The 115801-nt window shown below is 41.9% G+C and overlaps 4 protein-coding genes across 11 annotated transcripts; 1 reads left to right on the forward strand and 3 right to left on the reverse strand.

The window, feature by feature from the left end:
- Positions 1 to 32582: 32582 nt before the first annotated feature.
- Positions 32583 to 38251, forward strand: EXOSC9 (exosome component 9). 3 transcript variants are annotated; one of them, XM_075709859.1, is made up of 12 exons: positions 32583 to 32648; positions 32799 to 32893; positions 33707 to 33826; positions 33939 to 34041; positions 34493 to 34630; positions 35126 to 35208; positions 35537 to 35669; positions 36128 to 36216; positions 36414 to 36560; positions 36935 to 37125; positions 37453 to 37522; positions 38020 to 38251. In XM_075709859.1, exons 1-12 carry the CDS (start codon positions 32583 to 32585, stop codon positions 38099 to 38101), a joined length of 1317 nt encoding a protein of 438 aa, XP_075565974.1. In that variant the 3' UTR covers positions 38102 to 38251. The 3 variants fall into 3 exon arrangements, with proteins under 3 accessions (XP_075565974.1, XP_075565973.1, XP_075565975.1); XM_075709858.1 differs by having other exon boundaries at positions 36935 to 37101; positions 37390 to 37522; XM_075709860.1 differs by lacking the exons at positions 32583 to 32648; positions 32799 to 32893 and adding an exon at positions 33155 to 33175.
- A 3560-nt stretch (positions 38252 to 41811) lies between these two features.
- On the reverse strand, positions 41812 to 46942 carry CCNA2 (cyclin A2). Its single transcript, XM_075709547.1, is given in 9 exon segments — positions 41812 to 41863; positions 42297 to 42430; positions 42947 to 43060; positions 43904 to 44108; positions 44672 to 44895; positions 45254 to 45369; positions 46415 to 46689; positions 46691 to 46816; positions 46818 to 46942. Coding segments are annotated over 9 exon segments (1371 nt in total).
- Positions 46943 to 47827: 885 nt separating this feature from the next.
- On the reverse strand, positions 47828 to 67393 carry BBS7 (Bardet-Biedl syndrome 7). Its single transcript, XM_075709857.1, has 19 exons — positions 67358 to 67393; positions 66942 to 67007; positions 65589 to 65651; positions 64562 to 64737; positions 63747 to 63933; positions 62980 to 63052; positions 61943 to 62059; positions 60411 to 60541; positions 59580 to 59664; positions 58343 to 58445; positions 57576 to 57768; positions 55976 to 56050; positions 54860 to 54925; positions 53281 to 53420; positions 52109 to 52273; positions 50931 to 51040; positions 50721 to 50824; positions 49022 to 49145; positions 47828 to 47979 (listed from the first exon to the last, which is right to left on the reverse strand). The coding sequence occupies exons 1-19, from the start codon at positions 67391 to 67393 to the stop codon at positions 47843 to 47845; spliced, it is 2151 nt and encodes a 716-aa protein (XP_075565972.1). The 3' UTR covers positions 47828 to 47842.
- A 640-nt stretch (positions 67394 to 68033) lies between these two features.
- TRPC3 (transient receptor potential cation channel subfamily C member 3) lies at positions 68034 to 114946 on the reverse strand. 6 transcript variants are annotated; one of them, XM_075709854.1, is made up of 13 exons: positions 113803 to 114032; positions 104105 to 104876; positions 92727 to 92912; positions 85358 to 85522; positions 82391 to 82607; positions 80405 to 80638; positions 78789 to 79053; positions 76570 to 76765; positions 74547 to 74756; positions 72532 to 72615; positions 71402 to 71477; positions 69237 to 69272; positions 68775 to 69149 (listed from the first exon to the last, which is right to left on the reverse strand). In XM_075709854.1, the coding sequence occupies exons 1-12, from the start codon at positions 114030 to 114032 to the stop codon at positions 69262 to 69264; spliced, it is 2646 nt and encodes an 881-aa protein (XP_075565969.1). In that variant the 3' UTR covers positions 68775 to 69149; positions 69237 to 69261. The 6 variants fall into 6 exon arrangements, 5 of the variants coding, with proteins under 5 accessions (XP_075565971.1, XP_075565966.1, XP_075565969.1 ...); XR_012831026.1 differs by having other exon boundaries at positions 68787 to 68817; positions 68964 to 69272; XM_075709855.1 differs by having other exon boundaries at positions 68792 to 68817.
- Between the last annotated feature and the right edge of the window lie 855 nt (positions 114947 to 115801).

Genomic DNA, 115801 nt, shown 5'->3' on the forward strand with positions numbered 1-115801 from the left:
TATAATAGCACATTAAGAGGCAGGGGAGAAAAGCTTGTTTTCTCCCCACCTTCTGACTTAAGAGGATGGATTTTTCTGGATTATAGCATTTCTGGTTCCTATGCCTTATTTAGTATCCTTACTAATTTATAAGAAACTCTGAAATTTAAGGAAATTATCAAGCAGATGTCTTTAATCCCATTTTTCCCTTTAAACCGTGTATTGGAGTTTGCGGTTTTGGAATCAAATTAACGCGTGCCTTTTGTTCTGCAGTAAGTGTCTCTATGTACACTCTGCTTCTCATTTCTAGCGGAGAAAATCTACCTTCTTTCCTTTCAAGGTATTTGAAATGGTTTTCCACTCATCTACCTTTGAGCAGCTTACACACAATAGCTTGTTATTCTAATCCATGTGCACAGTCTTACCCTCAGCCAAACATGAGGTAATGTCCAGTCAATCGAAAGTAACCTCTGGATTTCTAATCGGTGAAGGACAGGGAAAAGAATCTTAGATGTGAGAACACAGAACATTTTCCTGCTCTGGAGGGGTTCCTAAATACATGATCCAAGATAAACTGCAACGGTAGGAAAAAGGTTAAACAGAGAAGACGACAATGATCTTCTTCCCAACAGATGAAGTTAGGAGTAAAATCTACTCTAGTCAATCTAAAATGTCATCAATATTTGTTTAAGCAAGCAAATATTTGCATAACTTCATGAAGCAAGGAGGCCTCGGGGAGTGGGGGGAAATGTTAGAGTAAAACCGTGTGAAATATTTACCAGTCCATTTGGCAAGAGCAGATGTTGGGGGGGGGAGGGGGGGGTGGAATCTGATCGTCGCAGAATTTCAGTCTTTGCATCGACTTGAATGCAAAGGGAAGAGGTGGAAGTAGTCATACCAGCCCATCCAGAATGAACCTGAAGACATCAACATATAACTGGAAGGACATGCATATTGCACTGACTGCCTGAAGTGGAAACAATTTAAGTTGGGCTAAAACAGTTACAGGTGGTGACTCACAAGCATCAGATGCAAGACCTTCATGGTCACCACAGGCAAGCATTTAACCTGACAGCAGCTCTAGCATTCAATAGTGTTCACCCACGAGCCACAAATAAGCCTTCCAGATTTAGTACAATTCTTTTCTTTCGATCTTTTTTTTCTTTTCTTTTTTTTTTTTTTTTAAATGAAGTGAAATTTTCACACAAGGGAAAAAGCCATATTAGGTGAAAGAAGTCTTTCCCCCTTCCAAGCCCTTCCCTGCTCTTTGCATCTTCAAACACTAGCAGAATCATACCAGGATGTAACAGTCTGCTTCCCAGCGCTGCTGCTGGCACAGTGCACTTTCAATCCTTCCTTAACGCAGAGCTGCAAACACCTGGAACAATAAAAAGCAATAAAATATGATGAGAAACAGGGCGGCAGTGCCTTAATGATGTATTTAGCTCCAGCACACATTGCAACTTTGCAAGCAGGGCCCTGCCACTTCCCAGTCCGCTTCAAGGCATAGGTCTTGTCCATCCAGAGTGGAATTCTGGGGTTGGTCTCACAGTCACGCTTTCAAAGGGAAATGGAATGCTGAAATATCACACTGAGGCGTCATTAAGCAACCAGAAAGTGTTCAGCAGCCAGAAAGCCAAAGTAACCTCAGAAGCATGGATCACATTTCCTCAGGAGGCAAAGATGGGACCGCATCCATTTGGGGATACAGTCTGGGGTCAGGTTTTTTGCGCTGGAGATACATTGGCTAGTGCTGCTGTGTTGGAGCTTACCAGTTCCCTGATCTAAGCTCTTGAAAAGGAATTTTAAAAGCAACACATGAATCCAAAACTGCACGATAACAAAAGAATTAGATGATTAATCCACATGAGGGCTTGCTCTCTGTATGTGTTTGTTTCTCCCGATGAGGTGAGGACCTGGGAGACACGTGGCTAGCCGGAAACCCTACTTCAGAGCACTTCACAGCATCTTCCTGCAGAGGAGGTGACAGGGGAGAAGAAAGGAAGCCTATCATGGGACCATCTTTATTCATCAAGCACTTCTCTACTTTTAGGAGAACTGAGGTTTTTGTTGCCTTCCCAAACAAGTGCTCCAAAAGCCACCTTTTGTTCTTCAAAGTTATTGCTCTGTATATTGTTTTCCCTTTTTAAAAAAAAAATTCAACACTTCAGTATCACCTACACCTCTTTGCCTAGGTTCAAGAGGCTGTAGGCATGATTGGACATTACACAGGACAAAACTCATATGCACACACTACCCAAGGAAGCGTTATCTCAGTAAACCTTCTCACTTCTGTATGAAATTCAAATATGCAAGTATGTCTAGGCATATTTATTTAAAAAAAAAAAGCAAGCAAATTTTCCTTGAGCACTGACCACAGTATAAAGTCCAAAATTGCCACCACACTGCAGTTACACAACAGAGTCATTACAGTTGTAGAAGGGAGGCAAAGATTGCATACAAGAATCATCAGATATGTGAAATACTTAACTTGATACAGGGTTTCTAGTAAGGGGCTGGAAGATGTTTTCCAAGTCTGGCTGTAGCACTAAAATGCATCTGCATGTTTTTCCAGAAACAACGTAGAAGTCTTAGAGGATGAAAAGTTAGCACAAAAGCAGTTCTTTTCAAAAGCGTGCCCGCTTGCAGTTGCTGTCCAGAGCAGGCTGCTAGATCACAGAAAGACCAATAACTTCAATATTTTTTTAAAATAAATAAATAGAAAGATGGATGGTTTGCTGTATCAAGACAGTCTTCCAGTGGGTGTCCTCATCTCCTGCCTAAAAGCACCATACATCATTTTGCTACCGATAGTATTCCTGAGCTATTACATGACTCTACATAGCTACCTTTAAGTGCATCACAGAAGAGGAAAAAAAGAGCAAGGCCCATATTAAAGGAAAGTTTGCTTCTGCTATGTATCTGATGGCTGCTGAAAAGGGAAAGGTCCTTCACTTTATCTAATAGAGTTGGAGGACAGTAATCACATTAGAGCCATTTTCACATGATATAGAAAGGCCAAAGACAGTTAGTCTCCTAGTTAAAATATTTTCTCTTAAAAAAAAAATCCCATTGCAAAATATTTTAAAAGCCTATTGTAGAGGCATTGAAGTAGAATAGGCTTACCAAGCAGGACTTTCAGGCTTGGGAAATTTCATGGAGCAGTCTCCTTATGAAATTATAACTGAGGATCAATCTTAAATGCTTTTCCACACTTTAATGTCTCTTTGGAAGTGAAACAGTCAAAACTGCTTGATGAACCACAACTCAGAAGCACATGTGAGGGAAGAAGGAAAAAAAAAAAAAAAACAAGAGCGATTTCAAGTTCATGCTTTGCTTAATACTGACAGAGAAGAAATGGCTTCTGTTCAGACTGGGTGCCAGTGGATGGCGATTTCTCAGCACCTCGTTTCCCTCGGCTCTTACACAAGGACAGCAGACAGTTCCACTGTTAGCACAAATGAAGAGAGCTTAGTGCTGCACTCCAGCACCCCGGGCGGAAGGCACAAGGCAAACACTAAGCACTAACGCTACTGAAATAAGGCAGAAGCGGGGAGGGTGATCCTGGTTTACAGGCAGGGTAAAAAGTTCAGATTTTAATACTGACAGAAAGCTTATGAAATTGTTTCCACACTGCATGTGCTGACATCAGGGGGCTGCTGAAGGACAGGCTAAGAGTACAAAGTAAAGATTTTTTTTTTTTTTTTCTTAAAAGCAGTTTGAGACTTGCCTTGGAGACTAAATATTGGTTTATATTCCAGCCAAGACAACTTCCTGTAAGCGATTCTTTACTTCTAATCCACAACCCATTACACAGCAGTGCTCTGTCAGAGTCTTGATTTCTCTTGGGACAGCAGTACAATGTGAAAAGGTTAATAGGAGCTACGAGCATTCATACCAGCTACAGCATCAGGCAGCTGAATTCATCTTACTGGAAAAAAATATTCATTTTCCTTTAATCAGAGGAGGTGCAGGTTTCTTTTAAACTGTCTTTAGAGAAAGACACATCACCAGAATGTCATCAATGCAATAATCTCAATTCAAGCAAAGATAAATCACTTGAGCCAGATTCCAGTACTTGTCTCAGGCCCTGGATGCTAATCTTGATTACTAGGACAGCTCTGCAGCACTACGCTAAGGCAGGACTTGATCTCCAGGGAACCTAATTCTTCCTGAGAAACAGAATTTCCATCCCTGATGACCAGTGATACGGATTCCTCCTCTGGGGCAAGGGGAGAGAAAAGGAGCCAGCTGCTAAGGTTATATTTCTGTATTTCCAGCTGTTCTGCACTACAATTTATCTTGAGTGGATCACTTAGGCTTTGTGCTCTACACACATCCACACAGTGATGGTGTGTGAGGGGACAGCCCATCAATAATAGCAGAACACTTTGTTTGTCCCCCATCCAGGAACTCGAAGTGTTGTGCTAAGAATTTAATAGCCATCGCAACAGCCATTGACCTAGCACTGAGTAACTATCAAGAGTAACCAATGCAAGTTCAGTAAGATATTTCCCTTAACCAGTTAGGCCATTAGTTCTAATTAGGAAAGAGGACCAGAGAGAAAAATAATTCCATTCTGTTAGCTTAATAGAAATTTGAAAAATCTGAGGGAAGAAAAAACCACCCATGAGTGGTTGTCTCCCTCTGCGGGGAAGAGAAATAAGAATCAATTTAGCTGAAATGAACTGGCATAACACCACTAAAGAAGTTTGGCCTTTGCATTTATTATTCTCAAACACTTCTAACTGAGGCCCTGTAACAAGACCTCTCTCTCATCAAGGGACCTACCACTAGCATCCCCACAAGAGTCTTGAGATACAGAAACACTATTATCTTCATTTTCAAAGGGAGAATAAAGGTAAGCTGAGGCTCAGTGGTTTCCCCAAGGTCACAGCTGGTGGCCGGTAACTGAACCCAGGTTTCAAGTCACAAGCTACCGACTTTGCACTGCTCTGTTCTTTCTCTCCTTACTTTGCCAAAGGGCCTCAGCATCACTGAAAACTGCCTCCTTGGTTTACGTATTCGCTGATGAAGAAGAAAAGAATCCATAAATTATTCTAAAGGTGCTGGGATAAGAAGTACCCTCCCACCTCTGCATGGCTGTTCTCACCTGAAACAGCACAAGCCTTGACTCCCATAAGTAAGAACAGAATCAAGCCCGCAAAATTTTAGTTTGATTATGAGGAAATAAGTCTGGAGGTAAAACCAAAAAAAAAGCCTAAATCAACTTGTTTTCTCTTCAGCCTTTCATTAAGTTTCTAAAACATTTTGATCTCATTCTTCCAAGCCACTATTCATCAAACCCCTGAACTACAGAGTGCTTTGATTGCAGACTGCATGCAGCCCACACCACCACCTAGATAAGCCAACAGTTTTATCAGGAGGCATGACATCTACTTGGATTTCTGTAAAGCGTTCGACACAGTCCCCCACAACATCCTTCTCTCTAAATTGGAGAGATATGGGTTTGACGGGTGGACTGTTCGATGGATAAGGAATTGGCTGGATGGTCGCATCCAGAGGGTCGTGGTCAATGGCTCGATGTCCACATGGAGACCGGTGACAAGTGGGGTCCCTCAGGGGTCCGTACTGGGACCGGTGCTATTTAACATCTTCATCAATGACATAGTGGGATCGAGTGCACCCTCAGCAAGTTTGCAGATGACACCAAGCTGAGTGGTGCCGTTGACACACCAGGAGGACAAGATGTCATCCAGAGGGACCTGGACAAGCTGGAGAGGTGGGCCTCTGTGAACCTCATGAGGTTCAACAAGGCCAAGTGCAAGGTCCTGCACCTGGGACGGGGCAACCCCTGATATCAGTACAGGTTGGGGGATGAAGAGATTGAGAGCAGCCCTGCGGAGAAGGGCTTGGGGGTACTGGTAGATGAAAAGCTGGACATGAGACAGCAATGTGCACTTGCAGCCCAGAAAGCCAACCATGTCCTGGGCCACATCAAAAGCAGCGTGGCCAGCAGGTCAAGTGAGGGGATTCTGCCCCTCTGCTCTGCTCTGGTGAGACCTCATCTGGAGCCCTGCGTCCAGCTCTGGGGCCCTCAGCACAAGAAGGACATGGACCTGCTGGAGCGGGTCCAGAAGAGGGACACCAAAATGATCCGAGGGCTGGAGCACCTCTCCTATGGGGCCAGGCTGAGGGAGTTGGGATTGTTCAGCCTAGAGAAGAGAAGGCTGCGAGGAGACCTTATTGCGACCTTCCAATACTTAAAGGTGGCCTACAGGAAAGATGGGGAGAATCTTTTTAACAAGGCCTGTTGTGACAGGACAAGGAATAATGGATTTAAACTAAAGAAGAATAGATTTAGACTAGACATAAGAAAGAAATTTTTTTACAATGAGGGTGGTGAAGCACTGGCACAGGTTGCCCAGAGAGGCAGTGGAGGCCCCATCCCTGGCAACATTCCAGGCCAGGTTGGATGGGGCTGTGAGCACCCTGGTCTGGTTAAAGCTGTCCCTGCTCACTGCAGGGGGTTGGGCTAGATGACCTCTAAAGGTCCCTTCCAACCCAAAGCATTCTATGATTCTATGACTGTCTTCGAAATCTTTAATAATTTGTCCGGAACTTAACTTACTTCCATTCTTTCTTTCCATAACTTTTCATATATTGCACTAACATTGGATGTGTAGCGCTCCTGCAAACACAAGAAACATTTCTAGCACTTTGCTCAAGACATCTAAAGCCCCTTTCCTGGTTTCTATAATATTTTTTGACACCTGAACTAGGACAAATCTACCTAAACTGCCAGCACGTAAGTGAAGTCTGTTTTAATTGCTCTTGATAAGTCATTGGCACTCCAGACCCAGACACAGACACTCTAGATTAAAAATGCGCCTTTTTTTTTTTTTTTTTTTTACTTCATTTTGAAACTTTAACAGGTGAGCAAGTCACTCAAAGGCTTATGCATGGACAGAGCCATGCAAACACAAGACCTTGGGTGTAGTCCTGTATAGGACAAAATTCCATAAACCTCTCGCTTGCTCTCATGTAAGGTTGAAGGATCTGCCATAGTCTAAACCCCAACCCTTACATCAAGAAAAAATTCAAAGACACTTTTAAATAGCATTTCTTAGCATTCTCCTGTTCCCACCTTGATCATTGCTAGGCACAAGGTTTTTTTTCCCTCCATGGATCGCTGACCCTACTGTTAAAAAAATAGGACTGGGTTTCAAGTAGCATGATATGCATTTCTTTCATAATTCTCTGGATCATATTGTCAATCCCTTTCTCTATAGCTACAAATGCTGGGTATTTGGGGGTTTTTTGTTTGTTTTGCTTTAATGAAAGGGGAGATTTCCAGGTGATAGTATGATTCAAGGAGTCCACGTTTCAGCAAAGCAAGGCAGCAAATATCATGGACTTCTGATAAATTTGTATGTGTAGTCCACTTTGCCAGTAGTTTAAACTTCTCACCCCCATCATGCTTTTAAGAACTGGCTGTATGACAGAATATTTCTGTTCTTCCTAAACTAGCTCTTTGTCTGAAAATAAACTATTAGTTAGAGAGAAATGCCTGTGGTAACTTTCCTCTAAAAAGCCTCAGTGCCTCTGCAGCTCAGAGACTTCTGGTGGAGTTTTTGTTACCTTAATTTGCATTTTCAAGCATAAAATGATTAATACAGCACACTAACAACTTCCAGTAGCAATAATCACAGCAGAGCTTTAGGTAAACTAGAGACAGGTTAGGGTCCAGGAACACAGCAACAAATTACATCCTGATGCAAACTGCAGTTTTGTTTACTTAAAGGATTTTCACCCCCCTTGCAAGAACATATATTTTAGCTATTATTCAGGTAGAGTATTCTTAAGGGCAAAGCTGGTTTTCTTGATCATATTGACAGCTTTTTGTAATGCTAATTTTTCCAGAGTAGAAGGATGATTTGAAAGTCAGGGGCTGTCAGTCCTTTTCAAGATCCACTATTAGGCTACTATGAAACCCCAAGTCTCTTTTTCCAGGAGTGATATGGTTAAATAACATTTATTCTTCATAAAAGCACCTTGATGAAAATCTCCACACAAGAACCAATAACAAGCACTAAATGCTAACCTATAGATTAGCACTGGTTTCGCAGCGTGCATGTAGGTACTGCCACGTATCCTGATCCGTTACTGGAGCAAAAACCAGGCTGGTTTTTGGCTTTCAGATGCAACACAATAAGCACATGTGCAAGGGGAACCACACACTGCCTTATGTTAAATGCCATTGCCTGCCTCTTCCTCGTATATCTCGAGCTCCTCATTTTGTTGCATCTATTTCCAATCAGTAGTTTGAATGGCTTCTCATGGGTTGCCTGCAACACCGCTTGCTTGCCCATGTAACAGGTAATCAAAACCCTACAAATAAAATTGCTGTTACATTTCAGGTCTGGATGTCATTGCTTAAAAAAGGAAACACCCAGATACATGCGTGGAGCTAAGGAGGAATGAGATGCCGTGACTGAGCCAGCCAAATCATCTTCCCAGAATGAGAAAAGAGAAATACCCAGACATCGTGATCCCCTTGCATATTTGCCTGCACTTCTAGCAGCAGGTCAGTGAAACCAAGGTTAGAGAGCACTGAAGTTTGGACACATAGCTTTTCTAAACATGGCAAATCTTGCTCCTATGTAACTGTACACCTCCCAGCTCTGGACTGGTGAGACTGAGGAAAAGGGGAGAAATTCCTGCCCTGTTCCCTCCAACGCTCTTTTAAAATCCTCTGGCCTTGTAGTCACACTGGCAGAGGCAGGATCTGCAGCAGCAGGCTGTGAGCTGTGGAAAAAGGTGGTGCATTTATATCTGTGCAATGGCACTAGGCAAATCAGCACCTTTAAACTTTGCATCCAAACTACCAAACACGAGCAGATGCATTTTATTCTTTCAATACCTAACTTATTTGCTTCCTGGTGTTACATTATTTGCCGAAGATAGCTGCAGACATAAATTACCTTTTTTCCTTCAGCCAAAGTAAATAAATATTTACGCCTAATTAGGACTTCCCTTTCTCTGTTTGAGCATTCACCTGGCCGAACTGCTGCAATAAGAGGCAACGCAGCGAGGCTGAGCCGAGCAAGGCGAGCAGCCGTACGTCCCAAAAACGGGTAGCAGCCGCTGGGCCTCTAACCACAGGAAGAAACCAGTAAACACATAAACTTCACAGCAACACCCGCCTCCATCTGCACTGTCCTTAAGGGCAAGCGACACCCCTCCTGCCCCACATTGTGGCTCTGTGGGTCAGAGCTGCAGAGACAGCTTCAGCACTCACTGTGAGGGGTCTCGGGACAAACTTCCAGGGGCTCATGGCAAGAGGATCAAGGAACAGTCCTTTGGGATCTAGAAGCCAGAAACCCATATTGGTTGTGCCTGCCTAGTTTTGGAGCCCTAGTGTACATAATCTGCATGAAGGCAGCAGTGAACGTCACCATCTGAATGTGCACGGGTGGTAATTCACAGCATAATGCATATACTGCCGCTCAGAGGTGCAAACCCGCTGCTCAGACCTGCACAGAGATGAGAAACACAGCACAATTCATGCATAGCTTTGCCTCAAAATTATTTTTAAATGAAAGAAACCCACAAAAAATTACTTTATGCCAAATACCTCCCACTGTTAGTAGCTACAGAGCCAAGAATTTGAACATCTGCACATGAGCCAGCAGTGTGCCCAGGTGGCCAAGGCGGCCAACAGCATCCTGGCTTGTATCAGGAATAGCGTGGCCAGCAGGAGCGGGGAGGTGATTGTGCCCCTGTACTCGGCGCTGGTGAGGCCGCACCTGGAATGCTGTGTCCAGTTTTGGGCCCCTCAATACAAGAAGGACATTGAGGTGCTGGAGCATGTCCAGAGAAGGGCAACGAAGCTGGTGAAGGGTCTGGAGCACAGGCCTTATGAGGAGCGGCTGAGGGAGCTGGGGTTGTTTAACCTGGAGAAGAGGAGGCTGAGGGGAGACCTTATCGCTCTCTACAACTACCTGAAAGGAGGTTGTAGTGAGGTGGGTGTTGGTCTCTTCTCCCAAGTAGCTAGCAATAGGACAAGAAGAAATGGGCTCAAGCTGCGCCAGGGGAGGTTTAGATTGGATATTAGAAAAGATTTCTTCACCGAAAGGGTAGTCAAGCATTGGAACAGGCTGCCCAGAGAGGTGGTAGAGTCACCATCCCTGGAGGTGTTCAAAAAAAGCATGCAGACGTAGCACTTTGGGACATGGTTTAGCAGGCATGGAGGTATTGGGTTGACGGTTGGACTGATGATCTTAGAGATCCCTTCCAACCTCAATGATTCTACTCTAGTTTTCCTTTCATAAAAAATAATCCAGCCACCAAGCCAGGAAACATGACATTAACTATTACTCTACCCTTAATTAGTTTAGTGGTGGGCTTGGTAGTGTTAGGTTAATGGTTGGACTTGATGATCTTAAAGGTCTTTTCCAACCTAAACGAGTCTATGATTCTATGATTTCATTAAGATGTATATCCCACTATAGCAGCACTGCTGTACAGTAAATCAAAACGAAGCTATCACAAGTTATTCTGCTGAATACAGTGACAGAGAAGGACGCCTGTACTTTGTCAGACCCACATTCCCAGTCTCAGCCACTGTAGGAATTTTAGTTAAACCACATTAAAGCACTCTTAGTGGCAAATGTTTCAAAAATAGCTACGGTAATATTCAAAGAGGAAGTGAAAACATGAATAATGTAAATGCCGACTTGCTGAAATCCCTTCCTGTATTACAAACACAAAATATACCAGGGAGTTTGAAAGCAGCACAAACCTTATAGAAAACGGGCATCTAGTGGCACTGCACAGGAATTGCAGCACGGAGGAGAGACGGTGTCTCCTCAAACCCTCTTCCATGAAGACTGTGACAAAGTAGCAGACTAACAGTGACAGCACCTAAGTCCTCCAAAATCCTGACACGTGGCAAAATTTTATGCCAGGACTTCAGGCAGCAATTTCCTTTTCTAAATAACTCAAAAAAATGCCACCAGATATTTGTGAGTCCTTTTCAAGATCAATTATTAGGCTACCAAGAAACCCCAAGTCTCTTTTTCCAGGAGAGATATGATTAAATAACATTTATTCTTCATAAAAGCACCTTGATGAAAATCTCCACACAAGAACCAATAACAAGCACTAAATGCTAACCTATAGATTAGCACTGGTTTCGCAGCGTGCATGTAGGTACTGCCACGTATCCTGATCCGTTACTGGAGCAAAAACCAGGCTGGTTTTTGGCTTTCAGATGCAACACACTAAGCACATTTGCAAGGGGAACCACAGACTGCCTTATGTTAAATTGGAATAATAAATATTGGAATACCACCAGGCAGGTATTCCACTTGATGGGCTCTTCTTTTATCACACACCTGCATTTTGCTTCTCCTTCTCCCCCAAAAACAGTCAAAAGGTTTACCTGACGCCATCCCACTGCATCCAAATTATGGAGTCACACTTCAAAATACCGTGGTTTTGCCATTATTTATAATAAGTTAAAGTAGAGAGCTCTGGTTTTGGGGAAGAAAAGACTTTTTTTACCTACACTATCCCTACACATCCTAGTATTTGATCACAGAATACTTTTGTTTATTCAGCATTCCCAGCTGCTGTAGGCAGATCCCCCACTAGCTCTGCTCTTTTTGGTATGAAACCGTGAGCAGGTTTCTGTAAGTAAAATGCTCCATGCTGATAGATAATCTCAAGCCAAGTTTGTCTTTAACATAGGAAAGCTAATTTCTGAGCTGGAAATGGGCCCAATACAGATACAGTAGGGTTAACGGAGAAAAAAATAAAAGGTCCTGAGGTTTTTCAATTTTTTTTGTCATCAGTCCTTAATAAGACTTTGCATTTAAGTTTGGATTATATGTTACACATTGAGGAAATGTATTTCATGCCTGAGAAACTGCACACTAGCAAGTCCCACGGTAGTGACGAACAAATAAGGAGAAAATAGTAAAGCCTACAGATCAGTCACGTTACTTCAGCACAGACTGCAACCAAAACCATCAAAATTCATAAAAGCATTTCATTTCTCCCTCTGCACTAGTACTGAATAGAGTTTCAGTACTTTCTAGCATTCAAATAACTTCCTTCAAAGGAAAGCTGAAAGGGGAAGGGTTTTCACAAGTAAGCTGTCTGTACAGTCAAGTCACATTTCAGTCAAGCAAACCTTTTTTTAATTTGATATTTGTAAAAGACATCAAGCTAAACAGCCTTCAGATGGTGAATGAGAAATCCAGTCAGGCATTGGCTATGCTCAAAGGACTGGACTAAACTGGAGATGCCAGATTTAAAAAAAAAAAGACTATTTTTAATTTAATTTCTCTTTAAATTAACATTGCACAGTTCCAGGATTATGTATTTACTTTCAAAGTTGAAGCATTTCTACAGAAGCTCCCAGGTAATATTTCATTTCTCGGAGCTGCAGGCTGAGACAAGCAAACAGATCAGTTTGTTACACATCCTCTCACATCAAACAGCTCTGCTCTGTTGATGCTTGAGGTCTTTTACTTTCTACAACGTTGTCACCTTTGGGTTTTCCACAGAGCCTGCCTGCTGTTACTTACGGTGCTGGCAGCAGAAAGGGGAGGTCGAAAAGGAAATTTATTTGGGGGCTTAGTGCTACCAGTGAAAGCCACCAACTTGCTGTCAAAGGCCGGGGGGGGCTTTTGTGGGTTCATGAAGCAAGTTTCCTCAGTGCATCCTCCAGTAACCAGCCACCCACGTGGCACAACAAGCCCGCGTCACGGTAAACACTCCTTTCCCCCTAAGCAGTTTCACCTGCCCCTCACACAGCAACAGAACAAGGGGAAAAAATGCTGCCTTTTCCCTGAACTGAAGGCCAAATTGAGAACTTTGTTTACCTGGCCTTATAACACACTTCCTGGCACTCTTTTAGGTTTCTGACCAGCATTTAAGAGGCAGATAACAGTGGATGCAGGCATAGCTCTGAGCCCATTCAGATTCAGCTCTAGTGACCCAAAATTTTGGCTTCAGCCACCAAGGGGCTCAAGGCAGGTGGGTCACCTCAGCCCACACTCAGGTTTTGGGAGGCACATGAGCTCCCCACTGGTGATCCTCACCAGAGACTCACATTGTATCCCTGCGGGTAACTGACTTTCTGCATGCTCAGAGCCAGTTTATGCCTCAGTTTCCCCATCTGAGGAATTAGGGTGGCAGGGTTTTGCCAAACACAGCAGCCAGGAGAGGATGAGCAGTGCACACACAGACCAGGTGCAGCACTTTTCCTGCCCAGATGTTTTAGCTGTGTACAAGGTGATGGAACTCAGCTGAGTTTGAATAAGTTACATGAATACAGGGCTGGTGTAGAGCAGTGATGAATCATCTTTTCCTCCATGCTTATTCTTTGCACAATAATGTATTGCAGACCTCTAATTCCTCTGCTAAACATCCATAATCTTCTGACAGCTGAAGAGTCTCCAAGGATTTCATATTTGAATCAGGGAAACAGACACAAACAGGTCAGTCAAAGCAGACTTCAGTAAATCAGAGTTACAAAATTTAAGGACTTCTATTTTAACTAAACTGTGCATTTTAACATGGAAGTGGTTTACATCACTTCAACTACTGACAAATTACTGTAAGTCGCTCCTAACAAGACTGTTTCTGTAGGGGCTTATGAAAAAAACATAAATATATACTCTCTTTTTTCCCCAGCTTTAAAGTAAAAGAGGGCACCTCACCCCAAGGCGAGACGCACCTCCCTCTAGCAGGAGGGTGCTAGCCTGTGCTCACAGACAGGCAGAAAAGCCTCTGCGCAGACAGCGCAACCTCTATAGAAGTGCTGGGGAGTGTGTTAACAGGCCCCTCCATATCTCCCCATGTGCTGGCTTGGGGTGTCCCTACTAGATACAGGGTGTCAAGGGCCTCCCTTCCCATTCCTGGCATGAGGTAGCTGATTTTGAGGGTCCAGAGGTGAAGATGAAGGCAGCAAGTCTCCTGCGCAGCCCCAAGGTCTGTCTCATGCCCAGCTTTGACAAAGCATGAGAGGTCTCATTATCTAACACTTTGTAAAATCTCACTGTTTTCCTGGAAATTATTTGGCTGAAGAAGACAAAAAACCACCCACAAACACATTTCCCTTCCCTCCATAGAGGTACTTCCCTCTATAGTACCTCTGCTCTTTCCTACACATCAGAAACTAAGTATAGCAAAATACATATATATGCCATCTGCTTTTCCTGGCTCTCCTCTGCCCCAGGCCCCGCCATCTCCCTGCACCCTTACCTGCTTCTCTTGACAGACACCCACCAAGGCACTCCAGAGGTCATCGCTATGGCCCAGGTCAGCAGGCAAGCCCTGGGACACCCCTCACCTCTCTCCAGGAAACCCACCCAGGTGCCTGTCCCACTCCTCTTAACCTCCCTGTTTCCACCCTCCCCTGTGAGTAAACAAGCCAGCTCCCCTCTTGACTGGCAACACCTGTATTTTGTCCTGCTCCCCTCCACCTCCTGCCCACCCCTCACTCCCCACATGGCTGCCTCTGGCTGGCAGCATCCCGCAGGGCTCACAGGAGCAGCCCTGGGCTATCCCAAAGAGTCAGCAAGCCAGCAACACTGTCTTAATATGAAGATCTGAGCTGGGTTTTTGGGAGGCTTTTATCAGTTTCAGCATGGGAATATCAAGTATTCATCACATGTCTGATGTTATGGAGCACTCACGTCATGTAGAAAGGACTGGTTTGAGTACATCAATCACCCCAAAGAAAGATAAAACAAAAGAGGAAAAGTATACGCCAGCGAACCTTTCTCATCAAGCAGAGTATCTCAACTTGTCTTCAGCAATCAATCAAGGCTCTAGCAAAACCTGTTCTACCAAAGATAGACGATCTTTTGTGAAAGAACATATACCTCTGAAAACTTCATTACCATTCGTTAAGACAAGGAGTTGCCTCTTGATAGTCGCCTTAATGCAGCATAAATTTTAACAAGGCGTGCACAAACAACCAGCTACGGTGCAGCTCACAGACTCTGCTGAGCTTTAGGAAAACAATTCTCTACAGCTCCTTTTCACCTCCTGTCCTGCTATTGCTGAAAATCTCTCCTGCTAATCACATGCGGGAGAAACAGCAGCATGCGTGTACAGGCTCTGGATTTGGTTTTAAGTTTACATCCATCATGCTCTTTCTAATAATCACTTGTCTCACATCAGCTGCTACAAAGTCACTTAGTCAATCCAAATTGCTTTTTTGAATCATTAACTGGGTACTCAAAACACTATTAAAAGGGGATAGTATTAAAGTCAGAAGCAATGGATAATTTTTTTCTACAGGTACTTGGTAAGATAAGGAGATAAGGAAAAAAACTCTAGGTCATTCTGTGCTTCTTAGGTCAATACACAGATATTGCAGCCAAGCCATAGACTTAATCTTTAGCATTATATTTGTCTTTTTTTTTTTTAATCTTGATGTATTCTGTGTTATGGAACAATTTGTGCAAAAGTTTTGATATAGCTGACATACTTTTAAATTTTCCGCAAATATTAGTACTATGCCAATTGTAAAATTAGGACTTGTACTATATTATCAGGCACACTGATTATTAAATTCCAATATCTTGATAACACTGATAAAGAAACTGCTCACGGTAACATTAAACTGTATGAAGGATACCCAGGCATGTGAAGGCTCGCTTCATTTGGAAGGAGAGCACAACAAAACCTACGTTCAAAATGAAAAATAGATATGTAAGGGTAGGAGTAAAAGAAACGTCTCACCTTCGTGCTAGATCTTCCCTTGGATTCGGCCTCCACCACTGCCTTACACTAGCACAGGTCCTGTTTAACAAACCAAAATAAGGTTCATTGCTTTCAGTCACCGCGGCTTGGAGGGCTGCCTGCACCCTGGGAAGGCCATTAAGCAGCCTCTGCGTGACCGCCGAGGTACTAGGAGAAAGCGGCCTCCCAGCACAGCGGGTACGGCTCACGCGGCACGCATCTCACCCCAGTTCAGCAGTTCATGCCATTTCAGCATATACAGGGCTCCAGTCTGAACAGGGGGGACTCGTGTCCCAGGTCAGACACAGCCTGGGGTCACGAAAAGCTAAAGATGAGAGAAAGACCCTTGGATGAGACCAGTCCAAAGCACCAAGCAGGTGGTGGGAGACAGGCAGTGAAAGAAGTCCTCGTGTTTGCTGTTACCATCTTTTAACAACCTTTCCAGTTCTTATTCTGTCTCCTGCCTGCGCTATTGAAAATGAAATCAAAGGCAGGCAACTGAGTGCTTTTTACTCTACATCCATTTATCTTAAACAGTGTCCCTCGCTGGCACGGGAACACACCAAGCTTGTGATCACCCCATTGCAGCACTCTGGAGAGAGAGGTTGTGTTAGGAGGTATTTCACTAACTGCTCTCGAAAACAGAAGCACAAGGAAAATAATATTTACAGCAAGGAAAGCGAGATTTAGTGTTCAGCAGGAGATGCATGCTAGCACACACCAATTCCCAGGTGTTAAATAGATGTGAGAAGGCCTTGGTGATCACAGGAGACTTGCAGTTAATTCAGCATTTAAACGTATTGAAAACATTATATTGAATCTTCTTAGAAGAGCAGAAGTGCCATTTACTAACATAGAGATTAAGTAAAGCCTTGTGTACAATGACCGGAATGAAAAGTAATTTGTTTTTCTGTATCATCCGATATCTTCAGCAAGCAAGGACTCAGTCTTTTAACCCTTTTTGCAGAGTGCTGTTTCTGTCAAGACAGGTTCAGAAAAAGAGTATAAAATTTAATTTCTAAAAAACACCCATAAAGACAGAAATAATAAACTAAGCAGACGGAGGACATACATTTTATCCTCGATTATTAAAAAAAATGAACCAGAAAAAGCAGAATATCATGTTAAGACCATTGCTGTTGACATGCTCTGTTCTGAAGAACTTTATTTTCCTGAAATAAAAAATAAAGTGCATGCATTTTCAGAGAGAAGTCACCTGAAGCATACGCTGCTGAATTTCACTAAAAGTCACACTGAACACATGTAACATTCAGATTTGTGAGGCTTTCCTTAAACAATTCCTCCAATAATTATCTAGGTGTCTCATAGAACTGAATCATACTTCAATGTTTGTGACTACATCAAGTAACATACTCCCCATTTTCTAAAACTTTCAGTCATTACCACGAGGGAAGCTAAAATATCAATCTAACAACAACAACAACAACAAAATTCTTCTGTAAGCCCAAATCAGACAGACCATCATATTCTGTACTGAAAGCTTTGTGCATTCAGGGGCCTTTCCAGCTATCTGAAAAAAGGATCAGGTCCTTTCTGCACAAGGAGTAAGATGCAAGCGCAAGACCTTGACTGACGACCTTCTTCCCTTTCAAAATTCTTCCTTGCATCATGCAATCTAGAGAGCTTTCTGAAAATGGAAACAGATTTGTATCCACCCACCCAAGTCCAGGAGCCGGGACTCTCAAACCAGCACCGAGTCTTCTGAGCGTGACACAAGCCGCAGGAGTGGGTGGCTCAGCTCAGATGTGCCAGCACGCCTGAACTGAAAACCTATTTTGCTGAAGTCCCACCAAGGCCCCTCAAAACAGGTCTTAAATGACTGTCGGAGTTTTGATAGCCCTCCGCAGAGGTGGATTTTCAAAGTCAGATTTGAGAGATGCAACAACATTTGAAGGGCAGCAAAAGAACAAAAAGTTTATTGGGAGTGCCGAGAAATTAAAGCTACTGAGCAGCTCTTGCACAGCTGTGGCTGTGAGTAGAGCTACGCCACGTCACTGTGAAAATACTCATACCAGATTAACCATCTCAAAAACAAATAGGTTGTTGTATTTGTTTTAGAGTATTTGCAAATGCCCAGAGTAGGACATTTCTGCCATAATTCTTCAGGCCTCACCAGAAACAATTTTGGTCCAGTGAGCCTTTGTGTCTTTTAATCTAGAAATGGGAAAAGAGGTGATCACATAGTCAGCACCTCTTCATAAAAGCACAGCTTTATTCCCTCTTGTGCACTGTCTAGTTTTCAACATACAAACATTGAGCTTTGTGTGTTTTCCTTGGGAGATTATTTCTTGACTTAACACACCTGATGGTCAAGTACTTTCTCCCGCTATTGGTTTTACTAGTCCCTATCTGTACTCTGCGTCCTTATGCCTAGTTATGGATTATGCTAAATAATTATGCTAAAGTCATCTTCTTCCTCAGTGGTTACATCTTTCAAGTATTTGCAGATGATCGCGTTCGCCAACAGCTGCCAGCTAACAAAATCATACATATTCAACTACTTTATTCTTTCTTTCTAAATTCCCCAAAGGCTTTTCATTGCTCTTACCTGAATTCCCTCTGGTTGTCAACAACGGTCTAGTAATGAGGTGTCCTGACAGCGCCTGGCACGTTAGGGCTGAACAGAAAGGAGACCTTACCCTCTCCTAGGACAGGATACCTACGCCTATGCAGTTCAGCAACACACAGGACACTTTTGTTGCTTTGCAAACTCAGGATTAATGTACTGCTAATGATCCCATCTTGTATTTCTCTCGCCCTGCAGTTTATTTGTTTACGTCCTCCCGAGATGATTCATCTGCCTAATCTTTTAGAGCCTTCAGCTTACTTCTGACTCTCATCCCTGATTAAACAAAACAATGCACATCTTCCATTGTGAAGTTGGACACTGGGAATTTAGAAACTTCCCAGAAGAGCTCTGGATGGTGGGAACGGGCACTCTTTGCGCAAGGGGTGGCCTGTTGTCCTCTCTGAGCAAAAGGACAAGGGGCTATCGGCAGCATCAACCTTCTTTCGGAAAAATAATCAGATACAACATTAGCAGAGAAGAGCTTGTCCTCCATTTATCTTTCTGCCCTGTGACCGTACCACCAGAGGGGAAGGTGTTGCCTCCACAGCTGTGCCCTAAAATCCGTGTCAAGAAATGGAAATTTGTTCGAATGGTGCGGATGTTTGATGCCCCTTGTGTGCGTGATGTCAAACAACTCCCCAGGTTGTCCTTCCAAATTACGCTGTGGGTGACAGCATTGAACTATGGAGATTACTTTCAAGGAGCGCTCATCTTACTTGCATTGGAAGTTTGGGGTATTTATTCCTATGCTGCAGATATTTGTGAAATTGTGCCATTTGAGATGCAGTACTAGTACCAAAACAAGACAACCCAAAGAACTGATAATCCTCCAACTTCCAAATGTTTAACTGAGCAACCCCCCCAAACTTTTCTATAGCACTGTGTTGGTGTAAAATGCATATATGTCAGAGGAAAATCATCTATTAGTTTCCATTTTCCAATAAAGGTAACTCAGCCTGTGCCCTGTCAGTCGCACTTGTGAGGAGTCATTACAAAAATCGGATTTTCTCTGTTTCATGCAATACAGTAAGTACGACGTGCTTCTGCAAATCAAGTTATTAAAAGTGCCCCAACCATTTGCATCATTTGAAATACTTCAGGGCTACTTATTTTGTGCTCACGCAGAATATGCTTTACACTTTTATGGCTACTTGTATTAATTGAGCAAAACCATTAGCCGCTCTTCTTTCTAATCACTGACATGAGGCCAAAGTCATCCCTACCATCTTCACAGAGGAAGAACAAGAAAACCATGTAGATACAAGGTTGACTGGTCACAGGCAGGAAAACCTATGCAGTACTGTTTGCTTATCATTTTCCCATGACTTTGAAAAAGTCCACCCAAGAGTGCAGAAGGGCAACTGGGGCACCGGGCCCTAGCAGGAGGCATGGCAGGACTAGAGAGAATTGAGGCTCTGGCCCTCGCCCGGGCAGCTGCTCTGCGGGAATTCAACGGATACCGTTTCCTTCAACCGAGCCGAATTTGTCCTTGTCACCCTGTGCACTTAAATCCTCCCGGCGCAGGAGCATGCTGGGCATGGGGGAGCGCTGCCGTCCCTGCCTGTGTGGCCCGGTTACGGCCCCAGGGTCCAAGAACCACAGAAGGGCCGCCACGGGCAGTGGAAGCCACGGTCCTGCCTTTACCAGCTCCTACCAGCTGGCTACAGGCAGCAAATCCTGAGGTGTGTGAGGCAGGATGGCATCAGCTCCAAGCCTCTCATACGAGTAGCCCAAATAAAATGTCCTATGACTTGCAGAGTCCCCGGCAAGCAGGACTGCGTGCTGGGACTGTCTGTATAGGAGATGATGAGGTCCATAATGATGCAAATAAGAGACTGACATAAAGCACAGAGTGTGCAATAATTTCCAAAGCTTGCAATGAAAAGCCAGAGCCAGCCAGATGGAAGAACAGCCAGAGCAATGCCAACACCCTCTGAAGGAGGGCTTCTCCCATTTGCTTTTAATGTTACCCCTGCGCTCTCAACAGGTTCTTCCCCCCATGCCAAGTTACTCAGGAGTGAGCAGAAGAAGAGGGCTCAGATTCACTGCAGCAAGGGCTGGGCAGATGGAATATCGTACGGGCACTGCGGCCTCTAACGGTGGCCTCATCCTCGCAGCACGCTGCCTTGCCAACAGGGAGATGCATGGCAGGCGTGAAGAAGGCAGACCGTGTACCGCGAGGCACTTGTTTGAATTCGCAGCGTTCGGCCCTGCAAAATACACCCCACGGCAACGCTGGAGACCCGGCTGCCTGCTCTTCCACCCCCAACACCTGCCCTCTAATGTGGCCTGAAGAAGAACCCCCAAGCCCCACGCATTTAAACAAGAACACCAGCTCTATAGTACCTCTAAAATATAACCTCGAGCCTAATGCAGTGCATTACTGAGCAGTTTCCCTTTGCCTCACGGACCCAGCAGGTATCTACTTGCCATTCCAGCCATCAAAAATCATTCCCAAATCCTCCCCTCATAGATTTTTGTACTGATAAACGCGGGAACGGCGAGAGGCTCTCGTAAATAAATGACTGGATCAAAACTTGCGTCAGGGCACAGGTCGTACACAACCACAGAACTCACACTTGCTTGAGCTCTCTCTCTGAAAGCCACTATGGTACAAGCCAGCTACCAAAAACGACGCTGTGAGAGGGCAACCAAAGGTCTGCCTCGAGCACGGGTTTCCTAAAGGCCCAGCGGCTGAGTTGCTTCCTCCGTGCCCGCCGATGCCCAGCACAGGGCACGTGCCCCAGGGCTCCCCAGCCGCACCACGTGCACACCGGCCCCAGCAGCGCCCGGGGAGCAGCAGCTGCTGAGCTGGGACCAACGCGGTCCCTGGGGACATCAGGGATGGGGAGAGGTCAGCCATGGATATCGCCAGGTCTGTCCCTACCTACAGGGAGTGAAGCCTACTTAGCATTTTAGTTATAGGAGGGAGTAACTCCTGTGGAGTAAAGGGGGGAAAACTGGGTTAGATGTGGTTAAAGGAAAAAAAAAAGTCATTTAAAAGGTGAGTGTCGTCTTCTGCGTTGGAAAACGCGACATTTAAAAATGCTGTAATCGGGTCAATTCAGATCCCCGTCTGCCAAAGTAAAGCCAGTGTGGTTGGCTTTACTTAATGGTTGGACTTGATGATCTTAAAGGTCTTTTCCACCCTAAACGATTCCACGACTCTGCGATCTCTTCTGCAAAGAGGGCCCGCGGGGAGTTTTATAAGACTTTGTTACAGAGTAAAAGCTGCAGGGCGAGCTCACCTCCAAATTTCCCCTGAATTTTGCCTTGCAAACGCAGCCACCCCGGAGCGGCCGGGGGACCAGAGGGCGGGCGGCGGCGGGGGATGCGGGCAGCGCCGGCGCTCCCGGCCGGTGCCTTCCCGGGGGAGGCGGTGAAGCGGCGGCGGCCCCCGGGGCGGCCCCCCCGGTGCCTCCCTGCCTCTCGCCGGCCGGAGAAGCGGCGGACTCACCTGCGGGGCGGCCCGAGGCGGCGGCGACGGGCGGCTCAGAGCTGCCGGCAGGCAGCCCAGGGCTGCCGCGGCGGCGGGCGGCGGCGCGGAGGGGCGGCGGGGCCGCTGCCCGCCGAGCCCCGCAGCTGCCGGAGGAGCAGGCAGAGCAGCAGCAGCAGCAGCAGCAGCAGCAGCAGGAAGAGAGCCAGGTAGAGGAGCAGGTTGAGCTCCCACTCCATGCCGCCCGCAGCACGGCTCGGCTCCCCGCAGACCGCCCGGTGCCGGTGCCGGTGCCGGTGCCGGTGCCGGTGCCGGTGCCGGCCGAGCAGCCGCTGCTCTCGCCGCCCCGGAGCCTCCTCCCCTGCGGCAGGGCAGGGCAGGGCAGGGCAGGGCGGAGAGGGGCACCGGGCAGAGGGGCTGAGGCCGGCCGCCCGCGGAGCCAGCCCTGCCTGCAGCCCCCGCCTCTGCGGCACCTCCCTGCCCGGCCAGCACCGGGCAGCACCGGGGCCGTGGGTGCGGAGGGCACCGTGGCCGCCCCACGCCCGCCTGAGCGGCTGCGGCGTCTGGGCCCGTGGCCCAAAGTGGGGCGCGTTGGCTGTGCTCCTCGGGCACTGGTCCCCCGTTACGGCCAGGGTGCTCCGAGAGCACCCGTCACCGCCAAGAGAAGCTCGCTGCGGTGACTGGCTTCGAAACCCAGCTTCCCATCCACGTGAGATGCCCACAGAGCGGTACCCGCAGGCAGCATCCGTCCTCCCTGCCTCCCCAACCCCGCATTTCGCACAGCACAAGCACAGGCCGACCAGCTCTGAACTTTGTCGGTATCCAAAAATGTCTCTCTCCTTGAAGACGTTTGAGAACTGTCCCCTTGGCCAGGAGCGAAAACATTTGCCACTTATTGCCATGGGAATAGAAAAGTTACTCAGATTTTTGGCTGCTTGACTCAGATTTTGGTGAACGAAATAATTGTGATGGACCTGCTGTGACTTTTGCTTTGAAGGCAATGAAAAAACATACTTTAAAAATACTAGATGCCCTTTGTCATAGAACCACAGAATCATAGAATCATAGAATCACAGAATTGTTTAGGTTGGAAAGACCTTTAAGATCATCCAGTCCAACCATTAACCTAGCACTACCAACTCCACTGCTAAACTAATTAAGGGTGGAGTAATAATTTCATGTTTCCTGGCTTGGTGGCTGGATTATTTTTTAATGAAAGCAAAAACTAGGAATCATTAAGGTTGGAAAGGATCTCTAAGATCATCAGTCCAACCATCAACCCAACACCATCGTGCCCACTACCGTATCGCTACTGTACTGTATCGTACTGTATCACTAACATCTGGCTGGCTGTCAGGTAACAGAACCACCGCTCTTAGAGCCGAGGGACACACCCGGGTTCGATCTGGCATGACCCGGTGGCTCTTGCACCCGCTTTTGGAAACGCTCTGCTCAGTGCACGAGCCTCCAGACTCAAAAGACAGGTTACTGAGGAGCACAATCGCAGCCATGGCTCTCTGGCCCCCTTGGGACAGCGGCACCAATCAGAAAAAAAATCAGACATCTTTCACACTCCCAAATTATTGCATCTAACCTCCCTCTACTTCTCCCTGCTCCCCAAAGACCACCAGTGCACTGAGGCTGCAGGAGAGCAGATGAGGCGAAGGGGGTGGAGGGATGTCAGCTTGCTGCTATCCTCAGGGAAAACCCCACTTTTTGGGTACCACTGTCTGCTTGTCCATGTGATTCATCTCAGCTCAAGTCACACCCCCAGTGCCTCCACGGATTATAAGCATTGGAACTGAAATTTCACAGGGTGAACATAAGCACTGCTGCATATATTGCAAATTTTGTCAGGGCCGTAGAAAGCGTGTTACTTTCTGAAGAAATAAGTCCACAAATGCATAAATTCTACTTCATAAAGCCTCCCAAATTCTTAATATAAGTACAGCATGACAGCAAGTTTGAGCTAAGAGATACCTACGCATTGGGTTACCATTTTACACTGAATCTGGTATAGTTATTGGACCTCTAGAATAATACTTCATAATAATGCTCAATAAACAGTTTGAAGCAATTTGGGAAAATTATCGTTCATCTTTTCTTGAAGCAGCAAAAGTTCATTCTGACATTTTCATCCATACTGTAGAAAACGTTATCTGGCGGAAGAAGGAAAGGCCAGCATCCATCATTCTCCAGCGCTCACGCATCCCGGCTCTCTCTTCTCTCAGGCACAATAATTAGCACTTTCCCATTTCGCCTGTATTATTAGTGAGGAATTGAACTACTCAAAACACAGTTTTCTTATCCGCATTGATTCATGAGGAATTGAGGATTAGGATCTTTGGGAAATACAGCAAGATTAACACTTGCACTTGATACTTGATCAGAAGCTCCACGACAGACCGTCTGCTCTCGTGCAAGAGACGCTGGTGATACTATGCCTTGTGAGTGGCTGTTGTACACGATAGCAGGTACTTCGAAACCATGCTTTTAAGCTTTAACGATGACTGTGTTTTAAGATACAGTTGTAAATGTGAAATTGTATTTAAAATCAGCAGAATCAACAAATGTATACATTGTTTGGGGGGTTGTTTGGGGGTTTCATGACCAAAACAACTCTGAAATTTCTTAAAGCTGTACAGAAAAGAAATAGTTCATCTTCTTTTACTATTGAAATGTCTTATAATCCTATAACTAAATAAAGCAGGCTGTTTCTTATAGTCTGTAAAGGAAAGTATAACACGCAACCTAAATAAGCAGGAATGCTAGAATTCCTCCCCAATCCTTACTCCTCATATAAAGAAGCAGTACGGCTCTACAGAACAACGGCAACAGAATGACTCAGAAGAGGCATATGCATAAATTTTCTAAAAGGTATCTCTGGATTTAAAAGAAACATTTTAGTATCAAGATTTGTTAGTCTCAAAAGAGGTCATCCATACAGAACAACAAAAACATTTGCTTGGAAAAGATTATGACTTTCAGCATTTCAAGTAGCCAGGTGGTCAAGATTAATTTCTGGTTTGTAATAGATACTTGGAAGCTGAATAAGCAGGAGGAATAATTGAAAAGAGACATTCTGATTTAATGGTTTAAGTCGATCATTTATTATTCATCCCGCTTACCCTGGGGCTGATACCACCTTTCCTGTAATTGCATCAAGACACACTGTTCTAACATGGTTACAGCTGGCGATGCTGCGCGCGCACAGTCGGATTTTCCTCGCACGTTTGTAACTAAACATGCGTATTCATTCAGTTATCGCTCTGAGTCACGATGGCGTTTCAGAGAATCTGGGAACGGGGATGATACTGGTTCGTTAGAGCTGCAAAGCTGGGCAGAGTCCATTCACAGGCAGCAGAAATCCAGATCACGTTATCCGAGCGCTCTCTAGATACTTCTTCCACACCAGTACACTGGCAGCAGCGTGATCTGGCATCCGAGACTATGAGAACTGTGGACTGTGAGAAGGGGGGCACACCACTGAACTGAATTATTCAAAATAATCCAGGTTTCAAAAGAGAAATTTATCCCCCAATTTTATTAAATGTGCTACCATCTCTTAAGGATCAAATGTGACCTATAAGCTTTTCAGCACTCTGGATTTCCTCTGCATTGTAGGAGTAGCAATACGTGGGATGAGATCACACGTATGTAGTATCAATAAACATTTTCTGTCTTCTTTTCCAATAGAAATAAGTTTCCAAATCAATATTCACCTCAGTTACACAATCCTGAGTTCTTGTATCAGGCCAGTATTCAACCTGCCTGCCAAGTAACATTTAAAAGACCAGGATATGAGAAAGTGCTTTTTTTTAACAACATTTTTTATTCATTTTTGCCTACTCTACATGAAAGCAAACTATAGTTTCTGCTTTAACATGAACATTTGTTACTTTGTAAGAGAATTTGAAGATGCTTCTAAAAGGTTTGAAAATCTTAATCCAGACATTGTGTTTGTATGTTCAGAGCCTTCAACTCTAGCTGTAACAATTTTGGCTTAACGTGACGCTCAGCAACAGTTTTCACTTGAATCAATACAAACCTTGAACGCAGTTGGTCTGGAGACAGAGAAATTGCAGGATGTGGAGACAGCAGACCTCTTGGTATTTAGCTATTGTGCTGAGACTCAAAGCTGCAGGTTAATTAATTGCACTCACGCTGGCAGGACAGCACTTCGGCCATTTCAGTAGCTCTTTGGAAGACTACAGAGCGAAACAGGCAGCAGCAACTAAAACAGAAGGGGTGTCATTTCCTTTCCCCCAACTTTGTTGCTTGTCTAGAATCCAGCCTTGCAAACACTTCCCACTTTCCCAAGAGGATTGCTGAGAGCTGGGAAGCGCTGAATGCAGCACTGTCTACAGGATCAGAACTTACGGCGGGACTCTTTGGTGCACAAAACTTCTTTCATGAGACTAATAAAACCTAGTAGATTATGTGAAGGCTAAGTATGGGTGGAAACAGCAAGAATATTAGTCAGAAATCTAGCCCATGAAAGATGATCAAACAAAAATCCAGTGAGTAGATGAAGCAGATGTTGTTACCAACTTGCTTTAAGCTGTTATTTGGATGATTGCTGACAGGTCCAGGTCCCTTTTATGGAATAAAATTACTTTAGCATATATATTAGGCAATTCCATTCCTAAATTTTAGCCATGCAAGCTGTGACACCTTCCTTCTAATAAGCCAGGGACAAATGGGCTTCCTGCTGTGCTTCAGATAAAGAGCTTGCTTAAGTGCTTCTCTGGATCAGGGCCAGCGTACCCCGCACCTCACCGCATCAAGCTGGTACGCAAGCTGTACCGTTCACGCTTTATTTCTGCAGCTGCACTGCTTGCAGTGATTACCTATCCTCCCACCTGCGTGGAATTGTATCTGTTTCAAAGCCTCAGAGGCTCTCATAAAAACAAATTATAAATGATACTATTACATCTGTGCGGAGCCTTTCTTCCCAAATAATCTTATAAACTGAAATACTGTATGCATCATGTTGTGCATACATGCGTACATGTGTATACTGGAGGCACTGGAGAGCAGGACTTGCAGCTAGCCATCAAAGGCACATTACAGTTAAGGCTACCATGAAAAGAGAAGATCATTTTTTTATTTATTTTCATCAGGCCATAAAACGTGGTTGCTGGAAGCTTGCCGTCAAGATGCTGAGATTCTGGTGCACTTTGGTTTTTTTTCTTCAGTCCTCAAATGTGATTTTCCCTCATGGCTCGGTTCGATAAGATAATCCAGTTCAAGCATTCAGCCTACAGAGCATTCATCTCAAACGAAGAAACGCTTCTGTGTAGGCACAATAGATCATTAGGCTCTTCTTTCTGACAATTCCTGCTTTAGCCTAAGTGCCTGTGATTTATTCACTCATTTATTCACTCTGCAGTATAAAACACTCATTCCTTTTCTTTCTGGCTTTGAACACCCAGAGTATTTCTATTACTTGATTACAGTTGTAACTCTGCCTTTCACCGTACAGAAATGTAGTAATCGCTCAACTTCTATTTCATTAACCTATCATGTTGACCTTATTTTCCACATAGCCTGCTTCAGATTTCCAGTGCTGTGATTTTATGCCTCCTTTAATTTGTGCATGAAATTCTTCACCCTTCCTAGCACATGTGCATGCACAAAATCTGCAAAGTAGACTTTCTGCAAAGAAGACGGCATGAATCTAAGGAGATAGCCGATTTCCAGCCCCCGCACACGACTTGATTCCCCTGGAATCACATCCAGCTCCTCCTGAAGTTCACCATCAACCTCCCTGCGTACTAATCCTGAACAGGACCGGCATCAGAAGCAAAAACCCACCACACCTGCCTCCCCAGCAATAAAACACTTTTGGAAATGTTTCTGACAGAACGTGTATTAGTGCAAGCAAACCTAACGCAAATGACTGACAACACTGCTGAGTGTTCTGGTTTAGTGTCAAACAATGCGACTCCTTTGAAAATACTATTTCATCAAAGATATTATAAAACTTCTTCCGCAAAAAAGTTATTGCCGTGACTTGCTAAACAACAAGACTGCAACTCCTCACCAGCCCAAATACTCAGTCGCTCACTTCTGTCAAGAGAAGTGATGCCAAAGGGCACGCTGCCACCAGCCTGACAGATCGAGGCACATGACGCTTCACCGGGAGAGGATTTTTTTCCCAGTCTAGACCCAAGCACAAATCTCAGCATATGCCCAAGTTGACATTTTTGTAATTGATGGAGAGTAACATCGTTTAGAAGGCTCCTACAAATGATACAAACCCTTCCAAGGTTGTTGATAGTAACTGAGGAGTTTCAGGAAAAATTGTTTCATTTTGAAATGAAAATGACTGCCATGTTTCACACAACTAGTTTTCATTTTGACTGCTCTATTGAGCAACCACTTACAGTAAAAATTCCACTGTCTATATAGTTTGCAAGATTAGTACATTTTAACCTATATGAATGATTTGTTGAGTAATAAGTCTATTTCCAGATAATTCTCTTTCTCAAGAGGTAGGCAATACAAACATTTTTTGAAGAGTATCAAAGTGATTTTAAGTATTACCTTTCTCTTGCAAACCCCGCAAATGAAAAACATAGCAAAGCCAGGCTAGTGAATGAGAACCAAGCAAAATGGATTAATTTATCCTTACCAAGCTAAGCAAAATGCTGACTAAAGAACACAGGGAAAGCTAAGCTACTCAAGGAAGCCCTTTTCTGATCAGAACCTGAACTGCTCTATTACTCGGGTGCAGAATGCCCCGTTAAGTGTTAAATTCAACCCCATCACCTCTTCTGTAGAAGCTATCAGAATCAAGGTAAGCTGAAAAATGCTTAAATTCAATCGCTTGCCCACTATGACGGAACTGAATACAAAAAACTAATGTTCCAGTTTTCTCACTTGGAGCACAAATACCTGTGATTCTAAACAGAGCTGATTGTAAGCAATTAGGCTAAGAGCCTACACTCCTTTAAAGCAATGCAAATAAGAAGAAACTATCCTGAAATTCTTGCGAATCCAAGATGTGAAAACAAAGGTCAGGTCTTCAGAGTTCATTTCTTCTAAAAAAAGTAGATGGTCTCACTCACCTTTTAAGATAATTGCTAATTTATTCATAATAGTGATGGCCAATGTTACACTTATCTGCTTATCCAGTGAGCTGTACCTTTTCCCCCAAAAGAAAACCAGAGGAAAAGGTGGAAATAAATAGTAAGGTAAGTTGGATTTAATGTGGGTCACTGCAACAGAGGTGGAGACTATTCATTGAAGAGAAGTGCTTCTAGCAATGTCCCCAGCACTGTAATCAAGCAAGATCCAACTTCTGAGAAAGGCTTCCATGGCTGCAAATTAGGCCTTACCGTGACTGTACGGTCTTTGCCTGCTATTCAATAAACGTTTGGTTTTTCAATGCAACAAAAGACGTTAAAGTTTTCCGTGTGCATCACGCCTTACTGTAAGCTGACAAAACGGCATAGTAAGGCACTGCATCCCACCACCTTTCATATGAAATGTTCCACGTTTTCTCCTGCTTGTAAGCTGTCAGCTTTCCAAACCGAATCAAGATTCTGCAATTCGAATGGGGATCTCTCCATCTTGCATATCATCACCGCTAACAATCTGGCTGCCTGCCAGATCAGGTGGCTAGTGAAACCCAGGCAACCTCACTGATTTTGTGGGCTTATTGGATGGCCCTTTAATCTGAATTTAGAAACAAGGAGCAGCAAGGAAATACTCTGTTCAGCCACTTGAGGTGTGCGTGCTGGATAAAATACTTAATACTGCTCCTACCACTAACATCAGTGCCTTTGAACACACACAGGACTCAGATTCTGAGGAATGAGATATCTCATTTAAAGAAAGCGCAGCAACTTCGCAGCATTGAACTAACAGCTTAAGTTCCTCACGGGGGACTTTAACCATCCCAATATCTGCTGAAAAGGCAACATAGCAGGACTCTGTTTACCAAGCAAATTCTCACTGAGATGTAAAAAGATTGCAGATCTCTTTTTGCGTTATAAAATGACAGAAATATTTCACAATCCTGCTTCCCGCAGATATTATGACTCGCAACATGGGTGGGTGAAAAGAGGATCCTAATAAGCATACGGACAAATAAAAAATGACAGCACACAAAAGACTTAAGAAAAAGTATTCAAAGTGGAAATTTGGCTTTAGCTTGGGTTTACTTGAATATGCAAACAACTGTAATACTTCAATGCAACTGAAGTGTCTGAAATTTGTAGTGAGTTTCTCTGAAAGCAACATAAATACTTCGTACAACAAATGAAATGTATCAGTGTGATAGGAAAGGATTTACGGGAACATGCTGGGAAAAAAGTTTACACTAGCCATTCAAAATGCAAAGCTGATGGTTACATCCCACTTCTTTCAGAAGTCTGCCTTTTTTGTTATTCAACTTATGTATTTGCCAAAATATTTCCACAAGCGTTTCCCAAGTTTTGTTTTGCATGTTATATCTGTCTGTTAAGAACATATGCAACAACTCAAAATCTACTCATTTTCTGTGATTTAGAAACACCATTTAACGGTTTACCCAACTGCACATAACGCACACATTAGCTCTGCGATTAAAATTAGCTCTTAGAAACTAATTTCCTTCTTATCAAATCTTAAGCTATTGCAAGTCATTAGTACCTCACCTTTACTTTTTGTGTAAAAAGCTGCACCGACCAAAGCACAGCAGGACTTAGGGCTACTAATACGGGGCAAACTTGGCCCCAATGGAAGCATTTTTTCAGCGATTGCAAAGCAGCCAGAATTTAACCCCAAGCCTTCACTAATGAATATCATCACTGAATTTAAACAATAAAAAAAGCAAAACCAGACGGAATTTCTACCTAAAGACTGCCAGTTAAACCCCAAGGAAAATACCCGATCAACCACGTAGCTGCGATGAGAGAGAACCTTATGCCAAATGTTACCATATTCGTGGCTAGAGAAAAAGTTGCAAGTGTTACATCATTTTGTTCCTTATTGTTGCTTCACGTGTAATGCCATTTGAGAAAACTATTAGCTTAGTTTTGTCCCTACAGAAAGAAGGTCTTTTTGTAATCTCACCAATATTCTTTTGCACTGAATATTTGTGATGATATTAATTTATCCTAATCTGAAAATAGAAAACCAGCATGGAAAAATCAGACAGCGCTTGTCCTCACTCGCAGAAACTTGAAGTTTCTGAAAGGTGACTCACTTCTTAGTTTGCACTAGACCTTCAGTGTGTTAACAAGGTTTAAAAAGACAGTATAACTGAGGTATTTCAACAATTTTGTGTGAGAAAAGTCAGAGTGTCTGGGGTTTAACATTGGTGGGATGATGCAGTAATCGATTTTGTCGTTTCAACTCAAACTAAGCATAAAAGCCACTTGTAAAGGCCTTGAGTTTTTACTTACGGGCAACACTTCAGGACAACAGGAAAGGCTGTTCCTCTGACAAATTTGAAGTTTTTTCTGCATTTCTGTCTACAGCACTGACTGCCTTGTTCGTGCCACCAGCTCGGCCATTTTCTAGGGGCTGCAGGAGCATGCACATCTTGAAGACTGGACGCTACACCAGCATTAACCACTCGAAATGTCTGTTTTCTGAATTCCAGATGGTTTCCCCGACGACTGGCACTTTGGCCTCTGTCCCTTCGGCTGCCGAAGACGTGTGGAGAGCCGCGATGGGGCGGCTGCTGCAACAGCCCCGTGCCAGGCCCCGCTGCGGGCAGGGGACCTCCGAGCCGCGGCTAAAGCTGCGCCTGCGGTGAAGCGGCCCAGTGCCCATCGCTGAGTGGGCTGTACCGGAGGATGACCTTCGGTCACAACAACCCCACGTGACGCTACAGGCTTGGGGAAGAGTGGCTGGGAAGCTGCCTGGTGGAAAAGGACCTGGGGGTGTTGGTCGACAGCTGGCTGAACATGAGCCAGCAGTGTGCCCAGGTGGCCAAGGCGGCCAACAGCATCCTGGCTTGTATCAGGAATAGTGTGGCCAGCAGGAGCAGGGAGGTGATTGTGCCCCTGCACTCGGCGCTGGTGAGGCCGCACCTGGAATACTGTGTCCAGTTTTGGGCCCCTCAATACAAGAAAGACATTGAGGTGCTGGAACGTGTCCAGAGAAGGGCAACGAAGCTGGTGAAGGGTCTGGAGCACAGGCCTTATGAGGAGCGGCTGAGGGAACTGGGGTTGTTTAGTCTGGAGAAGAGGAGGCTGAGGGGAGACCTTATCGCTCTCTACAACTGCCTGAAAGGAGGTTGTAGTGAGGTGGGTGTTGGTCTCTTCTCCCAAGTAGTTAGCGATAGGACGAGAGGAAATGGGCTCAAGCTGCGCCAGGGGAGGTTTAGATTGGATATTGGGAAAAATTTCTTCACGGAAAAGGTGGTCAAGCATTGGAACAGGCTGCCCAGAGAGGTGGTGCAGTCACCATCCCCAGAAGTGTTCAACAAACGGGCAGACGTGGCACTCTGGGACATGGTTTAGTGGGCACGGGGGTGTGGGGTTGATGATCTTGGAGGTCCTTGCCAACCTTAACGACTCCTAGTTCTCCTTTCATAAAAAATAATCCAGCCACCAAGCCACGAAAGATGAAATTAATTCTTGCTCTACCCTTGACTGGTTTAGTGGTGGGCTCGGTGGTGTGAGGCTAATGGTGGGACTCGATGATCTTACAGGCCTTTTCCAACCCGAGGCAGCCCGGGGCCCCGTGACGGACGGCGGCGGGCAGCAGCCGCTCCTTACGGCCGGGCGGGCGGCGGGGGGGCGGCCCTGAGGCGAAGGGCGCGGGGGCGGGGCCGGCGGCGGCCGCTCTGCGCCTGCGCACTGGGCCCACCCCGTCGCCGCTGCCGCCGCTGCCGCCCGCGCTGGGCCCGCCATGAAGGCGACGCCGCTCTCCAACTGCGAGCGCCGCTTCCTCCTGCGCGCCATCGAGGAGAGGAAGGTGCGGCGCCGGCTTCCCCTTCCCCGACCCCATCCCCGTCGCCGGCCCGGGGCGGGGGGGGGAGCCTAGCGCGGCTCTGTAGGCCGGAGCCGGCCCCCCCAGCCCGCCGCGGGACGGCGCGTTAACCTGTGTGTGTCTCTGGGCCCGCAGCGCCTGGACGGGCGGCAGTGCTATGACTACCGGAACGTGCGCATCTCCTTCGGCGCCGACTACGGCTGCTGCATCGTGGAGCTGGGGAAGACCAGGTGGCTGCGGGGGGAGCGGGGGCTCGGCCGGCGCCGCGGGCTCTGGGCTGCGGGCAGGCCGCGCTGCGCTCCGCGGCCTCAGGGCGGGCGGGCAGGCAGGCAGGCAGATAGACAGACAGACAGACAGACAGACACACACACAGGCAGGCAGGCAGGCAGGCAGGCAGGCAGCGTTTCGGGAGCCGCTGCCGCTCCCGCCTTACAGCGTTACGGTTCTAAACCGGCGGGAGCAAACGGAGGGCACAGCAGTCGCCAGGCGCCTGAAAGCCCGCGGAGATCACAGTAAATGGATCTTCAGGACTGAAGCCTAAAAGTCGTAGTAATTCAGGGATAGGACAGCAGAGGAGCAGTTGGAAGCAAAGGAAGGAAGCGCGAAGGGATGGGCTTTCCCTGTTGATTGTCGATTACAAACAATTCATAAAATACAAACCGATTATAATTTGTCATCCCCTTTTTCACCGATCTCGCGTTACGTTTTGCGTTCTTCCACAAACCAAACGGCCCTTTTTTTTCTATGTGGGAAAGTGGAATATATGCACGTACATAAACGCTTAGGTTTAGATTCTCACGTGTTTGAGTCTTATTTTTAATCCTAAAAAGTCAGGAGAACGTTCTGATTTCTGCATTCGATTCTCCCAATTGTTGACCAGAGTTTAAATACGTGTGACAGGCATCGAATGAGAAATTGTCAGGGGTGAGAAATACAAACTAAAAGCCTAAATGCGTGCTTTTTTAAAGTACATATTTTGTTGCTGGTAGTAGGAGCTTTTTCCTGCTAAATTCCATAACTTAGTGGTTTCTTTACCTTTGCAGGGTTCTTGCACAAGTCTCGTGTGAACTTGTTCCCCCCAAGCCAAATCGGCCTACAGAAGGTATACTTTTCTTTAATCTTGAGCTCTCACCTATGGCTGCACCTGGTTTTGAGCCTGGCAGGTATGTAGCTTTCTTAAAAAGACTAAACAAGGATGACATAAGAGCCAGTGTTTTGATACATGTAAGTATATAGTGTAATCATATTCAAATTGGGTTAATTTTGTTTTAACAGGCAATCTGAGTTACTGGTGAAACTGAACAGACTAATAGAACGATGCCTGAGAAATTCCAAATGTATAGATACTGAATCTCTCTGTGTTGTTGCTGGTGAAAAGGTATGAAAAACTACCAATTCCGAGTGGTTTTAAACTAAAGGGCACATATCGTCTGTTTTTAAAATGGTCTCTGGCTTGCTTTGGAAACTAGAAGTTCTGATTTGAGGTTAATGTAAGGATCCACACATTTGAATTTACAGGTATTTTTAACTTACATATCTACATAGGCTTTCTGAAGTAGCTGGGACCCTGCACACTCGAATATTTCTTTGCAGAATAAAGTTTAAATTGTACTTAAATGTCACGTGTTTTGTCATAATTAACCAGGGCGTAAATCTAGCGCACGGGGCATCTTGGTATATATCGAGATCTCTCATCTTCTTAAGCAAAGACCTGAAGAACATATGCTGGTTCTTTTTATGGTTCAAAAAATGAAATTATTTTGAAAAACAGCGAGCTTCTGTAGCATCACGTCACAAATTACTGAGCAGTTTTGTATGCTTTTTCTCAGGTTTGGCAAATCCGTCTGGACCTACACCTGTTAAATCACGATGGTAACATTATTGATGCTGCTAGCATAGCAGGAATTGTAGCTCTGTGTCATTTTCGCAGACCAGATGTGTCTGTGCAAGGAGAGGAAGTAACTGTGGTAAGTTAGAGTAAATCATAGTTACAGTAAATCAGATCATAGTAAATGTTGTGGCATCACAGGTAGCTGTTTCTTTCTCTCTAAAAGGGAGGATTAAATGTTTGTGTAAGCAGATAAACTCCAAGATACTTAAGTTTTAGGATAGGCGTGTTGCTATTCAAAAATGTGAAAGGATAGCAAGGAAGCCTGCTGAATACAGAATTTTATCAACCTCAGTTTATGGGAATATTAATTGTAAAAGATAAGTATTTTACAGTAGTTCAACCACATCAAGCATAAGGCTGATGATTGTGCTATATTTACCTATGTAGGTAGTAAACAGTAAAAATTACACAAGAAGAGTAAAAATATATTTTTTTAGTATTTAGATGACTAATCATTTATTAGCCTTTTTTCCTTTGTTTTTTATTTCTTTAAATATCTTTGTACAGTACATAATTTTAAAATTAAATGCATTTTGTAAATAATTGTCTTCTGGGCCAATTCTTTTCAAAGTACACTCCTGAGGAACGTGATCCTGTCCCCTTGAGTATCCACCACATGCCTATTTGTGTCAGTTTTGCCTTCTTCCAGCAAGGGTAAGATTTTTAAGTCTTCTGACAGAAACAGCTTATTGTCAATTCTGCAGAATTGATTTTTAAACATAGAAGAGTCCTAAAAATGTTTATATTGACAAGCCGATTTCTTAAAACGTTTTATCTGAAGTGAGATGCCATGGGGAGGTATTTGTGTTCTGCACAGTGTAGCTAATGAGCAGCTTTCCACAGATGATGTAGGAAAACTTTTGGGGGGAAACATACCCACAACTACTAATACGTAAACCAGTTCCTGTGCTTAATTGTTTTAAGGGTCGTAACTCGCCTCAAACTTGTACAGTTTCCCTTATATTTAAAAACTTGATTCTAGGACCTATTTATTGGTGGATCCAAGTGAACGTGAGGAATGTGTAATGGATGGCCTCCTTGTAATTGCCATGAATAAACATCGTGAAATTTGTACCATCCAGTCCAGCGGAGGGATTATGCTAGTAACGGATCAGGTAAACCTTTGCCTTGACCAGTCTTTCTCCGGAATATAACCTAGTGCCTGAGCTGTAATCTCGATCCTGAAACGTCCTTGACATTTGGAAACTAAGAAATTAATTACCTGTCTGATGTAATTGGAAAAGATACGTATTTTTAGTCCTAGTGGAAGAGCTTAGTACTGTGTACCATGCTGAAGAAGAGACGTAGAAAAGGTTTGTTTGGTCAGATGTGCATCTGTTTTTTTATTCCCTGTGATTTGGCTGGGGGAGTCTGTAAATACACTGAGACTGCACTCCTGTGAGTAGCAAGAGGCTGTTGTATTAACCTTTTGCATCAACTTGTAGTGTATCTTGTCCCTCATACTGAGATATCATATTTTAAGTGTTTGTGATTCCTGTGATGTCCTACAGTTTTAATTTAAAAACATCTCGCTTTCACAGTTGTAAACTGTTGTTGTATGTATAACAAACAGGTTCTGAGATGCAGTAAAATAACAGCCGTTAAGGTTGCAGAAATAACAGAACTAATTCAAAAAGCCTTGGAGAACGACCAGAAAGTTAGGTGAGTGTTTTGGGAAGGAAGGGAAATGGGTGTTTTTAAGAAACATATGAAAAAGTAATGTTAACCTGTAGTTGACAGCAAATTGTTTGCACTTGTATTTGTTTTAAATAGCAAGTATTTGTATATTTGAACTTGAAAAGAGAAAGCATTTTTAAGCGTGAAACAGCCTGAAATAATGTCTGTCACTGAATGACTAGGAAAGAAGGTGGGAAGTTCGGCTTTGCAGAATCTATACCGAATCAAAAGATCACTGCCTTCAAAATGGAAAGCGCTGCTGTTGATACTAACAATGTGGAAGAACAAGCAGAAGAAATCATCACGAAAGCTGACCCTCCTTCAGAAGTGTATCTTTTCTGTTGTGTTATTCAGGGGAAAAAAACAGGCTTCCCATCCCCTGCATTAGCCCTGCTAGAAGCTGAACACATGGCCAAGATTCCTCACAGCTTAGGTAGCGTTGTAGCCTTCAGAGGAAACAACATCATCACACTGGTTTTGGTTCTGACTGCTTTTAGGTAACTTAATTCCTAGCATAAAGTGCAAAACTGAGGTGTGAAGTGACCAATTGTTACAGTAACTGGAGAAGCACTCGCTCTCAACTCCCCTTTAAGGATGTTCTCCCCTGGGAGTGGGGGAGGATATGGCTTAAAAACCAACTGGTTGGTTCTCAGCATATAAACAGTTCACCAAAAAACACCAAGATTTTTCTTAACTACTTCAGTTTTGCCAAACCAATATTGCACACTCCCGGGACAGCCCAAATTGGGGAAGGAATAGAGAACTCCTGGGGGGACCTGGAAGAATCTGAGAGGGAAGAAGCAGTGGAAGAGGAAGGTGAAAGTGAGGCTACTGCTTTTGAATGTCAGAAAATGGAAACTGAGGATACAAGTACAATTGGGGAAACTAAGAAGGGTAAGTATTTATTTATTTTGATATCAGATATGCTGCTTATATCACTTTATTAACAGTCTAGAGTTAAAATGTGAAAGAGGCCCTTAAAAAGAAAGGAGAACCATCATAGCCACTTTCTTTCCACTTGAGAGTTACGCCCATTTGCTACTTTCACTTCACCTGGTCACTTCTGTTTTCTTCAAAAGAAAACTTTATTTCTGTGGAGGGGTCCAAACTAAGCACTAGCCACTTTGCACCTTTCTTTAAAAAAGCCATGGTTATTAGTTACAGAAGTTGTTTGTACAAAACTGATCACTGGTTTGTGGTTGGTTGGTTTGGTTTTTTTAGATGAACCTATTGTACTGTCCGACAGCGAAGAGGAAGAAGTTGTCATTCTGGAACCACCAAAGAAAACAAGGTAACCATCACATGAAATTAAGAGGGGAAAGGAGTTTGTAAGGAGTATTTCCAGGAAGCACGGGACTTTAGCAAGGTGGAGAAAGGTCTCAGTTGATCAAGGGGACTATGTAGACAACAGAGAGCAAGGAAGTTTAAATCCAGGCTAGTTTGCTCCTGTCCTAGGAGACCTGCAGCTGTCTGAAACGATTGTAGGTATTTGGCTAATCTTAATTGCTGCAAGGGGAGTGAGAGCATAAAAGTGGATTTGAATCGGCTGCTCCTTAGAGATGCTGCAGAGATTCTACATGCTACACTACAGCTACTCTTAACTTTTATCTCCAAGAAGTGAGATTTATCACTGTATCCCTGCACTAGCCATGGAAACCCTCGTTGTGCGTAGTACGCTTTCTAGAAACTTAAGCTTGAACTTTGCCCTGTTACAGACAATCTGCCCATGTTCTTTTGAGAGAAAACTATTCAGTCCATTTGTTTGATACAAATGTTGTTTGCTCACAGAACACAGACCAACTTGAAACAAGAAAATACAAGTAAGAAAGCATTTAACAAAAGGAGAAAAAAGAAGAGAGCTGCTCATTAAAGCCATCATCCCTCCTTCAGAAACACTGTATAATACTTAAATTTGGTCTATCATTTTGAACTTATTTTTGTAGATAATTTTATTTCCTCCCACCCCATATCTGGTCCTGCTTTCATGTGTATTTTATAAAACTACTGTACACAGCTTTAAATAAAAAATTTTTGCATGTAAGTGCAATTCTATGGTTAGCCTCCAGCTGCAGCAGCAAACTCGCTAGTCCAATCTGAACTGGCTCAAGTTACACAACTTGAAGGGCAGAGGCCCGATGCCCGGTTTTCTCAAGAGACCAGCCTGTGCCATTACTGAGGTGAGCCGTGTAGAGGCAGAGTTCAGGTGGTAAAAGGAATTATTAATTTAATGCCAGGAAAAACTGCCTTTAATGAAGGTAGCTATTACCACACCGTGGAGGTGTTTCATACCTTGGAATGTTCTTCACAGGGGGCAGTGCTGTGCCGTGACTTCAGACCTTCTTGCCCATGTCACACCGCATCTTACCTTTCACTGAAACGGCTTTGTATAAAAATAAACAGAAATGCCTGTACTTAATAAAATAGCATAGAACTGGTGCAAAGCTTTCACAGAGAAGCAACTCATACTTTAGCAATGAGGTGTCTTAAAAAGTTTAATTAAATATTACATGCAACAGACAGGAATGCTTCTTGAACTACATTCAAAGAATTACACTCCAAATTTAGAATCGGGCAAAGCAAAGAGATGACGAGGTTTCCAAAATACCTGACCTAGCCGCTTTGTTCGAAAACCAAGTCAAATTGGAAACATGCACATATTTACAAGAGCAGAGTAGGACTATTTTACATGTGACCTCAGTATTTCATGAAATATGAACAGGAGAGAAGTTCCTGTTGCAGATACTACATTCCCTAAATAAAGTTTAAAATTTAATGTAAAAAAAAAAAAAAAAAAAATTGCTCCCAGCCAAGCAAAGCTTTAATCAAGTTCTTCTCTTTCAGAAAGGGACAAACCTAGAAAGCCCCATTCCTCCAGGAGCTAAACCAGCGCATTTTCTTAGCGTCAGTTCTTCCAACCCAAAATCACCGTCAGGAGTACAGGAATGAGTGAAGATTCAGTTTCTTCTTTACTTCCACAGTATCGCGTGACCTTAACCTTCTTCAGGAAAGAGAACAGTGTTCTTTGTGCTGCTCTTTCTCTCTTCTTCACACATAATGTCTTACACCCTACGTTCCTCAGATGCTTTATTTTGGAAGGACTAGAAGTTAAACTGGCTAGGCAAAACAGTAGTACAGTGCAACCTGGGATGTTTTGTTCAAAGCTTAGTAACAAGAGCTGGAATCATCCTGTATTAACTTTGGAAAATGAGGAGATGGAAAAAGATGGTACTTAACTGCAGCAGCAAGAGCTGTCAGTGAGGAAGGAGGAACATAGTCATGCTGGGCGGCAGTGCCAGCCCGTGACTGAAGCACGTTTTTTTTAGGCTGTAGAGGAAGTCATATCGCTATGTTGAAAGTAAAGCTCAGGGAGCAAGGCAGAATTTCTTTCTCTGCTATGGAAACAGTAACAGAACAACTTCCCGTAAAAACAGACCAAGGAGACATTTCATTAAGCAGCAAATTAATACTACAAGCCACTGTAGTCCTTTCACTTAAGTACTGCTACTTGCTCTTTCTGGGGAAAACAATTCATGAGCTTCCTTTACTCCTCTTCCAATGTTCATATTTCTCAGCAGTCTCAGAAAGTTTCCAGCATACGCCACAAAAAAAAGAAGGGGAAGGCAGAACCCAGTTTCTGAGGAAGAGCGCTGTGCTCTGATGCCTTCAAAGACTACTAATTGCCAGTCAGCATTTTGAGTTGTCCTTCCAAGGTCACAAACTGACGTCGCAACTGGGGCAAATGTGTTCCTGTATACGCAAACTCCCTCTCCCGCAAGGTCAGGGCATTTCCGACACTAAGCACCCGCCATGATACGCTGCGCAGGTTTTTCCCAACTAGTTTTAGCTCTTCGGTGGCAACCTACTGAAATTAAGCTAAATAAGGGCTATTGGAGAACATGGTAGACCAATGAAATACGGTTCTTCATTAAACATTAGAACATGTATAAAAGTCAAAGTGCATCCTAAAAAGCTCAGACTGGCTGAAAAAGGCAGCCTCTGCTGCATGCTTTTGTCTTGACTCGATCAGTTTTGTAACCGAGTTGGTTCGTGGAGGGCTCAGGCTGCAGAGCAGAGGTGGGAGCAGAAGAGCAAGCTTGTAGTTAGAGTCAGGACATGCGAGCTGTCTCACTATAATGCGTGCTTGGCAGCTTGACAGAGGGCTGATGATTTTTTTAAAAATATATTTTAAATGGCCCACGCCATAACAGCTATTCAACATCTGTGAAGATATTCTACTGCTACCTGCTGAGCGTCTGGATAACCGGACAGACAGCGTTGAATCAACTTCAAGTTGAAGTGGCACGGGTTTCACAGGGCAGCCCTTGCCAAAAAGCTTTAGAAACGAATGCCAGTTTAAGATGGTAGTACTAGCCCTCAGTGGCTTTAAGGTATTGGCAAGACCACTAATATCAGCTGTAAGAACGCGTTTATTAGCCAACCTGGAAATGGCTTAAACCCACTTCCATGCACTCACGGCTTTACATGCAAAGAACAGCAGGTACAGGGCAGCATCACTCCGTTTACAGAGGTTGAAGGTAAACGTTCACTTGATCTAATGCTGCTTACGTGCTCGTTTGCTCGTGTAACAGTTCTAGAACTAAGGAAAAATAAGCCCAGTTGGTCTGCATTTTTGCTGCATGCCGCAGCGGAACCCTTTCCAAGCAAGAGGGACGTACGGAATTCATACCATTCCGCACATAGCCCAGAAAACATTCCCTCCTCTCGAGGGCACAGAGCAGTAGTTCACCCTCCTGCAGTTTAATCCCTCCACCGCCCCTAAAGAGGTACTAGGTTAAGCAGACAGAAAACTCTAATTTTTTTAGTACATATCAATGGGCTTTCCAGACAGCTAACACATCGGTGGGAACTCTCTGGGTTTAAATTATTACCAGTTTTACACTTTGACTAGAAAATACCTATAGCGAGACCATTTTCTCTGTACTAGAAGAGAGGAGTGTGAACCGGTACACTAGTTTTAGCTGTGCAGTCCCTGCAGCAGAGCGTTCAACCTTGAACCTGACGGAGATCTGGCAATACATTTCATCACAATCAATGACGGTTTCCAGTAACTGGCACATCCTGAAGAGCCTCACAAGAGTCAATTCCAGCAAGGTGTTCTCCTCATAGCTACATAGTTTCTCCCAGTACTATAGCCACTAAGCCACATTTTGGATCTATACTAACTCTCAGTTTAAACTAGACGGTATAAAAATGCTACAAATACTGTTGTGGAGTCCAGGTCATTCTTACTCGGAAGGAGGAAAAGCCCTACTATAATAATGCACTGCTAAGATTAATGTTTAGCCTATAATTAGATAAGCCGTCTCAGACTTCACTTGGGCTCCATGGTTAATTCTGTGCTCGAAGGGAACATTTTCATAAAAACCCAGCTAAATATTTTAACAAGATTGCATGTACAAAAGATTTACATTAAAACCACATAAAACTAACTTCATCATTAAGCTCATCAAAACCTGTATTCATATTCAGAGTGATCACATTTAGAATTTGAACCATGCTTAAAACTGTACATCATTTTCTTGTAATATACACCTTTTTAAAAGATCAGTCTCTTGATTATTACAATAAGTTTAGTGTCTCTGGTGGGTCAATAAGCGATACTCCATGGTACCTAGAGAGGGGAAAGAAAAGACGCAGGATGTCATCTTGCTGAAGTGCTCTCTGCCGTAAAGAATAGCGTACATACTGCAGCGAAGCACAAGGCAGAAACCATTTTGGGGCTTGTCAGCTGCCATGCCGACACAGATTTTTAGGAGCATTAGGCACCATCTCTTGCCTACCAGCTGTAGGAACGTCAAGAAAATTCTTCCAGTTTCTACATGACAGTTCAGGTAGCAATAGGCCTGGTGGTGAACACCAACTATTGCTCAACAAAACACTGTGCAAAAACCCAGGGAGTCTTGTCACCGTTTCACTTACACGGTAGATTTGGTTAGTCGAGTCTGGTTGAAGACTCAAGATACATCCCACCCCCTCAAGCAGTTACGTGCTAGGACAACTTGGGCAGCACGTACTGGCTGTTACACGCCTCTACGGGTACTCACTTTGTACTCTTGTACTTTTCCCTTATGGACTGTTGCGTGTGCTGTGCTGCTCTGAGGTAGGTCTTGTGTAGGTCCATGAGGCAAGGCTTGATGTCTTCAAGGGTGTAGCCTGTTACTTTGCACAGGGATTCAGGCTGAGGGAAAAAGGAAAGGAAAGGGACATTTGAATGTTTCTGTGTGCTTATGCTGATGACCGCTAGTGGAGTTTTTAGCTTCCTGTTGAAACTCGCTTGTTCTAATAGGTTGGTAGAGCGTCATTTTCTCAAGCATAAAGTAGTTTAATACTCTCTGCTCAGATTTTAGTAGCCCATGTAGATGTACAGTAATCCTGAAAACTATCGTATTCTAAACAAGTATTACCTGCCTCAAGCACTTAGGCTTTCTTACCGCCCACTTCCTCATCACAAGGAAGCTGCTTAGAGCTTTGAGGCGGATCACCAGAACAGAGCGCATCAGCAGATGCCTCTTCCTTCCAAGAAAAGGTGTGTCCCCGCCATTTTTCAAATACCATAGGGAGCAATCCCTAGGTGACAGCCTAGGAGCATGGAGGGGCTGCGATTCCTGCAGCCCAGGCCCCGGCATTCAGAGCCGCGTAAAAATACACTAAATAAATAAATGCGCGCGACGGCTGAAGTTTTAGTGCTACGTACCCAAGTTTGTCCAGTGATCGTATAGCCTGCTAGGTGAAATGCTGCAGCAGCAATAATTGATGGCAAGTATTTCAGGTAAGGATCAGCATCGATTAGACTCAGCTCCCCAAGGTACTGCAAGGGAAATGAGAGAAAGGGAATCAAGAGGAAGTAGAAGAGCATTTAACAGTTGCACTAGAACCCTAATTTAAGCTTCCAATCCTGCCACCAGTTGGCGGAACAGCCTTTAATAGTTTCCACTTCCTTTTTCTTTTAGCATCTACTGTTAGCTACTGTCAAACAGTGTTCCCAACACGTGCTTTTTCAACATCACATGTTTTATTTAAAGGTATGTAAGATCTAGAGGGAAGAGTGTAGTTGGATCTGACCTTTGCACAATGGGACAAAGGTTTCTACTTAGCAGCTCTGGTACCTGCCATACAGTTAGGATTTAACGTAACTGTAGCTGAAACGTTATCCGTGCTCGGCTTTAGAAATCAGCCTCCGGATTTTGAGCTCGCTGCTTTGTTGAGGGGAAAACCAAAACAAAAGGCCTTTTTAGGCAAAGCGGGTGGGTAGGTGTGGCAGTTTTAGGTAAGAAAGAGGGTAACATCTAGCAGCGAAACAAACCCCAAATTAAAGTTCTCTGCCTGCTCTGAGTAAGCGTGCATGCTTGGGCCCGGCCAAGTGCCAGCCTGCGACAGGAATGGAGTATCGCAAACGGTAAGCGGCAACGGGAGCGTTAAGTGTCCAGTGGTGTGGCATCGCTTCTGGAAGAGCGCCTGGCATAACGTATACACTCTCCAGAACTCTCCCAGAGAGACTACGCATTTAAAAATAGGAGGGGGCAGGGAAGCCTGGACTGAAGAATCCTTTAGCATTTCTCTTCTACTGGGACTTGGAAACAGAGCTCATAAAGTGCATTAATAGTAACAGAACTCTCTAGTTACACAGGCCAAGCTAGTAATTCTTACTTACCATTGACAGGCTCTCCACTTTAGCATTTGTCTGCTGATGTAGGAAATACTGAGTGAGGAACTGGTTGATTGTTGGAGCTGCCAAGTCAAATGACAAAACCTTCAAAATTAAGTGCTCCATCCTTAGAACCTGCTTCTTGGTATAGGTGTCATCTGTGATGTAGACAAACTCTGCTACTTCAGGAGGGTAGATTTCTTCAAACTTTCTGCCAGGAGGAATAGTTATGAACAAATAATTGAGTACCAGAAAACCAGATAACCAGCAACATTTAAATAAAAGCCAGCATGCTAATTTAAATTCTGACTTGTGAAGTAGCTAGGCACTATTACCGCACAAGGTTGCTGCACTTGGTTCAGTAGCTCTTGAATCAGCAGAATCTGCAATTACAGAGCTACAATAGCCCGGTATTTTAGCACTAAGCAATTTGGGACTCAGTTACTGAAATTCCAGCAGATCCCACTAAACTAATAACTTCTTTTCATATGCCTTGTGCATATTCCCTCAAATACTTTTCAGAAGACTTCTGCTGCTGCAGCTAGAAATAAGGAATCCTCACATTTGGGGAAATTTACAAAGATAGCCTAGAACCTTGCTTGCAGAGTTTCTTACAAACTGCCAAGCTTTTAGGTGGGTAAGTCCTGGTTTTTCTTCTACTGTGAAGCCTTCCCGAGTCAAGTCTGGCCACAGGCAACAGAAATGTGATGGCCACAAGATTTCCATCTGTACAAGACCAGCAGGTGGAATTTTAAATTAAGCAATTTCACTTACGATGCAAGCAGCATAGCTGCAGTACCCACAAGCTGAAGTTTTCCTCTCAAAACAGACATTGAAGAAAGGAACCTATCAATGTAATTTACAGCTAAGTGCAGGGTTTCATTCTGTAATTTGTATTCTTCTCCAACTTCCACCAGCCAGTCCACAAGAATAGCCCGCATGTTGTTTGTGATATCAGGTTGCTTCTTCATGTAACCCATTTTAGGCTTGCATTTCACCTGTAGGTTTAGACGACAGATAAGATTGAGTTTGGACTAAGTGCCGGTAGGGAAGCAAGTGTTTAAGCTCCGTTTACCACAGTTTAAATGGATCAGAAGTAAACAATGGTAAGTCTAGGATCAGTAAGTCGTATTTCCGTAATCTTATTTTCCAGCTTCTGTTCAGTGCATGGCACAATCGACTTTATCACAAGAAAGGGTCTTGTGTTCGCAGCAGTGGGCACAGCATCTTATTTCTCTGTTTCTAGCAAGCTTTAATTTAGTCACTGTAGCAGTAACTAATGTTTAGATGCATTTCTCAACCCCGAATTTCTCCCCTCTAAGCTGTATGCAAACAAGAAAAGAGACAGCAGCTCACCTCCATTTCCCTAAGGTACGTATGGATATCGCCGATATAGTCTGGCACGTTGTTAACATTTGGTTTTTTCTCTTCTGCTTCTGAGGTTATTGAAATATCCATAATACTTGGAGAATCTAAGTAGAAGATAATAGCCACGTTAAAATGGGCACCGTCAGCCCACTCCCTCGCAGCACAGGGAACCGCCCTATCCCGTAGTGTGTCCATGGTGCCTTTCCAGGACTGCTGGGTCTCTTGCCGCCTCGGCGGGCAGAGAGGGCAGACTATCGCTCAACTAGACTGGGAGCTGAGGAGGCTCTAGGGAAGCCAAAATGTTATTGCAACAGGGAAGCTTCCCATTCCCCTTTCTCTTCTTTCCCCTAGGAGTAAAGGGATGGAAAACTCCTTTGCAATTATGTAGTGCTGTGTTACCTTGTTACATAGATGTGAATCCTGTAAGCTTAGCTATTGCGGCTTAAAACGGCGCTGGAGTACCAGAGCTTTTTGTAGAGTGCAGAAGTGGACCGTGATGAAATCAGCCCTCAGATATTTGTGCATGTGTTACAAAAGATGGATCTGACAGCTCCCATTTCTTACATACTGGGAAGAGCTCAAAACACTTGCACCAGTGCAGGGTATCACCTGGGAGAAAAGTCTAATAACCCTCAGGATCTGCCTGAGTAAAGCCCTCTCCTAACTCTAGAGTGCTAGTGAAGGGTGAGGGCTTAAGGGCTGCTCTTGCCTGTAAGCTGGTTTCTCTCGTGAGGTACCGATAGTTAAGGTGAAAAGCATAAAACTGCCTCCAAAGAGCAGGGGATAGAAGCATGGAGGCTCAAGTGATTGAAAAGCTGTTGTGTTGTAACGGCAGGCTCAAAGGAACCAAATCTGTTTCAGTAACTGGAAAGCCATCTTCCGAGTCGAACCAAACCAGCCTACATCCCAAACAGCTTCAGGAGCTCCAGTCCTCCTCCAGTTTGCTCTGGAAACCATTCCCTAGGTGGCACCTCGGCACAGCCCTGCTCGCCCCCGCGCTTCCCGGGGGAAGTGCCCCGCAGGCTCAGGGCGCAGCCGAGGGAGCGGGCGGGATGGGGCCCACAGAGCGCGCCGGGAGCGGCACCCCAGCCCGGCGCCGGGCGGCGGGCAGCCGGGGGGTACCGAGCAGCGGGCCGGGGTGTCACGTACCGAAGCTCAGCTCCATGGCGTTGCCCAGAGGCGCCAAGGGCCGCCGCTCCCCCAGGGTGCAGACGGCCGCACGCAGCCCCAGCGCCGCCGCCGTCGTCGCCTCCTGCTTCTGGGTCGCCGGGCCGCCCCGCCGCCGCTGCTGCTCCCCGTCCGGCTCGTCCACATGGATGGTGAAGGCCTGCTGCCCGCCGACCGGCCGCCCCGCCGCCGCGCCATGGCCCTCGCCGCCGCTCCGCGCCGCCTGTGAGGAGAGCGGCCCGTCAGCGCCGCCGAGAGCCCGGCCCCGCCGCTGACAGCCGCCGCTGACAGCTCCCGCCGCCCCAAGATGGCGGCCCCCTCCCCCCCGCCGCCCCACACCTCCTCCCGCGCCGCCCCGGGCCCGCCGCCCCCCCACCCTCTCTCTCCCCTCACCTGCTGGGCGCCCCGCAGCAGCCCCAGCGCCACGCGGGTGCCGCCGGCGGTGGCGGCGGGCGGCGCCGCTTTGCCGCCCGGGGGGACGTTCTCCTGGTTCTCCTGGCCCGCCAACATGGTGGCGGTGGCGGCCGCGGCGGCGGACGGGGACGGCCGGGGGTGGGGCGGGGGATGGGCGCCACTGGTGCCGGCGGCCGCCGAGTCCCGCGCCGCGGCGCCGCTCTCGCCGTTCAAGTAGCCCGCGACTATTGAATCGGCCAATGGGAGGGCGCGGCGCCGCGGCGCGTCACGCGGCCTACGGGCGGCGGCAGGGGCCAAACCGGACGGGGGGGTGGCTGAGCCGGGGGCGTGGCTGAGCCGGGGGCGTGGCTGAGCCGGGGGCGGGGCCCGAGCCTGGGGGCGTGCCCTGAGCCCGGGGGCGGGGCCTGGGCCCGGGGGGCGGGGCCAGCAGGCGAGTCCTTCGCCCCGGCTGGGGCCGCTCCCCTCATTCACCACAAGCGAGCGCCAAGGGCGGCGGCGTTCCGAAATGAGCAACGCGGGCACGGGGCAAGGACGGAGGAAGTTTAATGCCGGCCGCTCTTTAAACAAGAGCTACCGGTGTAGCTTCACACGTAGCCGTCTTTAGCCTAAAATTACATTGCTTCTAAATCTGGTTAAGTTTCTGAAACCAGTTTCTTCATACATTCGTACAACCGGAGAACGGACGACAGCATGTGGTCTTTACCAGTACTGAAAATATTTCTGTAAAAAGGGTGTTCGGTATTTACATCTCCTTCCAGGTTTTCTTTAGCTATGAAGAACGTTGCGTACGCAGAACCTCTGCGCGCATTTAACGTACACAACACTTCATAGGAACTGAAGATGACTACCGCATTCAGTAGCATAGTAAATATGAATAAAACCTAAGAGCTGACAGTCTAACAAAAAACAGTTTTTCTTGAAAAGTGTTTTGGACTTGATATTGAACTGCCTTGATTTAAAAAAAAAAAAAAAAAAAATTACTCTGCTTTTTCCTTGTCAGGCTGCAGCCTCAAAAAAAGCAATTAGTCCATCTTGATCGCAGCCATCCAGAATTTCCAGAAGAAGAGGAACTTTGGTTTTCACATTGGTGCCTTTAAATTTAAATTTGTCTATGAAGAGATCTGTGATCATACCTGCAAAGGTAAAACCCCAGGAATTATTATTTGCCTTGTTTTCGTTGTGATGTAGCTCTGCTTTTAACTCGTTCTTATATACCAACTATTCTAGTCAATTCTGGGTTTAGAGACAAGACTCCTGTTAAACTGCACGCTTTAAACAATGATGTACTTTTAAACAAACCCCAAACACAATGAGAACAGCCCAGATTCCAGCTCCATTCCAAAGTGCGTATTTCTGCCTTAGAATTACCCACATCTGAAACACTAAAGAGAAAGGAACTATCACAGGACGGGCAACGAGGGCTCTGCGTGCGCTGTGTATATGTAGGCTTATAAAAGCTGGTGTCTGGCAGAGATTCTCTGAGCTGAAAGCTGTATGGGGAACACCAGAGGAGGTTACAGAATTCCCTTCACTAAATTAAATCATCTTCTACGAGTCTCCCTTCCCACTCCATGTGCATTTTTCTTCTTTTCTGATCTTTTGCAAAACTTAACCGCTCAGAACTTAATCACTCATTTAACTTGCATACATTCTTAAATGTCATCCTGAATTTGAATACGATCCTTAATCGTGCTTAATCGTGTCCATTAAAGACAAGGATCATCCAAATCGAAGAAGCTGTTTACTAAACAAAAAGTAGAAAAGTCACTTGCAAATAATCCTGGTATTTTCATTCTTTCTCAGTGATACGCTTGTGATGCCAAATCAATTTTAGAAGCTCTCAGGTGAACAATTCTTGAGAACCTTTAGAGAGTTACTCAAAGTCTGTAGTAGCATACAAGCCATTTTCAGTATGCGCTAGGTTTTACTGCCTCACCTTTAACTTCAGATTTTTATGATCAAGAACACTGCGTAAATATGCAGCCTTGGCTGTATGACCAGACAGACATATATAGTTACGTACCTATTGTCGACCTGAAGCTACCCAAGGGTACTCACTTACCAAATTATTTCAATTCTGCTAATACTGACTTCATAACTATTTCAGTCATGTCCAGCGTGCTCTCTGGACATTAAGTTGCACTTAAAAAAATTAAGTTGACTTGATCAACAAACCATAAAGTCTCTCGAGATGTGCAGGTTGTCTCTTGTATTCCTCAAGCAGCTGATCTGCCTCTTCCAAAATGCTGCGGTATTTTGGTAGCAGGAAGTCTACATTTCCTTCATGAACTTGTAATTCCTCAAAGACATTTTAAATCATAAGAATTAACAGCAGTTAAGTATCGTAAGAGCATAAAAATAAGAAGAAATTAAGCTTGGGACTGACAGGAGGAAGTACTTCAGAGAGAAGACAAACCCCTTCTAAACTAGCAAGAGTTATTTTCAGAGTGCCTCGTTTTCTAGTCTTCTCATGATATCCTAGATGTTACTTGTCACTTCATAGACTAGCTTCTCAAAATCCTGTGTATTACAGCTTCCAGCTCTGAGTGCTGCCGGAACAGGATCACACCACAGCCCAGCCCCTACAGAATCAAGCCTAATGAAGGCTCAAAGCCTTCAGCATGTCTTCATTTTTAGAATAAGTAAAATCCTAGAAAGTGTGGCACATGCTGCAGTCTGAAGGTGAAAGTAAACTCTGAAAGTATCACTCAATTCATAACAGCAAAAAGTTTTATAGGCCTCTTCTAAAATGCCCCAGTCTACCATCAGACCAATTTAAGATGGTCGATGGTATAGACCTTTTCTTCCCCACAGAAAGACTGTTCTTTTCTGGACGAACGGTAATTATGCTGTGTATCGTGAGTCTGCTGGAATAACAGCTTTCATCAATCATCAGATTATTGTACTGCCTATGAATAAGTTATTATCAAAAAAAATGGGTAACAAAAAAAAATTGTCAAAAAAGATTTGTCAGAGAAGACTTGCTGCCTAAAAAAAGCCTAAACCAAGCAAGATATGCAACATCATTATTATTGCACAAACATAATATGCATTAAGAATAAATTCTCTATTATTCTCTACCTCCCCCATTTGCCCAATCAAGCCCAAGTAAAATACTTTTAGTGGCAATAAAGATACACGCTACCCTCATTGGTAGTCAGTTTTTCTACTAACTAAAGAGTTCTGACAACTAGTATTTGATTCCCACAAAGGACAAGAGAGAACTGGCTGGCCATTTTCATCTCCACCTGCGCCCTTCCCTTCCCCGCCCCCCCCCCCCCCCCAAAAAAACCCAAACCAAAACCACAAACAAACCCAAAAGAGAGGTGGCAAGTTTTTGATGGTAAAATCCCGGTTGTTGGAAGAAGTCCAAGAACTGAGACAAAGTGCCTAACTGGTACCTCCCAAAGACTAACCGTTGAGGAGGGTATTAAGCAAAAGATTAATAAGCAGATAATTCAGAAATTATGACACGCTGGGATGAAGTTCCAAGGCAAGGAAGTCGCATCTGGCCTGGATGATCATCTCCAGATCTAAAAAAACTTTTAAAGGTTTGTGGAAAGAGACAAAGAAGGAACTGGAAAATAACAGCAGGCAAAAAGAGAATGTTAGATGATAAAGCTGGCTGCCTTCTACTGTCCGATTTAGGCATCCACAACATCAGTCAGTAATCCCACATGTTATTCACTAATTCTATAGTACAAATGGGAATTTTACTTGAAGAAGCCTGCCTCCTAGATAATTTAAATACATGTCCTGGGAACAGAAATGGAACAGATACCAGTGTGACACACATCTGACTTGAGCCCTACAGCTTGGTATCTGACAACATAATCCCCCCTAAAAATCCTTCCACGGGAGTTCAGATACTTACTCTCAAGGCATCGATTAAGTGAACCTTCTTGGCCAACAGCTGCTGATACTCTAATTTAGGGTGGATAAGCTTTAATGTGTGCCTCACAGATTCTTCATTTATGTCTAGTAAGGAGTCAAAAAATCCCAACAAGCAAGTGAATAATACATATTCCATTTATAAGAATATAAAATGAAGTCAAGGACAACAAAATAGAGAAGAAAGTTTTACCATATGATATGCTGAGATTAATCTTCCTTTTAGTAGCCTCTTTGGAAAGCACATCTTTTAGGATGGATATTGTAGAAATGTTGTCAGACTTAAAACATCCCTCACCTTTTCTATAAAGGAAGAAAAACTTTAAATGAACAGACTTACACACAGATGCATGCATTACATTTGTCCCTACGTTAAAATAGAAAGCCTATAAATTAATGCCCGAATCAAGGAAAGCAACTTCTATAAAGGCCATAATGATTCTCCATAGATCAGGTGGCTGTATATACACCTATGCTATTCCCTCCTTCCCAGTGTCATCTTGACAGAGAACAGTTTGTTCCAGTAAATAAGACGAAGCAGTATACACGACTCTCAGGTATACACAAAGAAGTTATCTTTATCGTATGGCACTAAGGTTATACAAGTAAGATTTCCAACTGTATTCATTGGTCCTAAGTTTTATCATTGCAAAACCTTGACACCAAAGAGCAAGCGTCAATACCAGAAGGGAGAAAAAACCACTCTCCCCTTCCCCCCAAAAAACCACCACCCAACAACTTTCTACATTATGAGTAGACAACACATACGGTAGGCTGGGAGCAGGCTCGAATCTGTATAATTACAACAATTAATTTTTCCCCACTTTACAGTTCCCTTTTCAGGTGGACGTATATTATTTGTTGAAGGAAGATATAACTAATTAATTTGAGAACAGTGTATTAATCTTAAACAAAGAAATAATATTTGCCTCATATAAGTTGCAGAAAAAGAAGATTTTCAGCTTAATGCTTATCAAATTTTTGTTTGCATGACTATAAAATGCCTTTTAAGTTATTTCTGTTCCTCAATAAAAAAAAAAAGGAAGTTATAAACCAATAGGCATTACACAATAATTTCACTGTATTAGTTAGCTATGTTCTTTAAATTCTAAAAGCTGGACCAACTTCCAGAAAAACCCCATTCAAGTTACAGATTGCATCACTACTGGATAGTGCTCACCCCTGGTAATGTCTGACAATCCTTTTTAAGAAAGATTCCTGTTTTCTTTAATGGGAATTTTGAAGGGAGGGTGGAGAGGGGAACAGTAGTATGTGCGTGAAATGGTACGCATTTCAAATGCAGACTGGTCAAGAATGAGAAAGACAAAAGCCCCAGCGCAGTCACATTGTGCTTTAGTAGTCATATTTTACCTGTAAGTACTTTCAAGCTGTGTACCCAGGAAGGTGTTCTGAAAATAAAAGGTGATGCTCTCGCCAGCAGGAGTCTTTTCAGGCACCTCAGGCAAGCAAAACACAACCCACGAGTGAATTTCAGCGAAACTGAACTGACCTTTGAGCGTCAGCGTATTCATGGGCCTATGACATTATGAAATTAAAAAAAAAAAAAAAGTTAATAGATATGAAGGAGGGGCACTGTCACTGCCCTGGTTATCCATATGAAAAAAGTTTGGTACCACACAGTGGTTTCCTTTTAATCAACACGCTGTTAACAGTCAGGTACGTTGCTAAGTAGTTACGTATTGCAGATTACAGCTACTTTTCTGTATTTCAAGACAAAAAACTATGCGCACATTCAAGTTTCACCTGCTAGTAGGCATGTCAGAACTGGATAAGAAACTAGTTGGAAGTTTTTGACGTACCCTGTTTCAAGCTGTTAAACCTGAAACTTATGACAAAGGTAAATAACTGACAACACAGCAAATATAACTGAGCCTCAACAGTCTCCCATGCTGCAAACCACAGACATAGCATTTATATCAACAACAAGGCATAATGGAGCTCGTTTGCACACTGACATATTTGCATATAAAAAGCATTTGATATCACTCCTTCAATCTTTCAGTTTTGTTTTGAAGCAAGCAATACCTTGGTGGCAATACAAAATGTTAACTGAGGGTGGGGAAAAATCAAGAGGAAATTGCATAAAATAGTAGGTTCCTAACAGAGAGATAAGGGGGAAAAAAGTCTTGGCTCAGCTTTGGAGCCAAATTAGCTATGAGAAAGAATTACATTTAAAAGGGCGGAGGAGAGAATGAGGCTGAAACTGAAAAGACTGCGGTTACTAACACAGGAGAGTTTCCTTTCTACCACACCCTCAGCTCTACTAACATGTGGAGCTGCACTATAACCCAGGTCAGCAAAATGAAAAATAACCTGAAAACAAAGATAAAGAATGGCAAGGAAAGCAGGACCCCATTAAATCCTCATTTTCTGTCTGAAAACCTGTAAAATGGAACTACAGGCTCAAAACTGTAGGTTAGGGGTGAGAAATGACATACTTAAGTTTACAGAGTAAACATTGTTTCAAGAGGATCGTGTCAGTTTTTCAAGAGAAAAAAGCATTGATTTTTCTGTGCGAATACCTGTCTTGGTCAATAGAATGAGTTCTCTGATGAAGCGAAAGCGGTTTAATTTGATATTGATGAACTTGGCAGGTTTTTGGTTGAATTCTTGGAGTTACATATGCTTGAAGTGTCCCGTACTGTCCTTCAATCGATCGAACCTGCAGAAATAAAAGCAGAACCCACAAAAAGGAACAAAAGGGAAAAAGATTAATTTACCACTATTTGGAAAATTGGTGGGTATTCAAAATATGTTAAAGACAGACCGTAGTACTTCAAGAATATTTAGAGTACTATATTTACTTGGTAGTGCCATTGTCAATAAAGCAGATCAAGAATGTTTTAAAACTAGATGAAGTAGTGTCCATATTGTCTGCATGTGCATAGACAAAACACAGAAAGAGAATGTGCTCCACGTCGCAGGCGTAAATCACTGGAGATGCTCAATGTATTGCAGCGAGGTGGCAGTAGAAGCTGTGCAGATCGAATCCATCACAGCAGGATCCAAACGCAAGAGTGATAGCACAGTGCTTTGATGACACGCAGCACTATGATGACACACAACAGCAAGTTTATAAATGTTTTTAGTGGGAGAGTAAGAAAAACGTTGTGTATCATGAATGCATTTGATTAATTTTTCTTGTGTTATATACTCTTTAGCTAGTATTTTCAATATTCAAGGCAACCAGGGTCATACCCCTGAATTAAAATAAGAGAATTGAGACACAGGGAGATGAAGTGACCCGCTCAGAACCGATGAGCACACTAACACCATTTCTGAAGGAGGGCACCTGGGAAACAAGAGTCTTAATCCTGCACACCAGGTCCATTATTGCAACCTCACCAAAAAGCAGATGACCACCCCCAACTTCCCCACATTTGACGCATCTTATGCAGGCTTAAATTTCTAATGAGAATCTTTTGACTGAGAGTTTTACATAAGTAAACAAATATCAGATTAGGAGGTTGCAGTGTTAGGCGACTACATAAAGAGAAAACCTAGAGCCTGTGTGCATGTTGAGGATTTTCCTAATCATGATTTTCTTTATTATTTCCCCTGGTGGACGCCACAAAACGTGTGAATTTGGTGGATTGTTAAAAATAAACCCCAAAACATCCACATGCCTTTAGTATAATAAGCACGGAATGACCGGATTTGCTTCCTCTCCAAAATACAAATCCAGTCTAGATTCCCAGGTTACTTCCCAGCGTAACTTCCTCCAAACACTTCCAAGGACAAACAGTGCCAGAGCTTTCTTTCCCACGCCTCTCTCCACTTTAAGTCCCACACACTGTCTCCAGAATCAAGTATTTTCCACAATCTCCGACTTCCCCCCTGCTTTCATCTTAGGGACACTCAAGAAGGACCCCAGGCTCTCCTCTGAAGTAACACATTTTTGAAGCCTTTAGAAACCTTACAGACAAATATAAAGGAACAAAAGCCCCAGATTAGAAGGTTCTCAGGAAACAACCAGCAGCAGAAATTGGCCTGATCGTTCGCTCAGGCTAAGCAGTCAGTCCAGGTAGAGATCTCTCCATTCCTAAGCAGACATCTACATAACTATTAGTTTATTATGGAAAATATTTTGGAGCGTTTTACCTTAAGCTCAAGTCTCATAGTATTTGCTTGGCATCTGTAAGTCGCAAGAAGAAAGTTGCTATTTGGCTGTAAACAGCAAAAAACCAGAAAAATAATACAAAACAGGTCTGTGGATTCACAAAAGTTATACGGGTCTATTTTAACTGTAGACATGTACAGTAAAGTTTTTGCTATTTATGTACAGCTATTTTACAAAAGTTAAATACAAAAAAGTAATCTTTGGTTCCCTTGAATACTCTAATTAATTTTAATTACAGTAGAATTTTAAAAATTTCTCTATGTAAGGAGAAATCAACTGAACCCTCTTATGCTCTTTAATACCACCATAAAAATTACATAGATATCTACTTTTCATCTGAAGAACACGTCAGCCTGCCCCACTCATCTGCAACATTAGTCCAACATCCAAAAACTAACGTAAGATCAGTAAGAAAACACACCAAAAAACCCTAAATTAATCACCAGAAATGACAAGAAACTTAAAATAAAAAGTTGGTTTCTAAAAGCTCCAGGGTAGACCAATGGTGTGCAAATTTCATTCTTAAAACTAAAACACTTAGAGGACCGTTACAAAGAAAGAGACTTCACAGATTTTCATAATGCTAAGGTAGTTTCTGGATTTTTCCCCCTGGCCCTAAGCATCATTAGTAATTCTATAAGTATTTAAGTTTATAAAAATGCACTTAAACATATGACTCCCCACACAGCAGAATTTTCACGTTCTAAAGTGTTTTAAGAGACGAACTAAGTAAGAAATAGTGTTCTTCACCTAAATTACTTTGAAATAAATATAGGTGATCCTGGCAAATCCAGAGAAGAGAGCAATACTGAACGTGTCTTTCACATGCCTGATCAGGCAGGAAAAAAAGCAAGAGAGCAGTTGCTCCTGGATCCTTTTGCACATATTTAGCTTTGCCTTATGTCAGGACCTGCCACTAACTCCTAGTTCTGCAGTATCTCTAATGAAGCTGAGCTCTCCAAACGTACCAAACGAGTTGTTTAATTCAATATATTTAAAATTATAAACACATAAATCCAAATTCTATTATTAATGTACAGTATTAAGAGCTTTCATCATGCGATCCCTATAAATATCATCTCTTTTGTTTCACTTACCTCAGAATCACAGCTGCTAAAACTAACAACAGCAGAATTTTTATCCACATCCAGCAAGTCTATTGGGACATCACTCTGCAGAACATATGAGGAAGGAAAAATAAAGAGCTGAAGTTCCTGAGTAGCTTCTAGTGCATTTATCCTCTAGCTGTCATCAGTTATTTTAATAAGGGAGAGGCAATAATTGCTTCATTCAAGAGGTAAAAGCCTAACAAACACACAGCTTACTACTTAATCCCAGAGTAACATGATGATCTTTCTCTTACTTTCTTACGGAGTCCTGAACTCTTGCGTGGCTGGTTTACAACAACTTCAGTGTAAGATGTGCAACTGTCTTTCAGACACGAAAGTATATTCACATCTTTCAGACATGAAAGTATAGTTCATTCATAGGCATGAAGTATATTCATGATTGAAGCGTTTCCCTATTTTAATGGGGGCATTACAATATTCATTCAGGGAACCAAGGATCATATTACGTAATTATTAATGATCCTTTTACTTATAATAACACTTCTGACACAGACCACTTCTTATCTAGATGTATTTTCACTGGAATTAAAATTAAATCTATCAATGTTTTAAAAATGAGATTAAAGGGTATTAGAATGATTAATTACTCGATTTGGTACTGCTTTATAACTTCACAAAAGCATCAGGAAACATTGATAAATATGCAACATACTTCCTAAAAAATATTTTAAAAACAGTTTTACTGTCTTCTCACAGCAGAGAAATACCAGATAGTGCTTTATGCTTCTTTAGAGAAAAAGGCATAAGTTCTAAACGCTACATTAAGTTCAGGGCTAGATTAAACAATTTCATTATTCCTCACTTAGCTATGGAAACAGCAGATACTATAGAGCTGCATATTAGCTGTAGCTTAGCATTGCTCTAATAGCATCCTTAATAAAAATGAGATTTTTATTAAGAAGTGAAAAATAAAATCCTACAGTAGTTCTCTCCCATTTGTTATGGCAAATTCAACTCACAAATTCCTCCTTGTAAAATTTTTCTCCCCGTGCATATCCCAAAAGAACGTGATTCAGTACCACTGCTCTTTCTGACTACCAAAGATAACATTAATTTCAGCTGATGCAGTAGGAGAAATAACTAATTAAGGTTGCTGTACTTGGCAGGAGTATTTATCACCAGTTGCACACAAATCAGACGCTGTGCCACACTGAAAGTGCACAGGTGGCCCGTACCATTCTAAAATTAATTTTCCACTACAGAGGGTACTTGACTGGTGAGTGAGAATCTGCACCTCATTTAAGATTTACCGAGTTAATTGCTGCTTAAATAAGGAGGCACATGCAAAAGCAAACACAAAAGTTAGGTAGAAACCTGCTAGTACAGCAGGCGTTTTGGTCTGTTTTGGTAGTGTAATGTTGCTCTGCTCAATAAAGGTTTAAGCTGTATTTGTTCCCTAACAAGTGTTTACAACAATTACTTCAACATTGCAAGGCTATACACTTCAATTCCCTCTTATAACAATTCAGATATTTAAAACCCCCTACACCCAGCTTTTTAAACTAGAAAGTCTCTGAATGTTTTATTTAGGTATCAAGACTGCCAACAAGAACAAAACCACACTCACCTGTACCAGGACATTATCTATAGCTGTCTGCACCTCCAAGATGAGGCTGTAGCTAGCATCATCCTTATTTAACATAAATTTATCGTTCACACTAAATGCAGGTACTGATGACACAGCAGTACTGGATTGAGAAGACTGCTGGTATTTTTCACGTTCCTGAAGTACTTTCATCTGTAAGTGTTCCAATTCGTTCCTAGAAAAGGGAAAAACCACATGTAATGTCTTAGAAAAACAACTATAAAAGCTACCCTAGAAATTAAGTAGATTAAGCTTGCAGGGCAATCCTGTTTATCTTCTGCCCACAATTTTCCAACCAGAAGTGACTGGTGACTCCCCTTCCACATACATAACAAAGATAAAATATAAACCACATCACATGAAAATGTAGATTCTACGGTACTTTGCCAAAAGAGATTTCAATGAGTCATAGGAAAGGACAACTTTTTTCCTTCAAGAGTACAATGCATTTTGAATTACATGCTAGTGACTCCTTTCCTCCCATCACTTAGAAGCTATAAGCAGCATGAAAGAAGGGAATCTTATCTTGCTGATGTTGAGGAAGAAGGCATTAAGACATCATCATGTTAAGGCAATATAGACAGAGACTGTGAAATGAAGGCTGCTATTCATTTCTACTTTGAAAAGGCTTGATTCTACTTCCAGAGACATTAACGATACAGAAAATTCAGTGAGATAGGAAGGGAAGATGACGTTTCAGCTTTTAACATTTCAATTCTTCCATTTAAATTTCTTCCTAATGCAATTACCTTAGGGATGAAATCTTGCTCTGCATTTCTTGACTTAATTTTAGTTCTTCACCTGATCCATCTTCTCTATGGACAGGTTCTGTAGTCAGTCCTGTCAGCCAGCCTAAACCAACATATGAAGTTTATATTCCTTATAAGCTATAAAGAAAAGTCTACACTCAGCTTTTGTATGAGTGGAGTGATGTTTGTTCCAGATACTGGGTAGAGAGAATCGAGAATTTAATTTAATCCTTTCTTTGGAGGATTAATCTAGACACTGAGCATGATTTTTTTTATGGGTTTCATTCTTAACTTACAGATTGGAAAACATTACTTATTCTTTTTCATTAAGTACTTTGAGTAATAAATCCCTCTGCGGCAGTTTTTAATCGAGCGGTCAAATTTTTTCCCACCTGTTTCTCTGACAAAACCTTGAATAATTTGCAGTACTATAGCTGACAACAAAAGTTGTGCAATGTGTTTATAGCAAACGATACGTTGCAGAGCGTGCTTTGAGATTGAATGCTGCCAGTTGAAGTGAAAAACACTATTGAATGGTATTACTTCTCAATAACTGACTGAGAACTGTATCTTGCCAAAATATGTGATTTTGAATACGAGAGGTTTCAGTAGGTTAATTTTTTAGCACTGAATATAAACGAATATAAAGAATTAGCAATATTTTAGCTTGCAGCAGTTAACATACGCCGCACGTTTATCATGGCCTCTGTGACAGTCAGGCCAATAGCTCGAATCCTACAGAGGGGCTGCTGAGATGCCTCACATGGGGAAGCTTTATTTTCTACTGAAGCAAAATCAACCCCATTTAAAGCACTATGGAGCTGAACAGGAAGGAAGTTACATAAAAGACAGGAAAACAAACAAACAAAAAACAAGAGAGGCATGTCTATCAATATTTTTAATTTTAAAAAAATCATAAATAATTCCTTTGGACATAACATATTCATTATTTCATTACAGTTAGGCAGCAGTCTACACCAGAGAATAACCAGCCGCTGTCTTACACAGCGGAACACATTATGAATATCTTAAAATATAAAAACATAGTTGAAGTGTAGGGAACATTTTTTTGAAGGGTAAATATTAAATCAGAAGAGGTCTTTTCAACAAAACATTATCCTGGTTCCAATCAGAACAAAAATTTTAAGAGACATGAGCTGCAGTAACACCACAGCCTGCTTCATTTTTATCACATCACCATATGCGACATTTATTGAGTAAATGGTATGAAGCTTACCTGAATATGTGGATGCTAAAATTTCATCATAGCCATCTTTTCCTACACAGCCACCCTGGATTGATGTAATGCTCTCTGATAAAGCCTTCAAATAAATACATTCAAACAAAGGGAAATATCACTGCACTCATTTTAGAAGTCTGGGGGTTTTGTGGGGATTTTAAGGGTTGTGCTCCTCCTGCATCACAAAATACCTACACAGACACACAATATCTAGGCCTACAAAAGAGTAAGCTAGCTGATGACTGTCACAGCTAAATTGGGGTGTTTTAACAATTGCATTCTGATTCTGCTCTGCATAACAAAGACGTTAAAAGAGCAGTTTAAAGCAAAACACCGATGGACATATCTTTCCAGCAGGAATTAGCAATCTGACTGAAGGCTGAAATAATCACTATGGATCAAATCTACTATTTTAAACAATTCGTAATCAAAGTAATTATGCTCAGTAAATTTCTGAGAGCTTATGTTTATTATTTTACATGTAAAACACCGACTATACACAACATGGGGTTGTTTTTTCACTGAGAGAGAAGCACTGTATTAGGTTTCACCCAGGAGAGACTTCAGTAGTCAACAGAGCCAGAACTTTAACATGCCCTCTACACTATTTTGATTTTTGCTCAAATCAGGACTATTTCACTTTCTGGTTCTTAAATATTAGGATACTGCTTTGAAGGTCATATTGTCAACATTACAGAGCTCATCAAATTAAAAACAAACCACATTTTAGTAGTAATGATCTTGTAAATACTTTTAAGTTTTGAAATACAGATTTTTTTTTTTTTAAATTCATTTTTCCAGCAAAGAGTGTGATGAATGTGGGCTTACATGATCATATCGAAGGACAGGATCATCTGCAGTCTCAAAGTTATAGATTTCTAGCATTCCATCATCTCGTCCAACGAGTAATTCTTTAACTCCATCTCCCAGAATGTCAAAACTATCAATACATAAGATGCCTAATGAAAAAGAAAACAAAACCGTTTACTTCATCTTTATTCATTTGTGACACAGTAATACACAGGCCACATTCAGTTACCTAGAAAGAGATTCTTGGTGGGCTCTTAAGGCTTTATTAACGCTATTTCTGGGTCAGTCCACTAAAGGGCTGAAGCCTCTCACCTGTGCCTGGGGTTCAAGACTCCACAGTGGGTTTTACAGCAACCAACTCCAAGCCAAAACCACTACAGTTCCCCTGGTGAAAAGCACTGATGGTGAACGTCCGAGACGCCTTCTGATATTCAAATAGCTTACTTTTGAGGGGTTTAACCCTCCCTCATCAAACATTTCGCCAGATGAACTATGTGTCTGTCCACACTACTGTAACTTTGCCAGTTGAAGAAGCAAGCATTCTTTGTTTCCTATAATTGACTTAAAGCTATCGGTAAATGGAGTACTATGAATTCTGGCTAAGGTGACAGAAAGAAGGTTCTGACTTGTGCCAGACCTGGACTAGGTACTGCTACTTGACACATTAGGGGACAAGCCCACTACTAGCACATGTGCAACCAGCCTGTGACAACTACTCACGTTTGGACAGGAAAGAGAGTTAGGGTCTGGAAGGAGAAAGCAGTGAGAGAGTTTGTACAAGAATTAATACGAAAAACGAGACTGAATTTAACTTTTATGACTCCTTCATATTTCATAGGAAGAGTAAGGACATACTAGGAAGCACTTCAAGAAAATAATTTAGCGATAGCTTTTATGAGATAATTACATTAAAAAAAAAAATTCTATTCCTGGTCTCCTCCTTTGCAAAGGAGTATGGGCTAATAGATGCTGCTTCTGTGGCATCTACCGAGGCTAAAACAGGGGAAGTGTCGTACTATGCTCTGATCAGTTAAGTCTCACTGTGGAGCTTTAATAAAAGCCTTATTCCATCTTCAGACAAAAACCCTTATAATGGCTTTTTTTTTAAAAAAAAAAAGAAGAAAAAAGAAGTCTTGCAGGGAAGATGCTAACCTTTCCTCTGAAGAGACTTCAAGACCACTGAACGTCTGAAAAATCTGGCAGCTCTATTTTCACTTAGAAATGGTCACCAAAATGACAAAAAACCTCAAGTAATCATATGTGAATCAACACTGTTTTGCAAATGCCACTTTAAAAATACTGTAAAAACAAAAGTATACTGAAGTACTGGAAGTAATATGAACAGAAGACCCAAAGCAAGACAAACTGATTAGAATTATTTATAAGAAAATCAGAAGAATGAAAGAGAGCTTACTCATATTAATATCACATACTGACATAATTACAATATGCCTCTAAAGTATCTATGAATAAGATTTCCTGATTATCGTACTTGTAGTAAAGCTTCAGATATGCTGGAAAGCTAAACAGTGAGAGATTGAGACACATACCTCCTCTCTTTTTTTCATTTCCAATTTCCCACTTAGGTATAGGCTTGGAACCAGTAACCTGGATAAGACCCAGTTTACCATCAGAAGTTCCATACACAACTTCTTCTCCAGAATCACCTGAACACATAAACTGAATTTAGAATTGATAAAATCAAGTACACCAATTAAAAAAATGTGAAAGTATTGTGTAGTTGCACTCTAAAGGCCGAGGGAAAAAGAAAATACTAGGATTAGTGTTGTGTAACAGAACTGTGAGGCTTTAAAAACAAGAATAAATACATGAAGACTACACCTGTTCTGATAATTTCTTCACAGCTATCACTCTTCTGTGTATGAATGCCCCCTGCACTGGCGTTCTGCCTAAAAACAATTCATAATCCAATACTTCAAATTTCAGCAAAGGTAGGCCATTAAATTGCCTTTACAGAAGAAAAGCAAAGAGATTCATTCTGAACGCACACGCAATAGTGAATGTTGTGCCAAGACTTAAGCAAGTAAGCTGAACGTCATTGTCACACAACCTAACTGAAACTAAATTAAGCACCAGATTAACACACTAAAGTGATTTCTATTAGGTCAGAACAGATTAGCAAGAAGGATGATCAAACTATTTTAAACTTAATCCTTCCACATTCTTAGTTTACATGAGCTCTACTCGATATTCTCATCCATCCATGGACAGATGCAACTGATTCTAGTTATGGAAATCCATGTGTAAGAGAAAGCCAAACCCAGAACTTTGACAAGGCCCCCAAAAGTCCAGTTCATATTTACACAACGAGACCACCCCGTATCTCACTGCTCTTGTAAGCGGCTTTCAATTAAATGCAAATATAATCTAGAACTGTCTAAAACAGTCATATGTGTGTGTATATATTTATTTGTAAGAAATTACTTCACATAGTCAGCTTTCTGCCGCATTTTTAACATCAGCTTAAAAATAAAGGAAAAATGTAATTAACGAATGCAAGCAATAAAATCTAAAAAAATATAGTAAAATAACATTATTTACTTATGTGTATATTCAAAATCATTACCCCCATTTCCACTGTTTAGAGCAAGAACAGTAGGTGGTCCAGGAACTTCTACTTCATACAGTAAATCAGATCCCTAAAGACAAAGAGAACTATCTTGAATGAGTTTTGTTAAAAAACAAACAAACAAACAAACAAAAAACCCCAAACCACCAAACAAAACCACACCAACCAAATCCCCAAAAAACCCAAACCACTAACCACAAACCAAACCAAAAACTCACAACCATAAGGACAAAATTATGCTGGATAATAGTAACAAAAATGCTTCACTTACTCAGACTCCCAATACCCAACCAAAACAGGGTGAAATTTATATAAATAAAACATAGGACTCTTGAAATGTGTTATTATTAAAAAAAATCTGTGAATTTGTCTGGCAAATAAATTTGCTAAACCACTTAATATCACCCAGACTTGTTGCAACAGTAATTTGTGAGAGCAAGAATTTCCAGACTGATAAAGATTTACACATTTAATTCCCTCATGTGAGCACTTTTAGTTAGAAGGGACCAGTTTGTTATCTAATTCCACCTATGAATTCCAAAGCCTATTTATAGTGGTTTTATTAGTCCTCATCTTGCACGTTTATAATACTGATTTTCCTTTTTAAAGAAAAGTACCAGCATTACAGACAGCAACACTGCCAAGTAAGATACAGTATGCTTATCCTTACAATGTTTAAGCCATGCTGATATGCTGATTCCCTTCAGAATTAGTCCAATTCTATGGCACCAATACATAAAACATAAACAAGCAAGTATTTTAACCTGTAAAACTCTGAGGACTCTATCCTGACATGCAAGTACCGGTGTAATGCAATTCACTTTATCTACAGGAAGGCAGAGAACATCATTGATTTTATCTCCTGATAGGTAGTAGTGCTGGTCTTTGCAGTCGCAATAATGGTTATAGATATAGCTCGCACACAGAAAGAGATCTGCTCCTGAAATATGCCTGAGAAAAAGAAAACAATTCCTGTAGCATTTTCCTGGTATAGTTGCAGTGACAGTCTTTTAGCCCTACCATAGGCGTGCGCTACCGCTTGCAGATTCAAGGCATCAGTGGGCCCCCGCAAGCTGTGCTGGCTATTAAAAAAGGTTTCTTATGGATGCTAAAACCACATGACTTCCATAGCTCTCAAATGTCCTATTTTGCCTTCACGTAAAATCCTAAGAATATCTTTATAGAAATTCCATTAATATATTTTGCTGATATTCATTCTTCTCGGGCCAGTTTATATATGGCAGCATCTTACAATCCAAACAGAAAAATAAAAAATTTGTTCCTGTTCTGCTACAGGAAGAATATATGGACACGATACGCTATGGCAGTAACCCCAGCTCTGCTCACCTGCATTTGCACTGATGTGAGCACCTCCACACCCCTCCCAAGCCCCCGCACACTTTCTAAACTTCACCACTATTCTCTAAGTTCCTTCCTACACGTCATGGCACAAGCTAGAGCTGGACTGGCACTCAGTGTTACCTACAAGCACACAATACCGTAAAATATTACTTCATAAAATCATAAACTAAGAATCTGCAATGGCTATGAAAAAAAAAATGCCCAATACCATACATACATAGCTTTGATACTTTCAGTGAGGTTAGTTTCAAATGAAAGAAACTGCTTCCCTCTTTTTGTGAAACCTCTGACTTCTGATCCTGTAGCCACAAAAATTTTCTCTTGTGGTGTATTAAGAGCTCCTCCCAGCTCCAATCTTGCAATTTTTTGGCCTGGCAGTGTCTTGAACACTGGCTGTAAATAGAAAAGCAGTTTTCATCATCACAATATTGTATTTATGGTAACCTTTTAACATAAAGGATAATAAATTTGCTTTACAATTTTTGGCAAAACTAAAGACACTATGGATTATATGGCGACAAGAATAATCTGTACATTTCTCTTCAGAATCACAAAGCAGTCAAGCATTTTCTAAGTCAATAAATATAAAAAGCTGTAAAATATAATAAATTAAGACTTTATTATTGCAGTGTTATTCATCCATAGGAAAATTTCAGCACTGCTAGTAGCTGTAAGTTTATTTGTGGGTTTTTTTTTTTTAGAAGAACAAACCACACACACACACTCTCTCCCTCTTACACGTTGCAATCTTATTCCAGAAGACTACACAGATTTCTTTGTATTGCTATAGAGTCTTTATGAGCTGGCTATGAACTTCCTCAAGGGGGAAAAAAACCAAAATAAAATGATCAATTTTTTCTTAAGCTGGGCATAAGTCTAGGCTCATAAAAAGCAATCAGTTTGTCAAAATCCCCTGAGGTGACTGACTTAGTGAATCACTGCAGGTTTTTGTCCGATCACAGTAACTGAGTATGTGTACAGGCTTAAGCCCAACTGAACTGCAAAGCAAAAGTGTTAAACTGACTTTTTTTGTGATGATGTACACGAGTGTCTGACCCTACAACTGCGGAGGACCATGTGCTTGTCCAGGCATGAAATCAGCATGTCCTCATCACAGCTAGGAATCAGTCCACAGCTCTACCTAGACACCTTCCACAGGTATCTTATTTCCCATGTCAATAAAAACAGTTCATTAGGAAGAATATTTAGAAAAATAAAATTTTAAATGGAACATTTCCACTTACCACAGCTTCCCCCTTTTTTATGCCAAAACATGTAATGACCCCATCCTGATCTCCAACAACCACCTTCAAAAGTATAATGCATGGTTATTTTTTATTACTTGCATAAATATTTTAAATAATGCTTTTTCTATATTAATCATATTTTCCTGTATTTAAGTACTTTAAATTCTACAGTACTTAATTTACACAGCTGTATGTAAAAAAAAGCTAGAGAAACCACTATACATAGGACCCCAAAGCCTAAGAATAATAATTTAAGTGATAGCATTTACAATCCTTTTTCTGCTTCTAGTTGTAAACACCAGCAACCATCAGATGGACCACTCCACAAAGGCGTATTTGGGAATAGCTGCATTTTCATATTGACATTTTATTATTAGAACAAAAAACACACTGTTATTTCCATTGAGTTTTCCTAACTGAGCTTCCTTTGCTTGAACCTGTACCGCAGCAACCTTGGTTACCCCTGCACTTGGCACTGAGGCCGCACCTGGAATACTGTGTCCAGTTTTGGGCCCCTCAATACAAGAAGGACATTGAGGTGCTGGAGTGTGTCCAGAGAAGGGCAATGAAGCTGGTGAAGGGTCTGGAGCACAGGCCTTATGAGGAGCGGCTGAGGGAGCTGGGGTTGTTTAGCCTGGAGAAGAGGAGGCTGAGGGGAGACCTTATCGCTCTCTACAACTGCCTGAAAGGAGGTTGTAGTGAGGTGGCTGTTGGTCTCTTCTCCCAAGTAGCTAGCAATAGGACGAGAAGAAATGGGCTCAAGCTGTGCCAGGGGAGGTTTAGGTTGGATATTAGGAAAAATGTCTTCACGGAAAGAGCAGTCAAGCATTGGAACAGGCTGCCCAGAGAGGTGGTGGAGTCACCATCCCTGGAAGTGTTCAAAAAATGGGTAGATGTGGCACTTTGGGACATGGTTTAGTGGGCATGGGGGTGTGGGGTTGATGGTTGGACTGATGATCTTAGAGGTCCTTTCCAATCTTAATAATTCTATTCTATTCGAATCTATTCTATTAATTAAGAAAAATTAAAAAAGAAATATTTCATCTATATTAAGTGTTAGCAAAACAGAGAAATATGCAAGAGCTTCCTCATGGTTTCAGCAATGCGTTAAGTTTTGAAAATTATTGGTTCTGGAAGTTTTCCAGAAACAAATTCAGACTCTTTTCCTCCATTTTTTTCAAAAGTTTTCCACAAAGTTCCAAGACTTGGGTTCCAAAGTTTCTCCCCGTGCCATGCCAACCGAAGACACCAGAAGATGGTTACACCACCGCGCTCAGGGCACCCTCCACGGCCAGAAAACACCTGTAGCGAGAGCCGCCAGGACCGGCCCTGCGGGGCGCCAGCCGCTACCTTCTGCGTCGCCTTTCGCCCCGAGGCGGGAAGAAGCCTCATCGTCTTCTGCGCCGTCACCCCCACCTGCGGGAAGACACATCCTCGAACCGGGGGCCGGGGCCGTGGCCGGGGCCGGGGCCGTGCCGCGGCGCGGTGCTGCGGGGCCCTCGCTGGGCCCAGGGAGGGCCGCCCCGCCCCGCCCCGCTCAGGCAGCTCCGCAGCCCCGGCACCCGCCGGCCGCAGCAAGAGGCCCGCCCGGCCCGGCCCCGCCGCCGGGAGCACCGGGAGCCTCCTCCGGGCTTCTCACAGGCCCCGCCGCCCTCTCAGGGGGCCGCCGGACGGCCCCCCCCGCCCCCGGCGCTGGCCGCCGCCGCCGCCGCTCGCCCAGGCCGCTGGCCGCCGGTCCGGGCCGCTCCCCCGGGGCAAGGGCCCACCTGCAGGTAGTCCGCGCGGGCCAGGCTCAGCTCCATAGCGGCGGCGGGGCGCGGATCCCGCCCGCGGCCGCGGCCCCAGCGCTCCCACCGCTCCCGTTACCGCGGCAACCGCAGCCTGCGGCCCGCATCGCCCCGAGCCGGCTTCCCATTGGCTAGGCCTGAGAGAGGGCGTGGCCTCGGCCACGCGCGTCGCGATTGGACAATGTGCCGGAGGCGGCGGGCCCCGGCGAGGTGGCCCCGCCCACGGCGACCGGTCCGGCTCCCGGTGGCTCCCCCGGCCCCACCCGCGGCGTCGGGCGGGAGCCGCCCCGGCGCGGCCCGGCCCGGCCCGGCGCAGGCAGGCGGAGAGCGGCTGGCGGTGCACGGCTCTGCCCGAAAAAGGCAGGCGGCTGGGCTGGGCCGGGCCTAGCGGTGGCCGGGCGGCCTGGCGGGTACCGGGGCCCGCGGGGGGATCGGGACCGTGGTGCCAAACTGGCGGGAGGACACGGAGCGTCAGTTAAGTAGGAATATTTTATTTAACAATCAAGCATCGGAGGCGTTATTTAGAACAGTGTAACAAAATACCAGCCCTGCATGGAGTCTGAGTTTTTAAAAAAATCATTTCTACGGCATAAAGAGTAGCTTTGGACTGAGTTCACATTACCTTCCAAAGTTGTTTGTTTTTTTTTTTTTAAAAAAAAAAACCCAAAGTCTAGTCCTTCCTCTTGAAAGTGAATATGCTGAATTAAGAAAGGGTAGTTGTGGGTACGTGTATGTACACACATTAAACCGTGCCGCCACAATTACATTCACGCTTGCCTGATTTTCATTAATTCCTTGTCATCGTACTGTGAGTTCTCCGCTTACACACATTACTAAGCATCACTGATAAAGAACAAAGATTTCAAGTAATCCTCCACTGATCTCTGGTTGATTTATGGTGTTATGAAAAACCCTATTCGTACCCAGTTGCTGCAAGGAACGGAGTACTATGCTGTACCTGTTATTTTAATTTTTTTCTTGCAAATTTAGTGCAAAGAATTCTCAATATGTATTCATAAACCTGTTAAAATACCAGCAATTCATACCATTATACCTTTTTTAATGCATAAATGCAAAAAAAAATTATGATAGTTCTGGCTTTTAGACAATTAAAATGAAGAGCACGATCTTTTTGTGGTGAGTTAATAAAATTTCCTAAGACTAAATTCCAGAGAAGCTGTACATAAAGTTATTTAGTGCTAAAAATCTACAATACATTTTTCAAGTATAAGATACTGAAATATTATTGCCAATAAATAGTTGTGCTGTAGTCAAAGCCATGGTTCCTTTGTTGACTCATTCACATCTCAACATATTAGGATTTAGTTTCTCACTGAGTTTATGTATTAAAATTGCTAACTCTTCCGTTGCTTGGGACTTATCCTCCAAAAGTTCGTAGCGAAGACTGGAGATATCCTGTTTGATTTCCTTTAATTCACCTGTATTAATCATTGAAAGAAATATTTGTTAGCGAAGGTTAACATTCACTCAGTACTGTTCTGTGAAGTCACATCAGTGCGTATTTCAGATTATCATCTCAAAATGTTCATGAGAGCAGGTACAGGGGTGGGGCAGGAGGCTTTACCTTCTCAAGGAGATGTGAGTGTGTCTCCACCCCTAAATAGTACCAAAGGTATTTTAATAGTCCACTGGACGCTAATGTTGTGCTCCACGTGTATACAGAACTTCAAAGATTCAAAAAGCGCTTTACATAGGTTAATGAATTAATCACGGCAACACTGCTGCACAGCTGGTAAATATTAGTATCCCCCTTTTAGAGAGAAAAGGCAAAGAGATTTTTTTCTGATGTGCCAAGATCACACAGGAAAAGTGTGGCAGAGCTGGCAATAAAACTCACAGCTTGAGAGTCTCTCTCCTCTTCCTTACCAACATCCTTTGAATTAGAAAAAGTCAACCAACTTAAAATTATGTTACAATTTCACACAAGTACAAAAAATGCATTTAAAAGAAAACAATCGTCAAGGCCAGGCTTATAACAAGCAACAGCATATCTTCCATTATAGGATATTCAATTTAAGGCTAGAAGTTTTTAAAAATACTCCAATACTATTCTTCCAGCAAGTGTGAGGTATGTGAATTCTTACATGGTATCCACCGCAGGAAATGATTTGTCACGTACGAAATAAAAGACTACAAAAGAATACCTAAATTCTCTAGTGATGCAAACCAAGGAAAAATCCCTAGGCTTATGTTTAAAATAGCTGCAGTACCTAAGAATGCAGAAGTTTTCTATTTAGAATAGAGCAGACTTCAAAAATGGTATCTTCAAAGGCTGGATCTATACTTGGGTACCAAGAGATGGGCACGACACGGAGAGCACCACCTTCGCTATGCAGCTGAAGACTGTTAGGTTCAGGGGTTAGCAGAGTTGCCCAAAAGTGGACTTCCCGCTACGAAAATTTGTCATAAAGCAAGAACCATCATGTCCACGAACCATGATTCTTCTGCACTGTCTTGCTTATCTAAACAGATACACGCCAACACCAAACAGGCATCGGGGAACTGGAAAGGCTTGTACGCCCCTGGCGCTGTCTTTTCATCAGTCGCTAGGTAGATGATTTCCCCGCTCACAGAGCGGGAACAGGAGGAAAGCAATGGGAATTCAGGAGAGGGGCACAAGGGGCACACCGAGAGGAAGACACTTTCAGGAGCTTCTCTGCTTTTGTCACTCATGAGCTCAGCTCTGTACAGCCGCATAGGATGGGGAAGAGTCAGGCTAACAGTCGATGCACAATGCTGCCTTTTGAAGGCACAGAGTGGGATTTCATTTATATCCTCTTTTCTGCTCCCTGCTTCTCGTTGCAGAGAGTTACAGGTAAGCAGAGAGTAACTAACAAGCAAAATAAAAGCTGCTCTGCCTTAGCTGAGAGGGCAGCCCGTTCAAGCGCCTGCCATCACATATGCACGCCGCCTGATGCTTCCATGCCAGCAAAAGCTGTTCTGATCCCAAGTTGTTGATCCCTGCACACCAGCTGGAGAGAACAAGGCTGCCAGCAGAGTGGCTCGGGTAAGCGTTCCCGGTGCCCCAAAACCAATTAAACTATCCCAGACCAGAACTACTTATGCTAAGCAGCTATGTTTTTCTGGTGGCGGTCACGCAGATTTTTTTACTGGCTGAACCATGATGGTTATAACCTCCAGCCTATAGGGGACAAAACCATGGCTGTGGTGTTACGTCTCCAAGAGCAGAGCCAGCCCTGGAAGGGACATTATTCTATTGCCTGATAATCTTTTAGCTAGAGTGCAGAGTACATGTGCCCCATGTTGCACACACCCCTATTATTTTGTCTGGGGCCTGCCTGGAGCTCGAGATTTTCTTTTTGGCCTGTAGGCCTGTGTTTCATTCCTGGCAGGCTGGAGGAAGGAGGACAGCATCCGTCTCGGTCTCATCCCAGCGGGGAGTCGGGGTGCGCGCCTGGAGCATGCGCCCCTCACCGGGAAGTTCCGCACTGCCAACAGACACCGAGCTCTGAGCCATCGTTTCTCAAAAGATCTCCAGTCGCACGCTAAAATAGTGGCTACCGTTGTCATTTTTCTCACCATGCAGCTAACTCTGTGCAGCTTTGTTTAATGATGTGCAACTTCACAGATATTCCACGCAGCTTTATGAAGAAAGGTAATACAAGTAGTTCACAGTGTAAAGCGGTAAATTGTGTGTTCAAATGAATGAAGCAGAGAAAGATGTCCTGCAGCTCTAACTAGGACTCTGGAAGTGTGAATACAGTTTGTGGCTTCCTCACAAATTTCCTCTGTAACTGTGCATCATGTCTGTGCTCTCATTTTCCACCTGTAAGATGATGCCCCTAATATTTTTCAGTTCTACTTCTTTGGTCCTACTTGTCCATTTTAGTAGTGCAAGTATGCCTGTGACAACAATCTATCCGAGTTCAGTACATTTGAAGTAGAAATAAACCCTCTTTTTCCCCGAAACCTCCATGCACCACTGTAATACTGATTCCTAATACTTGTCTCTGAATATTGCAGATACAGTCTCTTTCTTACCTTCATTTACTTCATCATTTTCTTTGTCCACTTGTGCTTTCAGGACATAACGTTTTATCAGTCTTTTCATTATTTGCTGCCAGATTAAAACAGTTATATAATCAGGTGAGCATATATAATTAAACACTACTCACTTTTCTTTCTTAACTATCTCCCTCACATCTGTGTAAGTGAAAGAATGAACAGCCCCAGATCAAGCAGTTGCCTCATGGACTTTTTTGGTGGCATGCCGAGATTCATCATTACAATAAAGCACATTGTTCATCCAATTACCTCTTATTTACAGAGCACCACAACTTTTTGTTGGGAACAGAACAACAGGAAAATACATCTAAACACATCTAATTTAGGCTTTAAGTAGCTTCAGAATAGGTCTACTCTTTGTTAAACTCAGTTCACATGTGAAAGGATGTGTAATAGTGAGAGATATTTACCTTTTAAAAAGAAAGTTGGGATTTTACAGTATGACAGTGCAATGTCAGCTGTAAAGGATTCATTAAGATTATATCTGTATTTTTATATGGTAACTGCCAGGGTTCCTTTTATGCACTAATATTCTTGTACTGTGTTACCATACCTAATCTCATGTAGCTCGCCTAACAGAATTCACACAGGTGGATTACACACCTTCAACATTTTCACTAGGGGAACAAGAGCTCTTATTTACTCTTTTATTTCTGAGCTGGAAAGACGACAGGAAGGTAATACCTGACAGACTCCTCTTACCAGAAAGGAGCATTCCCATCTGCAGGAATGTCGAATGCCACATCTCAGATCATGAGAAGAAAGGAAGGGGAAGTAATGCTAACATGTAATGCTAACCTAGTCAGCTCAATGCTTTCATATCCCTTCCCCAGGAATCCGTTTCAGACGTTTGCTTCTCACACTTTCCAAACTGGGACATCAAAGGGGGGGGGGTGGAATTCTAAGTTTTGTATGGGCTAGTTTTTTAAACGCTTCAAATAATGGGGCTTGAACAATATCTGTCTTTTTTCCAGTAGCATCCTGGAGTTCGACTTCTACAGGAGGTTTTCTGTATCCAGTGAAGGCAAAATGTACTTGAAACAAAATTCTGCTAGTACCTTCACACAGTTCTATTACTCAAAACAGTGACCACCATACATACTTACCTGATAGCGTGTTGGCTGATTGAGAATGCTGTTAAAACTGTGTGATTCAAAAACTCTGGAGTTCGACTGAGTGAAAAGGTTTAACTAGGAAGAAATAAGGCAAAATTAAAATATATTATGGAATTCACAGTTCAAATTCAGCTCCATTTTTTTTTCTTGGAGACATCTTGGGGATGACTCCATAGTCACTATATCAGAATATTATTTCCAAAAAAACCGAGATTGCCTTGACTTTTTTGTTGGGGGGGGATTTTTGGTTTTTATATTTTTTTTTTTAAACACTGATAATTTTAGCCATCCTGTTCACAGCACAGCTTCAAAGCAAATGTGCTTGCACAGCTGAGGAAATAATGAACTATGACCTGGAGGCAGGGATGAGTGGCCAGAGCAGGAGAGACTCTCTAAACTGGCTTTAACAAAGAGCTGTTGTGGATCTGCACTCTTAAGCATACTTTTAACTACAAATACATGCTCAAAACCAGTTCTGCTTAGTTGGAAGTGTTTTTCCAAAGCACAATTTTCAGGAATAATAATACATTTAGAAAAATGGTCATTGTTCAATTATTCGAGGATCGCAAAGCCATCAGATGCCAAATAATTCAAGATTTTTGTAGCAATGGGCTAGAAACAGAAGGGAAAAAAGCCACCTTGGACGAGATGGCTTTCTGACCAATGCAGAAGGTTTATTACTACCAAATCAGGGACCTGACTCTTCTCTCAGATAGACCTTTTTTACTTCACCCTCACCAGTGTATCCATAGAAGAAGGTTCAACCCCCTAATCTGCATCTGTCATTAATTTTCTGTCTGGCCAATTAAAAGTCACTGAATCAATGACAGCTGTGACTCAGACAGGATTTTAGTTCTTCAGTGACTTACTGTCAGAATGTAAGTACTGCTGTATGATACGTAAGCACTGATGTATGTTTTGTAATAAAAGTGTATCTTAGGGTGTTGAGGTTTCTTTGTTTTGTGTTTTTAAACGCATCTTCTGTACAGTGACTGGAGAGAACTAATGAAGCTCAGGCACTCGGAGCACTGGAGAGCAAAAGATGAGCAGTTAGTACCAAAAAACTGCTTCTAGCTAAACTGATTTAAATGGACATTTTTATAAGCATGTATCTACTTTCACTGCTGACAGAAAACTGGAGAAAACATTTTCTTTACTGAAGATTCAGTACCACCAACAGCTCAGAAGTCCTAGGCTCCAGAGAGATCTTTCAGAAAAGATGGCTAGACTTGACATTTCTGATAATTTACAGTAAAACAAATAAAAATTATTTTCAAGGTACTGCTTTGAGTCTTTGTAACACACAGGGCCTTGAGGCTAACTTATTAAAAAAAGCCACATGTATCCTCTTTAACCCATCTGTGCCCCAGTTTGCCGTCAGTAAAACAAGGGGAATTGTTATCTAATTCTCACAAGGGCATTGTGACACTGCATTCCATTAATATTTGTAAAGAACAGTTAGATACCCAAATTCAGAATGTCATGGAAGTGCTGAAGATTATTATTACCAACCCCCGCCCTCTTTCCTGTTGTCTTCTGTTGAGAACATAGCTTTTGACAGTAGGAAGTGAATATCATACTGACCACGCTTTATCCTTTTCCTGTCCTAGTGAAAGGAAAAGTTTTCTCTCCTTATCCTCCCCCCGCCTTGTTTTTTTTCTTTTTTTTTAAACCCTGAACTAAAATGGAGGCTGAAAGCATCTTTATTCAATATTTAGGTCTTTCCTTCTGGGAATTATCTGCATCTTTAAATACTGTTATTTTTGTTTTAATTGTGTTTTTCCAGTCATTGGACCTTGCTGTCCTAAGCAAATTTACAGCTATGTTCTGGTTTTATGCAGTATGTTTAGGCAGTCTGAAATACAGATCTATGAATATAAATGCTTGACTAATTACCGTTCTATCATCAGAAGCACAGATTATACCCTAAAACTTAAAGAAAAGCAGAATGCTGGAATGGACACACAATTAATTCTTCATTGCCATGAAAAGATTTCAGTACCTACCCTAGATTTGGAATTGCCCATTCCCATTTCAATGTCCTTCTGCAGTCGTCTCCTCCTGCACTTAGAAAAATTAATGATCCTCATGATGAAATAGAAAAAAGATTTGGGGCTTGGTACAAGACTGAATGGTGGAGGTAATGTTTTTCCATCATCAAAATACGATAACCAAAGTTTAGAACGAGCAAACTTCCACTCTACATCACTGTCATCCTGTGTTAAGATATAAAAACAGGTATGTGCTTTGTTTTTATGAAATGCAAAACTTCTTCCAAATGAAAATTCTTTTAAATATCGACCTTTTCTGCTTTTACATAAAATGTTTTTGCTAGCTAGTAAGACTCACAGTAGTTCTGCAAAAATGGAACCACTTTATCAAGTCTATTTTAACTAAATTTCAGCTGTCTCTTTATGGCAACACCTCATTGACAATACTTCGTTAGAGCATGCGAACCATTTAAACCAGTGTTATTTTTGCACTGACTGAAAGCCAACATATAAACTCCTTGCTATTTAAAGTGGAACGTTTTTGGTTTTTTCAAGTCCTGTTTTTCTCATTAAAGTGGTCACATGAATTTGGTACTTGCACAAGTGACGAATTATTAGCTTCAGTGCAGACATGGCTTAAAATGGTAGTACTCACAGCTTTTTACATAACCCTGAGAAATAACTCTGATTTATAATGCAGTACAGAAAATACAAACACTGTCGTCACAAAGAACTCGTGTTAAAAACTGACAAACTGATTTTGTCCTAATACATTCTTACTGAAGTATTCCAAAGGTGAAAAGTTTGTTTGTTTACTCCAAAGGTGAAAAGTTTGTTTATTATAACTAGTTTTCTCCTGCTGAATTCCCTGACATTTCCCAGAAGTCACTGAAAATACTGGAAACTACATATCCATTTGTACACTTTGTCTTAGATAATGTTTTTTTTCCTGCTAGTGTGGGTGTGTACCTGTGTCTATGTGAATGTAGTACTCTCTGAATAATATCCGCATGATCTGGAAAACTGGCACTATAAATATACTTTTACTTTCATTTCAGCAACTTACGATTTATTTTTAAAACCCAAGTATCTTCTCTATTTTAAATTTTCTCAATTTTTTATTGGAGTTGGATGCTACATGCTCTAATTAATTATCTTTAAAAATGGAGATACTTTGTCATCATAATGACATTCAAATAAAGTATCTCTCTTTTAATAAGAAATGCAGCCAATAACTTTGTGTGAAATTCAAGTATTCATTCAACTGAGACATTTGGCAGATTTTGAGAAATACTGCCACTGTGTTTTCAGGGCATATGGCAAAGCTCAGTAAACCTAGAATCAAGTTTTAATATTGTACCTAAAGTGGAAAAAAGCACGTATTACAAACAAAGCATGTAAGCATTGCGAAGCGTGACTCAGTCACCACAATCTTGAGGATAAGCACCTGTATCATACTCCGCATACAGAGGCATATAAATGTAATAAACTATGTCCACTTATCACTGCTGTGCATAAGTGTCTAGCTCCTGCACATTTAGCTAAAAAGTTTGAGGATTGGAACTAAAAACCAGATTGCTATTAAACAACACATCAAAAACCATTTAATCCATATCCTAACAATGTCAAAGATTGAAGTGCACTACATTAAGGAAACATGCAATAAGCATCCTAAGGGAACTGGGAATGAACCACCCATGTCTAAAATGTTATGCCTAGTAACTTTGTTTTCTACTTTACAGCAGTTTTCATGTGAATTTTACTTTAGATTTTAAGATTTCTGAATGAATGACATCTTCTTAGATGCATATATGTGGCACAAGATGAACTACTTGTTCAGATCCTGTAAGGTTCTGCAGCTTGTCTGGATTGTTAGATAAAGTCAGTCCTAGAAACAAGGTATTTCTTGTGATCTCCTTTACCGAGGTAATCTCTTCACTGTACTTTTGCATATCAAGATGCGCTCATTGAAATAATTTCTAGTAATTCTGCCCTTTTTCAACATAACAAAAGAGAACAACTTGAGAACAGAACCCACCTCAATTTCTTGATATGAACTGTTGATCATAGCAATCAGCATGTTGAGCAGAACTACCACCATCGTTACATTGTATATGCCATAAAGAACATAACCGATGTTCTCTATGAACTTATGATCATATTTGAGGACAACAGAGGTTACTTCAGACAAGCCAAATATTGACCAAAATAAGGTCTTGAAACTTTCTTCCACTCTGTAGGAAAAAAAAGAGGAAGGCATTATTACTAACTACACAAATAAATATATAAGTTGTGTTCACAGTAAGTGATAAACAGTCTCAAGTAATTTGTCTGTGAACCAGGTTTGTAGAGCACTGATCAAAACAACAAACGTGCAAGAAAATATTTTTCACAGTATGTTCCATTTCTCCACTGTGCTCCACCTATTCATCACAGATGATATAGTTGTAATAACACAGGCAAACAGTCCAGGAATTAGAGAGGTATTGTATTTCCAGGGTTTGAGATGAAGCATATTCTCATCTCATTATTTTCCAGCCTAACTCTGCAGGGGGCAGACCTTCCCTGTCCTAATAAAGCTAAAAAAGGGGCCGATGGGAAGGAAACTGCTGCACTCCTTCCAGAGCTTCTGATTAAACCTTCCATTAGGAAGGGTGCACTCAGAAGTGGGTAGCAGCAGGTTCAGCAGCTTCAGACAAACCAAACAGATTCCATGGGATTTGTTGAAGACGTGCTGAAACCAGTAGGAGCCAGGCACTTCACTGGGAGGCAGGCACCTAGATACCCTTAGGGCTCTGGGTCCAGAACCCACTGCCTCTATGCTCTAGTCTCCAGCCCATGGTCAGGGCAATTCCCGAGGAACTGAGCTGCCAAGGGCTCGCGCGCAGCCGCCAGACAGCTCTTCAAGCCTTCAGGGCCTTTGAGAGTGGATCCTCTTCAAGCACTCCTCCTCATGCTGCCATTCCTCTTTCCACTCAGGAAGCATTGCTACTGGTTGACTTGCCATGCAGGCAGGACGCAGCGCACTGCAAAGCTCTATCCTGCCTCACTGAGAGGTGGGCTAATGAATTTGAGCTGAGAGATCTTGATATTCAACAAAAATTTTGATGTGCCTTCCATTGTACCCTACAGAATTTACTGGAAATTACTTCTTCCTCCATGTTGCCAAAAAGTGAACCAACAGGCAGCTGTATTTTAATAAGCATAACTAAAATATGCCAGTAAACATATCTTGAATTACCTGTTTTAACACTGATAAATGATTTTTAAATGCAAATAAGTGAATGGATGTATAGTCTAGTAAAATAACACCGCTGTTTAAGAAATAAATATTAAGAAGCATTCAAATAGTATGCATACCTGATATCAAATACTGTAACAATAGCATTATTATATTTCATTATTTATCTAAAGAAAAGACAATGAGTAAGAATAAGTGCAAAAATCAGGCTCAAATTAAGGAGACGTCATGGAATCAGCTACATGAAAATATAGCAGTTTTTACAGAAGTCACGTCTTCTGCAGAAAGATGGGAGAAGAGGAAAATTTCTGAATTTCACCATCCTGTGGAATTACTTCTGGTTTGGAACATCCTAAATATTTATCACTTCCAGCATCACCTTGTTTCAGGAAATAAAAAAAAACCCAAGCAAACAAAAGACTTTGGAGATCATAGCAAGCAATCTCATTGCATGAAGAGAGACTTATAACTACTGTTCTTCTGTACTCATGTGACTAACAATAATAAGCAGTTATCATGTAGATTGTAAACCTGGATCTAAAAGAGTCCAGTGCAGTTTATAGATTTGTTTCAGTACTGGTCTAAGAGAGAAACATGCTATCTGCAGAAACATTATCTCCGTTTCTCAAGAAATTAAAATTAGGAGGCCTATTATTGACATCTAGGCTAAATCTCTCTGTATATCACTTTCCACGTTGCTTTTGGAAAATGTCATTCAGAAGAAATCAGTAATATTTTCTTGCAATTGATTTTTCACAAGTCTGCATGATTAACATAATATAGAGGTTAAATTACTTTAGACTGCAATAAAAGCTTCCGTTATACAAGCAGGAAAGAATTGGTCTTTTGTATTCAGCTTTCTCAGGTTCCGAGATACCCGATTTCCCACCAACTTCAACTGTCTTCAGGTTAATGCTAGGAGACAGCATACAATACCTTGCAGATTTTTGTTACCTTAGTGAAAAACTAGAAAAGTTTCATACTGGCTTTTTAATTATACATAACTTCATACTTACGTTGTAAAGGCTGGGTTTAGTTTAGCTCCAAGGTAGTAGGAATACAGTATGAACATTCCAATCATAAATGCAAGAAATACCATAATAAAAAGGACCATAAACTTGAAGATGTCCTTAACAGTCCTTCCAAGTGAAATCTGCAAGGGCCCAAAACTCTCATTTGCAGGCAGGATATATGCAATCCGAGAAAAGCTAAGAACAACAGCAATTGCATAAAGGCCTTCAGATATTATCTGAGGATCAGATGGGAGCCATTTATCTCTAGCTGGAAGATATGAAATATAGGGGTAAATATAAGGAGTTACTCATTTATCACAATGTTTAAAAATAAATCTTGATAGAATTTTCCATGAACATGTCTGAATTTGGTTGAGAGAAATATTTGGAGAGTCTAGTAGTTGCTACTCTATTCCTATTTCCTTTAAATCACAAACCACGAATATAAGTTACATTACCTTTTGCTAGAAGAAAAACTGTAGTTGAAGAAACATGACATTTTCTTCTACAGTTTGCATTTTAACCTAAACTACGTAACAATAAATAATTCCTTATTGCTTTTCTTAACACGACTGTACTATTAACTACCTTAATAAGCACTATGCTAGAGCCAGGAATTTATTCATATTTTGTGTTTTATTGATGGAAAGTTAATAGTGTTGGTTGATGAACAATTTCATTTGTTAATCACACCAAGCTTTTGCCATTGTTACAAGTTCAGGATATAACCTAATTCCTATTGAAATCATGAAGATTTTTGCCATTTACCTCAACAGAAGTAGGATTGTGGTTTTTACACACAGTATGCACAGAAACAATTGAGTTATATATAAATTCATAAATTGTTTATTACGTGAATTAAGGCACCATCTTAGCCAAATACCACTGAGTTAAAGTGTGTTTCATATCAAAATATCACGTGTTTCTAAGTGTGTATTTACATATGTAAAAATTCACATTGATATAGCCATTAATGTAAATAACAAAACCAAGTCTGCTATTATAATATGCTGAAGTGCATAAAGTATATGCTAAAATACACCATCAGCAAATACAGCCTTTGCTGGTGTTGCAAATAGAGATTCAACACAACTTTAATTACAATTTCTGCACTGCAATAACTGTTTAGTACTTTTATTCTGTTTGAACAGATCTTTACTGGGTCCAGCATCCTTCCTTTATCATGAAATGCTGACAGATCTTTATGAGTATGAATGACTGTATCAAACAACTGAACCAAACCAAAAAAAATTCACATCAAAATTTTCTCTCTTGTGCATGAAGCCAAGAATAAAATATAGCTTGCAAATATTTAAAATCAAGAGGGTCAAATTTAGCTCTAGGATAAACATAACAAATCCATGGACAGCTGCATTTGAACTGATTTTGTCCGTATGCCTATTGTTTAGTTTTAATATATTAGCAAACTTATTTGTCAAATTAGCATCATAACAGCTATTGTTTATATAGTATAGGAACAAAAATACTGAGGCAGAAATGGTTAGACAATGCTATGAACACAAACACATGCAAATATTCGTTTTAAGGCTTTGAAATGCTAGTGCATCCTACCAGTGTTTTCTATGTTCAGTTCTGTGTTGCAGAAAAGTTAAACTCACCATAAGTAAAATACTCTATTTCTGGAGGAAGCGTGACCTCGGAGAGGTCATTCTCCTCAATGTAGTTGTCCACATATTGTTGTGCTTTTGTGGCCTGCAGGAATGCCAGAAGCCTCGCTGTGAAAGCGGCAATGAAAATGGACAGCATCCCAAAATCCAAAACGTTCCATAACTGCAAAATATATTCCCTGGGTCCTTCCAGCCACAGCTCTTTGCATTCTGACCACATCATACCTGCAACAAGAAATTACAAAAACATAGCAACATTGGCCAAATTCTTTTCCTTTAAATTCTCTGCATTCTCCCATTTCATGAAACCAGGTGGTACCAGTGGAGAAAAAATTCACTTATTTGCAGTGTCACAGCATCAACATACACCTTGAGTAAGGCTCTCTTGGGCTTCAACAGGGTTGATCAAATGGCAAGGTATTAATTGGTATGTTAGGATAAAGCTCAGACATCTCCACATAGGGTAGTGTAGAGCCATGACTTTGCAGTGGAGGTATTATGGCCTAACAACCTAACAGTATGCTGTACTTCTAAAGAAGGAAAAATGTTAAGTGTGGAAAAAGAACTCCCCTAATTTCCTTACCATTTATGTAAAACACTTCTAAAGCAGAAGGATTAATTTTTACAGAGGACCACAACTACCCAACTACACAGATGACAAATATAAAGGGCACAATTATACTACTGGTTCTCCACTTTACAGAATAAGATGCTTTTCAGCATAGAAAGCGGAACTTGGCTATGTGTACTTCAGTTTTCTTACTCAAGCTTCTCCTCAGAAATTCATTTAAGTGGAATTAATCCAGATCACAGCCTCATCATAACCCAGAGATGTAGTTGTTAGGAATCAAGACTTTTTCTTCCTTCAAAAAAGTTTCTTGTGGGGAATAAAAACAAAAAACAAAACAACAAAACCACAACCCCACAACTTTTTTTCTTGTTTCCCTGGCTGGGTAATTCAGAGGGGGTGCTGCTACCATCCCAACCATACGCACAGCAGCCACGCACTGGATTAGCTTGAGGCTGGCTGTCTCTGAGTGCCCAAGAAATTTCTCACAGTGACTGAATCCTAGAGGCCACCAAAATCTCAGTCCTTGCCTTCTGTCAAATCAAGAGTCTGCTCCCCACAAGTACATGCTGGGACTACCAAAAGGCAGCATACAAGGGATATGCATCTCCCTACCCTAACATAGTTTAAGATAAAGCAGCGCTTAAACCAGGAGATACAGGCGATTCAAAAGGCAGAGCGAGGCACGTTCACGTAGCAGCCACAGTAACACCTCCTTTCTCTTCCACAGCCTGTAAAAGCTGAGAGTGCCACATTATCATGTGGCTAACTGACGTTTTGCTACGTAAAGCACCTGACTTTGATGCAATGCTAGAAAATGGCATTTTCTGCCATAAAGAGTTTCAAACAGGCTGACAGCTGATCAGGTTTTGTGGAGGGAAGGGGGCAGAGAAAAAAAAAAAACAACCAACCAAACAAAAAAAAGGTAATGAGAACTGACTCATTAGCCCCTTGACACTGGTAGAAACCATGGTTTCCCCAAATGCTACCTAGGCAGCAATGCCATGTAAGCACTGATGTGCTAGCACGTTAACACTGAGCAGTAGGAACTCCTCAGTGTCTGGCACGTACAGCAGCATAGGCTTCCTGGTACTATTTAAGAAAACCGCTTCAGTAAAGTGTAACTTCTGTGGTCATCTCTTCAGCAAACCTGTGTTCCTGTTACAAATGCCAGAATTACCAAACAGTGCTGTAATCAGCAAACATAATTTTACCCCATGCCACAAGAGGGGGCAGCACAGAGATGCTTTGATGCTTTCACCCGTTCTAATGCACTGTTACCTACAAGGTTTATTCTAACTGCATAGCAGCTGGAGCAAAGGTTTGGGACCTGGGCTTCTCTCCTTTCTTTTAGGATTTATAGCTGCAGGAAAAGAGTTGACATAAAGATGAAGGGGCAATATACCTACCAAGTACCCATACCATGATCAACATTTCTGTCCAGGTGAACTGGGTAGTCTTCACCCTGAAGATCTGCTTAGGGTAATCAGTAACAGTGACATTCGGTAGCGTTGTTATACCTTCAAATCTGTCTGAAGCATTAAACACCAGCAGGCCTAGGAAAATAATGAAGGATGCTGCATGTGCCACAAATTTCATAAATGGGCTTCGAAGAATTCTTCCAAGCTGCAAAGGCAGAATGAAAGCAGTCACTCAGTTTTCTCAGAGAAACAAACTCTTTCATCAGGCATTCCAGAAGCATAAATGGGCACTCAGAGCTCAGGACAGTCTGAAACCTCATTTTTAAAGGATACTCTTCCAAGTGCACTGAACTGTGATGCTTTACCATTTCTGACAAAAGTCTCCCAAAGGCAGCCTCATGGAGTATGTTGTCCTGCTAGTGAGTGTTAATGCTATTCCATAAACTCTAGATGGCAGTGTTTGAGGGGAAACTCTCCAAGGAATTACAAACATACAATGGCTGTGACCAGAAAGAGTTTGATCTAATACCCACAGATACCAATGCGGGGGCGGGGTGGGGGGGAGGGCAGAAGCAAGCCTTTGGAAAATAAATAAATAAATAAATAAATAAATACCATCTCCAAGCAGCAAGATGCTTTCCCTACCAACAAGACCGTACTATTAGCTTGTCTACGACTGTAGCTCTAGGAAAAATTACAGATTCATCTTCTCATCTCTGGCTACTGTACTCCATCCACAGAATACACGTTCAGAGCTGTAAGTGCGTGCCAAATAAATAACCTGTGTCTACTAAAAATAATGACTGTTCCATTACAATGGACTAGGAAGGACAAGATCAGAAATATTACTATTTTCAAATAAATTCAGACGACTTCATTCACATCTGCACCTGGAAGAAGGTGCAGCAACAGCAGAGGCAGTCCGTCTGTACCAGAAGGGAGGACCGGCTGCCTCCAGAAGACCACACTGGAAAGAGCAATGGGCCTGTTGCTGTTATTCACTGTATAAAAAAGAAGAGTCTGTGATCCCATCAGTACTCAAAAAATGCAGGTATCGGTGAGGCTGCACCACAGACAGCAACTTGTGCATTGGCTCAAGCACAGAGATGGCACTGAGATTCCCTAATGATGCTCTTTGGAGACCTCTTGGGAGGAATGCACATGTAGGTTTACTTGTCCTTCCCGGCCTACTTCCCTTTGGAAGGAGTAGTACCTTTGGAATACACCTCCTTTCTGTGGCCTGAGCGGGACTACGCTTGTCCCATCTCTGCCCAAGGTGTGACAAGGTAGATGCTAGACAGGCTTCATCTTAGCTGCTGCACACCTCTTAAGGCCAAAGGTCTCCCGTCTCCTTCAGTACAAGAAAACAATATACTGCTCCGCACGTAATGCCCGACCTTTATTAATGTTAATATACAGTTCTAATGTGATAAACTATCACATACATCACCACTATTAAGCAATATTCCAAAATCTCCTGTGAAGAGCTGCTTTATCAGCAGTATCATATAAGAAGAGAAAAACAAGTTCAGCAGATGCGAAACTGGAAGTAGCTTTCTTATTTCAAGGAATGATTTTCCTGAAACTGGGGTCAGCTAGTATGAACTAAGTGGACCAGCACACACTGAACAGCATTTACTACCTGTGCAAACAATCTCAGGTTCCCTTCCTGCTCCTGACCTTTAGAAAGCATTTTGAAATTACAGTATCAAACAACTGATCTGAATGTACAGTACTTTTATTTGACATGAGCACTAGGAAAAATGTCAGGTGTTTCTGGTACTGGGAATTAAAACTCAAGGACAAATGTCACTTTTCCATATTAGACACCAGCTGAAAATATATTAATATGTTTCTGTGATATGGAGCTGTGAGTGAGGAGTATCTTTACTACAGATATTCATGGAAAATGACATTTCAGAGAATAATGAGAGTAACAATTATACTATTTTCATAGAGGTTTATCTTTAAAGTAAATATTTAACCCAGAGAAAACATCAGGTTCCCTCAAAATATGCAGGAGATGAGCCAAATCTTATCCTTTTTGAGGTGAACTACAAGAGCAAAATATAAATGAGTGAAACTCACATCTCTTTGCTGTACACTTGTTAAGGAAATAAAATTGAAAGACCACATTCATCATGGAAGTGAATTTACTTAAATTTTTTTTAAAAAGTTAACGTAACAGAGAAATCTGCCGTCTTCTGATTTACCAAAGTTCTATCAATATGCTTCATTTGCAGACAATTCACATGCTACAGACTATAAGGATTTCAAATAAACTGCTGTTATTTTCATTGTGAAATCATCAGGAAAGCTGGAAGCACCCATGTATTTTCATATAATTTTAAAGTGGTAAGAGTTTACAGTTGCACTCTTTTACAAATATACCCTACCACAAGGTTGGAATACTGCGTTTAATTTAGTTTCTGCTCTATGGTTCACCTGGTAAACAGACCTCCTAGGGCAGGAATAACAAATATTTTACTTAAGATTAAGTTCTGCATCAGTAAAGTCAACCGATGTTCTGCTAATGGTTTATATGGGAACAACCTCAGATCTTAAGATGCCATCAGAGGAGACCTAATACAGATTCTGAGTGGTGACTTTCAAAAAATCCATGTTACTAATACAAATACAATTACACAGCAGAGATTGTGAGGTAAGCACGATCTACGGAAATTTAAAAAAGAAAAAAAGCTCTCCGAGAAGGTGGTTTTTTCTTTCTTTAAACAACAATTTTTTTTTATGCTTCATCACTGTGATCCCCTCTTTAGAGTGCAAATAAAACAAATAGCATCCTTTGGCTCAAGACTAGAGATTACTAAAAATATCATTAATTAGTTAAAATTTGGAAGCAGCAGAATTAGAGGTACAATATTGCATTTGGAATGCCACAAATTGAAAACCAGCTCCCAGAATAGTACAAGATACGTAATTTATAAAATTCAGTACCCTGCTACATGGTGCAATCCAATAACCAATGGCTAGAAATGGAAGGCCCAATGCCACAACCAGCACAACCAGACACTTGATAGCTATGGTCTGCTCCCGTAATCCTGAGAGATTTTCATACCAGATAGTCAGTAGCTGTTGCTGACAGTTTGGATGGGCCACAAACTGCAAAGAAAAAGAAAGAAAACCAAGACATATTATAATTTATAAGAAGAGTTATATAACTGCTACATACATGATTGTGATCACCTTAAATATCTGGTGTTCATTTAGACCTTAAGAACCGTGTTTTTTCTCCTTTTCTTTAAAATAAAGGTTAATAAATAAAGAAGAAACTGCTGAATTGATCTAAAGCAGCACTTTGGGGACCAGGTTGCACATGTGGACAGACATCGCTGATAGAAGCCTTTTATGCATTACTAGAACAGCTTCGCGTACCCGACTGGATCCTGTCAGAGTTGAACCTCAGTTATCACTTGCAACAATTTCTCAGCAAATCAAGCTGATCCAAGGTACATGCAGAATTTCTGTGGAGACTGAAAATTCTGGTCTGACCATAGTCCACCATTAGCCTCTCACCTTCCTGTACATGCTCTTCACAGATCTCCATCATTGCCATTTGATTCGGTTCTTTGACAAAGGTTCCAAATACCTCCTTAACCATTTATACATTTTCAGTTTAAAACTTACTGAGGCAAAAAATAAATTAAGCAAAAGTACAGCACAGAATTTTAAACCGCACCAGAACACACACAGATGAATATTAAAAGGGTTTCTTCTCTCTTACTACCATCAATGGTACTAGCTATCACCTCTACTTAGATGTACTTGGGATTTGAAAAATAATCAGAAGCCACTTACTACAAGTACATTTTTATGTTTTGTGGAAAACAAAACTTAGCATTCAGTAATACAAGGAAATTCCATTTTGTGAACCAGATGAAAAAACAATCTTAGGGTTTTGATGATGCTCTAAGGACTCTGTAATAGGTTGTATTTTGCTGTACAGTTTTGTATTTTCTCTAAGCTCATGCCTTTCATACTATCTCAACTGAAAAATGTTAAATGCTCAAATTTGACCGTTTTCAAAAATAACTTTTCTTTTTTCACTATTTTAAGAATTTAAAGGATATTGAATGTATAGATTGCTATCACTATAGTCTTACACTATTCTTTGTGCTTTAATGAGTTAACAGCTTAACAATGCACTGCAGAAGGCTCAAATAAAATGTACTTTCACTAAAAATATAAACATTTTAGTGATGTCTGAGCAACATAATTTTATTTTTAATTAATTCTTTGATGAGATGTTCCTTTTATCTTTGCTGATTATTTTATGTTATTATTTATCAATATTAAGTATTTGCTCATTTATTTATACAGCAGAAGGACTAAAAGGTATCAAACATAATAGAGGAAACCACAAGAGTAGATGTGTACAAGTATCTGCATAAAAATAGTCCCTGATAAAATGACCAAAAGTTTACATATTCAGGCATTTAAACAAGAAAGTCCTGATTCTCAGTAGTCTAAGCATACACAGCTACTACTGAATTTCAATTCAGTGAATGCTGCGCCATTTTTGGAATGTTCAACCCTACATCCAAATTTTGGTACTTAGTTTTCTTGCACCCAGACATGGACATGTGAAAGATGAATTTCAAATATACTTACTCTCTTTTGACCTAACTCTGATGCCTGCTGAAGTCAACGGTAAAATTTCAACTGACCTTCACTAAGCATAGGCCAGACATCATCAAGGACTTTTGTAACCAACTGCTTTAAAATGGGGGGGGAGACAGACAAACATCAAGACAAAGAAACAGGGCATCAAGTGAATTTATTGGGATCTAGTCACGAAGAGACAATCAGACAAGTGGAAAAATAGGCTTAGAATTAATGCTCAGCTTCTCCTCAGACAGTTATTATGACACAAACTTGCTCTCCCGAGCCTTTTGTATAAGTTTCATTTGTCCCTAGCTTCCACAAATTCTTCCTTAAGTTTCCCAAAATTGAAAGGGAGCACAGACCGAAATGTTAAGATAACTAAACTGGCACAAACTAAGGATCTAGTACCCACTTTAAAAAAAAAAAGTCAACTTCCATCTTTCTCCTATGCAGCAAATACATGCAAATGTTATTTTCCTAGCTTCAGTAAGATTTCAGCATGTTCACAAGGAAAGGAAACGATTCCCAAATTAATTATGGAACAATAAACCAAGCTGCTGCCAACAGCTGCATTTGTTTAGATACGCTTTAAGTTTTATTTTACTAAAATCACTTTTGGTTGAGTTTGTTGAAGGGTGAGCATGTATTGCTCTGTTTTTAAAGCACTGTTGTATTTCTTCAGGATGAAGCATTGCGGACAATGGAGACTGTGCAGCCACTCCATCAGAATCATGTCATATAACCAGGAGTGTGTAGCCCATATTGGGTGCTGCTACTGAAGAATCAGAAGAGGGAGAGGGAAGAAGAATTCTATAGCTCCCTGTGTTCTTTGCCCATTATATTTACATTTCTGGTTAAGTCAATTTCTAAAGTGTTATCGTATTTATCATTATCACTATTACTATTATACCATGAGTAAGACTCATGAGTGAGACTGCCACATCACAAGAACATGTGGGACATCAGTTAAGCACAAGGGTAAACAGCCTAGTTATTACAGCAATTCGGAGAAATCTGGCAATATACTTGTCATATGGGTTGACAATAACTAGTAAATCAGAGTAAAGAATGCTAGGCAGTTTCACAAAAAGGATTTGAAAATAATTCTGATAACTCTGATAATCCTTGTTGGATTAAGAGTGAGATTTGATCCGAGTTGCTTATACTTTAAAAAAAAATACTGTAAACCCTGGCTATCCATTTTATTATGCTTTGTACTCTGTTGAGATCATAATGTACTATATACACACTGTTGTTTGCCAGGTCTTGCCTGCAAAACTCCATTTATATTCCAAATCTCATTAAAAAGTGCATACAGTAGTACAATGGGGCAGACTTCTTAAAAAAAAAATCAAATTTAATCATTGGCAATGAAAACGGGGAACCTTAAAACTCTTAAGAGGAGGAATCTGAAGCTGTTGCATGAACTTCAAAAAAGGAAGCAATCTTCTTATTTTAATTTACTTTGCTCTAAAACAAAAGTCCCAAAGTATTTTGGCATGGGATTCATTAACCAGTTAGATCACATATTAATGCAGTTTGTACCTATAGTGGAATGGCCAACAGAAATAAATAAAAAGATTTTAAAAGTCTTTTAAGAAATTAATGTCAGCTTGAACTATATTTGTATTCTTTTTATGAGGCTGTCACCTTTGAAGCTTATGCACTCTAAAAAACTGCCTGCCTGACCCATTTGAAAAAAAAAGCCTGGTTTTTGGTGTGTTTGTGCATTCTGACATATGCCCCTGGTCCCTTCTTTTGCTAAGATAAATTTCATTCTCAACTCAGGACATCAAGGGATGAATCCCACAGCAGATTAACTGTGGCCAAAGACAGGAAAGTAAATAATTATTTCAAATTACAAAGACATTTTTATAAAGCAGGCTTAAAACTGTAGGGAAGAGGAGAGAGAAGAGACACCCACATCATTCCTCCTGTTACCAGAGGGAATGGGAAGAAACAGCAAAGGAGCTTTAAGGGAGCTCGCCTAGGGCTATGAATCAGCCCACGGGCCCTCCTGCATCTCATCCAGAGCTGTGTGCTGGTTTATTCCTCCTGGTCTATCAACATTTTGATCTGATGCTAACAGGAGATTGGCCTGTGCTATAATTTTCCCCAGAAAAGGGAGAAGTTAGAGAATAAGATGCCAACGGTTATGGCAAGTTCTTCTCTGGCAGTAAGTCTAAGTGCTCTCGAGAAGATCTTAGCAACTTATTTAACTGCTGGCAACTGCACAATATGCACCACTTCCAAGCCCTCAGAGCAACTCATGTCACTTCTCCCATCCATAAAAGCTCTGAAATTCATCCTTCTCTCCAGCTCTGCTGAAATATTTGAATTTATGATTTTGGTTTTTTTATTTTCAGCAACTGCAACCTCTCCTATGGTTTTTCCCCCCCTTTATGTCTCCCCCACAGCTTCATCTCCTCCGAGGACAGCAGATTCACATAATATTTTACCTACCAATCATACCATCTTACAACCTTGTTCCTTCTGCATTTCTCTTCTCTCATCCTACTTTCCATGCAGTTTCTTACTTTTCATTACATGCTGATCTTATGATCACATTTATCTAATATTTTAGGATCCAATCCAAACCCAATGAACAACCAAGATGCATAAGGACAGTATCTGGTCACTAAAAAAAAAAAATCCCAATTTTAATTCAGCTGCTTTGCTGCGCATAATTGACTGTAATGCTCCAGATGCATTCAGTTTCATGACCATGAACCAGGTCATCAGTACGTAAGTATTTTTCTGTATGACTAAGAGCAATTATAATGTTATTTATTCCTAACATCCCAATGACTGAGTTTAGACATAGCAGGAACAGATCCTGGCACACTCTGATACACAAATACACAACATATAAAGAGAATTTTGAATCTTCTTTCTTATCTATCAATTCAAAACTTCAGTGTTTGAAAATTAAATCCTGTGATTTTACTCAAACTCCGACTGATTTCACTTGGAACTTCCACTCTGATTTTTATCTCATCAAGAACTGCAGAACTTGGCCCAGTGTTAGCAACTTCTCTGAAATTTTGTTGGCAATCTACAGACAGAGTGAAGATACAATACTAAAAGCACTCCAGCAGCAATTCAGCATACAGAGCAAGACTACCTGTTCTAGCTAGTTTTTCTTGGTTTTTTTTTCAATTCCCTTAGTCCTTCGCTATTGGGGCTGCAGTTTCAGTCTGAACCTTAGCTTCAAAATCATATCCTGTTTACAAGATGGGCTACACTTTAATGCAGTACCTAGGGTATTAAAGTGCAAGAGTTTCATTACTATAGAATTAAAAACTCCATTTCCCTCACAATGAACTTCTGAGTACATTTGCTCACTTGTCATATGCTTTTTCCTGTCTCTGCTCCCTCTGAAAAGGGCATATGGCTCATTAACCATTTCATGGACCTGCCGTTCTGTTTGGCTGTACTATCTGTTTTGCAACAGTGAACTGACCTTAATGTAGCTGATCCAGAAGCACAGCTAGAAATACTGAAAGCTAAGAAACATAAGCCACATCCTTGTCTTCTTCCTACAGTTATAGGCATCCCGTGTGGAGTTCCCACATCTGAATCTGTTCTATCACTATAACCTGCCACAGTTGTAATGGAGCCAATCCCAGCATCAAAGCACTGCCACGGCCGATAGGTTTCCAGGCTCAATCCCTGTCATGCCCTCTGCAATGGCCATTTACAGGGAACAGCACATGTATGAATACGGTAGCAACTCTGCACCATCTATTTATTTCCCTCCACCAAGATCATTAGTCTTGTAGGTTCTGAACTGTATTTGTCACAAATTGGAGTCAAAACCTTGAGTTTATCTACAAATAATTAATGTCTTGCAACAGAAGAGAACAAGTTTGCTATGTGGAATTGTCTTTTTTTGCACTATGTAGGTTTTTGTTATTCTTAACAGACCTGTGTGGCCCTTTGCTCAGCAATGAATTTAATCAGTGACAACAACCTCTTAGAAGAAAACCACAGTCTTCAGTAAGAAAGCAGAGACACAACTCTCAGCAAAGGTTTGGTATCAGTAATATGCAACAGCATAAAGAATTCATAGGTTATTTAGATATGACAACATGCCTATGTACTTTGATTCTTTCCCTGTTCCATTCTTTTTAATTAATTTAATATACAGAATCATAGAATCGTTTATGTTGGAAAAGACCTTTAAGATCATCCAGTCCAACCATTAACCTAACACTACCAAGTCCACCACTAAACCAGTTAAGGGAAGAATAACAATTTCATGTTTCCTGGTATATATTTACCTTGAATTTTGGTAATTAATATGCATTTATCTGCTGTAGACCAATTCTATACTGGAAACAATGATTTGCTGTTTGGGATCTGCATTGTACAATTTTTGTTAACCATCTTTTGGGGACGTAATAAACACCAACATTTCCCAGTTGTTCTGGCAGGTTGCTTACAATTAATTTATGTGGCAGATTGGCTCAACAGGTGGCCACAGAATACAGTGTTATTTATTCTGAAAGACACAAGACTTCTTGCAGAGATAATGAAACTATAATGGCTGTTAAGAGTGGAAATGATGCTAACCATGTAAACAGGTAGCTGTAAATAATACATAGGCATTGCTGTATTTCTTGAGTCCTCTCACAGTAGGACACAGTGTTAACTCTTTTCTATGCTAGGGTAGTGGGATCTTGGAAAGAACACCATAGCTATACATTGAAAACTGCTACAATAAATGGATATGCATTATGTCGAATGTGTGATACACAGCTTCATTCTTCAACACATAACATTCATTCACAAAATAACTGTGCATCAAAAATTACTTAGAGAGAGGCATCGACTGAAAACACGTTGCACTTTACAAAACACTGATAAATACAGGTGCAAAGATGAAGAACTGAAATTAATTGATTAACTAGCCACAAGTATATTCCAATATTCCATACATTTTCAGGACTGAATTTAAAAATTTTTTTTAAAGGAACACACACAGTAAATCATGTAGAATTTCTCACTACGACGCACACAGTTGCAGATGAGCTGTTTGATTTACTATCATATTTTAAAATAAATTAAAAAAATAATATACTTAATGAAAACTTAGATGTTCTCTTTTCCTTTTTCAAAGTAGTAAAAGGAAGACCTTTTTTTCAAAAACAAAAAAGACCTATGTGTTGATAGGAACACTGGTAGAAAGCTGCAAGACTTACTTCCCAGAATTTACTTGCCCAATGAAGTTACTTAAGGCAGAAAGCAAAGATAATAAAAAGAAATAATAAACAAACCAGTTCTTTTCATTGGTTGAAAGCAACACTTTCACAAAGACAGCCTTCTCTTTGGATTAGATATTATCTCACAGACTGGCAGGAAAATGCATCCTTACTTCCACTGAGTGAAAATCTGGCTCCACTGAAATCTCTTCTTTTGGCTTAATCAGGAGAAAGATCTGACCAACTGTGTATAACCTTGCTAGCACAGCTGAGTTATGTCATTAAAATCTCCTGCCAATTCTAAGCTGTGGAAAGTAGATTAAACTAAACTCCTTCACTGTAGTCCCCTTCTGCTAGCTTCTGCCTTGTGAGAACCTTGATAATACACACTATGTCTCAGTAATGCATCTGACCACCGGTTCATAACACCTGTGGAATAAGATGATGACACTGCATTCCTATTACACCGTTTGAAAGCACTGGCTATGAGGCGTTACCTTTTTGACTTCATACTTAATGGCCAGCTTCACACGGCTCAGGGATGCTCTGTGTCTCTGCGCTTCAACTGGCTCAGAATTCAAATCCCCGTTCAGAATGGCCTCCACTTCTTCCGAGTCTCGGCAGAGATCAAGAACACCAACCACAAAATCCTTGCACTGCATAGACAGCTTGCGATAGTCATTCTGAAACAGAAGGGTTAGAGAAAATGGCCCATGACGAACATGCTTAAGAGTCAATGGCAAGGAAAAATAACCTGTACAAGCTGCTAAAAATTAATAGTGTGTGACTTTTACACAGTATGTCAAGTTAGGAGTGTATCAGACATTACAGAGCTCTTGTATAGCAGAATCATTTCTTCTCCGACACAAGGTAGCCGCTTGAACAGAAGATGATGGCAGCAGTTTAACAGAGCATGGGAACATTACATAATAGCATGATGAAAATAACCCAGATGGGCAGCAAGGGGAAGTTGAATGGACAAAGAAGAATTGCACAAACAAACCAGGACCAGAACTCTTGAAATACTAACCTCACCCTTGCAAAAACTTCGCAGACAATTAATGAAGTAATTCTTACACGGTTGCCTCCCGGGCTATGAATATATTTCTGCTCTTTCTACACTGCTAAAATAGCTGCTTATTCTTTACTCTGATGTATACCGTATTCATTTCCCCACATTTTTCCCCCCTCTGCTTCCCACTTATCCTTGGAACTGCTTCACACCCAACAATGCATACAGTGGGTTACAAAGTAACTGCATAAAATAACTGTGGCATGAACTTGGACACCAGTGTGTGGGCAAAATACCCCAAATTTCCTGTATAGGCAACACAGAAACCAGCTTCTTCAAAGGACAGTTCAAAGATACTAGGCTCCTGAGTCACTCTCTAAGAGACAACCTTTCCAGTGACAACACAGCTGAACTAGAGAGACATTTTTGTAAACCTCAACCCTTTTATTTAATTCTGTCCACCTTTCCCTTCCTCTCCCTCTCTCCTTCACTTCCCTGTCTATACCTGTCTCAAACCATTCCTCTTCCCAAAATCACCTATTAACTTCAATCTCCCTCTTCTTTGCTCTCGCTCCATCAGCTTTCCCTTCCATTACTGCTGGAGTCAACAGCTGTGCCTGTGTTACCTGCTGAAAGTACATAAAGCAAACATTTGTTTTCTCAGTTATTAAAAAACAACTCCCCCCTCCTCCTACTCAGATTCTTTTCAGAACCTAATCTTTTAGTAAAGCGTTTCTTCTTTTCCCCCTCACTACTTCCATTTTGCATGGTATTGTTGGCCATTTCCAGACTTGTAGCTTGTTGACTATAGCTGTGAAGTCTTACCATGTCACGCAGAAGAAACAGCTACTTTTTGCTGGTCCTCACTCTTTCTATCTTTCCTCAGCCTCCTTCACCCTTCAACACTTTGAGACCGTGTCCTCAGTTATGCCCATGTGCTGTGATCCTTTCTGTGCAGCTATTAAAGTACTGCATCTAGGGTGCAGTCATACTGCTTTTTGTTATGTTCATACCTTACGTCTGGCATGCTGCTCACAAGTTTCACGCTCTTCATCCTTACTCTTTTTGCTGCCTCCCTATAAGCAAGCTTATGTCTATCTTTGAGGTGCTACCTTTAAACTTCTCAGCTGCTCGTATATGTTGACATCGCAAAGATTTCCATCTATCTCATCTCCTCTCTCTTGTGACAAAACATTTTTGGCTACATTTCAAAATTTTAAGATAACTCTGTAAAGCATGAACATGTGAATCTTTGCTTGTGCTTTGTTTATGCTTGTATATGTCTTGCACCACCTCTGTGACATTACCTACAAGCTCTTATCTGATATCTACTTCAGTAGACACCTTGGTCTTCATTTATGTGTCCATGTCCTCTCAGCTGGACGTCTAGGACTTCTTTATCTGAGATGCAGCCGCTGATTTCCTCACATAAGGCTATAGTTGGAGGAGGAAACTTGACTGAGCCTGCCAATTTTACCTTGTTGTATCAAGTATTTTAGTGCTCAACTGAAAATAGTATAGCCTTCTTTTTCAATTACTCCACAGCTTTTCTTCATTCCCCCCCCCCCCCCCCCCACTAGGCCATCAAAAACTGTAGTCTGAGTCCTCTGTCTCTCTATTTTTGTGTGTTTACTGTTCATTTTCAGACACTGCCTTTTTTAAATCACTTTGGGGGTGGGCATAGATTTTTCCTTTGTGATTCCTGCCTTCTCAAAAATGCTTCCTTACTGCTTCTGTCCTCATAATTTTCTCATTTAATCTCAATTTTTTTTTCTCGAAACCCTCACTATTTCCCCCTTGTCTGTCTAACTTTTTCCTCCTTGTACTGCTAGTTTTGTTACATTTTTAACTTAGCATCTATAAAATGGGATAGAGAAACTAACATTCTCTCAGTAGTTTCAAATTATTTGGGGAAAAGATGGGAAAAGAAGCTGCATAGGATAATTGCAGGAATCAGCTATCAATCCCATAGGTCAGATTCGGGTATGAATTAAAATGAAACATTACTGGAGACAAACAAATACTACTAGGAATTGTGTTATTACGGAAGACTAGCATCCCAGACACAGACTTGGAAACAATCAGTCCTAATCAGAGACCTAAACAGGACCCAGTTATTTCCTTTGGTCATAGATGACAAATTAATTCAGTTGTCAGTGAACCAACAGGATGTAAGGCTATTTTAGATTTGTTTTTTGTAACCAAGGAGAATAGTACAGAAGAGCCAATTATAAAAATAATACTGGGATGCGTGATTAAATTCAGTGAAAGGATAAGCAAGCACACGCGTGACTAAGATTTAGGACCTTAAAAAGGCAAAGTCTAGTAAGAAAGCTCTCCAAGGGAGTGAAACATACTTATAAGCATGGAGGTCTGAATGTAGACAAGGCTTTTAAGTAAAAGATGTGAAAGGGATTAGACGTCGGATCCTACCAAGATAAAAACCTTGCAGAGGAAGACTCCAGAGAGGCGGCTAGAATAGCAGTCTTAAAAAAGACAAAGGGGAACCGTCTGTCTTGACAGTCTAGTCAAAAAAGAAAGTTTCATCACAGAGGCCAAGAACTGCAAGTATAAACTGCTAGAAGTCGGGCTTGTAAAGCAAAGCACAAAGAGGTAAGACGATGTAAAAAGATGGGGATTTTCTTCAGTGAAGACAAAGTAGAGACTAAAGACAACCCTAGTAAAGCCAGAAACAATACCCTGCCTTCAGTTTACTGAAGTCCTATGTTCTTAACACTGTTTATATTAAGTTGCTTTCACAACAGAATTATTATGTATCTGTAGGAACTTGAACACCCTCCCTTAAATTTCCAGTTTCAAGCAAGAGTTGCTTACACATTTCACTACAGCTAAAGAAAGGCATTTACTGAGATGACTGAGCGAAAAACACAATAATCATCAGATAGAGCGTAATGGTAATTCAACAGGAATAAGACTGGCAATCAATTTTTCTTTAACAGTAAAGTAGCTGTAAATCCGCTATTCGCAGCGCATGGGAGGATACACTGACTTCAGTAGTAGTACTGTATAGCTAAAAGGGAAACTCCATTCTTTCTCACCTGAATTTGCAAGGACTTGTAACTTTACAAGAAAAAGAAAAGTCTTTGTTTTGGTATTATTTCTATCTATCCTATGCTCAAAGGTGACATCTCATTAAGGTTTAAAAAAGTTTAGTTTAGATAGTTTTGTATTATTCAAGTGCTTTATGACATAACACAATCCAAATTTTGTCCATGCATGAATGAACACGGGTTGTCCATTTGCAGGGAGTGGCTTCATTTAAAATGTCTTCACTTGTTCCTTTTCTAACTGTGAAGAAAGAGGAGAAATAGTGGACTTCTAATCATTAGGAAATAGCAATAATTACACTTGCTAAAGGTTCACTCCATTTTCTTTACCATTTAACTATTCTCTTTTTCCTTAAAATAACACAGAAATGTAATACCAGAAGTTACTTCTCTAACAACTTCCAATATAAAAGTCAGGAAAACCTAATTTTGTTTCCTTGTGTTTAAGCTATAACCAAGTCTCTCACACAAGCAAGTACACAAGAACAGCCTAGCATCAGGTTCATAAAATGTAAACATTCAAGTAAGTGTCTGCTATAGTCACCCACACAGTTTAAAAGCTCAATTAACATAGTTTTTTTCAATTAGTACAAACTAAGCAAGAATACGTTTTCACTGGCAGTTAAAATTGCAAAATATTGCCTACAAATGGCAAAGCGGTGTAAAATCACCTTACTTTGGCAAAAGGGGGACAAATTGCAGTTGCAGTAGTATCACATGAAGACCGCTATTTCAGTAGACTACAGATCGTTTCATTTCGCTGTTCTCTCATGAGTGGGGTCTCATCCCCACAAGTGTGTCAGAGCTCCTGACTGATCCTGGCAGAGGGTACAAAGCTCCTGCCCTCACAGCTCACAGTGTATTAACTGGCATCCCGAAAAAGCCACTCTGTGAATAGCCCTCCCGGTTCCTGAAGGACAGACTGCGTTGCATGGACTATTTGCCTACTACACAAGAGTTACCCACATTTCTACTGAAAAATTAAGTGCCGCATGTTGCTTTGATAATACAAGTTCTTGTTATAAAAGTTATGCTTATTGTCAGCTAAGATCAAAGATATGATGGATTAAGTTTTATTCTGTCAAACTTAAGGATTAAATACAGGCTACATTACTTACAAATGCTGTTACAAGAACTGAAAACCAGTATATGCATTGTTAATATCTGACTCAGGCTTTGAATCTTACACTAGGAAAACTTGTCTGATTTCCCTCTCCAGGTCTTTACTTATGTATTAGCAAATCAAATTTATCTCAGTCTATTTGATTGCTTTACAGAATTAAACAGACAAACATTACCCACACTGTAACCATGAGACCCAATTCTCAAACAGTCTTCTACCTCTAGGGCATTGTGTGAATAGCAAAAACCAGAATCTGTGGTCTCCGTCATCCACGTATACGCCTGCTTACTCCTGAGAAGATACAAACAAAGCCACCAGATCACTCATCTCTTCCCTGTCCTAAACAAGGCTACCAGGACTCCCCGTGTGAAGCACCCATGTTTGAAGTATGTTTGCTACATACTGTGCAAGTTGCCAATTCATTAATGTGAAGCTACTCTTCAGGGGAACACCAAACAGAGTAAGGCACTGATAGATCTGCTTATACAGTGGGGTTCTTTGCCTACTTTCCATCATAATACATGGACTTGGCTTCCTTGATCAACAAAGTGCGTCTTCAATTAATCCACAACTTAACTCAGCTGGTTTTACTAGCTGTATCATCTTAAATGGTATCTCCCAAAAGAAAACAAAATTAATGGCTACACAGACATCTTTGTACCGTCAAAAAAAAAAAAATAAAAAAAAAAATCAGCCTGTATTCTGCATTTCACAGATACCATAGCTGACACCGGTCCATAATGGACAACTGATGATGACTGGAATTGCAGAACTGTGTCTCATGAGCAGTTTTGGAGGACTCTGGCACACATCAACGGTTGGATCTCAGCCTGCCCAACTCTGCATATTCTGTTCTCACTCGTAACATTAAAGACTACCTTGTGAGTTCATCTAGAATTTTTACAAAGAACATATCAATCTGTGTGCAATGAATAAAGCAATGAACAAAAATCTTCAGCTGATTTCACTCGTAAGATTTTTAACTATTCCAAAGAAAATTTATACTGAGCAGTTACATGCAGTCAAACAAAATGTATATATCTATTTTCTATTATGAGCCACATTCCTGTAAGCACCACCAACTGTGACTATTCACAACTGCATAACTAGTTCACCCACATTACATGCAAGCATAGATTTACGTCGAGTATTATGTATTGAATGGCCATTTCGAGATCACATACATAGTCAGTTTGCATATATAACTACAGGAACTGTATATGCAAATCAAGCACATAATTGCGCTAATGATTATGGATCTGGGCCCTGTCCTTTTAAAAGTTGGACCTAAACGTAGATCAAGCTTGAACACTCTTTGTTAGTTCAGCTGAGATAACACTATGTAAATTTACTTGGAACAGTGACAGATTCCGCTTTTAGATGCACGTCCACATCTTCCGTTGGTTTCAGTAGGAGCTTTTAGCAAAACTGGGAACAGGAATTTATCCTATATAAAGCGGAACTACGATCTTTTTGATCCTTGCTATGATGGACCAAATTCTGACGTGATATCAGCTAGCACAATTTCCACTGGGAAAACCGAGCTTGCTTACACGGGACAGTATTTAGCTAGTATACAGAGACTATCATGTGGCTTTTTAGCTACCTTGTCCTGGTTTTTTTCTGTGGTGACTCCAAAGGAAAGTTCCACCAGCTGTTCTGACTGCTAGAAACTCTCCCATCACTGTGCAGTAACAGTTTTAAAGTTCTCAGGGAGGAGGGTAAATATCAATTAACTTTAGTAACCCACAGCGGCCGCAGTGGCCAGGGTCTGCTAAAAACAGAAGAACAAGGAAACATAAAAATTGGGCATATTTGTCTTGCAAAATATTTTGTGGTGCTACTGGGATTGGAAAATATGATTCTCCCACTACGGTAATGAACACTTTTTTACATTAAGACAAAATACAGTTCCAGACTGAGCTTCCCCAGCCAGTCTATCAGGTACAAAGCAGTACACCTTGGAGATCTCTAACCACCCACAAAGACAGATACCAGTAGAATACCACTCTGTAACTTCTTCTAACTTAACAGGCTTTGTCCTTTTCAACAAAAGAAAGGAATCAAACCAGCAGACTTGATGAGCAGGCACATTGGTTATAAAAGCCCTTACAAACATCAAAACTGGTGAAGAAGACTAGAGTGAAGCAGAATTCTGGTTTTGCATCTTAGATACAGAACTTCATCAACAGTGCTGCTTTCTTTCTAATTATTTCTACTACGTATAAAACACCCCTAAAAACCTGACAAGAGAGAATCTAATCAGCTGCTTTAAGAGACTGAAATTTGGTGTGGTAGCAGTAAGTATGGAAGAGTGAAGGGGTTTTTTATTATTTGGTAGCAGTCTTGACTCGGATAAAACAAACTGAAATTTCTGACTTCATCTGAAATCCTGCTGTCAATCCCTGGAATGGGGACTAGGATCACCAAGGAAGGTAAGAGAAATACCGTAGTTCCTGCCCTGGCCGCAGGGATGATACTGTGCTATACTGGCCACTAAAATGATGTCTTGGTGCTTTGACAGCCAGGCACTGATAATCTCTGCTGTTCCCTTAGCTTGTTTCAAGACCTCAAGAGCAGTCACCAGCATGTTCAGACAAGCCAGCCATGCTTTACAAGGATTAGAAAATGCAGTAAAGAACCTAAAGGGAGGAAGACAGAGAGTTAAAAAAAAAAAAGTGAAGAAAATTAGGTGAGCACTTAGAAGGGAGACAAGAAAAAAGGAAACTCAAAGAGGGAACTGAGTAGAAGAAAATAGCGGAAGGAGACAAGCGGATGCAAAAAACAAAAAGGGGTAACTGCCAAGAAGAAACTACAATAAAATAGATGAAGAAGAGCAAAAGGAGCAACAGGAGCTTAGAACAAGGATTTCACAAAGGAGTGAGTAAGGAAGTAAAGAAGCTTGAGGATGAAAGGAGTGAAATGGTCTTCAGGGCTCCAGTTTCCCCATCTATTTTTAGATGGGGATTTTTAGATTTTATTTTAATTTACCATCCTTTTCAGTACTTATTTTTGGTTACATGTCTTGTATCTTCCAGGAAAAATGAGGGTTCACTGGTTTCTTTGAATTCTTTCTCCTTACTTCTGAAGGGAAAATAAAAAAAATTAAAAATCAGTGTAATTAGTAAGTTTTTTTTAATATTCATGGGGAACTGACTGTCATGAATGAATGTTCTAAGCCACCTTCCCACATTTATAATGCACTTCTGCAAACTCTGGTTTGCACATGAACATCAGAATTGGTTAGCGTAAATCGTAAGTCATAGCGGCAGACTGGACTTTGCATATGCAAAAGATGTAAGGTTCAATTTAGCAAGCATTTACTAGGAAGCTTTGCCCTCAGGCACGTTCACCTTATACTCTTTCTCTGTGGGAAAACCACCTAGAAAAGTATTTTCTGTAGGAGTGCTCCACATCCAGGAAGTGCATTGCTGTGAGCGTGCACCGGAAATGCTACGGGCCTCAATGTAGCATAGATGCTAAGAATAAATCATGAATATCATCAAAAGTCCCTTTAAACAGACAGCCATTGTCTGTGGGAGATGAACTAGTTTGTCCCTTTTTCTTTACCCTGAAACAATTCTGCTCGGTGTTGTGCTATAGATTGAATTGGATTGGAATACTTAAGCTTTCCAGTGATGATCATAAAGGAGAATGCACCAGAAGTCTACCAGTCATTCTGCCTCATAGGGAGTACGAATGTCGGACTAGAAGCCTTCTCCTCTGGGACATGACAAAGCACACAGTTGTTAGCAAAACACATTCAGATGACATACCTATAGAAAAGAAAGCACTGAACAGACAGTTACAAATTGGACTTACATCAAATGTGGCAAGCTCTCACAATAGGCTTCTGCAAGACACAGAAGCGCTGCTTGCTGTCTCCTTGATCTACCTCTACAGCTCTAAGTGCGGCACCTCGTACCACATCCATGCCACGGGCAGCCCCATCATACCTGCCCACAGCCCCAGTGGAATACACAGTCTTCTCATCAGCTGTGCAATTTCAGCCCTTCCTGGATTTGGTTTAATGGTGATGCTAAAAAATTCCTTGCCTCTTCCTTTTCCTCCTCCCTCCCTCCCTTTTCCACTACCCCTTCTCCCTAGGAAGGGCAGCCAACCATCGATGCCAGAGGAAAACAAGCAACTCTCCTACCAGGCTTGGTAGAAACAGAAAGAATGCCCTGAGACGCATAAGAATCAGAAGGAAAAGAGGTAGATGTGAGGTCAATGAGGAGAATAATTATTTCACTGGAATGTTTTGCTTTCAATTAGAAGCTGGAATTTCCATGCTAGTAAGGAGCCAGGAACAATTGCTACTGTAGGTGCCAAAACTGAATTACCTTATACACCTGGCAACGTTAGCAGCCGTGTAAGTGCTATCCAAAAATAGTGAAATCTGTGAAAATAGTGGATTTCACGGGTTCTTAGGCATCCCAAATTACCAATGAGGCTAAATAGTTGAGAAAAAGAAAAAAAAAAAGGAAAAAAGAAAAAATTGAAAACCAGAATATTTTATTCTGTGACAATTTAGTATTTTAAAAACTGAAGTAATTTTTTTAAGTTCTGGTTTGAAATGAGAAGTCCAGCCAAAAAACATTGCTTTTTCTCCTCCAAAATTTCAAGCAATTTCTTTTCTGACAAAATTTGTATTCATGGTATTAGCATCTATGATATGGGAGCTTCCCATGAATGTATATTTTTACTGAATTTTTTCTATTCAGTTCTAATCATCTACATTCTCCCCTTACAAAAAACATGATACAGCTTGCCTTAGTTTAGCTTTTGGTGGCAGAGATTGTATATTGGGTTCCTAGGGAGTTGCATAATACTCAAGTTGAGTCCCTAAGCTCACCAGTGTTTTGGAATACAGGTATAATAACAAAATTTGTATGCAGTATTACAAAGAAGATGACGGATGGTAGAGTTTCTGAGGTGCCAAGACAGAAAAGTTCTCTTTAAGAAACTGCGGGGGGAGGAAGCAAGGAAAAAAAAAAAAAAAAAAAAAAAAGAGGTTCATATCCGCAACCATCAAAGTGTTATTCAGAAAACGCATAAAACTCCATCTCGGGCACACAATTCTGGAGACCCTGTGGCTCTCAGGTTGTTGGCCTAGTTGAAAAGGAATCAATGATAAACAGGACTGAGTTATACACATCAGAGATTTAACGTTCTATAATGGTCTCTAAATGAGGCACATAACTAATTAATTGTGTGAAGCACACAAGCCAACAGGCTCTGTGCATGTGATGAAATTCTCTAATTCTTCAATTTTATGTTCACAAAGAGCTTTCCCAGTTCAGTACTTTTTCAGCAGAGGAAGAAGAAAAATCTGACATTTTTCCTATACTCCTGAATAAATACATTGAGGAAGTATTCAATCCATTTGCCAAATTACACAATATGCAGCATGGTATGAGGGGGTTCCTTCAGCAGAGGAAGGAGAAGAAAGGTTTAAGCTGACTTTTACATTTTATTAGTGCATGGTACAATACATGAATCCTTCTCAGCACTGAAACCTAATTTTTAAATTATGTTTTTACTCACTCAGCTATATCTGGAGCTATTCTTTCTCAGGAGTCTAAAACTGTTTCTTCCTCTTCTAGTAAAGTTCACTTTATTAATTTCTGCCTATATTTCTCCAGGTTGCTGTATATTTCTTATGAGTACTCCACAGTGTTAGCAGCACTTACGGTTGTTTAAAAAGGTTAATGCATCTTTTGCCTCTCTCAGATCATTTAGGAAGATATTAAACAAACAAGTGGTACCCAATACTGACCCTGCAGAACCCAATTAAACTTTTTGCTAAAACTAGATACAGTGTTGTTAGTATCACTACTCACTGAGAACAATCTGTCATTCCCCAAGCTGAGCTTTTCTTATTACATGCAGTCTACTGGGGTTTTGATTTTTTTTTGTGAGGATGGCTGTGCAGTGGCAGAGAGGGGCAGGCAGACAAGGGGGAGGGTGGGTGTTACTGTACTTTTCAAGGTATTCAACATTGCTGCAAAATCTTTGAAAAAAAGAAAAAAACCACTGGGCAACAGTTAGCTGTCTGATGGAGAAGCTGAAATATATAGAAAAGCCAGGGCATTGATGTGCTAAACCAGATACAGCTCAAAACCAGGTAACAGAACCTACATCTCTAATCAGTCTAACAGCTGGTTTTGAACAAGTAACATTTCTAAAAGGTGCATCAAAAAAAACCACTTTCTGTATTCTTAACAATTTAGAGACATCATTCAAAATTTGTACAAATAAAAAAGAAGGAATAAGATCAATGCTGCAGTATGCTTAAGAAAAGCATCATGTTTCCGCTTTCTGCGCTTACACTACTTGGTGTTTGTAACTAAAAACAATCTTTGTCTGCTACAGCAACCAAAATTGTTTTTCATCTGCTGCAGGGTTATCAGAATACACACTGTCCTCTTTTCCAATTTTCTCTGTACACAGTAGGTGCAAAAGCAATTTCACTTTGTTAAAAATTCTTTTTTAAAGGCTTATGTATTGAAAACTCAAAATCAAGAATAAGAGACAATAAAAGCCATGAAAGCATTTGCAATTGTAAAAGTAAAGACACAGGAAATAATTTCAAGTATCTAAGGACATCATGGAATAGCAGCAACCTTAAAACAATAACAAAGACAGAGAAAAACACCAAAACACCATTACCTTGAATTCTTTTTCAATGTTGGCCAACTTGGCAAGTTCATTGCTGAGTTCTAGAGCAGTGAGTACTGGATCTTCACTGGAGAGGGACAGGTAAGCTGGACTAGCCAGTCCTTTGTATGCATTTATTCTTGACCTAGAGTGACTGAAAGAATCGTGCTTTTGCTTCTCTGTGCAGTCATTACATTTGCAGAAATAATCATGAGGTCTTTCTATCCTTGCTCCTTTCATCAACAGCATGTGCACGACTTCGTATTTTTGGCAGTGGGCAGCTAAAATTATGGGAGTGATATCTGGAGAAAAGCGGGTACCGTCTTCGTCATAGGAATAAAAATCATCATCCTGGAGCTCCTGCTCACAAGGGCTCAGAGTCAGTCGCTTATTTACTGAAAACCCAGGATGATTCAAAATTGCTTCCACTATCCTAATGTAGCCCTTGCTGATTGCGAGCAGCAGGGCATCTCCAATCCGTGCCAAGTTCTCTTTTTTTAACAGAAGTTCTGTCACTTCCAAATGTTCATTCCCTACAGCAAGCTGCAAGGCGTTTTGGCCCATGTAGTCAACACAGTTGACATTCAGTGTTTTTGACTCCTCCAGCATTTTGCGCACCACAGGTATATTCCCATACTCTGCTGCGTCTAGAAAGCGCTCTTCTTCAGCAGTAAGACTGGTGCCCCTGTTATTGAACATGAACGCAGGGCCTCTAATGGCCTGTCGCCTTCCCTTTTCCCTCATCATAGTCATACGTCTCAGAGATGGACTTTCTTCAATGTACCTAATGAGAAAACAAAAAGGTAACAGAATTTCACTATGGTGGTTATTTGTAGCTTCCACTTCTCCTGTGGCTACAAAAATAATGACTTCTTTTGTCCCTTGTCATTTGCCAATCTGTTGACAAGAAGCATTCTTTATTGTGATCTTTCTGCCTTCACGCTTGCTTGTCTGCAATCTGAATGCACTTACAGGTTCAATGCCACAGGCCATTTCTGTTTCGTTAGCATGGTCAAGATTTTTTTTTTTTTAACTTTATGTAAAGACCTCACTTCTCTTCAGAAATCCCTCCCAACTCACTTCAGAGTACATATAAAATGAAAACACATACTATCCACCACAGGCATTCAAGCTGATGGTTTAAGGAAGGCAATATTTATGCTTACCATATTGTAGTTCACATAAATGACAGGTGAAAACAAGTTTTCTTCCCGATGTCTTGCCAAGCAATACACAGTGAAGCCTGATCTCATGCCTTCTAGTGTTACTACTAGAAACATTAACCATGTCTGGAAGATTCTACTCACAAGTCAATTTGGTCAAATTATAAGTCTTTGAAAAACAACGGTTAATACACGTTCAACAAACTTTCTGGATGCTAGTAACTAAACTGCTCGCAGATTCCAGACACCAGGCATAAGGTAGTGTAGACTGGGATCAGCTCTCACTCCAGCTGGACTTCTGCAATGCTGCAGGCTATGTTGGGCCTATTTCTATTATACATCTACCATTCCAGGAGTTGGAGGGAAGAAGCTATTTAATGTCATTACATGAGTGTGTATTTATATATATTTTCAAAAGCCCTCACACGTTCTTGTAAAACAATCAAGAAAAATTGGAAAGTCAGAGAGCTATTGAATGAAAATGAAAATTGGGATGGCAGGCTGCACTGGAAAGAGGAAACCTGAGTGTAGGCAAGTGAGATTGTTTAGGAAAGGGAACTGAGAACCTGGGAGGCTGTGAACTCCCCTCAAAAACTAGCTGCAAAGGCAGAAAAAGGGAGAAAAGAGTAAGGGAACAGGAGAAAAGAAAGGGTGAGCAAGATAATTCAGAAAACACAGAAACTGGAATTAGGAACCAGTGAAGAGACTGGCTGAGAGCAGTGGGGAGCAAACAGGAATGGGCTGAGAGAACAGACAGATGAGATGCTGAGCTGGATCTAGCTAGGTAAGGAAACTAGAGAGGGGAGAGGAGGTTCAGAGAAGCGAGGCTAGGAGGTGCAAAGAAAATGGACCTAGGATGAGAGGCTGAGGAGCAGATACTACCTAGCTGGAGCAAACAACAGGAAACAACTGCCTGGCAAGGTCTGAAAGAACAGAATAGATGCAATCAGGCTAAACTGGTCACAGCTGGGGGAAGAACAGAAGCATTTGTGCCTACCAGAGCAGAAGCCAAAGGTCTGAAAAGGTACTTGGGATACCATAACCTTCCTTTACCACCCTCTGCAAATAAATGTGAAACCCATCAGCAATCTCCCTTTCCTTTCTAGCCCAGCTCAATACTGAGAAAGACAGCTTCCAGCTGCTATCAGTTAATCCATTAGCTCAAGGGATAGAGATCACTTGAGCTGATTTGATGGGCACAGAGACACCACTGCAGCTGATAAACAATATATGAGTTAATGGAGGGTGTGCTTTGAATACATATAGCACTATAGATATGCTACATAGAGACAAACAGGCCTTATAAATTTCAAATTTGGTCCTTAAGTCCTATGTGCCTCTGTTCCTCATCTATAAAAAAAGAACAGTTGGCTCCCATTTTACAGGAGCATTGTGAAAATTAATTTATTCACTTTGGTGAAAAACTCAGATACAACAGTAAAAGGCCAGACAGAAAAACCGAAGAAGACATAATCCTTCTGCCCTCGGTGCAAAAGCCAGGTAATGGGCATTAGGAGACATGTGGGTCCACATGATGAATGTTGAGGGCAAAACAAAATATTAAACAGCCCTTTTTAAGCAAACCCCATCAGTCTGTGAAAGGACAGAACCAAGGAAAAAAAAAGACACGCAGACTACGCGTGTAAGTGAACATAGCGGAACCTGCATGAGCAGCTTCAAAAGCTGCATGTCCTATTTGCTGCAGGTTCAAATCTACAGCCTGAGCAACATTCTTCTAAATGTGGTCTTTTTTATTTTTTGTGTGATCTTTCAACAGTGAGCTTAGCTATATTACCATCACACAAAATATGCCTGTTGACATCACTGGATCTCCCCATATGCAGCAGTGTCAGCCCTAACCGTTTTTATTGGGCAAAACTAATTCCATTCAGGTTGTAAGAATATGTCTGGCCTTCCAGCTATCTGCATCAGTTGTAATAAATTCAGCAAAGCATAAAGTCTTAATCACTTTATCACAGCTACAAATATAAAAGCTAGTCCATGCTCTGAACATTTCAGTTAACACAAATGGGCAGTTCCACTGCAGACCAAGTGAAGAGATTGTAATACTCATTACCAAAGGCAGGTCTCTCCCGGGATGAAGCATTTGATCTTTTTACATCTTCATCTGTGGTTGGTATTTCTGGCAGGCCAGAAATGACCTGGGTGGCACTGCAGTATAAGCAATGCTAACTGGTATTTACTTTTTGAAATATGTGCCAAAGCTGCTTTGCCAAACATGACAGGATTTTTTTTTAAAAAAACTTCCGTACCACTTTCTTTAAGTCTATGAAAAAGGCTGCATAAAAGAGAGGATTTGTGACTCTGTTAAACACAGAATTGATTTAGTATCTTAAAGCTCAGGCATATTTCACATTTGGGAGTACTCAGATATAAAGATTTGAGCCCAGAGTGCACGTGGTGAACAGCCACAGTATGCTACTACCTTATTCCCCAACAAAATCAGAAGTAAAATTAGAAATACTGTCTTTTCATAGTTACCTTTTAAACAAGATCTTATTGTCTGCTGTGCTGTTACGCTTCTATTCCTCCACATCTAAAAACATAACGCTACAGAAATGTAGTTGTTTACTGTAATGTTATGAAGAAAAAAAAGCATGTGTATTAAAAAAAAGTAAAAAAGAGAACAAATTTGACTCATGCTGACTTCTTGATTTAAGACGACTCTAAACTGCCATCCTGAATCTCATTTATCTTTTATGAAATACATAACAATACATTTCTCCCTATATATTTGGTGTAATTTTTCAGCATTTTGAAATATTACACTTATTTTCTGTTTTATCTACCTTTCTTTCAAAACCCACTGTCTGACTGAGGTGACTCGTCTGACTTATGTAAAAAGACCTTCCAAAGGTGTTGCATTAGGGTATCTTCCCAATAAAGATTATTTCCTTAGCTATAAATCTTGTGACAGAAATTACATATTTGAAGTGACTGCAGTATCTTCTCAAAATAAAGATGAAAGTTGCTTGGTATTTTAATGCCTAAATTATTGTCAAGACCTCGGGGGGGGGGGGGGGGGGGGGGGTGTGAAGCAAAAAATCCTGTACACCACCACACAGCCAGAAGACTGTTAGGTTCATCCATACCTCCCTCCTCTCTTCTTCTCTCCTTCCCTCAGCAAATTCAAAGACCTTGAAGCCAGCGCAGCTCTGGTCAGGGTACTGCATGCAGCAAGCGTCAGGTACAAGGTCTCCTATTCCATTTTCTGCTCTCCTGTTCTCACATCTAATATTTTTAAGCTACCCCAAAGCATGAAGAAAATGGTTAAAATTTTAGTTCTAACTATTTAACCATTTTCAGCACATTTCATATGTAATATTTGCCAACTGAAGTTATCAAAACGACAAAATCTCTAAATATCATTAGACTGGCTTAAGAATATGATTAAAATAGAACTACGTGTGCATTAATTATTTGTGTTCCATTTCCTACAGCCTTTAAAGTTCATATTCTCAACCTTGTCTCTGTAAGGAGCTGACAACTTACATAAAAAGAGGGAAGGAGAGATGGAAATCATGATGCTCCTCTTCCCAACTGTCCCCAATAGATGAAAGAATCTGTAGAACACATGGCAAAAAAGCCACAAGAACACCAAGCAAGAAAAATACCCAATTTTTTAATGTTACTTCTTCAGCAGAGATACACCACGATGTTAAGTAAGTTCTAGTCCTAGTACACAGGTTGCATAATTACACTATGTGGTATGCAGCAGGAAGGTGAGAGGACAGAATTCAGTCCCCTTTTGCTGACATAAAGCAGCAGCTGAGCCCCTCCGTTTTTTCCACAACTATTTTTCACATTTCACAGCAGAAAAATGGCCAAGGGGTCTATAAAGCCTCAAGCCTCTGTTTGCTGCGCAGCACAAATGAGAAGGACGGAACTGAAGAAGAGCAATCATGTCAACAAGCACACCGGTTCCACCACATCTGGACACATTTCACTTGGCCCTAAGCGTGCACCAGTTAGGCAGCTGTTTTGAGGAACTGAAGAGCTTCACAGGCAAGAAAGAAGTTCAGAAACTTGCAGGCTGGGACACCAACCTTCAGAATCATTCGTTCATCTGTATAAAACAAGGATGGTCTTAAGTTACAAGTTTACTTCCCTAACTATACTGCTACCATTAGCCATTTGCCAGCTTAAGTCTAGTTCATCACTTCCTACTTAGGCAAACACTCAGTGATAGCCATGAATGAACATAACTCACTGCAAGACAATTAACAATTAACCAAGATGTGACAGAACACCCAAGTCAACCTCTTGTTGAATAATACAAAAGCGGGACACCTCCATTGCAGCTTTGCAGCAGAACTCTCACATTAGTGAGGCCATGGCTCCTAAAGGAGTATACCACCTCTCCAGACCTTTACCTAATGATAAGCCTCACAAGCTTTCAGACAGAGCTATGATACGTACACCCTGAACAACTAACTGGTTTGTTACACACCGGGTAATGTCGTAAGACCAAAACCCTATCCTACGTTATAACATATTTATGTTTACCTTAAATATTTTATCTAAAATGTATGACCTTCATATGGGCACTAAAAAATATTTTTTAAAAAATTTCCATGAAACAAGCAACGGCCGCTAGTCTCTTGTGTTTTGTATGCATCACATTTACTATGACCTTACACTGCACCGTATTGTTGCCTGGACAGTTACTCCTACATACAAGGCTAGGGATTTGAGCAGTACAACAACTGCAAAGGGCTAGAGTAAGCATTATGATTCCTCTGCTTCTACCATGGATTGTTTCAATTACAGGTTTCTACTGTTAGCCTATGCATCCTTTTTCATGTTCAAACTTACAGAATTGTAGGAGGACAGAAATGTGGGACAAACAGTTGACCTGAGAATTCCTTGTGTTCTGCTGTTCATTATCCCATCAGCAGCAGTTCAAAAGATTTATAATCTTGTTTCTAAGTCTATTTTTTAACACTGTAAACTGCATAAGCTATTAAAAAAAAAACAAAAAAAAGAAAAAAAAAAAAGAGAAGTTGGAGAAACAGAGGTTTCATTCTGGGCCTTCCCAGATCCATAGAGCTATTTTCTAACATTTGTACTGAAGAACAGGCTGTTATTCTCTCTGAACTATAAGATGCAATAAAAGATGGCCTCAACGATTTACAAGCAGTTTACCCCACTGCTAAACTGCAGTACAACATTAGTGATCTTGATTCTATTCTAGCCCTGAAAAGGAAATGGAGTCCAGTGATAACACACAGATCAGATAAGTACATCATGGAAACACCAATGCACACACACATTTAAAAGCAACAACAGCGGACTCAGCCGCACAGGAGATGCAGATTGTGCCTCTTGTTCTGCCAAAAGGAACTTCTGAGGTCCCAGTTTTAAAATTAGAGAATGATAATTGCTTTACTCCCAAAAGTAAGCGCTCAGACCTGCACATACATACAAACAGCATTTTAGCTCATGACTCCTGAGATCGCTTAAACTAAGTGATCTCAAATGTTTGCTTTGTTACCATCACAGGAAAAGACTGAGTTTTTCCATGTGAGGTAGCAGCTCCTGACTGCAGGGCCACAGTGTTAGAGGGGCAATCCCCCCAGCCTCACTGCCTCTCCCAAACGAAGGCTTTGCCATCCCCCCAAGCTCTACAACAGCCGTGTGCAAGAAAAGGCTGCTGGTAAATTGTTTCTTCACCACTAAAAATAGTGTCACATTCACGTATGTTCGCATGGAAGCTTGCACGTGTTCCACATGATTTGGGAATCCCTATGCCAAATCTAAAATGTATTAAACGAGAGCTTCCTTCTCCTTCTGTGAACTACTGCCTGGGCTTTCCAGAAGAGGGAGGCTAATTCAGCTGAACAACAGAACATAAATCAGGCCAGCTGCAAGATCTGACTCGGGTCTATACTCTCCTGCTGGATTGAAATGACATACTCCATCATCCAAAATGCCCTCATGTCAGCTCACAGAAGTTCTGGCTCTGAACTAGAAAGAATTAGTCAAAAAATGGAACACGACACAATGAGATATCAGGAGGAGGTATACACACAGTTTGTTCCTCCCCCACCCCACCAACTATGCAGAGCTTTTTCCTATCATTACTCTTCACTAACTCCTCAACAGAAAATACCAACCATCTGAATCCCTGTGGGGAAAAAAAGGGACTGTGTTTTGATGACAGGAGTGCATCTATGCACACACAGAAAAAGGCAAATATCTCACCAGGAAAGAAGCAAGTTAACAGGGCTGCAGCAACAAGCCCCTTTTACGCTCAGTCCTTTATTTGTGTTTTGCCGTTCTACTTGGGAAACTAAGCTGTGATTTTCAGAGAGGCTCAGGAAATCAGGCATCCAATGCCTACTACATTTAATTTACAGGTTTTGCCTACATTTTTCCCCACTGGGACATACAGTACCTCGTGAAACAAGTATTACATCCAGTCTGCAGTCTTAGTGGGAATCTGAGGTTAATTACTTTTTCCAGAGATACTTGGCAAAGGAGGGAGCCAGCTGTACATCGACAGGTACCTTGCACAGGTTACAGCTTTCAGAGCAAAGACTTTCAGAGCGAAAGATTTCAAAAACCAAGTGCATCTTCTTGTACAAACTACTTCACATCTTCCTGCCTCTTTCCCCTTGCACTGTTTGTCAGTACTGAATATTTAGACTACAAATTCTTCCAGTCAAGGATTCTCATACTCACTTTGTGCATACTAAAGCCTTATGTTGGTCATTCTGTACGCATTATGAGCGAACGGATACTCGTATTTACTTCATTAACATACGCTATGAATTCAGGCATTAGCGCCAAACACAAAAGGTTACTCCAGAAGAAAAATCCCACTGCTGTGCTGAGGATGACCTCAGGCACGTAACAGGGAAAACGGCAGTTGTGGGTCTTTTGCCCCTATGCCCTGTCAGTTCAATACTCTTATTACATTGATTAACGTCAGCCCTTTTCTCAGTCCACCGGGCAATGTCTCACAATCACTGCTGTCATAGACTCCCAGAACAGGATCACAAGAATTATACAGCAGGAAGCAATTCCAACAGAAGGAGCTCGCTGCAGGCTCAAATGTCTATAGCTGTGCAAACTGAACTGCAGTTTTATTCCCTGGTGGCCTAATACCCATTTCTTAAAGAAAGGCATATGCCAACAGTTCCAGGAGAACACTAACCTATAAGGGATCCAGAAGTTTAGGACTCATAGCTTACAAATCATCTGAGCTAGCTTCAACTGTCTAAAAATAAAGTGTCCAAATCTAAACTAATCCTCTCAGCTCTTTTCATGTTGAATAGAGAAAGGCACCTCAAGAAAGAAGATAAATGACTATGCTGGCTTGCCCACTGCTATTTTCTCCCTCATCCCATCATCTACAGAGGGAGCCTAGACAAACAATTTAAGCACAACCAAGTTTCAGACAGCTAAAGACATGTGAAAGACTCCTTCACTTGAAGCCTGGATTGCTGGGTACAGGGTATTTGTGAAGAATTTCTGCACTGGGATGCTAAAAACCACTTTTATTTGTGGTTATCATATTCTAAGCACTACTCTAATTATTTCTGTACTTTACAGTTGTCTCTAGGGTAATTTTAATTAAGGCTTCTTCTATAAACGGTGAATACGTTACCTTAAAACTCAAAATAAAGTGTTTGTCATCTGGCAATTGAAATATTTAATTAAGAACTAAATATTGTCCTGAAAGTATGAAACACTCAAGTAATCCTCAGAGGTAGGTCTACCTAAACTGCACCGTGTTTTTAAAAATACGTGAATAATTCATGGACAACCTACATTTTGGAAGTCAGAGAAAAGAAAGTTGACATCCCTATTAGTAAAAGTGAATTTATTTCTCTTGCAGTAAGTCTAGTCATGGTCAGTATTTATATAGACATGATTGCATCTTAAAAAGCAACAAACTGATATTTCCGAACATCAAACAGGATAAGATGCATCTCAAGAACGGAGGCTTTTCTGCACAGGTGTCCTAGATTTCTGTGGGGAGCCTGGTTTTATCACAGCCTAGGTTTTCGGTTTTTTTTTTTCCTAAAATATAAAAGAGGTGCATTAGCCCTGCTAGTACAAAAGGGTGCAATGGGTTGTCTACACCTTAGCTGAGCCAATAATTAGCTTTTCTCGGCGGCTATGCTAGTAGCCAAGAAAAAAAAAAAAAGAAAGAAAGAGAGGAGGTGAACCCTCTCATGGCCCAGCACCCCGGCATACCTGCGCGCTGCCCCCGCCCCGCCCTGAGGGAGCAAAGCGGGGGGGCCGGGGGCAGGTAGCGGCCGGACCGTCCCCTCAGGGCACTTTCCCCGAAGTCTCCGCACCTCAGCCCTTGAAACCGGCCCCGTCTCCCCCTCGCTGCACCGGTTTGCTGCCAGGCGGCCGGGCGGGCTGCGCTCCCGCCGCGGGGCCCGGCCCGGCTCGGCTCGGCGGGACGGAGCGGGCGGCGCTGCCCGGGGCCGAGGGCCACAACTCGCCGGGGGCTCCTCCGGGGCAGCCGCCGGCCGGCACCCTCCTCACCCACCCGCGGGCCCGACTTACGCGGTGCTGGCAAAGGGGGGCGGCGGGTAATAGCCGTAGGGCTCCCGGAGGGTCTTGAGGGCTCTTTGGGGTGGCGGAGGGGGCTCCGGCCCCCCATTGACGCCTCTCCAGCCGCGGCGCGGGCGCTGCTGCTCCTCTTCCTCTGCCCCCTCCTCCTCCTCCTCCTCCTGCTGCTGCGGGGGGAAGGTCACTCGCCCCTGCTCCTTGCTCTTCCTGCTCTTGCCCGACATGGTCAGGGTCCCCTCAGGCGGCGGCGGCTCCCGCTCTCGGCCGGCCTCGTCCGGCAGCGTGCGTGGCGGGGAAGGAGGCAGGAGGAGGAGGAGGAAAGCCCTGCCCGGCGGGGGACAGAGCACCTGGAGAGGACAAACCCCTCACCATAAAACCGCCGCCGCCCCTCCGCCCTCTCCTCCTGCCGCCCGTCAGGAAGGCGGCGCGGTGCGCAGCCCGGCAGCGGGAGCCGGCAAGTGCCGGCGAGCGGGGAGGCGAGCAAGAGACAGGGCTCCCGGCGGCGGCTCTGCCCCTCTCCCCTCCCTGTCATCATCCCTCGCTAGGACAGCATCGTTACTGAGGCGGGGGGGACGAGCCGCGGCGGAGAGGAGCAGCCGCCTCCCGCGGCGGGCGCTCGGGAGAGGAGGGGACGCCTCTCCCCACACCTCCGCCCGCCCAGCGCCCGGCCCGGCCCGGCCCGGGGGGAGGCGCCGTTGCCACAGGGCCGTTAACGGGCCGCCCTCAACCGCCGCCGAGGCAAAGCCGCCTCCCCAGGCGCCCGCCCTTCAGGTACCGGTATCGCCGCTGCCGTAGGGAGTCCTCGGGAAGGTTCCCGCCCGGCGTACGGTCCCTGCAGAGACGGGTACCGAGCCCTTGCAGCGGTGCCCGCCGAGGTACGAGCGCCGAGGGAGGCCATGGGGCTGGTTCGCTCAAGGAGGAACGGCGGGAGGCGGCGGGGCTGCCCTCAGCGAGGTAGCTGTCGCCAAAACGGGCCGAACGCAAAAGCGGTGCGCAGCCCGGTCAAGTCCGCATACAGCTCGGTCGTTATTTTGAGAGATATTCCGCCCCGCACTGGAAACAGGTGAAGTGAAAATGTTCAGGTGAAAAAAGACCCTTTTGACTGGCTTACCCACGGTAAAAGCGAGTCAAGATTTCCAAAGCGTTCCAGATGTCTGCCTGAGACTTGACTGGTTTAATTCTGTATGGTGTCAAACTAAAAAACAGTGGGAGGATGTTAAGACACCCATTGCATGTAATCAGAGCTAATGAGACTCTATAGATACCTGTCACAAAGATTCCTGCTGTACCGAGACGTATCGCCTCACTTATTGTGAGATTTTTAGGTGCGCTGTGCCATAGGGAAAATGGTTCTATGACAAAACTGCAACCCCATTGAAATCAAAGCAGTGCAAAATCATATGTGTTTCTATACACAGAGCATGCAGAAGCATAGGTACACAGAGACTACCTGTGTCAACTTATATATACAATAAAGCTATTCCTTTGTCTGCATACTGCTGGGATGCCAGTTCTCTCCTGCTTTAAACTTTTTTGAAGCATTGTGTGACTGAGTAAAATATTTGCATGAATCTGCATCCAAAAATGCAGCTCCTACTGAAATTGAAATTCATCTGAGTTTTCCAATTACTTCAGAGAAAGTGGACTTTAAATGCACATATGACTGCTTAGATAGAATTCTCACTGCTGAGCGTCGTTGTCTCTCGGTATAAAGCGCTCATTACCTCACACTGTACACTGTTTTCAGTATCAGCCATGGTTTTGCCTTTGTTGTTTTCCATATGTATGAAATTAGTACTCATGAAGCACAGGAAAAGCCAACCAAGAGTTTCACAGAGATAATTTACTCAGCTACAGCTTTAAAGAAAGAATTGGGTTTTGTTTTCATCAGTTTAATTCGTTTGCATCTTGAACTATTTAGGGAAGTGGTTTTTTATGTCTTTTGTCACATGCAAAAACCCATTGTGCTTCAGTGGCATTACATACAAGGCAG

This window comes from Pelecanus crispus, chromosome 4, assembly GCF_030463565.1.
Source record: "Pelecanus crispus isolate bPelCri1 chromosome 4, bPelCri1.pri, whole genome shotgun sequence".
Taxonomy (NCBI): domain Eukaryota; kingdom Metazoa; phylum Chordata; class Aves; order Pelecaniformes; family Pelecanidae; genus Pelecanus; species Pelecanus crispus.

Excerpts from the sequence above, each read along its gene's own strand:
- EXOSC9 (XM_075709858.1), top strand. The coding sequence starts at position 32,583 with ATGAAGGCGACGCCGCTCTCCAACTGCGAGCGCCGCTTCCTCCTGCGC. Across the intron at positions 36,217-36,413 it reads GAGAACGACCAGAAAGTTAG|GAAAGAAGGTGGGAAGTTCG; the intron begins GTGAGTGTTTTG and ends CTGAATGACTAG. Across the intron at positions 36,561-36,934 it reads GCTGACCCTCCTTCAGAAGT|TTTTGCCAAACCAATATTGC; the intron begins GTATCTTTTCTG and ends TAACTACTTCAG.
- BBS7 (XM_075709857.1), bottom strand. The coding sequence starts at position 67,393 with ATGGAGCTGAGCCTGGCCCGCGCGGACTACCTGCAG. Across the intron at positions 65,652-66,941 it reads GGCGAAAGGCGACGCAGAAG|GTGGTTGTTGGAGATCAGGA; the intron begins GTAGCGGCTGGC and ends ATACTTTTGAAG. Across the intron at positions 47,980-49,021 it reads ACATCTCGAGAGACTTTATG|GTATGATCACAGATCTCTTC; the intron begins GTTTGTTGATCA and ends TTACCTTTGCAG.
- TRPC3 (XM_075709851.1), bottom strand. The coding sequence starts at position 114,032 with ATGTCGGGCAAGAGCAGGAAGAGCAAGGAGCAGGGGCGAGTGACCTTC. Across the intron at positions 76,766-78,788 it reads CTAAACCCAGCCTTTACAAC|AGTGGAAGAAAGTTTCAAGA; the intron begins GTAAGTATGAAG and ends TTTTTCCTACAG. Across the intron at positions 72,616-74,546 it reads TGGGCAATTCCAAATCTAGG|TTAAACCTTTTCACTCAGTC; the intron begins GTAGGTACTGAA and ends ATTTCTTCCTAG.